Here is a 130,979-nt window from a genome sequence, read left to right as displayed (position 1 = left end):
GCTGTAGCTTGCTGTTTTAGCTGTCTTATGACTGTGAACTGTATAGACCAAGCCAGGCCAACCAACTTAGGTAAGGCAGGGTTAAGTCTGAATGCAGAAGAGCCTCGAACCTGTTACAGTAAGGCCTGTGAAGAACTGCTCTGAGCATAAATTGTACCCTTTGGAAGCCACTGCAACCACAATAAAGCATTTCATAGTCATGTACCGATCCTGTGAAGATTAAAAAAAGTCTGTTCTAAGCAAATAGAATAATTTTCTTCTTTAGCTTATGTATTTTGTTGGTTCAGCTTTTGAAGGTCAAATGAACTTCCTAGCCTGATTTAAAAAAGCCCCCCACTGGGATAAACACTAGGAAAGCAGCCCAAGAAATGGTCAGGTCATGAAAAGCCTGAGTATTCTGTAGCCAATATATAGTATGTATATTGTGTAGTACTATCACACCACGTAAAGCTTTCACATAAAATGTAAACCAGAGATTTCACAATGAAACAGAGGTATCTTTTGATTGGAAATTTTGAGAGGTGTGAAATGTGATAACGTTTTTTATGGTTTCTTATCAGTATCTTTACCCCGCCTATGTCTAGGAGCACTAATTTTTTGAGTTCTTTTGCCTATGTGGTGAATTTAATTCTCAGAGCAGTGTCTTATTGAATGCTTCATTTAACTCTTCCATCTGAATCACAAAATTTCACTTGAGTGCCCAATGGAAAATATTTTCTAATCCATTGTTTTCCTGCAAAAACAATAAGAGGGACATAAATTAACTGTACCATTATTGGTTCAATTATTTAGAAGAGTAAACTTAATAATAACTACTATACATTTGTAAATTATAATGGTTTTCATTGTTATTGTTTGGTCTTCGAATTTTTCTTCTCAAATAACTGATTTTTTTTCTCCTTGTATTTCTATTATTCATCTACAAGCACTTCTAGGCATGGAAGCAAGTTGGATTTATTGTTAAATATTGCTTTTATCAGAGCATTTATTTGCATAGTTCTCTGTTAGCTTTTTCACTCTTACTGTGGATTGAAGTAAATGTCAACTAGACAGGATCTTCCATTTTGCAAACAGCCTATGAAGTACTTCTGACATGTTTTTTAATGGATAGGTTCTTGAAAGCTGCTTAAAGCATTGCTTAATAATCTTTAGGCAGTTCGGAGCACAGTTGTGTAACAACACGTGCCATGTTGGAACACACTCTAGATTTAACCAGTGGGATGTAAACATCAGTGATACTGAAAAGAGAACATGATCCTGCAGCTTTCTTAAGGGAAAATCCCCTTTAACCATGAGGTAACAATTTATGCACAAATAAGGTTTTATCACAGAAAATGTTAAACTTGAGTGAGAAAACAAAGTGGTCTGACATGTTAGATGCTGTCCTCCACTAGGAAGCATCCGTGCTACCATGATCACACTGCCATGATTTGTAAATTATGAAGCTGATCCAGAATGTTGGTCCAACTCCTGCCTCAGTTACTTCTGTGTCTGTTAAAATTCTGAATGAATCAGAATCACCTCTGGAATGAAGCCTAAAAAACTTGCTTTCTGTTGGAAGTAGTTGGTTTGGGGAAAAAAGTACTCATTAGACCAAGAAGGCATTTACATGAAGAAGCTGGGTGTATTTCTTTATGAGGTATGCTTTTAGTAATGCCGTGATAGTATCTGAACACAGTGTATGTGTCACATTTGATGTGAACTCTACCCACACATAAAAGCCTCCATTTCCCTGGGCAGATAAGCAGCTTTCTTTTCCACAGACAAAGTCCATGTGATGTTTCATCTCTCTGGTCAGCTTTATATCTTCTAATTGCTCAAACTCAAAATCTCAGATCCTTGGAGGTGCAGCCCTCCAAGGTAATCAGTGTTGACCACACAAAGGTTGCTTAGTGCTTCTTCAGAAGCACATTTTGATTTCCTTATGTCTTTCAGTGATAAATGTTTTATGTGGGACAAACTGAAGTGTTCTCCCCACTTGATAGTGGGTGTAGCCCACTCCCTTCTTCCAAGTGAAAGAAAAGGTGAAAAGAAATAGTAACATTACTTTTGCTTTACATTGGGAACTTCGAGTGTGAGGCTGAACCTTGAATTTGGATTTTAGTTCATATTTTGTCAGAAAACAGTACACTATGCTGAGCTTGCTTGAATGGCAACTAATTTTGTAGAATGGTAATTGCTTTACTTGCAAACCATTTGTGAGATTGGAATCATGGTTTACAATGATGATGAGCTCTGTCTACACCAGTGTATGCAATGTTCTTTCTACATTATTTAAACCCTAATTTTGTCAGTCGTGGCTTTTCTCCCTTCAGGATTGTGCTTCATTGTCAGTACTTCCCTTCAGGTACTTCCATGTTGGTTCCTGTAGTAATGGCTCATCCTCTCTATCCCTCTAAGAAATGGGATAGTTAAACCTTCGATTTGCACTGCATACATAAGAGGAGATTTCCTATCCAAAGGTGAAGACTCACTTTAGTACCTTGCTGTTCCTAAGGATGCTATCTGCTTGACTTTTCTATTTGCATGTTACCACTCTCCCCACCTGCATGTCAGTCTGAAAATGGCTTTAGTGCCTGTAAGATGCAGCACTGGTCTTCAGGAATAGATGCAGGTATCATAAATAGGAGATTCCAGTGGAACCTAATTTGAGTGACTTCAGGTTTGATAAAGCTCCAGTGGCACTGCAGTGGAACTGAATACCTTATAATCCATTGCAAATCAACTTGGTGTAGTTACACATAAGAGTCCAGATCTACTTAGAGTGTAGTGCAAAATGATGCCTAAAGTACAACCCTTTTGTACTTACTGTGCTTCCAGTGCTAGGTTGGATGTGGCCTTCAGCAACCTGGGCTAGTGCAAGTTGTCTGGACCCAGGCAGGGGGCTTGGAACTGCCTGATTGTTAAGGTCCCTTCCATTCCCAGCCATTCCATGATTATCCAAGAATGGGGACTTGTAATTAACTATGCATGAAATGTTTCTGTGAACAAATTTTAACCTATGTGTGCTATTCCAGTGCATGCTCTGTCACATGTTCTTTGTAGTTTTATCACTATTGGCCTTAGCTGTAGCAAACAGCAAAACCAAATTAGAACTTTAACTAACTAATTATCTCTTATCGATATTTGTTCTGTACACGGTGTTATTATCAGGTAAACCGCTAAAAATTGAAGGGAACATTTTTCCTTTGATTTTCAGGATGATGAGTTTTATCTGAGACAGAACATCAGGTTGGCTTTCCCCTGATTGGTATTTCATAGCCTGGACTATCAGTCTCCTTCATATCCACAGAATTACAAAACAAATATATTTATAACACTTCATTTTGGGAAAAAAACCTATGAAGCTTTGACTTCCAAAACCAAATGCCTTTATAAGAACATGCACAATGTTTTTATGTCAGAAGCTTCACTGAAAAAAGTTTGAATTTAGGCCTTTTTGTGAAAACTTGAAAAGTCAACTATGTAGGTCAAGCTGATTAGCGTATGAAAGGCAAACTATGTGAAGCTTCTGGGCTTAGCATGCAAAATGCCTTTCATGGATAAAATACTTTGTGCAATATCGAATACTGGCATGTGTTAAAAGAAATACTTTATAACCAAGCCCCAAAATACCAATTATGGGATTCATAAGTTGTGCAAGTTTCTTTTCACGGACACCTAAAGGGCCTTATGCAGCAGGAGCAAATAGACTGTTCTGGGTGGCACATTAAGGATGCAGAGCACCTTCTGCTTTGCTGCCTTCCAAAGGAGTAGCTAAATATGTTAATCACTAGTTCAGCAGCAGCATCAAAGAGCTGAACCAAGCAAGTCATGAGGTTTCATGTTGTGATTTAGCTGCTGCTTTTTTCAACATGCTCAATGATGAATAATTCTAAAGGCCTCATAGAAACTGTATCTATGTTCCCTTTCAGCAATACCTTCTTTGAGGTGAAATCAATATCCAACCAGGTCTGGAAGTTCCAGCGGTACCAGCTGATCATGACATTCCATGACAGACCTGTCCTCCCACCACCAATGATTATCTTCAGCCACATGTACATAATCATCAAGCGAATCTGCTGTCGCTGCAGGAAGGGTGAAGGAGACCAGGATGAGCAAGACAGGGGACTGAGTATGCAAGAAATGTTCCTTACACTGAGCTCTTTGCACCATACTTGCAGAAAGCAGCAGGTTTTCCAATGCTGAACTATTGGTTCATGTTGATGGACAAATTTATTTGCAGAAGACAGAAAGGGACAAAATTTTAATCAACTTAGCAGCTCATTGGGCTCCTGAGAATATACAGTGCTGTGATGCTAATGAAGACTTTCTTTAACATGCTTTCTTAAAACAGTGAGATGGCATCAAAATCAATTTCTGTCTTCTATAATGTCAGCTCTGTGACTGTGAGCAACCTGTGTCTAAGTGTATCCCCACTTTCATTTCTCCATGTTACAGACTGATCTGTTGTTTCCCAGGGAAACCGTGAGATTCTTCCAATATCATCTGAAACTGTTTATTATTTTCATTACATGCCTCAGAAATAATCAGGTGCTTGCAACTGACCAGTATTCAGTATTTCTACATTTCACAGGAAACATTTTTTGTACCTAGCTATACTTCTGCACAATATCCTTTTGAGATAAAGAAAGGGGAAAAGCTAAATGTAACTCCTACCAAACCCAAAGAGGCAAATTCATAAAAAGACTTTATAATTCCCTCACATTCTCCTTAAATGATTAGAAATTTTTGACACAACAGTCTGGGAATGTCTGGGAAACAACCTGTTATATTTGACGATCTGTTGCCTATAACAGTCATCCTTTTAAGAACATTGAAATGAAAGAACACTCAAACTGGCAGAGACTGACTTTATCTTGTAAAATCTGGTCAGTTTGTTCAATGTCTGTCTCTGCTGTTAGAAAGTGCAGATGTCATAGAGAAAATACAGGCTTGAGTGGATGGTCACAAAAGCAGATGATGGCCATAATGCGTTACATTGCCTTCAGGGCTGTCCAAAACAGTCTGCTAAATTGGACTGAAATTGATTGCCAGAAGTTCTGAAAAAGGAAATTCATATTTTCTATATCTGTCTTGCAGAGTTATTTCTGAATGATGAGGAGCTAAAAAAACTGTTTGAGTTTGAAGAGGAGTGTGTGGAAGAGTACTTCCAGGAAAAAGAGGATGAGCAGCAATCATCTAATGATGAACGCATCAGAGTTACTTCTGAAAGGTACCTATTATAAGAAAAAAACCCACACCATTTATCTGGAACGATGTTTGGCTTTTTGTGTCTTCATGATAACCAAAGTTGAGTTCAAGTACAAAAGACTAGATGTAGAAGAAACCTCTCACCAGTTCAGAAGCTGATCTGAAACCTGAGTAAATATCTCTGTGGGTGCATCCCTCACAAGAGCAAGCTTTTTGTTGTTCCTATTGGTTTGTCACTAAAGCTGCTGGCTTGGGTAGCTCTGGCATAGGAACATTTTTGTCCATGGCAAGTATTTTTCCTCTCAGATGACAGTCACACTTTTTATCTGTTTGAGCAAATTCCTATTTGTTCAGCTTCCAGCAGTCATCCACCCATGGGAAACATGTTGAAGCTTTCTGACAAAAGCACTGAGGATTCTTCCCTTGGACCTATGGGTTGTGCTAGGGCCCAGCACTCACAGCTGCTGAATTTTAATCTCTGGCACAGATTCCTTTGGAAGCTTTGAACAAGCATTTAGCTTTTCAGTATGAACTTGGCCATTTAAAAGATGGGGAATATTCACATGTAAATCATTCAGCTGTTCTGAGGACTAGGTGATGTTTGTTGCTGTGTAAGCACACAGTGATAATGGCAGCAGCAGTTTTCTACCAGGTCACTTGGCAGCACAGTTCCCAAAGGCTCTGCCTGTTCTGGTAGCACTTTCAAGTCAAAGGATGAGGTCTTTTGTCACTTGCTTGAAATGATGAAAAATTCTTACTGTAGGGAAAATATACACAGTTTAAACACTTTCACTTTAATCAATCTTGTAGTATGCTGATGATGAGCTACTCCATATATCTCCTGCTATCATTTTTTATGAAGTAGCTCTGTGAGCCATGTAATCATTTAAAGGTCAAGCATCATACTTTTTAAGGGAGGCCTTGAATATCTTGCATTATTATATGCAAAGTTTGAGAATAGAGAAGCAACTGAAATCTACTACATGCATTTGAGTAGCTTCTATCATGCTATTTATCCATGGAAATTGGCCAAAATCCTAGATATTTTGGCAGAGAATAAAACAGGAGTGGTAAGCCTCAGTGATTCACTATGGTCCATGACCACAAAGCAGATTTGCTTATTTCTTATGCCTTCTTGCTCCAAATGCTTTGTCATCTTTTGAGTGTGAGATCACGAGAATGTTAACCTGTTTCCACAGCTGAATTACTAGTGTATCCTAATGCACTACTTATATATGCATTCTTCTGGTACCATAACCTCCATTGCAATGTAAATGATGAAACAAAAGGGGACAGTATTATTTTAATTGTCCGAGACATTAATTCTACTCCCTTCAGCTGATACATAACAGAAAAATATTTTAAGAGTAAAAGTAATCCCATACACACCAGCATATGTTATCTCTTGTACATCTACAGAACCTGTTTTACAGCATGCCTTGATGCTATTTTAAGACATCCTGTGAGTATGGTTTTGCAAAATATCTTTCCTATTATTAATGAAAGCTTCAGAGTGAAAGAGAATAACTGAAACTGAGGTGGGTGACACACTCAGAAATGTTAACAGTAGGCTGTCCCTAAGGGCTGCAACTCTTGTACTCTCCTGGCACATAAATAACGGCAAAGCTCCAGTAGCTCTCTGTGAATTATGGAAAGCACAGATGACAAGAAAACACACATGCTTTTGATACTACACATAGGAAAAACTAATGATGAATGATATTTGGCACAAAATTCTGCCTTACAAAGAGATCAGCAGTTGGATGCTTATAAGGGGTTACTGCATCATTCCACAGCTTCTGTTCTGCGGTTCCTCTTTTGTACCTCACAGAGTTGGTGGAGGTTGGTACCAGAGTTCCTTTCTCAGGAATGTCCTCCAGAATACCCTGGTATTGTCTGTGAAGCAGAAAGGCAAGCAGAGCAGAAACAGTTACAGATGGACACAGATGATGATAGTGGTGCTGGTGAAGCAGGTATGAGTGCCTCTTACACCTCTAAGCCTGCCACTGTCAAGGCTGAGAAAGAGAACTTGTTTTACTGATTAACAGTAAAGCCAGAAAGGACTTCTGGATTCCCATCAGTACGGTCAAAGAGTTTCACAGCCATCCTCGAAAAGCCAAGTCTGTAAAGGACAAATTAAGTAGACCAGGACACGCCAGCAGCATAACTAATTTGGTGGTAGCATTTGGCAGTGCAACAGAAGAACAGAAAGCTGGGCAGGAAAATGCATCCACAGAAACAGAATGTTAAAGTGGTTTATGGGCTCTGCTTTTTCAACAGTCAAGACAGCAGCATGACTAATTGAACAAATCATGGATTTAAAAATTATTTCTGAAGAAAGGTTTTTCACATATTTGTTTGTTTGCATTGAAAACTCAATAGTTACATGTTCTGTTTTCAAAGAAATCCTTGCGGGGTCAGGTGAAAAGGAGATGCGAGGGCTGATAAAAAGTAGGCACAGGCCACAGATGCCAGCAGTACAGATCTGTCTTTGTTCCCTTTCAGACTCCCTAATTAGCTCATCTACAAGACAAGACAAGCTCTGTATAAAACCTTTTGAAAGAAGGACAACATTACCAAGTAATAATTTAGAAAATAGATTTTATTTTATCAGAAGGCTTCCTAAACTAATACATTTTTATTGGTTTTTATCCTTACTTATGCAGCTGGTTTCTTTGTGGCTGTTGTGCTTTTCAGGTCAAAACAAAATTGTTGGAAGCAAGGAAAAATTAGGCAGTCTTCCCCTTCACTTTTGTTTTAATGCATGCTTCTTACTTCCACTTTTAGGAAGGTGCAATATAGCAGTTTTCGTACACAGAAATAGTTCTGAATGGGAAAATACAGTTGTGTTTGTAGAAAACTGTAGAGAGACATTGTCAACCAGGTGCCTTGAATTGCCAAAGAGTGGGTGTGAGTCCACCTGTGCCTGATTAGGACAGGCCCCTATTGGGCATGAGCAAGACCAGGGGGCCAATAAAGGTGGGACACACACCCACAGAAGGCACCTCAGCTCACTCTGATGTGAGGCATGAAGAGGCCAGCAGCTCGTCAAACCTCTGGAGCAAGAAAGGCTCTTCCCGCTACACTTCTACCCTGGAAGCGCTGTGTGGTGGCTGGAGTCCTGGAAGAGACCAGTAGCTCGTCGAGCCTCAGGAGCAAGAATGGCTCCTCCCGTTACATTTGGTGGAGAATGCAGGCAGCATACAGACATCTAAAGAAGCAGTGTGAGAAGCTGGCAACATACAGAACATTATCCCTGATTTGAAAAAAATGCCTGGGCTAACACTCTCCCTGAAAGGTATCAAGCTCTTTGGATTGGAAACCCCTGAACAGAGGGAAGCCAAGATAAGGATTCTCTCTTTGGAAACCCCTGAGCAGAGGGAAGGAAGCCAGGAGGATGGAATCCCATGGTATGGAATCCCACGGAGGAACCAGAAACCCATGAGGAACCCCTGAGCAAAGTGAAGCCAAGATAAGAATTCTCTCTTTGGAAGCCCCTGAGCAGAGGGAAGCCAAGAGAAGAACAGATACAGGAGGGAGAAGAACAAAAAGTGCCTGGGCTGGGAAAGGTAGAGACTTTGTGACATTGAACATTTGCCTGAGAAAAAAAACCTGTATAAGTGTGTTCTGTAATCAGTGTTAATTAGTGTTAAAATGTTTAAGTTATAAGTGTATTTTTGTGTAGAAACCCTGTAAAAATCCTGTATGTCTGACTCTCGGCGCCCCCTCAATGCTCTTAGCTGAGTGTCCTGTGGGGCCCGAAGAAAAATCCTGTAAAAATCCTGTTTCTGTAATCAGTGTTAAAAAGTGTATTTTTGTGTAAATCCCGTAAGTTATAAGTGTATCCTTGTGTATAAGTGTAAATGTTTGTAAAAATCGTGTTAAATCGTGTTAAAATGTTTGTAAAATGTTTGTATCCTGTAACCAGTGTTAAGAAAAAAAAAAAAAAAAAAAGGGGGGGGGAAATGTAGAGAGACATTGTCAACCAGGTGCCTTGAATTGCCAAAGAGTGGGTGTGAGTCCACCTGTGCCTGATTAGGACAGGCCCCTAATGGGCATGAGCAAGACCAGGGGGCCAATAAAGGTGGGACACACACCCACAGAAGGCACCTCAGCTCACTCTGATGCGAGGCATGAAGAGGCCAGCAGCTCGTCGAGCCTCTGGAGCAAGAAAGGCTCTTCCCGCTACACTTCTACCCTGGAAGCGCTGTGTGGTGGCTGGAGTCCTGGAAGAGACCAGTAGCTCGTCGAGCCTCAGGAGCAAGAATGGCTCCTCCCGCTACAGAAAACTGACCCAGAAATATGTCTATGTGTAGACATATTTTTGATCTTCCTTGAACTTCAGTGACATAATCTTTCTCTCAGGATCATATCTGTTCCCACCCCAAAACATGCTGACAGCCTTAAACTGTTCAAACCCAGTGATCATTGTTTCAAAATGTTTAGGGAGGTTTTAAGTCTGTGCCATGTATGGATATTTTATAACATGAATTCAAGATCTGCATTAGTATTTTGTGTTAACAGAGATTATAGTAGTCCTGTAAAGAAAATGTCTTTTTTTCACTGCCTGTAGGGGGGGAAAAAAGACAGCAGAAAAAATGTTGTGCAAGATCAAAATGTAGCCAATCTGTATTTGAAGCAAATTGACTGTGACAAATTCCTCTTTTAGTCTGCTTTTTCATTATGACAATAAATGAAGAACAAGGAAGGGTTTCTAGGAGTTAGTCTAAAGAAAAATTAAATTTTCCAGATGAGAATACGGTGACAATTTGCTTTTCATGTGGGCTTCTCTTTTATTCATCTTTAAGGAGCCTGACATTTTGTAAAAATGGAATGATATTTGAAGTTTTTTCACTTCCATGTTTACTTCTGTGTTACCGTTCTGTGCAACTACACAGCCATTTTGTATGTGTGGTTAAAATAGCCTCTAATTTGTCCATGCCTTTTTATTCTTTGCCTCCACACTCACCAGAAACTGATTAATTAACAAATACAAAGGGGTGCAGCTTCCAGCTGATCAAAAGGGACTGTTGTGAAAATCTCTTCTGATTTAACCCCAGCCCTCATGCACTGCACAAGCCAAAGTACTTCCCCAACCAAGTAGTTTTCTTGTGAGGCCATACCAGAACTTTAAGGAGGATACTAAATGTGACCTGCAGTAAATACAGCAGGTTATGCACCATAGCCATAGCTAAGCAGATAATTATCTTTACCGATACAAACAATTTGCACCGTATGTTAAAAAGGTGCCCCAAGAAACTCTTGTACGGCATGTGATGTGTGGTAACACCAGGAGAGTGAACCAAGCTGGCCCAGAGAGGGCTATGACAGTGGGCAAATGTGAAGGTCCTGGTCAGTCTAGCATACAGGAGGTATCACTGGAAAACTTAATTCTGAGGCAAGGAAAAGAACTGCACTGAGTAAAAAATGTATTTTCTAAAATAATAAAACTAAAAATAGGTATCTGCAGCCTTTTCTGTTCAGCTGGCTTTGCTGTGTAGCTAGCTATCTTCCCACCATTCTTTCAAGAGTGTTCTCACAGGACAAAGGCATTCTCAGAAAGGTTTGATTGAGCAGAAGTGCTTGGAAAAAAGGAGCAAGTGAGGCAAGCCTGGAAGATGGAGATGGGCAGGCAGCTTAGTGCATTGCCAAGAAGGAATCAGTGGATCCAGATTATTTCCCTGCCTGTCCTACCCCATCAACCACCTCTCCTACCTGCCTAGCCTGACCTGCCCTCTTGCCTTGTCTGCCCTGCCCAACTTGCCTGTCCTGCTCTGCCTGTCCGCACTGCCAGCTTGTATCCCACCACAAGCTGTGACAGAATTAACTTGCTCCTCCAAAATCCTTTGGTCAAATCAGCTTTCTCCACCCATCGGCAGAAAATAGTTCCAGTGGAAACATGTGAGAAGTTCCACAGATCTTGTCATCCTAAGTTTACTGAGAGCTTACTTTTGACTTTGTCCATTTTCAGAACAGCACTGGATTTAAATGTGTCAATGCAGTCCTTGATGAAAAGTTGTGCTACCCTGTGCTCATTGCCGCAAGAGTAAGATTGCATTTGCAGACACTCCTCCAAAAGCTCTGTGCTGATGCAGAAAATCTTGTAATTCTGATGTAGTATAAATGTAATTTTGAATATCACTGGCAATTTTGTTAATTGTGATTAACAAAATCACAATTTTGTTAAATGTGATTTCAAGCCTACCTGATTTGGGCAGTTTCTGCCCTCCTTGCCCCCTTGCTTTCTCTTCTTCCTTTTCTGTTTTTCATTTCCTTTCAACAGCGTTCTGAATATGAACAGAAAGAATAAAGGTGAGGGCAACTCTCACAGTATTCCTCATTTATCAAATATCTAAGGGATTTAGTTTGTGAAAGCAGTAAGTCACCAGAAGGATAGAAGCTGTGGTTTGGTCTCACAGCACTGTTGGGCACTCAGTATTACACCACCAGCAGCTGCTGCAGCTCAGTGCACTCTCTACAGTGCTCAAGACCTGAGCCTGAGACCTTACCAGGCTGAAGAATGCCACACGGACAATGATGTTTGCAGTATAAAATGAAAATCCTATATGAGAAAATGCAGGATAAAGTGAAGCTAGGATCCTTGAGAAAGCTGGTGCACTTGGTTTAAAAATACTACATGATGGGATTGTTTTTATTTTCTCCACCTGCAAGTCCAATAGTAGTGTATTGTTATGGAGGTGCTTGCCAGCATTCTCCCTTGGGCTCTTGAAGAGCTTTAAATGTTTGCACAGGTGCTTCTTTCTTTAATCTAGTCAGGTGCCAGTGAGTTGTTTCCCTCCTCACTGGTCAAACACACCTCCCTAATAGCATCAATGGGGCACCTCATCTAAATCAGGGAATCCAGACTGTGCCCTGAAGTCGACTCTATTGAGCATCCATCCTCTGACTTCACAAAAAAACCCCTGGGTCTATAATGCAATGTAATGTGCTTCCTATTAATGTTAACAAGGGAAGACCTTAACCCTTCAGCTGATGCTGGGTGATGCATGCGTCATTTTGTATCTAAAATTTGCCCATTTTTCTAGAGTCTTAGTTTCTTTACTATCTTTATGTCATGGTGAAATAATGACACTATTAAGGTAACAGGCCTTTACGTGTGAGCTGTTATGGAAAATAACTGTGTGCTGACTAAAGCTATGCTTTTTATTAGGGTGAGGCTACAGTGTCCAAATACCAGCATTGTTTGGCATGTCCTGGCCCTCAACTCTTGCCTCTAAACCATGGGCCTTATATAAAACTACACGTCTCATAGCTTGAATCACTATGGTGCAGCAAACACTGGGGGAGCACTACCAGGCACAGCAACCAGCAGCCTTTCTTACCCTACCCAATGCATCAGACTTTACTTCAAACTCTGGAGACACCTGGCTGGTAACACCCGATTCCTCTGAGCTTGGACCATGTGAGGTTCCAGGCACCTTTTTCCTAAAATGACAATTGTCAACTGGAAGCAACGAAATACTGTCCTTGCAGGCCCCAAGTAGAGGTTTTACAGTCTCCAAGTGGCCCAGGGGCCACTGTGGAAATTCTCTGCTTCAGTCCTCACCCTAATGCCCCCCGCAGCCCCTGTGTTTCTGTCGCCTTTCTCTCCCGCAGGCCAGGAGGAGAGGCAGCTTCTCGCCGCTTGCCCAGCGCTGCCACCCGCCGCCCTGGCCTGCTCCTGGGAGACTCCGCCCAAGGCAGGGGACGAAGGGAGAGAGGTCTTCAGGGAACCGGTGGGGTACGCCAACCCAAACCGGCTGTGCCTCTGGCCAGGAATGACGCCGCTGGCTGCACTTGACCTTACACTACAGGAGGTGCCAAGTACAAGTGCATAAAACCCCAACTTCTCGGACGCCGCTGCGGAGTGCAGCTGATTGGGCCCTCCGCGCCGCCGTACGGAGGCGGCTCCCCTGCCCCCAACTCCCCCCCTCCACAATATGGCCGCCCCGGCAGAACCCGCCTCAGCCCACCGCCCGCCGGGGCCGCCGCCCGCCCGCTGCCGGCGGTAGAACGGAGCTGGGCCGCTGTCGCGGGGAGGCGGAGAGAGCCGCGGGGGCTCGATGAAGGGCTGGGGCAGCCCCAGCCCGGACCTGCCCAGGCGGTTGACTCCTCCCTTGGGGAAGGAGGGTGCACTGGGGCCGCCCCCGCCCGCCGCCGTGTGACTGGGAGCGTGCAGCCCCGAGTGGCTGTGGGGCGCCGGGCCTGAGCCGGCGACCGTGGACACCCTGCCCCCGTGGGACCGGGCCTCCTGGGCCCGGCTCGGCCCCTCGCGCCCTCCCCGCCCGCCGGGGCTCCCGCCGGCAGCGACCATGTTTTCGCTGAAGCAGCCCAAGCCCACCTTCAAGTCTTACCTTCTGCCGCTCCCTCAGGTAACAGCCTTTTCGTTTCGTTAGCGACCGGCTCGGCTCTTCCCTCCCCTGCGCTGGCCTCGTCCTTGGTCTTGGTCCAGGGCTGCCCTCCCGTCGCGGCGGCGGCTGGGCCGGAGCGGGGCCCGTGGGGTTTTGGCCGGGGCTTCTCTTCAGCTCGCCGCGGGGCTGCCGGCCTGGCGGGGCAGTGATCCAGCACCTGCGCTGCGCCGCTGTGGAGGGGCTCCCGAGGAGAGCCAGCAGCCCTGGAAACAAAAGGTGTGCTGTGGGTTGGCTTGGCAGGGCGAGCTGTCGGCCTCTGGGTCTGAAGGGGCACTCAAACACCAAGCGAGCGTAGGCTGCTGACGAGCCCAAACTTCGGTCCAGGTGCACAACGTTTATCGAAATAAAGGCTTGTCTGGATACAAAACGGTCAATATGACATTATTTTGGAAAGTTATGAATAATGCTTCAGGTGTTTGGGATGGCTTTCTTCTTTGTGCTGGGGGGATTGGTGTTACCCGAAGGAGAAAACAGCTGGTGCTTGTCTGTTACGCAGATAATTCGACTCTCCCTGAAGCCATCGTTTCACATTTAAAACTTGGCTGATGGCATAAATAAGAAAGTCAAGTATATATATCTAGTATATCTAGTAGAATATCGTATATACAGTGCATATAGTATCAAGTATATCTAGTGGAACCACCAGGAACATTTTGTGTGGTCTGGGTGTGCACTTGACATACTGTGATGTTTATTTATTTATTTTAGACACAGCAGGACCTGTTCTAGCAACACGTTTGACATGTTGACTCATTTTTGCCCTTTTGCCATTTCTTGGTAAAAGTGAAATGTTAATGCGACATAATTCTGCATATTCCCAGTCCTAGGAAGCGCCTCTATCTCTGTCACTGTAGGAACCATAGGTATTAAGGTTATTTCACTGAAGGTTCCAGTCTTTGTATAGAAGACTTTTTGTCCTTAGGGTATGGAATTAAAATGCAAGTAAGCATGTATGTTTTCTTTCATGTTTGGAAATTTTCTTATGTCACCAAGTCGTGCATGTTAAAAGTTGCTGGAGAGTTTTGTGCAAGCTTGAATGTCCAAATCTGTTTAAAGCTTGTTGCAGGACTCGAGCCTTTATGGAGCATCAAGACGAATTGTTTTTTGTTCATTTGTTCATCCTGTGCCACCTTATAGCCTGGGTTACACAATTAGTCCAACATTAGCACTTTAAACAATACATTTTTCTTCTAGTATAAAGCTAAATAAACACAAAAACATGTTAGGACATTACAGAAAACTGTGCTACGATTGGATCCTAGCACTTGAAGATCAGCTTTTTAAATTAAAAGAACTTTCTCCTGTTCCTGTTTTCATCAGGCTTGTGTCTGAGTGGAAAGTTCTGATTCTTAAGTAAATTCTTTTTTGGTTGTTTGTTTTTTCCCCTCAGGCTGAAGACCATATGTCATCAGAACCAAGAATTAAAAAACTGGAACCAGTACTTTTGCCAGGTAGGCATAAATCAGGAGTTTGACAGATACCTGAAAAAGGATATATTTAGGCCTTTTGATTATTGTAATGGAACTGGTCAAATGTAAGTAGTTTTCCTGTTTTTACTGTGATTATTGATATTGGTATAATTTAATCTTGGCATGCTCGTTCCTACTTCTCATCAGGAAAATGTGATATCTTTAAAAAATAGTTCTAACCTGCTTTGTATTCTAAATAAATACGTAGGCAGTTTTGTTGATGTAATGGAAGTGTTTGAAATCTTGATAAGTTTTGTAATTTTATGAAAACTTTTGGAAGACCACTCATAATTTTATTTTTGTCAGGTAGTGACAAACCTTTCCTGTGTGCAGAACCCACCACCACAGCATGTGTTGTAGTCTTATTTCAATTTAAAGGAAAATATTTGTAGAATTTCCAGTAGGTAGGTGTGACTGTCTTCTGTTTTTGAAAACTTCTAATGCCATCTTTGTTCATGTACTCTTACTGAGTACACACCTGTTATGTATTGTGGGATTTTGTAAGTGTCTTCGCACCTATGCAGAGTGATCTTTTCAATGTGTGGACGAGAAAAGCGATGTTTTAATTAATGTTCATAATTATAAATTCATTCATATTTATAACAATGTAGCATATTAATGACTTCCATACTTTAAATAAGATACAATCTTTGGTAAATGTGACTTCAGTCAGAGAGCATTTGTAAAAGCCCTTTTCAGAGCAACAGTCCTCAAAGTAATAATCTGCTGCTTTCAAGAGTACTTTAATTGCTGACTGTACAGCACAGTAATAAATTTAGCTTGCTGCTTGTAGAGGGTAACCCCAAGTTTAAAAAATTGCTGACTGTACAGCACAGTAATAAATTTAGCTTGCTGCTTGTAGAGGGTAACCCCAAGTTTAAAACATTGGTGAACTGTATTTTTTTTTCTTAGCATTCAGTTTATGTGTTGACAAATGTGAATTAATAGGCTCTTGCTATCACGTTGTCAAAGTTGATAAAACATGTTCACTTTCAAAGTCACCAACAGAATAAAGAAGTTACTCTTAGTAAAATACTGCTGTCATGGCTTCATGTGGGAATGTTGCTATTTAAGCAGTAAATACCATAAAATGCCTTGGTAAGAATGCTTGTTATTTGAAATGCAGTTATATTTTTATGCTTGCCAAATTTCTGCTTACCACTTGGCATTTTATTGGTCATGTTGCAGTTGATATTCATCCAAGGTCTTTGACTCACAAGGAAGTGACTGCATGTTCTTCCCTGATACATTCCACAGAAAATGCAAGCCAGTATTAGATTGCTTTCCTCAAAATGTAACATGTCTTGCCTTTACTGTGGAACATGTGCATGAACGGTTAAAGAAAATGACTTCTGTACCCTAACTGTTTGCAGTTTGGCTTGTCCTTCAGCTGTGTAACTCGGAAGTACACTTAAAATGGTGCTGACTGGGTTTGTTTTTCTCAGCTGGCTTGTATTTATTACATGTTTGCATCATTTCCCTTGTCTGCACTATCTTTGAAATCAGTGTTTGATTGCTTTGGGGGCATTTGTAGTAAGCTGCCCCAGGTTATATAGGAACGAATTGAAAGAGTATGAATCACCACAGAATTAAAATTTCCATCTACATATCATGCTGCAGTGTTAATTGATTTGTTTTGTTTAAAATTTGCTGCTCTATACAGCTACAGAGTAGCTCTGACAGAATCTTAATTTTTGTGAACGTCAGTTTGTACAGAGGCAGGGAGCATGTTACTAGAAGTGACTTTAGATGACTTAAACTCTTCCTGTTTAAAGTTAAGCACTGCTCTAAACACTTTTTTTTTTTGGGTGGGCAGGAGGGGTGTCTGTCATCAAATGGTGCAGTAGAAAAGTCTATAAACAAGTACACAGTGTATTGTAGTATAGTCTGGAATTTGGATTTGTCACAACTCAAATTTCTGGCCAAATTCCTAGTCATGTCATTGTATTAGGGCTGACTTGACTTGTACTCCCTTGCAAGTACAGTTTGAGTATGATCTTCCTAATATTCTGTCCATAATAGCTGAGTGACCTTGCTTTTGCTCTCAGGAGCAGTGTTAAAACTGAGCATCTGAATGTTTGTTGTTCTTTAATTGATGTAATCTTTAAGGAGTTCCTTTGGAATTATATTAATAAATAAAATAATAATAAATAAAAAAACCAGTGATCTTCAAAAACTGCAAATAGTTGTATTAAGTTCTTGATTCCTAAAACATAGTTTCTTTGAGTAGCTTACTAAAAACTGAAATTCCTAAGTGGCAAAATACCTTACTGTCTAAATAGTATTTCTGTGCACTGGAGCTTAGGAGAGACAGTTCCAGACATGGAAAGATTATGAGTCAGGTTAGAAAATGAGAAGGTTTATGCTATTAAAAATAAACCAAAAATTGGAATTTACATAGGAACAAAAAACAAAAATCTTGCCTCTAGAGTTTGTTTTTAAAGTTACCTTTGGTGTCCAGAGGAATAAGAGATGCATCTCTTCAGCTTTTGGAGCCTGTGTTCTCATGGAACTGTGTTGTCCTGAGGAGTAATAGTGTATTAGGAAAAGCAACAAACAGAATTTAAAGCAAGTAAAAACCTCAGTTATAAAAAGCAATGGGGATACTGCAGTAGAGATAAGCAGATAACTTTATAAAAGGACTTTACCAACTTTAATGATTCTGTGAATCCATGAATTTGATATAATTTAATTCTAAAATACAATAGGAGTTTAATATGGAGTTAGAAAAAGGTTTCCTTTTGGCAGCTCTCTTCTCCAAGTGTAGCACTGTGATGAAGAGTTTTTGCAGTTAGCAGACGAGTTGGCCTAAGTAACAGTTTCACATTTTTCTTGTTTGTTTGCCTAGCTTGTTTAATAAGTGTGTCAAAGAGGAAGAAGAGAAATATGTAGTCTGCCAGTAAGTATGTTCAAGTGCCTTGACTTGTAGGAAATTGGCTTTTGTACTTTAGGAGAGAATGAAGTGAAAGTTGTTAAACCTGAGAGGTTTTTTTTCTGGTAGTCAGTTGCTGTGTAAATTCCACAGCAATGCCTGTAGCATTTTTCACACATCAACTTAAGGATTCAAAAAAATTGTATAACGTAACATTCTATGTTATATACATACATTATATACAAATATAACATGTATAACATAACATGATAACTGTATGACATAATAACGTGTAATGCAGTGTATGTTTTCATGATTTGAATGGCAAAGCAGTGTGCAGAGAGGTGCTGTACATGGATGGCTCATGAACCAGTCTGTGCCTGTACTGTGAGCAGTGCCACACTGTGGTTTAGGCAAGATCAGGCAAAAAGGCCCTTGGTGTTGCTCAGACAGGATGTTCTGCAGGAGCTTATGTAACTAATGGAACATCTGATTGAGAAATGATGGATGGTCCTGAATCTTAATACCCACTTGTAGTAATTATTTTAAGGTGTTGCTCACTGTACTAATTTGCTAGTAGATAAAGGCAGTAGTTGTTACCTGCACGTTTCTTTGACATAATGGCTAGAAATAATTTAGTTGCTTTTGTCCTTAAAAGTTTATACAGTAAAATTATGGAAGTAAATTGAAACAGAATAGTATTTTTTTGTAATCTTTAAGACTTGTTTATGTTAAGGCACGTTACAGGAATATTGATAATGAGCTGCTGTTGCAATTAATTATTCATGGTCTCTTGTGTTTGCACCATGTTTCATGGTCAGATTGTAGAAGTCTATTTCAGTGCAGCCATCGGTGTGCGGTCACACCCGTGGTGGGTTTATGGATGGGTCATAAATGCGTCTGGACTGGGTCAGATGTCACCTCTTGCTGATGGTGGCCACCAGCAGGAATGCAGGAAGAATGAGGAATAGGAGAAGCAGCACTCCCAGCTGCTTCCCTCAGTGCATGGGGGCTTTCCCCTTAAATGGGAGGAATTGGAGCCAGAGCCTCATGGAGACGATGATAGCGCATTTAAATCCTTTTGATGGAATTTTCTTACGTTAGTTTCTGCAATTGCTTTCTGTAGTCACAAACTTCTATCAACCAACTGGTGATAAAGCTTATCTTTAAGCTTTATCTGGTAAAGAGCTACAAATTTAGTTGTATACAGTTACATACATGTAAGTATTCTAAATTTACAACCATTTAATTTCTTTTTCAGATAAATCCTAGTATGTGTGTGACATGTCAGGCCATACTACCCAACTTGATGTGATTTTTTGGACTTGTCGTGTGTTAATGCTATTTTGCTTTGTTCTAACTTTGTTGTCTTAGTTGGTCTCAAGAAGTAAGCAAGCTTTCTGTATCTCTTATCCTTTTGGTTACCTCTGAACATTTTCCAGTTGGGCTGTGGTCTTGTTGGGGTGGTATGACATATGGTGAAGATATTTGCCACTGAATGTGTTTGACTTTTATCTATTAATGGCAGTCAGCTTGATCACCTGCTTTTTAGGTTTGGTTTGATTTTTTTGTATACCCATGGCCTTAGATAGGCAACTGGCTGTACAGATTTGTTGGAGGTTTTTAAGACTGTATCATAGAAAGTTTTGAATTTTAGAAGTGCCTGCTTGTCTTGCAAGTTTGCTCCCAGCTCTTCTGTTGGTTTTGGTTGTTTGTTTTTGGTTTTTTTTTTAATCCTTTCTGCGAATCCTTAGAACATTAAGTCATGAGTTGTGTTCCAGAGCAGCTGTAACACATCTTGATGGGAGAAAGAAAGCACACTTTTTGGTGAGGCACCCTTATGTGTTGGTTCCCAGGTATGTTCACTTCTGACTGCCTTGAACCCCTGCACCTCTTTTCCTTGATATTTTCATTTGTTATGTGATGTCCCAGAGCTGGAGAACAGAAGTCATGGCGTTGCAGTGTGAGTGCTATGGCTCCAGCACTGTGGGCAGACAGGGGACCAAGTTAGAGAGGTTACTGTGTAACCCCACTGGGTTGTTAGGTCTGCCTTTCTCATGTAGTAGGGATCATTTTGGCTTAACACCTCAAAGTGTAAACTGGGGTTATTTAATTGCTTGGTTTAAGTAGTAATGCTGTTACTGTCAGTGCCTTTTTCCTTGTGTATTAATGGAATGATTTTGTGTTACTCAAGCAGCTACTGCTTCATAGTTAAGGATGTTCTTCTGTTGATGGTAAGTAGCTGTAGCCTATTGGTGGTAGTAACTGAATAGAACTTGCATGAAGTCAGTCTCTTATTGTTTCCAAAGTGCATTCTGTTGTTGATTTTCATTTCCAGTGTTGTGGTGTGCTAGGCAAGGCTCTCTTACTCATTGTGCAGCTGAAAGGTTAGGGGTTCTTCATTGTGTCATTTCTTACTTGAAATGGAATTGTTGCTGTAAAAGATTGTTATTAAAGTTAGGGTGTTGTATTAGACAATTAAGTGAAATAGCTTTGTAATTTCAACTCATTGTCAGGAATCAGTGTCATACAGGAGAATGAAATTATTTTCAACATTTCTGAATGGCCATATTAGAAAATCAGAATGGCAATTTGGAAATAAATACTTTAGGAGAAAATTTTTCCAAAGAAGTATTTTTTTCATGTTCCACACCAAGGAGATTACTGAAAGTTTTTATTTAAAGAAATTGTGGAATTTTCAAATTCCAGATCTGAAATGTGAAACAGCAGCTTTCTGCAAACTGATCTGTCATACTGCAAGGTATTTTAAAATGAACCAAGCATTTGACTTATATTTAGAATGAACAAGGCATCACTTACAGTAAGTATATGGTAAATAGTCTTTTCTATTATAGCTTTGTTTGTTTTTTTGACGCAAAGTAAATTTTTAGGCAGGCTTTGGGTTCAGTTAAGTGCTTGTTATGTTTTTGATTTTGCTTTTTTTTAAGGATTGGCGTGATATAAGTACTACCAAGGCATGTAGTTCCAGATACAGTCTTACTCGTGGGTTTTACTGGATGGAGTTAGCTTGTTCTGCCCTCTTTGTTATGAATGCATAGAGTGCATTTCTTAAAGTTTGAATAGTAATCTATTTTAAGTATATAAATATCTACAGAAATCTTTTCCTAATTGTAATAGATTAGCTGTAGGGCAATATGGAAATCATTCTTGTAAGACAGAAGGATGAACTTGCTTTAAAATGAAGTATTCTAATGTTTCTGCATGTGCAATCTGCAAAACAGTTCTCTAGTAATCGGTTTCTGCCCTCTGATCCACAGATATTTAATGCCAGCAGTCATTATATTCCAGACATGGGATGAAATGGTGTAGATTCTGAATTGTCAGCTGACCAAATAATTTGTTTTATGTCTCCTGACAGTTATATTTGCTTCCAATGAAGGAATCTTCACCAAACTAATTTATACTGAACGTGTGTTTCTGTGCTGGTTATTTATTAAGCCAAACATGAGTAATTTATGTGAGAGCCAGTAATGCATAAGTTCAGAACAGCATGTCTAACTTGTATTGCTAATATAATTATAAAATAACAGGCTGAAAACCACAGACCTATCAAATTGTTACTGATTATATTGTTCAGGTAAAATAGGGCTTTGGAAATCTGAAGTTTATGTGCCAAACTAAAAATGCTCAAAACACTTCCCCTCCTCACTTGCATGTCTGTTGTTCATGTCCCAGAACTCTGATCAAATAATTGCTAAAACTCTTTTGAGGGGAACTGTGGTGATAGGTTTATTTTATTTTGCTCTAAAAATACTGATACCAAGAGAAGCTGTTAATGTTCCATTTCTAGTGACAGATGTGTGTTTCTATTAGTTACTTGATGCTGATACTTTTCTGTGCGACTGAAAAATAAGCCATATCAGAGAGCCAGTTAAGAGATAAAATTGGGACTGGCAAAAAAGGATGAAAAGTACATGTATAGAGTTTTTATCAACTGGATCAATTCTCTGACTTGACCAACAAACAGCAAGTATTTCACAAATGGCAGTGCCACCACAAGGACTGAGATGGGAAGCAATTTTGAACGTGGAACTGTTTTCTTTTTTGGGGTAATATAGGTTGCTGCATTAGAGCTGCTCTTTAAGCATTATCAGCTTTTTAATCTACTGAAACACTTTGATTTGGATCACTTTGTTAATGAGAGTCTTGCTCTTTCCTTGCCATGTGATGCTCTGTGTTCTTGTGCCCTTCACTGCATTTCTAGGGTGTGCTGGTTTTGTGGAGCATCCCATCTTAGTTCAGAAAAGCAATGACCTCCTGTTGTCATTTCCTTTGCAAAGTTCACAAAGATTAGCCATTAATGGCAAAGTACTGATTGTAATCTTGTTATTGTGCATGGAAAAACAACAGTTATTCTTGGAAGACTTTTACTAGTAAGTTGTTTTTTTTCCTACTCTTTTCCTTACTGATCACTTGTAACATTTAGCTAAGCTTTTGTAATGAATGCTCTTTCTCTTTTTCTGTTCGTTAGCACACAAGAGAAACTGTTCAATATTCATATACAATATTGTAGTAATTTTTGTAATCAAATTGGCAAAGCAAGAGCTTTCATTACTGTGCACTTAAAAACCACTGCTCTCCAAGCAGTGGATAGTTATTTTTTGACAGAAATACCAGGTTCTCTTGTTTTTCATTCCTCAGTAATGCCAGTATTGAGCTATGCTTTTAGAGTAGCATTTTTAATTCCTTCTGGTTTTTGGTTTTGTTTTTTTTTCCTGGTACAGAAAATGAGATTTAGTCTGTTTTTTAACTAATTGTGAAAGTATTGGCACTTTACTGTGAAAGTATCCCCACTTTGTTGGGGGAACAAAAAAGATGGATGGTATCTACAATAGTGTGCAACTTTTTTTCTCTTCACATATCTTAAGTTGTTAAATATTGTAGAAGCTCATGAAAATCAGAAGAGATAAAAGACAATTATTTCATGAGGTTGCACATACTTTTAAGTTTGGAGGTGACTGAGCACAATGAACAAAAGATTCATTTAGAAGTGGATTAGAGACATTTACATCTAAATTCTTGGCACATACTAATAAACTCACACAATTTTGGTTTTCTTTTTACAAGAGAACAGCTAAGAAAGGCAGCTAAACGAGTAAAGATGTTGAAGATTTTGGTTACTTACTAATGCAGTTTTTATTGGAAATTGTTACTCGAGATTTACAGTAGAGTATTTGCTAATCATTTAGGAGCAGTTTTTAAATCTTTCTAAATACAAGTGAATTGGTTAATGCGCATTTTTAACACTACTTGAGTTAACTTCAGCTTTTCTATTGTGAGTATTTTTGACCATTTTTCACACAAAGAAGCTGTTTTTCTGCTGTCTTAATTGGGTATAATCACTGTCAGCATTAAAAATGAGGATCAGGGGGTTAGTTTCCTAAGGGTATTCAGGTGCTGGGTTTCTGTGAATTTTAAGTAGGAATTATATGACTGCATAAAGTACTTAATACCCTCTAATGTCCTTATGTCTACTAGACCTTGAATGTACACTAAAGAGATTCAGATTTTGATTTAGAACATCAGTGCTCATGAAGGAAGCTTATACTATAAAAATGTATTTTTATGCATCCAGTACAGCATTGAAAAGTTCCTTTTCTAATATGTAGTGTACTTGCAAACTTGAGGCTGTAGGATTTGCAGTATTTGTACATGAAGTGTGATTAAGTCTTTCATTGCCTGTACCAAGGATCAAGCTCCTACTGTTAGAAATATTGTATGATAGCATTTTAACTTATGTGCATGTGCATGCATGCTCTGTGTATGTATGGATGTGTGTGTAAGCATGGGTGTATATAATATACAGTACAGCATAGATATGTTGCCTGATAAACTGCACAATTACTTTATTTCATTGTGCAGCACTTCTGTATTTAGTCAGTATTACATTTGTTGAATACTGTTCATTCAGTTTTACCTCATGCAGTAGTAAGGTTTTGGTCCTAGATACTACTCAAGCAACCTTCTTCCATAAAAATGAAGGTTTTAAGATGTGTTGTTACACTATAATCCTTCTGTGTTCATGGGCTAATGAAAAAGTAAAAATGTGCTAGGAACTATTTTGGATGGAGGGCTTTGACAAGTGCTTCAGTGAACAACGGAGCACCTGGAAATTAGGTGAGGTCTCTTTCTGAGTTGGCATGTTGTTCTGGTTTTTAAGCTATGATAATATAGAATACTAAATAAGCAAACATGAGAACTGGCTGCATAAGTGGAAGACTACTATTTATGCATTGCCTACTTCAGTAAAGAATCCAGATTGTCTAGAGAAAATACTGAAATTTCCAATCATGAATCCAATTGTGGTACTTACTCTAGCTTTTCTTACTTAGTTTTTCAGATCTATCAAAGTTATTTATTATCTGATTGCTCTGCTACTGAAAGGTTATAGTGATGAAACCTACACTAAAAAGCTAAGAAAAATTTTTAGCTATTTTGTGTGATCTGCATGTAAGCAGGTGATTAGATCTAGAATTACTGACAGTAAGTCCCAAATTAGTAGCTTCATAAGATAAACAAAAAAATTAAGTTTGATCTGGTAAGATATATCACCCAAAATGGTCAGTGGTCGGCAGAATGGTGCAGGTTATCTTGTATTTTAAGATATAACTAATTAAGGATTGCATTTTCAAATTTTCCAGAAATAAATTGCCCTGAAGGCTAGGCCAGACTTTCTTAATATGACTACAGGCTGGGGAGACTGAATGCTGGTCCACATGAGCTGTGGTACCTGCTGATCACTGAATTCAGCATTTTTATTGATGCCACTGTTGTCTCCAGTTCCTGTGCCTGCATGCTTCACTTTCTGAATTTTATTTGGCTTATAGTGGGTTATGCATAATGGTGTATTAGATATATGCCATGAATTATCCTAACATCCAAAATATGAGACAGTCAAATCACATTTTTTGTGGAGATTTAGCAGAATTTTTTCTTAAGTTTTAACAGTTTCTCAGGCTGTGTGTGAAATGCAAGGTGTATTAGCTACATGGATTCTCCAGTCTTATGTTATTTTTGTGACTCATGTATTCAATGTAGAAATATTTTTATTAAATATCGCTAGGCTTTAAATAAAAGGGGTGGCAGCCTGTAATTTTTATTCTGGCTTCCTGTCAGAGTTTAAACGAACTGCTCTTGTCTCCTGAGATCATTCTTTGACTGTTCAAGTCACATGGAAGTGTTGACTGCTGTTCCGTGTCTGGAACAGCTTGTGACTGTTTACTGGGAAAAAAAGCAGCTACATTGCAAAAATGTGCAGCGTAATATGTCTGAATAGCTCTGTTGTTGACACTTGTATAGAAAAATCACCTACTCAACTGCAAGTAAAAGAAGGGTTCATTGTGTGAGACCAACAAGTACTACTTACTTTGTTTGTCTACTGTCTTAAATTTAAATTTGGAAGGGTTGCACCTTTTTTTATTGCTCATTACAGATGTCTAAATGAAGGATAAAGCCAGAGCAATAAAAAATTCCAATTTTGCATTATAAAAAAAAATTGGCATTAAAAAAAAAAAGTTTCTATTGGCTTTTGAAAATTGCCTCTATTAAATATTCATTGCAAAATTTATCAATGTAAATGTTTATGTATTCAATGTATGTATGTAAAAAAACAACAGCAACAACAAAAAAAACAACAAACCAACCTTATGTAAATGCTGTATTCTGAATGTCTGCTGCTGTTTAACATGCTGGTAAGTGATCTGGAGGTTGGGATCAAGAGAACCCTGCTAAAGTTTGCTGAAAACACCGAGGTGAGTGGAGAGGTTGAAACCCTGGAAGGGAGAGCCACACTCCAGGATGACCTCGACTGACTGGATAAATGGGCTCCCAGGAACTTTATGAAGCTCAATGTAGACAAGTGCAAGGTATTGCACCTGAGAACACAGAATTTGAGATTGCAGTTAAGTCTGGGATCCACTTGGCTAGAGAGCTGCCTTGTTGGACAACAGGCTCAGCATGAGCAAACTGCTGCAGCAGCACAGAAAGCCAGCGGGGTGCTGGGCTGCATCAACAGGGGCATCACCAGCAGAAACAAAGCCATCATCCTGCTCTACTCGGTGCTTGTCTGACCGGACCTGCATCACATCCAGTTTTGATTCTTGCTGTACAAAAAGATGTGGACAGGCTGGAGAGAGTCAAGAGAAGAGCCTTGAGGATGATCAGAGGACTGGAGCACCTGGTGTATGAGGAGAGGCTGATAATCAGAGAATCATAGAATGGCTAGAGTTAGAAGGGACCTTAAAGATCACGTAGTTCCAACCCGCCCTGCATAGGCAGGGACACCTTTCACTAGATCCGGTTGCTCAAGGCCCCATCCAACCTGGTTTTGAACACTTCCAGGGATGGGGCAGCTAGAACTGGGTCTCTGAAAAGCTCTCTCAGAAATCTGGGTCTGTCCAGCCTTGAGAAGGCCCAGGGGAGACCTTATTATGGTGTTTCAGTACTTAAAGGACAGCTACAAAGAAGATGGAGACTCCCTGTTACAAGGAGTCACGTGGACAAGACAAGAGACAATGGGCACAAGTTGCTCTTGTGGAGATCTTGTTTGAATACAAGAGGACAGTTTATCACTCTTGAGGACAGTCAGACGTGTCAGTGGTCTTCCAGAGGAAGTGGTGGATTCCCTCACTTAGGAAAGTTTTAAGTCTCAGCTTGATGGGGTGCTGAGACATACATAAACAATCATATTAGAAGGCTTGGACCAGATGCTCCTTGAGGTCCCTTCCAAATTGACATTCTTTGATCCTGTTACTTAAATCCAGAGGTTGGAACCGCCATGCATGCACTCTCTTTCTTGACATATTTTAATACTTAGGTTCAAAAGTGACAGTAAACTGACTGCAAAGGAGAAATGAGGCTGAAAAATCCAGAATGTATTTGTGCTGATTGAACTGAGAATACATGGAGTTACATTAAAATAAGATTAGTATATACTGTGTTGTGTAGCCACACAATTGTGGGAAATGGAGGGGGGAAGTAAAAGGGAAGGGTTTGGCAAAGAGAATGATGTAGCAGGCATGTTTTGAACTGTAGTAGATTAAAATTGAAGAAGTTTGTGCAAGAGCAGCAATGCATCTCATTTCTCTACTGTTAGGCAGCATCAAGGACTGAAGTACTGAATTTATTTGGTAGTAGTAACTTGTGCTTTTAGCAAGAGTGTCTCCTATGTGATACTAAAAAATACTCAACAGATAAGGAAACTTTATATATATGTGTGTGTATATATAAAGGCACTTAATTTCATGGTGTGTTTGGCTCTCTATCTTTTTATTAGAATTGCAGTGATACATTGGAGGTACTGAGAAAGGGAAGAATACTGACTATGTAGGTTTAGAAGTACTGACTTTGTTCAGAGGCAAATTTTTGCAGGTACAATGTGACTGAGAACTCAACATTAACATTAAATAGTTGAAGATTAACAACAACTGTGAGAAGGAATTGCTTCAACATGTGGTTTGGGGGTTTGCCTTCATTAAGCAAGTAGCTTGTTAGAAAAAAGGCTTAAAGAAGTTTCAGGCTAGACTCTGCTAAAAGTATTGAAATATGGAGAAGTATGAGGAGAAGTAGAGTTTGTCATTCTCCTGTACCCTATTACAAGATGTTTTAAATTGCTGTGGTCTTGGCTGATCTTTAACTATTTGTACTGAATCTGCCATAATCAGGTTTGTTGTAGGTTTGTTTGGTTTTTTCTTTTTTAATTCAAAAAAGTGTGTTTAACCACTGTTCAGTAATGTCTGTGAAAAGGCTTTAGAGCTCCAACACATCTCTCTGCTGAGCATTTTCACAGACCTTGCCACTTCTGGCACAGAATACACATGTATATGAGAGGTATAGGTCAATTAAACTTGTCCCCTTATATCTGCAAGCACAGTACTCAGCATAATTTTGCCAGCTCAAAGCTACAGTTAGTCCCATAAATTTTTGTAGTCATTTATCACAACTGAACAAAAAGCAGGGACTGTCCTACAGCTCTTAGTGACTTCCAGACTGTTGCCTCATCATAATAGGGGGAAAAGAGCAGGTGTTTAGCTAAGCTGCTAAATAACTTGGTACGAGGAGCACCTACAGAGACTGGGTCTCAAAACTAGCAAAAGGTGCATTTCTGATCAAGGGTTTGGAATGCTAACAAGAGTTCTTTGTATGTATGGGTGCACCTGAGGAAAATACCTTCTCTAGATTGAATAAATCTCCCATCTATCTCCCAAAGTTACGTCCATTCTCAGTGAGTATACAGAGAACTGACCACTGCTGTTACGCTCATTCAAAGGACTATTGTCTTGCAAAGCATAGGGCACTCAGATGACATTTGATCAACTGTGACTAAACCGTGCCCATCCTATTAGCAAATTAGCAGTCCTTAGTCTTTACTATTAAAAAACAAACAAAACAAAACCCCAAACCACAAACAAACATACAAAAACATACAGGTACTATAAAATTACTTTTTTCTCCTGACACTTTTGACTCCCGCACTATTTACAAGCAGCAGCAGCAGCAGGAAGTGGTTGATCTGATGACAGAAGCAAAAGGAGTGAAATAAATGATCGAGTTAATTTTCTGAAGTAAGAACGAAATTATTGGTTTTGCTTTTGGAAACCTCTGTTGTGGAACTGAAAAGTAACTTTATGTGTAGCAATTCACTTTTTCTTTTTGAAAGGTCTTTAGTCTCATTTGTCTTTATGCATTTTAATTTCATAGCTTATCCCAGATGAAATAGCATAATTTTCTTTCTTTGTTTGGGTCTTCTGTTTTGCAAAAAAAAAATAGTTGGTCTGCTTCATTAGATGGTCACTGCAGAAATTATGAAATTCATTTAACATGTTTGTGGTCTGCTTTTTCTTTTATGAAATCACAAGAAAATCTGTTTATAAAAGCAAAACTAGCTGTGTACTGATTATTCTGAAATCATGAAAAGTCTCCAAAGTACTTAGCAATTGCCACCTGATTTCAGTTTTTTTATTACATACTAGCTGAAGCACGTGAAGGTATGCCTTTGTTTAAAGGACAGTGTTATCCAAACTAATGAATTTTTAATAACAGTGAACAATTGCAGACTTTCTCTCTGGGTACAAGGAAAGTGGTGTGTGGTTGGTTGCTTTTTTTTGCCTTTGCTATTTTGGAAAAGTAGGTGGTTTTTTGTTTGTTTGTTTTTTCCTGAGTGTTATTAGGTAAAATACACGTTTGCCCAGAAGATGTTGAAACAGGTAAAGAGTTAGGAGTTTCTTGGTACTGCAGACTTAAAATTTTTGTACCTACAACGTTGATATAGGCTTCTCTTTTCCCCTCCCCTTTTTCTGTTTTAGGTGAAATTGTGGTAAACGAAGTAAATTTTGTAAGAAAATGCATGGCAACAGATACAAGTCAATATGACCTGTGGGGCAAATTGGTTTGCACTAACTTCAAGATTTCTTTCATTACGGATGACCCAATGCCACTACAGGTTTGTTATTACTCACATCACTACACCATGACAACAAATTTGATAGGTAAAATGGATTTAAATAAAATACAATGGATCTGTCTTATATTTGACATAAACGCAGTGCCTTCTAAAGCAAAGTAGGCACGTTCCACTGTTCTGCTTTGAATGTGTTGCTGTTCCATCTCTTCACTGAGAATGTCAGAGCACAGCAATGTGGTACAGACAGCTCTATTTACCTCTGTTTCTGGAGGCTTCAGTGGGTGGTGGCTTTGCAAAAGGCAAAGCAGGAATTATATAAAAACATGTTCCTCCTTGGAAAAGATAATTGCAGGTGTTCCTTTGACTAGACAAGTGTTGGATCAGCAAAGCCTTTAATGTGTCAGTTTTATTTGCATTACTAATGGAGGACAAAATAACCATGAAAGGAGTTTTCATTTTAGAGGAAGCAACGAGAAAAGGGGAGAAATAAACAAAGTCTTTGTCAAAGCAGAGCATGTGATATTCCAAACCTTGAGTCTTGGAACAGCACAGCATACAGTAATGTTTGGAAATTAAAGTTATGAGCTGCATTCAATAGAGTATTCACTTTCACTTTGGTTTTTTAAGAGAAACACTCCATTAACCATCTAGTTAATGTGTCATTAATGTTTATTTAGCTCTGTTTATTTAGTAATGGTTAATAAGTTTGACCAAAGCAAACTAATAATTTTTGAAATTAACGTGTTGCCAAAACTTACCTCTGAAAAGCTGAAATCATATTTTTTCTTTCTGTGGTTATAGTCATGGTTGGAAATTTTTAATATAATAGATGTATATGTATATATTAGACTTCAGATTGTATTGAATTTGTACCAGCAGTGTTTGAGACAAGTGATTTCATTGCAGGTAGTGGGGTTATTGTGCATACTCCCCTAGGGTTTTTAAACTGTTGGTTGTGTGTTCACTAGCACAACCTCTAATTGCCTGTGAACAGGCAAGGGTGATGCGTGTCAGAAAGGTCTAGGCATGCATGATTTTTATCATAGTTTCTTCAAAGTTGTCCTGTATATCTGGTTGTGACCTGCAGAACTGCAATTAATTGCTATGAGTTCATGTGTTTCAGAAATTCCATTATAAAAACCTCCTCCTTGGTGAACATGATGTCCCGTTAACATGCATCGAGCAGATTGTCACAGGTATGACAGAAGTAGTGATGCTGACAGGCTTTAATGCAGGTCAAAACACTGAAGTGCTTGTGAGGCTGTGCAGATATGTCATTAATCTTTCAAGGTTTGAAGAATTCAGTTTATTTAAAATTAGGATAAAAGCCTTAAAAGTTGAATAAAACTTGGTGCCATGTATGAGACTTATTCAGCTGGGTTTTTATATTAGTTTTGAATATAACTGTAATACTGAATCAACAGGTGTTCTGGCATAAGTACCTGTCATACAAGAACAAAATTTTTACAAATGTTTCATATTCAAGCATCTGAATCTCTTCCATTTAAATATACTGGATTGACAAAAGCACATAATTATGCAGTTTACACATACCTGGAATAACCAACAACATAAATGCTTGAGTTTTCAATCTTGTCTCATTCTTAGCAAGTTAGTAGTTATTGGTCCTCCAAAAAATATACAAATTAAAATAGACATCTTAATCTGAAGAAATAACGTACAAAATATTTATTTTGAAGAATGTTTTTTTGATTTGGTGGATACTTTCGGCTTACCTGTAAAGTATTTTTTCATCTTGTAATTGAAGAATTTCATCTAACATAACTTTTTAAATCTTGATTATGACATGGGTGGTTGAATACTTAATCTAAATTGCCTACAGGCAAAAAAAAAATCCGTACTTAAAATTTTTCAGTGCCCAAAGTTATCAGTAATCTGTTTCTACTCGCTGTGAAATGGGAAGTATCTGAGAACTTTATGAAGAAATGCTTTTTTTTTTAAAAATTAAGAGATGGTTTCGACCTGTTATTTGGTATTGCACTGGCCCACATTTGTTGGCCCTTTAAAAAAATAACCCAGTAGAACTGACAAAACAGTAGCACTATTGCATATCTGTTAAGGACAGTTTCCTATGGAGAGATGCATATGAATGGGAGGTTGCAATCTGTTTACTTAACATCTTGTACAAACTGCCACATAATAAATTTGGCTAAATAGGGGAGGAAAGCCAGCCAGACTTGAACAATTGTTCTACAGATAGCTGACTACAGACAGCTTTTATTTTGAAACCTGAGGGCAGACAGAGCCTAGATTATGCCTTCGCACAAGTTTCCCTAACTGTCAAATAGTATGAATGTTTGCAGTTTGAGTTGAGGAATGGTAGAGATGCTCAAGGAACTGTAGTGAAATGAGGCAACCAGGTGCCAGGTAGTGGGCATAAGCTTGTGTTAAGCCCACCTGTGCCTAATTTGGGTGGGCCCCCACTGCGCATGAGCAGGATTAGGGGGCCAATAAAAGGGCAGTTGCCCACTACCTGGTAATTAGTGGCACCTGGTTGCCTTATTTCACTACAAGGAACCTTTTCTGTTCAGCTTTTGCATCAAGGTTGGAAGCTTTTTAGAGGGAGAAGGCAGTATTTTCTGCCACATCAGGGATAATTGTTCAATCCTGCATATGCAGGGTTAGCTGAATGGTAGTGAAGCATAAGCTTTTGCTACCATGAAAGGGTGATTTTCACCCTTGCTGCAGAAGCAGTTGCTTGATGGCTGTAGTTATACTGAATGTGAATAGCTGGGGGTGTCCTAAACCACTCTGAAGTACTTAAGTTTAACCCAGAAGATACTTGCAACCAGGCAGCTATGGCAGTTAATCACTCAACAGCTGCATCCCTCAGTTTTCCCAGTTACACAAATGAAATCTCTGTGACTCCTGTGATGCTTGCTTTGTACAACTTTCTCTGTTTGAAAAGGGTGTACATCAGCCAGGAGTCAGCCTGTGTCTGCAGGTATAGACCAGCTGGTAATTTACTAACATTCTTGACATTGATGTAAAAATGAGTTGATCTTAGTCTTAACTCCCAACAATTTTTTCCTATATCCATGTTTAAAAAAAAAAATGTTAAAAATAATCACATATGCCAGCTACTGTATACCAGAAGGGCATTGCAGCATATGCAATGAATTGTTTGGGAGCAGAATTGCTCCTGAGAATACTGCATGGTAATTCTTTTTTTTTTTTTTTTTTTTTAATAGTTGTTGATGGACAAAAATCTGGAAATACTAATGCAGCCACTTGTTTGAAAGGAGATTAATAACAGGAGGAGCTTTAGATTTTCTCCCATCAATCAGACAGTTGAAATACACTATTAAATGAAAATCTGCTGGTAGCAGCATTACTGAATGTGTTAGAGCCACTTGTGTTTCATGCTTACAAAACACAGTCCAGTAACTTTGTCTTTTTGTTGCAGTGAATGACACCAAGAGGAAACAGAAAGTCCTTGGTCCCAACCAAAAACTGAAATTTAATCCAACTGAATTAATAATTTATTGCAAAGACTTCCGTATTGTCCGATTTCGTTTTGATGAAGCAGGTCCTGAAAGTGCAAAAAAGGTATTGGTATCTTCTTATGTAGTCATTACATGTAGTGTTGTATTAATTGTCCTGAGAAGAACAGTTGTGTTTTGATAAAGAACTAGAGGCAGAGAATTGCAAATGAATCAGTGTCTTACAGGAGAATACCTGGATTTTGAGTCAAACTTATTAGGTAAAAAATTTAACAAGCTTTATTAACTATTTCTTTTCCTGTAAGATAAGTATGTATTCCTTGTCATACCTGCTGTGCTTATAAATATTACCAATTTATTAAACAAATGTTTTTAAAGACTGCAGCTGGGCTACTGCATTGCAGCTGTACAAAAGATGTTTGTATTTTTATGGAAAATGTTTGTAACTTTGATACATTTTCTGAAAGTCATAAGCTTAATTTACCTGTAGGTAAAGTATACTGTCTTATATTTACACTTTTACTTGCTTCATGCAGCAGATTCTCTAGTGAACTGTTGCAGTGACCAGTTGGTCTAACCTGCATAAAACTTCTTTCTCTACAATTTCTTTGAAAAGACTTGCACACCTCAACAAGAGGAATTACTTCCGTCCTTACATTCCTCGAAATTTCATTCCTTCCCCAGTTTTAACAGTTGTGACTGTAAGTTACAAAAACGTCACACAGTGTTAATTAACCTGGTGAGGTCTAGATAAGTTTCTGCTGAGCAGAGATGGTTAATCCATGTACCATAAGCTCCCCGGGTTCCTTGTTCTGGATCAGTGCCACAGGTTATTTCAGCTCCTCCCACCTCCGTGGCACCGCTTCATGGCCAGGCGTGGCACAGCAATGGTTTCATAAGGAATGACCCAGTTTCCTCACAGAGCTTAAAGAATTTGCCTTCTCAGTAGGATAAAGTTTGAGCTTAACCCTGCAAGTCCTAAGAACCATCTGTCCAAACAGAAGTCTGCTTGCAGTTATTGATAGAGCAACTGATGAACCAGTTGATCACTTCTTCACCTCTTACACTCTCTTAGGGTCTGTGGGCAGGAGCACAGCAATGGACCAGGCTTTTTTTTTTCTTGATACTTTTCTAGGCTCCTCCCTGCCTGCTGTCTTTGCTGTTTGTAACCTTTCATGTTTGGTAATCTTTTCAGCAGTGAGTCCCCTTTCCTCAGCTATTATGAAATCTCCCTGGAGTGGCAACTGTTCCTGGTTGGCTGTCACAGCCAAGAGGAGTGATTAGCCTGGAGGAGGGAGGAAGAAAGCATAAGCTCAGCATCTCATTAACACCTTTTGTGCTGCATTTACTTAAGCAAGAACAAAAAGTGAAACCTTTTTATGAAGGAAGTTACTTGATACATTTATAATTACATGGTCTGACATGATATTTTTTTGCTTGGAGAAATGGCTAGTTCTAGAGCTCCAGAAGAATCTGAATCTGTGCATTTATGAAGACTGTTCTGGTGATAACTGGAAGCTGATATTTTCAAATACCAGAATGTGCTCACTAGAGGAATAGGAAAACATTTGCAGAAATCGTGGTACTGATTTGTGTTGCTTCTGTTGCAATTTTTATGCATCAAGTCGGTTACTGCAACTTCAATCACAAAAGCACACTGTTACCTAAGGGAGATAAGATTCTGTTAAACTCATGTTCCCATAATAGCAGTATTTTGTTAGCATCAGGTCTCTAGGTCATGTTTCTTCTGTCACCATTTTGCTTACATTATTTTGGGATGCTGGTTAACACCACTAGAATGGTCTTAGATGGGATATTGTGTGGAGTTATTTTGTTGTTTCTGGCATTTAAGTGGCCTGCTAGCACCACACTCTTGAAAGATCTTCATCTGGTTTCTGTTCCTACCCTTCAAGTAGTATAAACTACCAAGGTTTTCCTGATGTTTAAAAACAAAGGAAGGTGGTCAGGTCTCCTTATAGTTCTGATAGGCCTCTGTAAATACAGATTTACAGCCAGCTATTTATGCATGAAAACATTGGTAGCTGTCTGCCTGGAAATTATTGTGTGGCAGTAGCATCTGTAACATTTGTAATGAGGACGAAGATTTAGGTATAAATGAGTTCTGATGAGAGGGAATTACTGTTCTTTGTCTGAGTGTGCTAGCCTGTCCCAGTGTTCTGACTGGGAGCATGTTGTAATAGGGAACTAATCATGGAGTCAGAGGCAGTGTGTGGAAGGGTCCTGTGGAGATTACCTTTTCCACCTTCCTCTTCAGAGGTGCCAGGATGAGATCCAGTTAGCTGTGGTTCTGTCCAGGTATGTCTTGAAAACCACCAAGGATGAAGAACCTTCTCCCTCTGAGGATAACCTGTTCCAGTTCTGCATGTTTTTCTTCATGTCTAGTGTGAATGTTCCAAGATGAGTTTCTGGCTGCTGCTCATTATGTCACTGGCAAGACTGAGTCTGTAATTACCTTCCTGGTAGTGGTTTCCTGCAGTCTCATTATTGCACAGCTAAATGAGCCCAGTTAATTCAGAAGATGAAGTTCAGGACCATAGTCATTGTGTTAGCCCACCACTGGATGTTCTCTTGCTTCTCTTTCTCTTTATGTCCTCTTTATGTCCTCTTTATGTCCTCTTTATGTCCTCTTTATGTCCTCTTTATGTCCTCTTTATGTCCTCTTTATGTCCTCTTTTTGAGGAAAATCAAAATAATTTTCAGGTTTTTGGGTTTTTTCCTCAGAAATTTGCTCATGCTCATTTTTGAGCTAGATACAAAGACATTCTTAGTAGTAAATGAACTGGATAAATTTTGTGTATTACAAAGTTTTTCTAGGATGCTTAGTGTTGATAAACTGCAGAACTCAGAATGTGTTGGAATTGGTGAACTGTGCAAGCTATAATCACATCTGAAGTTTTTATGAATGAAGTTTTTCAAGTCCTTTTTCAAGTTTTAAAAAACAGCAAAAGGAAAGGTTGCAGTTAACATTACAATCTCTGCAAGAGAGATTCATGTTAGTCTTTCTATATCATAAAGAGCTACATTTTGCTTGAGTAAATTTTGCATAAATACTGTCAGCTATACAAATCGGAGCAGAGATTTTTAAACAGTTTTATCCTGATAATACAGAGGAGTATCATCCTATGAATAAAGTACTGGTAGATCAAAATGAAATCTTCCTACTAAAATACATACTTCAAATATGGGAGTATAAATGTCTCTACCTTGTAGCCAGATGCTAGCAAGTATTTGGTTCAGAGCAATAAATTCAGAAATAGAAGAAATACACTGGACAGTTACTATTTAAAAACAAGCTTTAAGTATATGGAATAGTTACAAGCAGAAAAGGTACTAGATTTATGCAGTTTAGTAAGTTTTTTCATACATGGTTCCCTGCAAGTAATATAAGTACTCAGCAGAATTCAGTTCCATAAATTGGTGTTGGTGAGGGACACATAATCGGTTTCTAGGGAAGTGCCTGTTTTTGCTGAACAGGGCAGAAGGGAGAGTAACCCTTAGTGATGTACTAGAGCTGCAGATTTAGAAAAAAAGGATCCAAGTTTGAAAGTAGTCAGGCTTCAGATCTAATTACATACAGACATGATGCATGGGTCATATTGGTAGAACTTTCATAGGTGTGTCTGCCATTAAGCAGAAAAACAGTGGAAGAACACACTGAATTTTGAGGTGAATTAGGGTTTTTTTGGGGTGAATTATTGCAAAGAAGCTTAAAAATTAGTTCTACTAGAAAAATACCTTCAACATTAGTTGCAGCCAAAACATGCTAATAAAATAGTTTCAGCATTAATCCACCAAGTAAATATTTTTTTCTTCATTTTTATTAATAGATATTTTGGAGCTAAGGAATAATAGAGGGAATGGAAACTTGCAGTCATCAGTGTTTAGCAGATTAAATCTGTTTTGTCTCTAAAATAAAGCTATGGAGTCTCCAAAGGAAGGAAAGCCAGATGGGTGTGGGAGGAAGTGGAGGATGGGGAAGCAAGGGTAAGCAAGTTGGGGAAGTCTTGAGTTAGGCAGCGTGAAAGAAGCAACATTTCACAGTCCTTAAAGGAGATTTTTTGTTCCAAAAATAACAAACAGTCAAACTGAAAACTTGCTAATTTCTGGCCAGTGCAATGCTTGACATTGGACTAAGAAATGAAAAAGTATTAAAAGGTGAGGCTTTAGGTCTTATGACAGCTTGATGATGCATCGTGTGTTGCCTCACCATGCATGTGAATCTTGGCAGTGCACCAGAGTGGCACACACCCTAGAATCAGGTCTCCTAAATATATCTCCATTTTCTCAGTCCCTTTCTCTTGTGGAACTCTCAGCTCTTTGCCTTCAGGAAGCCTATTTAAATCAGTATGCAAGCAGTTTCAAAAAAACATGCTTAATCCAAACAAAAGAGAAATAATTTAATTCAAATCTTGTTTTGTGTAATCAAAACTGGCCTTCTCACACGTCATAACACTTGGGATGGAGCAGAGCACTTTTTTCCTAATTGTTATGAAGAGTAATATGAACCAGTTTTGGACAAATGACACTGACCCTTTTTAGTGTCTTTTAATCTCCCTCTCCCCAGCTTCTGTACCACCTTGTTCTAATGGTTTAAACCAATCAAAGTTGGTAATTCCTCAAGACACTGGAAATGCATGAGAAGATATTATAATCTTTATGGTCTTCGGAATGGGATTGGAGGGGGTGATGAAAACTTCTCATAAATAAACCTAAATTATTTTTACAAATACCGGTGTAATTTAATACTTCTCTTGAGGCTTTGGAAACCTGAAACTTCAAACACATTCTTGTGCAGACAAGGATTCTCATATGTAGAGAGTTATTTCTGAATCTGAAATCCTTGTGCTGTTTCCTCTTGTGTAGTTTACTTGTACTTTAACCAAAATAAGTATTGTGTATAGCTGGTACTGGAATTTTTCTAGAAGGAAAAAAAAAAACGATTAGACAACTCATAGCAGCCTGGAGAAAGTTCAGCAATGGTTAGGGCTGAAAGCCTTGTTACCTGAAAGCTTATTTTCCCAAGGAGACTTCCTGCCTAGGAAGATGAACAAAGTCTGTGCATGGCACTTGATCTGGCTGCATGACTTTCTGCTATGTATGTCCACTCTAAATATGGATTCTAGTAGCAAGGGAAAACAGCATCATTCCACTGAGTTCTTAAGACAGGTTGCCTGGCTCAGGGAAGGGGATGAAATGCAAGGCTATGCTAACTTAAGTATGATTGTTCTAAACTGGCTTTTCCAAGAGCATAAACACTGTTTTGAAGCTCTTGTCCTTGGTAAAATTCCTGTTGAGGAAGAGGAGGAGAGCTTGACATGAAAGTATCATGTAATTTTCTCAGATAGGGGTTCAACAGGGAGCACCAACATAGGGAAATGGCCTTTGTACTCTGAAATAATTGCAGTCATTGTACAGCCATAAATGAACTTTCCAACAAGCAGCTTAATCTCTTGTTATTTGATTGAGCCTAAATATCTTCAGCTTCACACAATTGGAAATTGGCAAGAATACCAAACATTTTTCAGTTTGATATGAAAACATTTCCTGTAAAATGTGTTTGTCTTCCAGTTTAAGAGCTTTCTACTTACAGTGGTAATCTGCTGAGATCTGGAATGTGTTTGTGTTTTGAAACTTTCTGACAGTAAAACTATTATATATTTAGTGAGGAATAAACTGAAAATCTGCATGACTTCAACACTTGTGTACGTATGAGTGGAATTTGTCTAAAATGTAAAAATTAAGACAATAGGAGGATAAACATACTAAATAACAGAATCAGAGGCCCTGTTACCTATATTGTAATCTACAGGTTGACTGTTTCACCTGTGCAGTACCTGGTATTGAGACTTGGGGCTATACTGTGGAACACCTGTGAGTATTTTTCAGCTGCCAGCTTCCCAAGCACAGCTCTGGGAACCAGATCTGAATGCTGACCATGTCCCCCTTGCAGTTTTACACCACTTAACATAGTGCTTGAATACTCTTCCTCAAATATGGCAAGTAAATTACAGAACTTTCATCTGCTGCTTTTAAAAATAGGTTTTACTGTATTTCTATTATGTTACTTGACAGCACAATGGAATTTTTAATGTCTAGCAGTTCATCCTCAAGCCTTGAGAGCAGATCAGCATAGAAAAAGGCTTTAATCCTTCATTCCCATAAATGAAGATGAGTAGCAGCTCTTTGAATGTCAGTTACTGTAGTGTAAAGTTACATGGAAAAAAATTATGTACATACACAGATTTCTATCTTCTGTCATTGTGAATGATAGGCAAAGGTAGTCTGTTTGAAGAGGCCAAGTATTATGGAATAGCTGTTGTCTTCAGCTTTGATTTGTACACTGAAATCACAGGATATACTTAGCTTCCAGGTACTTTATGGTAATTATTAAAATTTTTACCAAATCCTGGAAATGAGATTATAAATGCCCATTTGAAATATCATACTAGAATATTCCTAGTGACACTTTGTGGTTCTGGGGGGGGTCTTCCCCTATTCCTGCCCTGAAATGTCCTGTCCTCTATCTTTTTTTGTAGTTTCATTGTAGAACTGAAAATGGGAGGAGAAAAGTTAAAGAAAGTGTTGTTCCAAGACTGAATTTCCCATTTGTTGGGAAATGTTTGTGACAAACCATTTTCTTCTCGAGTTAGTTGACAGTCATTACTAGTTTTATGAATAGTGAAGAATGTCTCCATCCAAAGCAGAGGGAAAATAAAACATGGTGAACACAATTTAATGCCATATGTGTTGTATACAAACTGCAGAAGTTTCTCCATACAGAACTTAGCATAAGGGTGCTTTCAATTGTTTTTCCTATGGCACAGGGCTGTGGGTGGCTCAACTGTGTGTCACACAGATCATTCAGTTATGTTTATGACAGTAAGATAACTGTCCTTCACTAACAGAAAACAATTTAGTTTTAAAAAATAATAATGAAAACTGCTAAGCAGTGAATAATTTGTGTCAGCACACTGCCAAATTCCAAAAGTCTTAGGGTTGAAGGGAAGGAAGAAAATTTTAGATGGTAATAATGTGAATTTATACTGTCTTTGTCCCTAATTAAAAACTTTGTCACATGGAATTTCTCACGCTGTGAGTTAGTTACTTCCAAGTAACTTGGGTGGAAATCTGTTCTTCATTACTAGAAAATTTACTTTTCATTTATGTTCAGCAAAGCCCTTCATAATTTTGGAATACAACTTAATGAGATGCAGAATTGACACAGGTCATGTAAGTTTTCAAAGGGCACTTCTATGTTTTGCCTTCCAAGAGCAGAAGTTTTTAAAAGTTGAGTTTTGGGTAATACTGATGCCTGTATGGGGAAAAGAAAATAAAAATTTAATTAGATCCAAACTTTTTTGTTAAATTTGATACTTTAGGGAAGAGCCAACTGGGCTGTTGTAAGGGGAAATCACACTTCAAAGATCTCTTGGCCCAGCTGACAACTTATGTACAAAGGTCTGTCAAATGTTGTTCAGTATTGTACCAGATTTTAGTTCAGGAAGTGCCTGAACTGTGAACTGTTGAAAAATGGCCTGGTATAATTTCACTATATGTTTTTTCTATTTTACCTCTTCCCCAGTCATTGATTCACAAACAGAGTGCTAGGTTGGACCATGTAAACTGGTATTGCCAGTTTGGTATTGCCATTTGTAGCTTCTTACACTATGCTAATAAGTGCTCTTTATTTTTTAAAAAACAAACCTATATCAAAAGCCCCATTATAAATGAGATGTTGCTGTTCTGTGCTCACCACCTGTGCAGTGTGCTCTTTCTCTGTTCTCATAATGTCTATACTGCAAGTAGGCAGGCACAGTGGTGCCTTTCTTGTCACTGTTGATTGAGAATCACTTGCCATTGCAGTGATTTTTCTTTCAAAAATTAGTTAGCCCTTATCAGTTAATTAGTCTGGACTAATGGTCCCATACCTACTATCATTACAATAATGGTCTCTCAGCAAATATGTTTAAGTATTCACTTCTCTCAAGATACAGAAATAAAACATCAGAAGACTAATTATTATGTTTTGCTCTTTGTATTTCATGCTGTCTTAATGAAGGCTAATACAGTCTATGCTTATAACAATAATAAATGTTTCTTTCCTAGGTGTGCCTTGCAATAGCTCATTATTCTCAGCCAACAGATCTGCAGCTTCTCTTTGCATTTGAATATGTTGGGGAAATGTATCATAATCCAGGTAAGTGTGGAAGTATTTTGATTGTTTCTTTTTCCTAGTTCATACTAGGTACTTTTAGTAAGATGTATGTCTAGAAGCAGTGGCAAAAAGCATTTGAGGCTTTCTCCAGGGGTAATAAAATTGGCTCGTCCTGCACCCAGCCTCTTACTTGGGGTTGTAAGTCATTCATTGCGATAGGCATTAATGAGCAAAATCAGAAGAAATGTCTTTCCTGTCTGAAATGACACAAAACTCCCTATGCAGCATGAATACTCTTATTTCCTGATTCACGCTTCCATCCTCCTATTGTATGTCTATATTGGTACACTAGGTACCTAGCTAATCTCCCATCAGGCAGGCTTGTTCACCTGCCCTTCTTTTGGGAATAAGTTTCTCTTCTGGTGGTATTGCAGGAGGATTTGTGCAACTTGGGACTCCATACCTTCTTTCCTAGAGGCATACTAGGCAGTTCTTACTACTCAAAACCTCCACCACCCCTGCTGAGTTGGAGCACACCCTCTCTGCTCAAGGCCAATCTCCAACTGAACCTTGTCAGTTAGGTAAGCCTGAAAAAGATGCCTTTGGAACTTCATTTCTAGTGTAACGCTGTGCGGTCACTGCTTAGTGTTCCCCAGCCAATACACAGCTGAAAACTCTCACTTCTAGCCTTAACAAGCCTCCATATGGAGAAAGTGCCACTGATGCAGTTCTGTGGTACTGAAACATTTACTCAGCAGCTGGCATTAGAAACCACTGACCTGCCTATTAACAAAATTTTAATGTTGTGGCATTATGAGCACAGGCCCTCAAATTTGCACAAAAATGCATGCTTTTCATGCAGGTGCTTACATGACTACCCTGCAAATGCACAAGAAGTAGTGTGCATCTGATCACATTGCACACAGAATTACACATACACATTCTTATCTGATGATAAAACAGGTGTTTTTTAAGGCTCACGTACTGTAGCATTACTAGGAAGGAATCCATTTTGCAAATAAAGTTACAGTAAGATGTTAAAATAGAGAGTGAGGAAAATGTTAGTATGTCACAAAGTTGCCTTTACTCTGTTCCTTAAAATGTAATTTGCGGTATGAAAAATACCTAGTGGAAGAATTACTTAAGGTGGGTAAAAAAATGTTCCTTGGGAGCACCAGACTGGAACGGCAAAACATGGCTGTTCTGCTATGGTGAAGCTGGTGGAGAAGAGAGTTTGAAATACCTTTGGGTTTGGTTGTGGAGTTTTCTTGTTGTAATCCCTGGTGTTTGTAGCTTAGGTCTCTGGCTTTGTCCTTACAGTTCCAGCACTGGGTTCTGTGACTTTCTTTGCCACTGAAGTAAACGCTGTCTTTGTGTTTCTTGAGGAACATAAAGAGCCTGCATTGTTCTGGTGTACACGTAAATAATTTTTTCCACGGCTATAATTAATAAGCATATTAATTACCTGCTAATGAAAGGTAAAAATGTAAAATGTTTTGCACTTATCAGATTGCTCTGTATGCTGTCTTTGAACAACTAAATTTCTCTGTATACTGTCTTTGAACCACTACTTCATTCTCATTTTGGTCAAGTTTTCTTCAGAACAAGAAGTCTGAGTACTAGTGCAAGAATTAAGTTGATAGACATAGAAAGTAGAATCTACACAATGACTGAGGTGACAGTGAAGCCATAGTGCTGTGTTCTGCTATTTGGGCAGACACATAGGTTTTTACAGACTTAAGTTAAAGCTTGGAACTTTCATGGGGAGGTGGCAATGTTGACTTGAAAGTGCAAATTGACTTTCAAGTGTCAAGAAGCAACATGTAGTCTTCTTTGTTGTAGCTGATAGCTTCCTTGGCACCCAAGGAGCAACCAGCAAAGGAGATCCTTCTGTATTAGTAACAGATTGTATCATTGTCTTGGTCACTAAATACAAAATGGCAGGCCATTTTTTTGGTCCATATAAACGAATATTTATAAAAATACGCATATTTTAATCTGGCCTTCCAATTTTTTTTTTTTTTTTTTTTTTTTTTTTTTTTTTTTTTGCTATTAATACAGCAGTCATTTGTAGCTGCTGAAATTACAAAATTTTAATTTTGCCTTCCTAATAAGGTACCTAAATAGAGGGGTCATGTTTTTAAAACATGTATAACTTTGGCATGTTGAAGAGATAAATCCTCTGACTGAGGATAACATAGACTCCTGAGTGTTAATATGTCAAGCTTTCTATCAAGCAGCACAATGCACCAGTTTTGCTTCTATGCTGAAACTGCAAATTAAACTAATAAATAAATAAAAATTATCTTCATGTGCCTCCAAGCTGTCATTCAATCACTAATCTGGTGTGATACAAAAATTGGTAATGTTACTTCTGAGTCCAGTGGCTCATTCTTGTAATTAGGAAGAGTTTGGGGGTTTTTATCTTCTTTCTAAATGTACATTGATGAATTTTCTTTTCCTAGCAAAGAAGGTGAATGGAATAGACCCAGGAGGTGGTGGCAGCAGCAGCGGCATCGGCAGTGCCAGTGGTCAGCAGACACCTTTGTTTGAAACTTACTCGGATTGGGATAGAGAAATCAAAAGGACAGGTGCATCTGAGTGGAGAGTTTGTTCAGTCAATGAAGGTTACATGATATCCACTTGGTAAGTTTCTTTCATAATGCAGCTAGAAGAAAACAAGGCGATTGTACTGTCTTTTCCTGCATCCTCTACCAGAACCTCCATCCCACCTAACTTCACATCTTAAATGTGCCACATTCTGGAGAGGCTCTCAGTTGTCCTTCAGGTGTTGCCAGTAAGGAAATGTCACATTTGGGCATCTTTTGCTTTCATGCTTTTGTACTTGCCCCACAACACGCACGTTTTCTAAACAAATCCATCATAGCTGTGTCACTGATGTGTCAGATCATGCAAACAGACAGGACAACTGGGTAGCACTGTCCTGTTAGGAGCTGGTGGACAGAGTTGGCAAGACAACATAGCAACAAGAAAGAAGCTGTTAAAAATAGGTAGAGAAAGTTAACCTTTTGTACCATATTTTCTTCCCCAAGCCTTCCGGAATATTTTGTGGTTCCATCTTCCTTAGCAGATCAAGACCTCAAGCTATACTCCTACTCCTTTATTGGGAGACGAATGCCAGTAAGTTTAATCTCAGTATTCTGTTACTGTTTGTGATAATTGTACAATATTTATCTTAAAAAAACACATGCCAATTTATGTGGTTTTGTGTGTAGCATTGAGAAGAAAATCCTATGGAATAACACTAACCACATTAATCTGTTGTTTCTTTTGTGGTTTTTTTCCCCATACTAGTTATGGTCCTGGAATCACCCCAACGGCAGTGCCCTAGTAAGAATGGCCAACATTAAAGATGTATTGCAACAAAGAAGGATTGACCAAAGGTAAATGAATAGTGACATTGTTATTTAATCAGATGTGAAGGGTAACATAAGAGGTGACTATGCATAATGGATGTGGAGATTAGTGATTGAGAAGGTACTTGCTTCCTGGGTAGTGGCAACAGCTTTTGAAACCTGTTCCCTGATTACTCTTCTGACACAAGTCACTTCAAGGTCAGCTTCAGCTTCCAATACTGAGTAATTTTTCAAATTGTAAAGGATGTGTCTTTTTTTGGTGGCTGTTTAATCAGGTGACAGAATTTAATCATAAAAGGATTGGATTTAATCTTATCTATTGATGTTACTGTAATACAACTTACGTTGTTTGTGATTTTCTTCCCTGCTTCAGCAAGACATAGTAAAAATGAGTTAATATATTTGTGGCATTGGGAAAACAAATCTATACATTGAGTGCCTTGGGGCACATGGTATTTTTGTGAAATACTTGTTGTTCACTGTTCTTGATGAAAGATGAATGCATTTAGAGCCTTGCATAAGTTGTTTACTAGTTTGGTATTTTTTGTTCTTTGATTTAATTTGTAGTTTTTTTGGGGGGGGGTTGTTTATTTGTTTTTGTTTGTTTTTGAGTAGTACAAATGCTTGCATTGTGTGTTGTTAGACTGGAGCACTCAGAATTCCTGCCTTTCTAAATTTTATGCTCAGTTTATTTAGCACAGAAAGATTTTAGCAGTAAGTCAGGAAAATTTAAAAATTAAGAGAGCTATTTGTAGGTAAACCTAAGATTTGCATTTCCCCAAGATACTGTTTTAATGATTCAGCATTTCCATTGTTTTGTTTTGTAACTAGCAGATACCAAAAATATTTGAGTCAGTTGCTTTGTGGTAGGAGCAATGTATCTCCTGCATACAAACTGGAAAACTTTTGTGGGTGTTTCATTTTAAAATAAGCCTCATGTTTTAAGTGGTGTTAATTGTTTGCAGTTAAAGACTATGGCATATTTCTTGAAAGACTGTTTTTCTCCAACAATAAAATGGAATTTCTTTTTCTTCCTTAGGATTTGTAATGCAATAACTCGAAGCCATCCCCTGAGAAGTGACGTTTACAAATCTGATCTGGACAAGAGTCTCCCCAACATCCAGGAGGTTCAGGCTGCACATATCAAACTCAAGCAGCTGTGTGTTAATGGTATGCTGGACTGTCCTTTCTTGGTTCTTATTTTCTTGAAATGCCACAAATTCTAATAGATTTGGCCAACAGGAACAGCTACTTGAAATTGTTCTACAGTGTAATTACTTTCCTTCTTGCAGAGCCTTTTGAAGAAACAGAAGAGAAGTGGCTGTCTTCTCTAGAAAATACTCGCTGGTTAGAGTATATTAGGTTTGTACTGCTCATTAAAATATGAATAATGAGATACAAAAACTTTCACCAGTGTAAATAAGCAGTGAATAAGTTGAAGGTTTCTCTATTGTAGAATATAAGTTAGGGAAATAGAGGTATCCCAAATATTTTTTCTCTTCTTCTAGGGAGTTTATCTGTTCATAATATTAATGCATGTATCACTTTCTTTTCCTGTCTAGATTATTTTTGAAGCATTCTGCAGAACTTGTCTATATGATGGAGTGTAAGCATGTTTCAGTAGTTCTACAAGGTAATATGACCATGTAGCCTGCTGTACTTCTTTGCATTAGTATCATAATCTAGATAAACGCATTGAGATAAAATAAAAGTCTTTTTATATACATCTCATTTTTTTCTAAATATTTTAGGCATTTGAGGAACTAGAAAGGAAAATAATTTTGTTACATATCTGAACATAGCATCTGAGGCATATTTCTCTTTGAGTCTTCCTGGGTTTTATTCTGATAATGGTACGATAGAATCAATACTTTAGGGTGAACTTTTGTGTTGTGTAAATCAGGGTAATACTTCCTGCACAACCAGTATCAGTTTTATTTAGAGGTCCTATATAGAAAAGTTTCACTAACAGTCTTGGCTGTTGTATAAGTGCAAACACATATTCCAGGAAAAACAAAAAACCCCACTGAATAACTTGGTCATATCAAGATCAGAAATTCTGTAATCTCTCTAATGTTTACAAGACCTTTTCATCTGGTCTAGGCCACTCTTTCCATGTAATGACCTTCTAAAAACTGCTTCAGGGTGGAAAATATGTTTAAAATTACCAGCAACATGAACACCCCGCCCTCCTTCTCAGCTCTTCTAGGTTTAAATACCAAGTGCTTGGGTGACCAATTTGTTCTTCATGAATGGGTTGTTGTGCTTGATAGAGCAGCAATCTGATTTCTATAGTATAAGTCTCAGTTGAGGGAAAAAAAATAAAGTGTTCTAGGTTGGTTTTTTGTGTTGTTTGGGTTTTTTTTGGAACTGTGAGAACAATTACAGCCACAGAAAGCATGCTTTAAAAGAAATTCAAAGGAAAATACTAGACCTAGTTGCCACTTTTTGCTCTTCAAGCTCTAAATCTGTACCTGTGCATATATACCTTACATATTTCCTGCATTCTTTGTGTTATTGACAGAGGAAGAGGGACGGGACCTGAGCTGTCTTGCTGCTTCTCTCATTCAAGTTATGCTGGATCCCTATTTTCGAACAATTGTTGGATTTCAAAGCTTAATACAGAAGGAATGGGTCATGGCAGGATATCAGTTTCTAGATAGGTGTAACCACTTGAAGAGATCAGACAAAGAGGTAACATGAATTTTTTTTTTTTATTTGCATGTGGTAACAGTATCTGGTTAATGTCATCCTGAACATCTCTTCATGCAGAAATCCTGAAGTAAAACCATTTCTTAATACTTTCAAATTCCATGAAACTATGCCAGGGAAAATGAGTCTTTGTGTGGGATAGAGGGAGATTTTCTTTATCTTCTGTAGCCTTGTGAGAATTGGTGAATCACCAGGTGCAACCAAATGTTGCTGGGTTTTTATGTTGCTTCTGTGTTACCCATGAGAAGGTCCCAGTGAAATAACAATGGGCGATAAACAAAAAAGCAGGTATTTAACAGAAGAGTGGAACTAGGAAGAAGAAAATATTTCTAAAGCTTTATCTAAATGATAGTTTGTACTTTTGCCATCTGTGGGTCACTGTGGAAAGAACTAGGAAGTGTAGAGAAGTTGATGTGGCTGAATCATAAGAAGGCAGGCTATCCATTGTGAAAATAAGGCCAAGTAGTAAGGAAAGTTCATACAAACACTGATTTGAGAATTATGAGGGACATGGCAGAAAATGTTTTTGTGGCTGCATTGATTATGATGAGAGTCCAGGAAAGAACTGACTGGCTGCTTAGAGATGGAAAAGCTGTGGGAGTGTAGCACTGAGAAAGCCAGTTGATATAGTTGGTTGTGAAACTGACTAAACAGGAACACAGGGTATTACAGTTGCTTAAAATCATAACAGAAACAAAACTCCAAATAGTTTACCCTGTTGAGAAATGTTCCAGGGGTATAGCTGAATACCTTAGGGGAGCACCAAATGTGAAGAATTCGGTATAACTTTGGAAAAGCTTATGCTAGACTAATAATTCTGTTTGTTTTTTTTTCCCAGTCTCCTTTGTTCTTGATGTTTCTTGACTGTGTTTGGCAGCTGCTGGAGCAATACCCAGCGGCCTTTGAATTTTCTGAGATGTACTTGACCATACTGTATGACAGTGCACGCATCTCATTGTTTGGCACTTTCCTTTTCAATTGTCCTCATCAGCGAGTCAAGGAGAGCACTGTGAGTATGAGGTTTCACATCTGCCTTTTAAACCAGACACCTCAGCGTGCCCTTTTGGAAATAGCACCATCTCAACTAAGTGGTATTCCTTTCTGTTTTTCAAATGTCACAAAGTGTTCAGGGCAAAATATTCAGTTTCTCAGATGAATCTGATAAGAATGTCCTCTCAGGTGATCTTTGTATAGACAGTGACTAACTATTCAAGGAGAAAGTCTTTTTCTTTCTAGAAAAGCACTGTTATTGTATGTTATTATTTGAACTCCTCTAAGAAATAGATTGTATCTGGGACTGATGAAGCAGGATGACAGGCAGTAAAATAGAATTTCACGCTTGAGGCAAACTTTGAAATCTCTTGACCTTTCTTTTAAGTAGTTGAAAAGTTGGAAAAGACTGCATAGGGTTTTTAGTAGTAATGGACAGTGAAGGTATTTAGAAAACTAAACACATTTGAGTTTGAAAACTAGAACTTACCAGAACTGTGTGCAGAATACATTTGATGGCTGATAAAAGTAAAACTTGCATTTTTTTAAAAACATTTCCCTTTGAAATTGTAGGTAACTACCTTACAAAGAAGCAGAGCACTGAGGGACATATTCCTGGAATAATAATTTGGGGCGGGGGGGCTAAGACGAAACAATTAATTTACTAGTATAAAAATTTTTTTTTTGCCTAGTAAGTATTAATCCTGCGTTGCACAAATTGAAAGCCAGGGTACAGGTGTTTCCTCTGTCTTGCTGCTCTGTTGCCCTGATCCACAGCCACCTCTAAATTACATCTTTGTTCTTTTTTGTCTAGTAGTTACACACTGGCTTATAGGTAAGATTTATGAATAAACTTTTTATTTGATATTTAAAACACTTGAATGTTAACTTCTTGCAGGAATTTGCCATAAGCAAAAATATTCAGCTGGGTGATGAGAAGGGCCTCAGATTTCCTTGTGTTTGGGACTGGTCTCTTCAGTTTACAAGCAGGGACCGCCTGCTCTTCCACAACCCTTTGTACATTGGCAAGAGTGCACCGTGTGTCCAGAATGGAGCAGTGAAAACTTTTAAACGCTCAAAGGTAACTAGAGTGATGGTCAGTCTGTGAGTGGACTGTTTTTGTGCTTAACTGTGAGATCTTAATGCTTAAAAGTTTTTATAGTTACATGGTGTTTTACTGCCTCAGTGTAGCAATAGAGTGTCGTTTGTCTCAGCTGCACAGCCTAAAGAAATGGTTTTCTGTAGATGTAAAGATGTAAATTGGTGATCCTTGCATTCCAGGATGGTTTGCTGCCAACTTGCTTGTTATATCACCTATGGAAAGTGATCATGTATCACTTTTTTGCCCCAGGGTTGTAATTTTTTTCAGTGAATGCTGATCAATTGCATTGTTTTTGAAAGTCTAGAAAGCATGTTTCTTCTTAAAGGTCCCCTACAGGGGGCCAAAGTGCTTGCCCAGTGAGCCCTGCAGTAGTGACTCAAGCTCAGAGCTGTTTAAAGGTCACCTCATTTCTCTGGCAGATGATGCATCCCAGGCACTCAGGGAAATCTGCTATTCAAATGAGCATAAAATGGAAAGTTACCAGTATTTATTTTCTGCAGAAAAACTACAGCTCCACATTGCGAGGTGCCCCCCCAGCATTAAAAAATGGAATCCTCAGTGAGCCAGATTTCCTTCCAAGAAGAAACTCGCTGATACTAAAACTGAAACCGGACTTCTTGCAGCAAACGGAGGGCCGGAGCAGTGGTATGGAGCAATACTTCAGAGACTGGTTTGCAAAGCCCGTTGACTTGCACGGCGTGATTCTACCCCACACCTCTGGAACACAAATAAAACTGTGGAAACTGTGCTACTTCCGCTGGGTTCCTGAGGCCCAGATTAATCATGGTGGCTTCATCACTGCTTTCCATAGAGTTTCTTTGCTGGCAGATGAAGTAGACATGTTAAACCGGAATCTTAGGCAGTACAAAAGCAACTCTTCTTTGCAAGGCAACTGCTCGGAACTGGATCAAAGCAGGTTGTACTTCAGAGCAAATGGTTTCAATGACACCTCTGCAGCCCCAGACTTTCTCTCCTCTTCCTTCCCGTTTTCTCCTGTAGGGAACCTGTGCAGACGGAGCATTCTGGGAACGCCTTTAAGCAAATTTTTAAGCGGTGCCAAAATCTGGCTATCCACTGAGACACTTGCAAATGAAGACTAAGATAACGTGATGGTTTAAAGGTTTGAGGAGAAAACAGCATATCACTTTGTCTTTTTAATACTGCTATGCGTGGCATTGAAAGCTGTAATAATTTTTATATTCAAACATTACGTAAGTTTGCACAAATACTTCAAAGCAAAGCGAGTCATGCTTCAAATCGCACAATTTTGTCTTCACTAGTTCTCATCTGCTAGGGCTTGGGGTCCCTAATTCCTTCTCTGTTTTTCTGATTTGACTCATTATTTGATGAAGCATTTCCTTAGCTAATTGAAAGGCCTGGTGTGGCCATTCACGAGGGTTCTGCTTGAAGTATCTTTTTTCCCAGATAGTGATTGAAGTCACTCTTGTGTCAAAACAGGTTGGCAAATCAAAGTAGCGAGGACAAGGGGACACAGACCGACAGCTGAAATCTGGGAACAAACTATTTTATCAGACTGCCTCTTAAGAAAGAATACTTACCTGCATACATCCATACTAATGTTCCATGACTTGGCCATCCTACGTGTGTGTTAATGCTGCGTGTGTCAGTGGGGGGAGCTGTTCTCCTTTCTTTGTCTCCCCAAGATGTATTCAGTAACAGATTTGTGCTCTTTGCCATGAGCTTGACTTGAGACTGTAGGAACCAACTTCAGGACAATGCACTGTTAACCTTAAAATATTTACTGTAGATATGGCATTACGGTAGCTTTAGAAGTGCCTTTAAGTGGGAGGAAACAGCAGCGAGATTACTGTAAGGCAGGTGACCCCCTAGCCTTTTACAGTACTTTTGCAGTAAGGTCTTGTTCAATCCCCCATCTCCCTCTCTCCATTTTTGGAAGTAACAAGACCAGTGCAAGAGACAGCTGCTTCTTGCCTCTGAGTTATCCTCTAAGCTTGTTTCTGAGTCTCACGGAATCTTCCCTTTTTTTAATATGAGCACCACCAATACTCAGCATTGTATCTTTGCACAGATCCTGATCCCTGCCACCCGGATGAAGCAGTTTGTAGTAGAATTCACTCACGTGAGCCCTGCACGGTTCTGGAAAGGAACACATGTTCCAAGTGGCTAAATCCAGAGGGGTGCTGGTGTCACTTGTGAACAGGTGCTGGAAGAAGAGTGGTTAGTGGTGCCTTCTTTTTACCTATGTGCATGTCCTACTGACAACCTGGTGGACAGTGATTGAGGGAATGAAATCCAACAGCTTCCCTCTGCTTAATGCAGCAGCCTTCTCTTTGCTCTAAAACCTTTTAAACGATACCTCTCCCTTGTCTTCTGTGCCACGGTTTCATGAAAGAAAAGCAGGAGAGTAAAGTATTCTGGGAGGGTGGAGGAGTGATAATGCATCATACTCATAGGTTGACTTCTGTCTACCTTCTCAACTGTGAGGCTGCATTTTATATTAACTAATTTCTGTGTAAAACACACAGTTTGCACCAAAACAGAGCCTTTATGCAGGTGCTGACCCACAAGTGTAGGTGCCAATTGCCTTATATGATAGATGAAGTTACCAGGGGGGCAAAACCCATAAAAGGTGCCCTGGTAACAATGCACAGTATAGCAGAGTTGAAACAACTGTGGGGATGAACAGGATCTGGAGCTCTTCACTTGTTTGTGAAACCAAACTGGTCTTCAGCACATCTCCAATCACAGAGTGGGTTTTGGACATCTTAAGATTGCCCAAGTTTTGGTTTGTTTTTTTTTAATACAATATGTATCTGGAGTGGCCTTATAGGTGCAGGTCCATACAGGACCCTGTTTTCCCCACAATAAAAATCACAAAGCTCACTGAACTGTGGGAGACCTGGGGTGTGCTGTGCTTGGCACCACATTGCATTTGGTGGGGACGAGTGTGTGGTTTGTGAAGGTGAGCTGAGATGGGGGAAGGGGGGCTTCCTTTTCTAACTAACCATACTCCCCAAAAACCTGCTTTTATGCAGAGAAGATGAGTGTGTGTGCAGGTCCATCTGCAGCTGCATGTGGACACACACGCATGTCACAGTGTAATGCCGGATGGGTTCTGGGCAACTCTTTGTGTGGAAAATGTGTTTGCCTCAATTGCCTAATGATGCTGCAAGATGGTCTGAACATGTCAAATGGTCCACAAACTAGCTGTGTTTATCTACAAGCTTGCTGGAGCAGTCAGGTATTTAAGCTGTTCATTATTCAAATGTTTGTATTAGTGTGCTTTTGGTTTTTTTTTCCTTCACTAACTTACTGCTCTCCCTGGCCTGATACTTGACATAAAAGACCTCAACCTGTGTGCTTAGTGTCTTTTGGTACCAATTTTTTTTTTAATTACAGTTTAAACCATGGTGATTTTTTTCTTTTCCTTAAAAGCATAACTCTTTTTGTTTAAAGGTACCAAAAATTTGTAAATAACTTACTCCACACAGGCAGCTGGTGGAGTTTAAATAGAATAAAAAAATATTGTTTAGGCTAGTACCCTTTGGGGCTAAACAAATGGGTACTATATTTAAAAGGATTGTCTTTTATAAGGAGATTTCAGACATTTTTACATTTCAGTTCTAAGATGTGTACAGATGCTGCAGATGGTCTTTTTGTTTTATATATATAGCAGAGGAGGGGGTTATAAATAACATGCCTTTACAATAAACAAAAACCTGTCTAAGTATCTATTTGCCAAACAGACTTAAAAAATTTTACACAGTTAAAAGAGAGGAGTTAGGCAAGCAGAGGCTGAGACAGTGATAAGTGCAGGGGGAGGGAAATGGGGACACCTCCTGCAGTGCTGAAGGGGAGCAGAGAAGGTTCAGCTTCCTTGTGTTTGTAGGAACCTTCCTTTGGAGGCACCTGAACAACTGGCCGTGTGCCTGTGCCTGTGTGCATGCCTGTGTCTGATGCTTCTTCCTCTTAGTTTAAACATATTAATTGTTGTAATTTACTTCTGTAAGACAGGTACTAAATACTAATTTTAAAATACTCCCTACTCTGCACAGTTGCCTTAGCAGTAGTCAATAGGGACTGCTCTGAACATCTTTCATAACTTTCAAAAGCTACTTTGGGGTGTGAGTATGTATCTTTAACTTTTGTGTACAGAATACTGACATACAAGTGTATATATATATATATGCGTGTATGTGTGTATGTATATATATATATATGTACACATTTTCAAATTTTAATTTCAGTTCACCATTTGAAAAGAGATACTGTTAATGCCAATTTGTTGCTGCAGGAGTAGAACAGCTACCAGGAAGCTTACCTTTTTTGTCTCTTTCTAGAAACGTGCACTATTTTGGCTGTTACTGGCTGTTACCCGATGACTTTTGTACTACACTGTAAACCACATGGGCGGGAGGAAATGCTGGGTGATGTGGTTAATGCATAACCTTGAGTGTCACTTGTTACTCGAGGCAGAGCGTAAACTTAGGAGATCATGGGAGTGCAACTTAATTCACCATTTACTGCCATGTATCAAAGAAAATCCTTTCATTCCAGAACTGCATTGAAAAGCGTGCGAGTGTGCGTGTGTGTGTGTAGGTGTAGATGCAGGCTGATGTGTTTTCACACACACCAGCCTGCAGTACCACTTTGCTATTAACTGCCTTGTATTTTTAATGAAAATGTAGCAAGTGGGGCAAAGGTTTTGGCTTACTCTCAGATGGACAGACATAAAAACCAAAAAATTTTCTATCCTGTATTTAAGCAAAGGACAAAATCTTAAATTTGCCTCAAAAGTAAGAGACAGAAATATGTACCTCAGTTGCTCTAGGCAGTAGATTTCTAATGCTGTTGCTGTGATGGTTTAGAGTTCATTTCAACTGAAAGTAAAACCTTTGTGCCTGCTAATGATTTACTGAATAAAGTAGAAGTGTCAGGAAGATTGCAAACACCTGATGCTGAGTTGTGAATGTGAAGTAAAGTCAACTAAATAAAAGTTTGTACCTTTTCGCAGTGAACTTCAGGTAGTTTTCTTTCACTTTGTCTAACAAAAAAAATAGCAAGGGTGTGTGTTTTTTCCAAGAAAAGCTGGGACACTGTGCTTTAGAAAGATGTTTAATAAAAAAGATGTGCAAATGATCTGAATTTTTCGCTACGTTGTGTTACAGTGTCTGCTGTTTGCATGGCCAGCAGATTGTCTCGCTCCAGGAGCACTTACTCACTGTGAGAACTGAAGACTCCGGGGAAAAGATGTTGGCTGTCAACATGGATGTGAACCCACAGTATTTTGGTGTCTTAAAAAAACAAACTCATCCTTTTGTTTCCATTTCAGTTGACTGACACTTCTGAATGAGAAAACACAGCAATTTATGTGGGGCAAAGATGAGTATAATGAGTGACACCCTGAAAATGAGTGATCGTGGCACTGAACAGCTCCAGTCTACGAGCAGATACTTCCCCATTAGGTAATACAAAATGCCTTACTCTGTGCCATCATTGACTAGTCATATTTTTTAAAGATGTAGTGAAAAATGGAAAATAGGTAATACAAAATAAGCAGAAACTACTTTTAATAAGCAGCAGTGTAGTGTGTGTCACACCAGTTCCTTTAACAACACCCAAGCAAGTCCCTTCTGCCATGAAGACCTTCCTTGTCAACTGAGGCGTTTGCTCTTGCCTCCCACAGCTTGCACGTGACAAACTTCTACTGCAGCACCCAGCTGCTTCAGCTCGCTCAGCCAGAGTATCTGCTTGTGGGACAGGCGATCGTTGGGACCTTTCACTTCCACCAGCTACAGAGAAATGGGGATGATTAGCAGTGTGCCCATGGAGGAACTCAAAGATCATTTGCTCCCACAAGCTAATACAATTATTCTTTTATGGCTGGTTTTTTTTGATTGCTTTTTTGTTTGTTTGGGGTTTTTTTTTCAACAAAACTAATACTGAAGGAAGGGGAAGGTACTGAAGGTACTGGAAGGAAGGGAGGGAAGGGAAGGAGGAATGGAGGAAAGGAGAAAGGAAGGGAAGGGAAAGGAAAAGGAAAAGGGAAGGAAAGGAAAAGGGAAGGAAAGGAAAGGGAAGGAAAGGGAAGGAAAAGGGAAAGAGAAAGGAAAGATGCCCTCTGAGTGCTAAATTATTAACCCGCATTCTAAAGTTTACCTCTAAAAATAACATACAGTAAATATCCACTAAAGCACAGACAGAGCCACTTGTGAATGAAGGTTTGCATGAGTTGACAGCTGGAAGGTTTTATACCCAAGGGTAAGCTCAGGTGAGCAGACCCTTTCCATGATCTCCCAATATACCTTGAATTGGTGAGTATGGGTACACCAAACGACCAGGTCAGGGAGTCCTCCCCTGCAGTGGCGCAGATCTTTGGAAAGTCGTCTAAAAACACCACTCAGAAACATTCCTCCCAGGCAAGATACAAGGCTCTGTAAGAAAGCGGGGAGTAGTTATTTGCTTGTTTGTTTTTTATAAAAAGGTTCCTGTACAGCCATTTCCCACATCCCACAAGAATATTCTGTGGCCCACTTCGGCTTCTTTCTTAGTCACATGTGAAAAGGAACTTAAATAGATGTTCCCTATAGCAATTTTCCTGCTGTGCTGCAGGAAAAGTGACCCAACCAGAAAAGAGTTAACAACACTGGGGATTAGGGAAGACTCTGCTCAACTCCCCTCTTGATTCCTTCTGCCCACCTCTTGCCCTCAGTCTTGGCCCAGTGCCTCAGTACAACCCTTGAGCACCATGTGTAATTTCACAGCAAACCTACTCAGTGCCCATGCTGGGCAACAGTAACAACTTACCTGAGCTTGCTGAAGGGAAGTAAAACGCCCCCAGCTAACCAGTGCTGCTGCTTTTCCCTCCTGAGCTGTCCAGATGTCAGCCATCAACTTTCTTAGTGTCTCTGAGGAAGCTGAGTGAAGCTGCTGGAGTCTGGCCTCAATGGCATCCCTCCTGCTTTCATAGAAGCTGTCAGTGTATAAATCCAGGGGAGACATCTGCACAGACAGGTAAACACAGCTCTGAGGAGCTGCCAACAAAGCAGCAGTTCCAGGAATGAGACAGGGCACTGCTTCGTATTCTTCTCACTTCACCTCCAATGGCGTTCAAACACTGAGTCAATTTTACTTGACACATGGCCCACTACATAAAGCTCTGTTAAAGGGGAAAATATTTGTATACTTTTGACCACCTCCTTCTATTGCAACAAACTCTGGTCATACTTGAGCCTGTGCTCTGTTAGGTTTTGATCTCTAGACAGAGGTTTTCCTTTACTACAGAGCTATCTGCTCTCCTAACTCACCAAGCAGTACCAATTCCAGTCAGGATTTGGAATCAAAACTTTGCAGCCACTGTGAGTGGGCTGAGGAGGGAAGAACAAAGCAGTGATGAAACTGGAGAGGTGCCTAAAAGCAGACAGCCTTACCCACAGCACTCAACATGGTAGCCTATAAAGTCTCTGCAGCAATTACTCAGTTTTGAACATGGCTGGAAAAGGCTGTCATGTACAAGATGAGACACATTCTAATTTTTCAAAATCAACTGCAGAGTGCTTAGAAAATGGCAAATTTCAGCTTTACACAAACTGCTGCCACAGCAAATCCTGCACAAATACAGCTTAGGAATGACTGAGAGGCTCAGGTGTGAGCGTTCAGATCTCCCTTGCTCACAACTGAGGCTTATTATAGCTTTGCAAATGAGCTATAAACACTGGCCTTGTTCATATAAACATGTTCTTGGTTTGGTTTGTGGGTTTTGTTTTTTTTTTTAGAGGCTTAATCTGCATAAAAAGAGTATATAAAAAGAAATGTATTTAGAAAGGCAAGATGTATGGTAAATGGTAGTGTGCACTTAAAAAGAATGCCTGCTTTTAACACAACATCCATACAATTACAGCATCTTACAAGAATAGCAGATACTCCACAAAAACAGTTATTTATAGGAAATCTATTATACCAGTATTTCTATGACCTTTGGAGGTACAGTAGTCCCTTTCCTGTCCTGTGTAGGAGCCTGCATGTCTTCATATCCTACTACAAAATTTCAAAGCAAGAAGCACTAACAGTATTCAACCCTCAATTTACTTGGTCAGATAAAAACAAACAAGGATCAAGTACTCGAGGTGTGGCCTCACCAGCGCTGAGTACAGGGGCAGAATCACTTCCTTGGACCTGCTGGCCACGCTGTTCCTGATACAGGCCAGGATGCCATTGGCCTTCTTGGCCACCTGGGCACACTGCTGGCTCATGTTCAGCTTCCTGTCAATCCAAACTCCCAGGTCCCTTTCTGCCTGGCTGCTCTCCAGCCACTCTGTCCCCAGCCTGGAGCTCCCCATGGGGTTGTTGTGGCCAAAGTGCAGGACCCGGCACTTGGCCGTGTTGAACCTCATCCCATTGGAATCAGCCCAACTCTCCAGTCTGTCCAGGTCCCTCTGCAGAGCCCTCCTGCCTTCCAGCTGATCCACACTTCCCCCTTTTAGTCCTTTAGTAACAAGCCCAATACACCAAAACAATGACATTGTGTGAACACCAGTCTCTCTCTGTAAAGCCCTGCAGACTAAATTTTTTATCTAATCCCAACTAGGAGTTTACCATGGTTACAGAGGCTACAACAATGGATAAAGACATTGACTAAAGACAGCCTTTCTAAAGTACCTGATAGGAATTTCTGAAAACGTCAGGAATGCCATCCATGAAAATTATATCCCACATCAGAATACCATAGAGCGTAATAAAGGTTGAGCCTTCCCCATGAATACCTAAAGGACAAAATTAAATAAAATGGAAAGATTACTTTCTGAAGCAATCATCTCACATGAAAATCACCCTAAGCCAGGTTAGTATAAGTCAGTATACACTAACATTATAGCAGCAAGTTGTAAATGCAGCTTATTGCTTCTACAATTTGTTAATGCTTGCTACTTCCAGGCTAGTGGCCTTTATATACATTGCAGGATTTAATTACTATGCCCTAATCACCATTTAGGTTTATTGTTCCAACTTGAAGAATTTTTAATATGAAATATTTTAAAATTTTACACTAACAAAGTAATACATTAATAACAAAATGTTTATATATATATGTTTTATATTATACATGTACACATACATGTGTGTTCAGATATTGTGAACATATGTATGAACATAAATACATGCATATGAACATAAGGAAGCACTGTTTTACTATGAGGGGGACCAAGCACTGTCTTAGGTTGCCCAGGGAGGTTGTGGAGTCCCCATTAGAGGAGACACGTGAAAGCTGGACATGGTTCTGAACAATTGGCTCCAGGTGGCACTGCTTGATGTATATTTTTGGTATAATATACCATACAGATTGTGTAATGTTACATATAATGCATTTAGGTGATCAAATACATGCTTTATGTTATAATATTACATATATAGTACAGTGTGTATATACTACACATGCATGATCTATACATTTTACCCCTCACAAGCAGAACAGCTGTTCACAGATAAGAAATGCAGTAAGAAAATCACAGTAAGTGATTTTCTATGGAGATAAAGAAGTAGCATCAATTTTTTTTTCCAACACACTGAACACCACTGTAGGTATATGATGGAAGCAAATAATTAAAAGCCAGGAAGCAGGTCAGTTGGAAGTGTTGGAAGTGGTTTTGGTAAGAAAATTACATATTAGAGCTGCTTGGGAGGGAAACAGAATCATGCTAAAAACTGGTCTAATTAAATCTGCTAAAAACAGTCTATTAACTAAACTGGTTAGAAAACTGGTTCTTCTTCAAACAGCTATTTTACTGTAAGAAACAAAGAAGGTAAGAGTTACCCTGATCAAAACCATGCTGCCTGTAATGATTTAATGCCAGCTCCTCAACTGAGCACATGACTGTGGATGCACTGAAGTCTCCACCTCCTTCTTTGTCACAAATATCCTCCATGAGAAATACAGATTTTCCCATTCCCATCTGAGGACACATATTTCCTTTGATTGTAACCTGAACATAGAAAAAGAACTAGTTACTTTCCAGTTTAAGAACCTCTAGCCTAGGTATTTGATTCTCTCCTAAAACACACATTCACTTTACAGTTTTCTTAAAATCAGAACTTGACTTTGCTCCAAAAAGTAACTAAATAAAATTTAAGCTGCCATTCCCTTGAAGTCATTCTGGGATAAGAGAAGGAAGGGCTGTAGGGAGACAGTTAGCTATGATATCAAGAGAGAAAGCAAGGTTCTGCTCTTTGTCCAGATACAATTACCTTTGCAACAGTAAGGAAAGAATGAGTTAAAAATGCATTCCAATATGACACAAGTATTACATGTTGCATTATCTGCACAGCACATCTTCAGAGTGCGTTAAGTCCCCAAGGTTAAATCAGTGTACAGCTGACTAACTTCAGCTCAGAAACTGACCATTTATTTAATAAGTAGAAATATTTTTCATTAGAGTATTTTGTTTTAGAAACACAGGGGTATTCACTTTCCTGCAGTGCAAGTAAGTCAGAGACTGGTGCACAGCACCTAACAACAGTCTCCCAGGACATTTTTTCTTGTCAGAAGAAAAAAAAAAGTAATGAGTTACTATTTCTCAGAATCCACCAGCTACTTTACTTACGTGTGTCACATCCTCCACCGTTATGACTGGCAGATCATGAGCAAGGCATCTGAACTGCTTGCAGCTGGGTGAGTCTCTGATCCGTAGAGCCCGCTGGTAGAGAGCGAGACGATGCCCAGTCCGTACAAATGGGTCTGCCAGCCCATTTCTAATGGTGGTGATGGCCTAACAAAGAGCAAGGTAACAAGCAATAATTTAGAAAAACCTGTGCCAATCTGTCTGTTCACACTAAGCAATTGATGACAGGAGCACAAAAATGTCAATGTGAAAAACAGCATTTAAGACAGGCCACTCTCCTCGTGTACTGAAGTCACAACCAGGAAGCTGCATTTTGCACTAATAGGCTTCTGGCTTCAAATCTGCACTATTACACTAAAAAGAAATTACTATCCTTTTGAACTCATTGATATAAGTGTAAATTCTGCAAGAGTGACCAAAACAAGAGTTAGTCCTGAAGTATACCAGCTGAATATTTTCAATCATGTTTCCTAAAAGTACATAATACAGAAACAATTTCTGCCACAGAAAATTCATGGAACAGCAACTGAGCACTAAAACGAGCTAAGACAGTGGCTTCTATGCCCTGTAGCCCTTGAAAACAAAGCCTGTAAAAAGCTGGTGTTGCCTTTCATGGAATTTAAAGGCACAATCTGTACTGACTGCAGCTGGCAGTTTTCTCCCATTCCTTTATATTCTGCTAGAGAAACCTGCCAGAAAGTTCTACAGCATTCCCAAATGGTTATTTTTTTTTTCTTATTTGGCTATGCACCAGCTTATGAATCTCTTATGATAAAAGCATAGCATAATATAGAGTATATTATATATTCCTACCAGTATCTGAATTCTTAGGAGAGCCTACCCTACTGTTCTTCATACATTTCATGCATAGGAGGTATTTCTAAAAAACGTTTGCAGACGGTGCCTAGTGTCTCCAGCCCTACAGGATGCAATAGTGAAGGTACCTTCTTGGGGTTTTTCAAGTGCTGATGTAAATTCAGAGCTAGGCGGTCCCACCATCGCCCTCTGCTGTCAGTACAATACACATCCTGAGACAGAAGAGTCTGCAGCTCCTGCACCGCTTCCTGTAGCAAGAGGATTGAATCTTTATTTATAGAGTAGAAAACCAAGAGGAAGTTTCAGTATACCATTAGCTTGCCAGTTTCCGTTCTAATTACTGGGTACTATAGAATGTACTCTTTTCATAATTTAAACCTCATGTTTACTCATATTCACGTGTATTGGTATATCTTAAAAGCTCTAGAAGAGACATTTTTATGTAAACTTAGAGGTTAGCTTCCAAAAATGCAGTATTTTTGTCCTTTCTGTATTCCTTATTGTATATCAGAAAGCCATGAATGTTACTTGTTGCTTTTATGCAGAGGCAAAGTCTTTTTCAGAATAATGAAGTTTGCCTTCACACCTAGGTCAAGCAGTCTTTGGAGATGTTAGCTCTTAAAGCTACAAAGCTGGGATTTTACAGAAGAATCTTCTTCCAGATTTTCTTATTTAAAAGCAATAACCAAATACTAGGGAAAGATGGATAACCTTAAATAACAAAAAAAACAACGTCATGGCAACAGTCTTACAGTGTATTACATATAGTAAATCTCCAAACCACAGAAGGAATCAAAAAAATGTAGAAGTTTTTTAAGTTTCAAGAAAAAAGGTTATTTTTCCTTAAAAGTAACCCATCAGGAGAACTTAATTAAGTCCTGCCAAATATAATCACCATTTTCCAGCCATATCAGGAATGTTAGCTGATGTACAAAGTTACATTAAACAGGTCTTACTATTCATTCACTTCAGCACCTTACCTTATACATGTGAAGTCTCTGCAAAATTTCAACGCCTTGAGAAAGGATTCTTGTATACACCCAGCCAAAGGTGAAACGTCGCAGATACTCGGGTAAAATTCTGTGACAGCTGAAAGATAAGAACAGCTCAGATCAACTTAATGACAGCAATTTAAATTCTTATAATCCCTTACTAAGAATACATAAAACCTAAATAATTTACAAAAATTTTATGCCTTATACATCAAAGCTGAACTGCAGTAAGTGTCCCAGCTGCAAAGTCAGGAAGCCAAAGTTTTGGTTTCAACAACAGTGGATTTATTAGTTATTAAATTTTATAACAGATGCAAAACAATTTAGTACATCAAGTTTTGTTACTGCCACATTATTCTCGTAAGTCAGAAGGTTAATGTTAGAAACACAGCTGAACAAAAGAAGAAGACATTTCCTGTCATAGAAAAACTAACATCTTTTGGGTAGGCACCTCTGTCTTTCAAGCAAAGTCTTCTGAATGTCTTAACGAAATCCAAATAGGTGTTCCCACCATTTTCAATGTGAAATGGAATGCACCTCTCCAAGGACCCTCTATGATTATTTTAAATCAGGTCCCTTGAAAATTAATACACTGCCAGACATAAGACTTTAACTTTTGGTGTATCATTAAGCCAGAAAACAAAATAATTTAGAGAAAATCTGATGAAGGATGCTTCAAAACCAACACACGTTATCTCAGTTCTCAGATCTTTAGTAACATTTCCTCAATGAAACCCACTTGGAAGTTTGAAGAGATGAATAACCCAGTCCGGTTTCCCACATTTGCAACATTCTTTTGTTGAGAGTGAATTTATAATTCTGGTTATTGCTGTTTGTCTAAAAGCCATAAAAGCAAACTATCACAAAGGAAAAATAAGACTCTTGTCCTCCTGCACTGGCACATAGAACAGAAATGTTTTCATGCTTTATGCATGCTTACCAATTAATTCCCAAGTTTTTATACAAAATGCCTTTTCATATAACCACTTAAAAGCTAAACAAAAAACCAGGAAGTTCAAAGCTCTCAAGATTATTAAAGCTTCTAAATTTATCAGGCTTAAATAATATCACTCTTCTAATAAGCCTCTCTTACAAAAGTAAGACAATACCCTTTAATAATTTCATACAGACACTTGGTTAGTTTCCAGTTTGCTACCTCAAAGAGTGGTGATTTTTCAGGTCATTCCATGTTTCCTTAGCACACATGTACAGATGATTAGCTTCTTCCCAGTTCCCATTTACCATTGCAGTGGCTATGTCATTTGACAGATGAGCAGCAGTTGCATACCTAAGGGGAAAAAAAACTTAGTAACTGTTTTAGGCTCAAAAATCATTTATAGTTATACGAAATCAATTCCTCCATACACCTTCAAAACACCTTCAAAAATTCCCTTCCAGTCTCCAGAGACATTGAACTATACAGCCAACTTTATTCTTATTCTTGTATGATCAGCAGTCTACACTAGCAGTATTTATGCTTAAAACTATTCATAATCTAGACAATATATTCTTTTGCTTGCTCAGAGTCCATTCTACTAAACACCCCAGTTAATGAAGAAGCAATTTTCATCAGCAGATGATCATGATGCAACTGACTACATTATTTTGGTTCAAAATGCAAGCCACTGTGAATTACAAGTACTACTTAGATACAAAAATGCACTTAAAAGCATTGCAAAAGTGTACTCCTACTCATTTACACCTTGAGTTCTACATGATGAATTCTTACTGGCCTACAAAAGTACTGCAGTAAAGCTTTTCTAAAAATGAACAGATTTCCAAACTGCCAAAGCACTGCCTACCTGATAAGATCTTCTCTGTCCTGAAAGACCTGTGTTTTCCTATTTACAGTGTAAGTGGGGAATACCATACGCCCCATGTTTACCATAAGGACTGTGAAAAGCTGGCCCTGACCAGCACTACCAGCTTCTTCATCCTCCATTGACTCAGGCAATGAAAATAGCAGCAGAATTCGAGAAAAGAGAGCCCGAGGGCCTTTACAGATCCTGACAGATTTTCCAGCCAGTTCTTTCACCCTGTGAGAATACAGTAATTATAATAAGCAGTTTTTACCATAACTTATAAATTCAAATATTCTGAATTAAGTATGAGACTAATTTGTGTAAAGTTGACTTTCCTTGAAAGGAGCAGCTTGAGAAACTATATAATGCAAGTAAACTCCTGTGAAAAGCTGAAGAAATGTATTAACTAAGGAAAAATTTAAGGGCTTCGAGCAGAAAAATTTAAGACTTCGAGCAGAACAGATTCAGAACGAGCTGTCCCTTGGGTGTAGCCACTCCTGAGGCTATGCCAGGCAGTGCCAACAAGCAACAAGAGGTGGTTTGCTGTTAGGGAAATGCTTACATACTCTGATTTGAGATCCCTTGTTTTAGGGTATCTCCATTAGGACATCCCCATCCAACCTCTTCATACAAGACAAGATTTCTGTTACAGGACAAATTTAAAATAGGTTATTCTCTAATCTACATAGTAAAAAGTATTTCAGCTGCCATTTACAGCAAAGAGCATTACATTCCTGAAGTTGATGTGGCTGAGCAAGTAACTATCAGCCTTTTTTTGGAGTAGGGAGTAAGCCAGCACCAAGGACTCATGTATTACTTGAATGTCACTCATTTTCTCAGGTTCCTTTCCATCGCCCAAACTCTTTTTTTTTTTCTGGCCTTCCCTTGTTTAGTTTGAGCCAATATTCTGAAAACACTTCAGAATAACACTCAGAAACAGTAAGAGAGGTAACTGTGTAAGAAAGCTTATGAACTCCAGAACTGACCTGTACCCTGGAACCTGGACCCTGGCTATTCCTTTAGTTCATGTTCCCAGGCTTTTTGTGGATGTTCTAGCACAGATCCAGCCCTAAACACTAAGAATGGTAATGCTGTAATCACTCCTGTCAGGGAAGAACAATACCTTAAATCTGATTCATGGGACCCAGAAGACCTGGAAGTCTAAGATATCTGACATACACATTTGTAATAGCCACATGGAAAAAATAATGGGAAAGAAAGAACACTTTATCAAGTAAACAATCTTTTCCCTTAAAAATCACACCTAACAGGAGGCTCTCTACTAAGTACAAAGTCTAATATTCACCCTTCTGTTTGACCCTGAGTGAATCAAAATTAATGCTGCTCTTTCTCGTTCATAAATTTACTAAATGTAAATTTACTAATAGTAAATAAATTTACTATTTACTCTTTAGAGAATGCATCTAGACTGAGTCCTTTGAAGCCTATCTTCCATTCACCTGCAAAATCTAACTATAATCAGAATTACCTTTTTAAAATCACTGTCCCAATACCAGCCTGACTCCTGCTGAAGACTGAACGTTGTTTTGCCAGCCTCAGAAAATCATCCACAAGTTGCTGTTTCTGACCATTTGGGTTTGGCAAGTGAAAAACCTTTGCCAGTGTTTTTAGCTCGGGAGCTGAAAGCAAGTCCAATCCTTCACACAGGTCTTCCAGTTCAGATTCTAAAAGTAAAACAATTCACATTTATTTACCATGTGCTATATATATACACTTAAGGAACAGCTCCAAATATAGTACATTTGTATAACCTGGCACTAATGACTTAGATTCTTCAAAATCAATGTATTATCAGTGCTAGATGGTTCAGCTTGAAATTCTCTCTTTGCAGGCCCAGTTTGGAGGGATGGAATAAGCAGAAAAAAAGTCCCTTTGCAACTTCAAAACAAAAGCAAATATAAGGAAAATCTGCTAAGTAAGGAAAAAAAAAACGCTATTCATAAAAACTTGCAATGCAAAAAAAAGGTGTTCTGAGGGGGTAGCAAGTGCAGAGATGCTTGACAAGGGGGAATGAACCAGGAGTCAACAGTGACCACAGCACTGCCAGTATCATCACCAACCCTGCTGCAGCCCCACCATAAATCCATAGAATGAACCTGAAACTTTTATTCTGCCCCTCTTAATTCTCTTCTCAAGGTACAGACAAGTATACAGTGCATTAAACTCTATCATAATACAACTGCAGATTTTACTTGTAATATTTTTACTATCTATTTATGAGGGCTATACCTGTTTGCAGAAATCTGGCTTCAGCAAGTTCTTCAATTATTGGTGATAAATCCATGCTTATCTCTCCATACTCTATTTTGTTCACCTTTAACCAGTTCAGCTTGCGTTGAAAAAGCCTCACATATAACTTCTTCCCTCCAACTGCAAATTTTATTTAAAGCAGGAAAGGATAAAAAGATAATTAAATTAAAAATATAGTACTATGCATGATCACTATATTACCTAGAAAAATTACTTTGATGCAGATATCCTTTAAAACACATTTTAAATATACCCATGTTCTACAAACAGACTGGGTAAAATACCAGAACTTACCTTTCCAAGTAATTATTGTTCATTAGAATCTTGATATTTTCTAAGTAGAAAATTATCACAATGCATTTTGAAGGTAAAGAACACAGCTATAATGTATTCTGGACATGGTTACCCTTTAAGAAAATTTGTTTTCTAGGAAAAGACATCTTCATCTTTCAAACTCTGTGTATTCTGATGTTAAACAGGTCTTTCTGTAACACATTCAATAATCAACTATTTGTTGGGGAACAAAAGAAGCTGTAGTCTGACAAAACAATTTCATAATCAGAGAATACCTCTATATTTGATCATCTTCCAGTGTGGGGTATGTATTGTGATAACTAATAAACAACACTTGCTTGGGCAAAAACTTGCTCTGAGGAGCAGATAATCCATCCACCTGAACTTTCAAAGTACTCTTAACATTTCTTGAAGGTAAACACATCCATCTCTCACCCTGAATTCATTATCTACTGACTTAATACTATCTGATCACTTCTGATAGCCAAGTCATTGTGTTTTCTACCCTGCAAAGAAAGATAATTTTACTTCTGACTATAGCAGTCAAGGCTGATGTGGATTTATCACCATCACTGCAGTAATGAACTGAAACACTACTGAAACAAGCACTTCCTTTATTTAATAGAACAAGTTACTATTAATGATCAGTGTTGTAACCACCCACAGAAGGCAATTTGGAAACAAGGAACCTATATCCTGAATGTCTCCTTTAGTATTGTCAAAATAGCCAAAGCCTGCATCCACTAATGACCTCACGGTAAGTTTCTTTCTAGATCTTCTTTGGATGTGAATAATATGCATCTACTGCTTGCCTCAGCCAATAACAAGAGTTTTGGTGCTTATATTCCATTCCTTTTCTCTACATTTGAGTATATATATATATATATATATATATGAGTGTTCCAGTAGCCTCTGAGACCCCATCCCAGCCTCCCCAGGTTTGTCAGCTTGTGTTCAAGGTCAGCTCTGATTCAGTGCAGCTGTGTAAGCTGGGTCCAGATTGCTGGGGGAGGAGCTGTGTGAAGCTTTGTCAAGCTCCCCCCACTCGCCCAGGAGCTATCCTTAAAAGCAGGCTAGCAGCCTACACCCTGGCCTCAGCTCTGCTCTGGCATGTCGAGTGCTCTACCAGGCACTCTGCTACCTGGGTTCACCTCACCTGACTCGTCAATATGGACTTGCCTGAAGCCCTGCCAGCACCAGAGCAAGGATGACTCCAGTACTAGCACTGGATCTGCTCTGCTCATCCTTAGGCAATGTGGACTTGTGTCCCTTGGAGGTAAGAATGGGATGTAGCCCCTGTCTGCCCTGCAGTTCCCTTTGGCTCCTGACTCATCTTTCTACTCAGAGTAGCCAGCTTTTGCTGCTACCAGACAAATACAGCTGTATGTTACAATCTCATATTATTTACAATATTTTCATATCTAGTGTTAGTATTATTAGTATTATTTTTGTAAACGTTTGGTGTTACTGCTGCATTAGTGTAATTATTACAGTATAAACTGCAAGAGCTTAACTGTGACTTGGTAACCACTGCAGAAACACCTGTCTAAGTTAGAGCCTTTCTCCTCTGGAGCTTCTTCACCTTTTTAGCCACCATCTCTTAAGATGGATTGAGTCATCTCAGCTGACTTTCTCACTAGAGCAAATGAAGAATGTCTGTCCCTACAGTCCTTTGCAGCTGCCAGACTTTGAATGAAGATCTTAATTCAAAGAAGGCATATTTGAGACTGTTCCACCACAGTTTAACTACTTCCTACAGAAAAAGATATGCACTGACTCAATTCTTCTAAGCAGCTAAGGTTGTGAACTACTTACCAGGGCTCTTTCTAAAAATCTCAAGCCAATACTACTCCATTTTTGTCATCCAGTATCCTACATTAGAAACCTCGTGACTTCATACACACTAACCTAACCTCATGCTGTAATTCTGCATTTCTATACTGGTTATTAGAAAAACACTTACTGACAATCTCTGATTGGCCTTGGAAAAATTTCTCATAGATGCTAATTACAAGTCATGACCTTTTGTAATGTCCTGTGGTTTCAATTTACACTATCATTTGGAACTTTATACAAACAAACATTAAGGGACAAAGTGCTCTGAAGGGCTAGAACCATTTTCTTCTACTTTGCAACAGGGAAAGAATCTGCAAATTGTTGTACACTAGTGCAGAAAATTCTCTATAATCTTCAGCAAGCTAAAAAACCAAGCTACACAACAGCTTCACATGTGGAAATACTATTCTTTACAGTGATGAACTTTACAGCTTGATAGTTAAGCCAAACTCAGTGAACAAAACACATCAATAAGTGAAGTCTACTTCTGATTTTTACTATCACCAGCAGGTATGTATGCAACTGCTACCTTCCTTTGTTCAGCTCAGAGGCATCAACTGAGCTTGTATGAGCATGTATCTGCAAATACTTGTCAGGCAGCTGTATATTAACAGAGTAGCTTACAATAATACAAATTATTATGGCATGCATTACTCTGAGATACAAGTTTTCTTGTGGATGGTGTTATAAACCTCTTCCCGTTTTGATGCTCCAAGTTAACAGCTCCAGTGCTGGTAAAACTACCCCTAATTACAGTTTAAGGCAGGTTGTAAACATACATAAAAAACTGGGGGATTAGTTTTAATTTGCATCACTTCTGTCATGCTTCTACTGTAAAACTTGAGTGTAGGATTCAGATAACATGTCTGCTTTGAACCTTGTCTAAACATGGAGGGCTTCAATCTCAAACATTCTGGCTTCTACTGAAATTAGAGTTAAAAGTACTAAACCTCCTAGAAGAAAATTACTGTTAATTAGTAACTAGCGTTCCAAACATTGAATAATCATCACAGGGATAACCACAGATTCACAAGCATGAGCCTTCCACAAATGTGCTGAATCAACACTCCCAACCATCACTTCAGAATTATTTCTTTAAAGGTCTCTGCACCCAGCATAGGCCCCTTCATAACCCCATTTGTAGAATTTGCATGTGTAAGAATAATAAAAAGCTTGCTGGTAACTGATAGTCTTTTTTCTGTGCTGTAAGTTTCCTTCCTTGGAAACATGTTTAAATTCAGCAACAAGTTGACTTCAGATTCTAAAAAACAGTATTTAAATTATTTCTAAAAAATAGTATTAAAACAGTAAAAAAACTTTTCTGGCCAAAAATCCCAGAAATAAATACAATCATTCACTCATTTTTGACAAGTCTCCACTAGACATCAATAACTTCCACAAAAGCTACATTAGGAAAGTTTACCTAGTGAGTCTCCTGAGGAGAGGGCAGTTTCCTTCCTTAGGGAATTTACCAGGTTCAACTGCCCACTGGTATAACTCCCTTCACATGAAACTATGTAGCAGTTCTTTCTACATGAGGTAATTTGAAAATCTATGAAAAAATGGGAAATAATACCTGATAATTTGCAGAACTTGGCTATAATTTTCATATCTTGTTCATCAAAGAGTCTGACATCATCTTCATTCTCCAGGACTGCTCGCAGCACCACTAAAAAATTCTGGAGGTAATAAGGGTGACGAGGAGAGCCAGGCACCGAGGTAGCCTCTTGTAGTTTGTCTAAAATGTCCCCAACATGATTTTGAAACTCCACCTTTCCAACAGTTTCTGACAAAGTATGATCAATCTTATCTTTAAAGTCTCCATGAACTTCCACAGGAAGTACCTGTATATTGCCCTTGCTTAAGCAATTTTGTGTACCACAGTTCATTTCTGTCTTGGAAGAAGGAACAACCTCAGTGTGAGGCTGAGTCTTGACTTCCATATCATGGGTCAGCTTTGCTGAAGTATAAATAGCTAGATGTGCTTCTGATTTATCAGGACCAAGTACCACACCTCCAGACTTACTTTCTGTTTTGGTGCTCCTTGTACTAATTGGTAACGTTTTGCCACTACAGTGATCAGTGGGTAACGATACCTGAATAATGTCCACAAAGTCTTCTCCATCACATTTATTTATTTCTTCTTGAAATTCAGATTCTCTCTTTGAAAAATGATCCTGGCACTCTCTCTGAGCAAGCCAGTTTTCTTTCTGAGAACTGTTCCTGGTGTCAATCTCATCATCATCTTGTGCTGCAGTACTTTTGCATATACTGTGAACAGCTGGAGGTGAAGAGTTGATCTCTTTATACACAATCTGTTTTCCTCCCTGGACACAGCGTCTTCTGGACAGTTTGGATGACAAGCTTCCCAAAGGGACTATTTTAACTGTCTGAGGCTGTGGTTCACTGTTAACACTACAGACTCCACTACTATTGCTAAAATAAGGACTAATCTGTTGTGCTGCACTCCCTTCTATTTTCAGTATACTGCTTTTGGGAGGACTTGTTTCTAGATTTAAGAGGTTTTTTGAAAAATATGAGCTGGAATTACTGTTCATGCTTGCAGCTGAGGGCCTTTCATTCCTCAAAGAGCTGAGTGTTGAATCAGTGATGCCAATCTCACCCTGGTATGTCTGACATGTTTCATCCATGTGTTCATTTATTCTGTATCTTGGCACCATTTGCCCACATACAGGACAGGTAATTTTGGCAGGGGGTACATTGTTGAAAAAGGAAATAATAGAGGAGGATGCTGAAGATGTAGATGGTGTTCCCGTACCTGTCACCTTTTTTTTCTTCTTTTTACCAAGTGACAAACTTATTCGGGATCTTTTACTTTCTGAAGAGTTAGCTTCTGCCATTACAAAACTTCAAAATATTTACATGGCAAAAGAAACTTCATTCAGGCTGCATTTCCTTTGTCTGTAATGCTTAAAAAGAAACCAGTACTTGTCTTAGAATTCAAGATCTTCTATGGCACTGAATAAAACCACGGTGAACAATGCAGAAAAAAAAAAGAAAAAGCCTTAAAAGTTAAAGGTTTAACAAGACTTAACTGCTACAGTGCAACTGTCTCTTTGCCTTCTCACTAGGCAGAGCCCGCCTTCAAAAAACAAAAGCAGTACTAGACACTTGGACTGTTTAAATACCATGTTCATTTACTAATGTAAATGAAAACATGAGCTATAACTCGATGTAGGGTACAGTCAAGCTCTCCAATGTTTATCATTATCTTGCTTGCTATTTACAGGCCTATTTTTGGTGCGAACTATCTACTTTTAGAGACCGAGCAGAGACGCGGTGTCTCGCAGCACCCCTGACTGCGTCTGTGGGGCTCTGGGAAGCTCCGAGGCCACCGCGCCGGCTGCGCTGCGCTGCCCGGGCCTGCTGGGAGCCCAGAGCGCGGCGCCGCTCCGAGGGAGCCCCCGACACAGATGGGAAACCTCGGGGTTCCTGAAGCCCCTCCGGGGCAGCTGTCCCTCCCCTCCCCCCGCCGTGGCCCCACCGCGGCCCCACCGCAGCCTCCCTCGCGGCCAGCCCTGGCTTCACACCCGCGCCGGTCCCGCGGGGCTCTGAGGGCCTCACGCACTCACTCTGAGGGAGCCTCCCCGCGCAGCGCTGCCCCGCACGCCGCCGCCCGAGCCCCCTCCCGACCCCGCTGCCAGGCCCGCGCAGTCGCTGGCCGATAGCGGGTAGCAGGCCGGGGGAGCCGATTGCCGAGGCCGGGCGCCGCACCGCACCACCGGCGTACGAGCTGAGCTCGGCTCCTTTTAACAACTTGTCCTCTCTAGATTCACAATTTCTTTAACAATGTCCTGATTTGGGACGGCATAAAGGTAATTTTCTGTCTTGTACTTTCGCTTTCAGCTATGTCTCTTGTAAGCAGCTGCACCTGCTGGCATTAACAGCAAGTTTCTCACAGTGTCTGCTTCGGGGACTGATAACGCTCGATGTTTATGGTTACTGCCAGAGACAGGTGTGCAGAGCCAAGGACACTGCTCAGCTCTGAAGAACATTGTGCCCTCCAGAACGAGAAAAGGAGTAAAAAGGTCCCACCTGCAGCCCTCCTTTGGGGAGGAATGGAAAAGACAGATGGCCAAAATTGACCAAACAGAATATTCCATCCCATCCATGTCATACTCAGTATAAATTTGAGGGATCACAAGGGTCAAACCCTTTTCCTTTCCTTCCTGTTTCCCCTTCTTCACCTGTCCCTGTTTGCTTCGGCATCCTGGGAGGATTCCATCCGTTCCTCTGCCTGTGGTCCTGATCCATCCCAGCCTGAATCTGTGTTCCTCCAGCTCCCAACTGCTGCTGACCCCAGGATTCCAGCCTGGACTTTGCCAGGGCTGCCCTGCAGCCTCAGTGGTGACGTGAGAGTTACGGGAGGAGAAGGGGGAGGAACATGGTATCAATTTTCCTGTATATTTGTATATAATTTTTCCTATTTATCATTACTGTTTCATTAAAGTTGTGTAGTTTAGTTTTCAGCCCATAAGCCTCTCTCCCTTATTCCCTCTCCTTTCTTTATCAGGGAGGAGAGGGGGATTAATAGAGAATCTGTCATTTGGTTTAATTGCCAGGCCACTGTTAAACCATTACAACCAACAACTGGGGAAAACCAGCTGTGACCTTTCTTGAGACAGGGGAACCAGAGGGCTACCAGCTGGATCTGTCCTATGAGGTTCAACCAAGAAAAGAGCAAATACTGAAATACTTCCACCTTGAGAAATATCCTTCAAGTCAGAAGATACCATTTGCTTACTCTGATTTACTGCAGGCTTAAAAAGCTTCCATGTCCTCCCTCTCTGCTAATCATGGTTTCAAAAGATCATTTCCAATCAATACTTCCAGGATACACCTGACAACAGAAGGTATCAGAGCTGTAGATGACAGAACAAAAAGCCAATAAAAAGACAAAATCACAGTTCTATGATAGAATATAGAAGCAAAACTTAGAGGATAGTGTCTTCACATCATTTCAGAAGTTCACAAAACATTTTAAAGATGGATGCAGAATAAAGCCTATTCAAATTCAGTATTCAGGTAGAAACTTTTTAATATATACAAGATGCAACATACAAAAAAAGGTAGGTTACAATTTCAGTTTGTGAACAGAGAGGGCTTTCTGCTGCTTCTGTCTCTTCTGTAACTTGTTTGCATCTTTGAGTTGCATTCTGACTTGATCTTGCAGTTGAGAAAAAAAGGCCTGGGATGATTTCAGGACCTTGTCTTTACCTTCATCCTGTCAACAGACAAAATTTGTATTAAAACCAAGAAACACACAAACACACAAAAAGTAATTACTCACATACAATAGTATTTGACTTCAAAAGAAGGATCTGGTAATTTTTTTCAAAGGGTATTTTTCCCTGCATTGTTATCCTACACTGGCTATGGCTATCGGAAGTTCCCTTCCTAATTAGCACTTAGCATGGTAGGTAAGAACAACCATCAAGAACAGATCCTTGCACATCATGAGCTAAAATTCTGCTCTACTTTTGAAAAGGTAAGCACAGACACCTTAGAAATAATCAAGCTTTCTTTCATATTAGTGTCTAATACCTTAAAATTGCAAAGAAGGCTCTGCAACAGGAAACAGAAAGTTATATAGGAATATTGTATTCTGAAATAGCTTGCTACACAAAGCTTAGAAAATACAAAACTAAACAGAAACCTCATGCTCTATTATGCATGCAAGTAGTCCCACTTAATCAAGGGAAGGGTTCAAATGGAGGAAATAAGAGCATAGGTCTTGGTATTTGCAAGAACACAGCCTTGGGGACTTTGAAATACATAAGTAGTAGTACAATAATCTGTGCTTTGTGAATTTACTTTGATATAAAGTAATTGTATTTTTTTCTTCATATTTACCCTAGTGTAAAAATCAAGTTGCTTACAAATGCATATATATAGATATATACTCTGAGTAAGCTTCTACAGGCTCCAACAACTATTGAGGAATGATTTATTAAGAATTAAAGCAATAAAGTCTACATAAATACATATTATAAACAAGAGGGTCACTGCAAAGTGCAACCAGAGTTATTTTTTAAGGTCCCTATGCTGACACCACGCTTTCAGGATAATCAGCAAAATCAGGACTAAAAAGGCATTAAACACTACTTTGCATAAGGCAATTACAAGTAAGATTAGAACAGTCCTTCCAAAACTGTAGATCAAAAGAATACAGAGGAAAGGAGAGAGGGGAGGTAAGAAACAAAAGGAGTATGGATCTGCCTTTTGCATGTCATCTTTTTAATTCTCTCCAGCAGCGAGGCTGACCTTTTACATTTGCTCAGATGTATGACATACGGCAATGGGCTTTGGATGGTAAGCAGATGCACACAGGTTGTGCACATAAATTTTTGTGAGGATGGAGAAAGATTAGGAAATGTAGCTGTGCCAAGAGGGATGGGAGGGAAACAAAGCCTTTACTTGGTAATTTTTCTTTGTAAGATTCTTTGCTATGTAACTCTTTGCTCCCTTTCCTCTCTCTAGCAGAGTATTACCTATCCTTGACATTTTAGTGGTTGCTAGCTGGGAAGCTCCAAGTTATACAGGACTGCTAAAGAGAGCCTTACCTTGAGCAGAGATGCTTTGCCTTCTTTTGTAAGCTTTTTGAGTTTTGCTGCAACAGCTTTTTTGCTAAGTTTTGTAACTTGTTCTGGTTTCATCTTTTCAAGCAGCTTTTGACGTTTCTCCTTTTCTCTTATCTTCATACGTTTCCGAAGCTTTTTCTTTCTTCGTTCTCTCTTTTTGTCTGTGGGAGTCTTTTCTGCATCTGTTTTCACGTCACCAGCTTTGTTTTTTTCCTAAAGAGAACAAGGTATGTAGATCCATAAGCATGCAAAAGAAAAGACTTGCTTCACAGTACTCAGTATGTCTTAAGAGGTTCCATTACTTGAAGTGTTCAGCCATTTCAGGGCTATGCCACATTAAGGCAAAGGCCAAAAGCTGACAGAAGCTGGGAAACAAAGTTTGTACAATTACTGGAAGACACACTGACTGCTATTCCTCACTGCTGTTGAGCTTTTCCCTTCCAAATACCCATATACATACTGGGAAAATAATTACTATTACATAATAACCAAAACCAAAAAGGAAGCATAAAATTACAGCTTAGCCTGACCAATTTATCTATTTCCCTTCCCTCTAGTTATTAAAAAAAAAGGAAAAAAAAAGCAAAGAAAAAAAAGCTCCCCAAAGCACCCCAACCTCAACCCATACTTAAATACTAGAAAGTCCACAAAACATGAGGGAGGAACCCAGGATGGGAGGAGAATCCTCCCACTGATCTGGCAGCCAGTACACCCTTCTATCAACAGTGCAGGTTCTTTCCAGATCCTTACAAGATTTTTAGTAATATTTACCTTGATCTCTTCTGGTGCTAAGAGAGCAGCATCACTAACAGCAACAGGTGCTACTTCTTCCATACTTATAGCTGGGAGGTTTGAAACTATCTTAACTTCTGGCACAGGCTAGAAATAAGGAAACACATTCAGGACTGAGCACACCATATCACAGCAGGTTACAGCTAACTGAAGATACTACGTATATGCTTTTGTCTAGAAGCAATTACAGTGCATTTAATGTGAAAAAAGAACAAGCTCAATAACACTAAATGTTTACTTTTGTTTTCCCAAATATATTCTTAAGTATCCCGTTTCAAGGAGGGGGGAAAAAACTCCAGCTTTATGAAACTTATGTACTCACTGGTTTGGGTGTGAAGTGGAAGTTACAGAGTGCATCCAGCTTTAGGAAGAGTGAATCCATCATTTCCTGAATTTCTTTGTGCTCAGGATTTTCTTCCTCTTCAGTCTTTTGCTGCATTAAAAACAAAATGTTACTTCAACACCACTCATAAAGCTGTCTCACTCCAGCTGGTAAGAACACAATATACAATTCAGAACCACATCACTGGTGAACACTCACAGACTGAAGCACTTTCACACAGCTGAAAGCAGAGTCAGCAGTGCACAACAGCAGATACAAGATGATGTCCTGTGAACCTCAAACCAAACTGAATGGCACTGCTGACATTACCTTGTGAAGTTTCATGTATTCTTGCTCATAGATCTCAGCAAGACTCAGTTTACTTTTTTCATGATCCAAAGTGATACGTTTCTTGTATTCAAAAGCCTCCTCATTTGGTTTTTCCTTTGGTACTACATCATCCCATGCCTGAGAAAAGAAGAAATTAATGACCAAATGCAACTACAGTAAAATATCAGGTGCTACAGCTTTTTTTAGAGCATTTTCCATGTAAGTTCTTTGACATATTAACTACTTTACACATGTGGCTTCCTGGGAACTCATAAAGTTTCAAACATTCATTTGAAAAAAACCAAAAAACAAAAGCAACTTATAGCTCTAATTCATGTGCATCTTTTTAGTGGATCAGGGTTAAAATCGTACAACAAATACCATATGTGTAGTTCTCTTAAGTACTTTTAAATAATCTCCCCCCATGGGTACCTTTTTTTTTTAAAATTCAGCTAACAATAAACCATGGGATACAAGTCTGGCCGTGTCTTTTAAGAAAAAAAACAAAAGTATATTACTGAGTTTTGGTTAGTATTCAGAATGCTCAAAGCACTGCAGTTATTTTTTTGAAGCACAACAAAACCTGGCATATAACAGGGTTGTAAAAATAGAGCTCCTTAGAAATCTAAAGGTATATTCATCAAGGCAAAAGAATAAAACAACCAAATGCAGAAATTATTAAAGATACCTCTACATCTAACATTCCAAAAGCTTCAAACTCATCCTGGGCATGGGCCCTGTGAATCAGGTCTTTGAACAAAATAGGGAGTAACAAGTAAAATACTATTCACCTCATCCAGTATTCTCTGTTTAATGATATCTTCAAGCTGAAGAGTAGTTTCTTCTGTGATCACAGGTTCTGATAGGAGAAAGAGAAAAAATTTAAGACTAGTGTTTCTCCAGCAAGAAAACCTTTTTGTCTTTCAAAGAATAAAAGCCACAAAAAGAAAGCAAAGCCTTTACAAATATGTAATAATTAAGAGAGAGGTAAGTAGATTGTTTTGGTTTTTTCTCTTAAAGAGAGCAATCATATTATGTAAGGCTTGTAGATTACTAAATTTTCCACTGAATAATCAACTTGCAGTTAACTTAAAATGAACAAAACCAGATTATAGCTTCCACCATGAAAATGCACAGCCTCAAAAATGCACTGAGAACTCTAACTTGTTTTTTGTTATCCTGCTGTTGAGTCACAGGTGTATTCAGCTCAAAGACTTGTGCTTTCAGAAAAGCCCTCTCACCACTTACCCATACGGACTGCATGGTCAAAATACAGAGTTTCCTCCAAAAGGCTGTTTTCAGGTCGTTTTTGTCCAGTCACTTCTCCTTTAAGCTGCCAAGGTTTGTCCTCTAACAACTCTTCTTCTAAACGTTTTATTTTCTTGCTCATCTGAAAAATACAATGTCCTAAGAAGTTTAAAACATAAAGTTCTCAAGTAAACTTGAGGCAATAAATTTAAAGTATTTTTCAAGTATGTCTAAATTCTCATATAAAGATGAGGAAACATATGATTGTATATATATATATATATCTGATGTAGGTAAGCCACTTTTTCTTCATTTGTAAATAGCCTCTTCGTGTTTGCCAGACTGAAAAAAATCATGCAGTCTTTCCAGATCAAATAAATATTGGCCTCTATTTCAGAATGATAGCAAAATAAATTTAAAAAATACCTTTTCCTGTCTCTTCTCAAAAGAAGATTTTATTTCACTGAGATCCATGTCCTTCTCTAATTGCATATCAGTAACATCTTCTGTTTCACTGTCATCTGGCAAACTAAAAGTAACTTTTTTTGAGGATTCTTTACTTCTCATCTTCTCCATCATCATTTCATTCATATCCTCAGCCCTGTAACATCAAAATTTAATATAAAATAAAGGTTGAAAAGCCTCCATAATTCTTTACACAAAGATATTTCAGCCAATATAACCCACACTGAAACCTAAAGGCAGGGGACACTAGGGAAACTTCTATACATTAAGTATAAGTATCAGAAAATGAAATTACATGATTTATTCAAATAAATATTAAGAATCAATACTCAAAAAACAAGTGAATAAACTGTTTTTAAAATAAGGTGAGAATTCAAACCATGAACATGTAACAGAGAACAGCAAACCATGACCACAGTGAGCCTGGAAATCACACTTAATTTTTTTCTACTTCACTTCACTGTACAATTGCTGGAACATTTTAACAGCACATTATGAATATACTTACTCAGACATGCTTTCTTCGTTCTCCTCTTCAATAGCACTGTCTGCTTCCTCTTCCTGATCATCTTCAACATCATTAGCTACTAAATCATCATTGTCATCAACTGGATCAAAGAAATCTTTGTATGTCAAGTCTCTAGAACTTTTAATTGGCTAAGAAGGGGAGAGGAAAAAGTAACAAAAAAAGGTCAAAACTGTTAGACTGACAGAAGTCCGAGGGTAACCTGTGTTTCAAAGTCTTAGGATGTGGGAATAGCATTTGTGTAACATCAATTTGGTTTATTGAAACATTAACCCATGATAGGGCATGTTAATAAACCCAATCTCTTTTACAAATACTTAAAACAGTCTACTACTTAAATTCATTTCCAGTTTCAACACACACAACAGTCAGTGAGCAGCAGATTTTGCCAATCACTCACTGAAATGTGTACACGCTTCCTTATACCCTAGGCACAGTTCTTACTTACTAGTGAGAATCTCTGCTAACATTTAATACTAAAAGATTTGTTTTTAGAACAGTACTCAGTAACTTTAGTTAAATCACAGTTAAAATGGCATGTCCCTGGAAGAAGTAGTTGCCAAAAGCCCTCTTGCTCTGCTGCATCACTCATTTAGGTGATCTCCAACTGCCAGATGTTAATGCTAAGTGACACATTTTTTACTTGCTGGGATGTCTATTCTACAAGGTCACTGATTTCTTATGAAATGCCATCTCTTCCATAGCTCATGCAAAAACCCAAGACCCATCTAGAGAGAGACCAGAATAGCAGGGCTGTATGTTCTGCCACACCAGGATATGTCACCAGATACTCTTGGAAAATGCATTTTTGAAGTCAGGCTTCAGAAGTAACCATCATCCATCTAATCAAACTCAGCTTGGTAGTAGCTACCCAGAATACAACAATTTACAGTCACTGTAAGGAACACATGACCTTGATTTAACAAAGAAGAGAGATCAGAATATTAATTTACTGATATTCTTACTTTGACTTTAGCTCCTTCAGATTCTTCTTCCTCCTCATCATCTGAGAGAATGTCTTCAAAATAATTAATATCTTCCTCCTCCTCCTCCTCATTTTCCTTCTCTGCATGTTCTAAAAAAGCTTCCATCTCAGCCAGCTTAAAAAACTTGTCATCCACTACAGATTTGCTTCCTGTTTTTTTCACTGTGGTTTCTTTGGCTCTTTTAGTTTGTTGCTCCAGTGCTTCAATATCAAAGTCAATATCAGAATCCTCATCACTGTGTTTCTGTATTATCCTTTCTCTGATTTTACTTTGTTTTTCTTTAGCCTTAGTTTTATCTTTTGTAGAAACACTGTGTTCAGTTTCTGCTTCCACTACGTTGTCTCCCAGCTCCTTGTCACTGCTTGTCTCTGCCTCAGAGCCATCCTCTTCCATGTCTGAGAGAAGGCAAAGATCTTCATCCTGGGCATACCTTGCAATGGATTTCTTGTAGAAATCAAGAACTGCATGGTTCTGGAGCTCTAGTTGTTGCCAAATCTGCTCTTCATCAAAATTTTCTATCACCAGCTCTTTTAGAGGACCCCCACCAACTATATTACTTCCCAGACCTTTATTCAAATCATAGAGAGTCTTTGTCAATGCTCTGAAGTCAGCAGCCAGTCCATCTTGCACACTAAGAATAGGAAAAAAATGAAAAGCCTTAAATAGCACAGCATTTAATACTAATTTTTTACTTTGTATTTTCTAGAATCTACTAGTTTTCATTTATTTTATAACTTCCCTTAAGCACTTAGACAAGGTGAAGCTTTTAAAACTCCTATTTAATTGTTTTGGTGCCACAGAACAGCACCTTTCAGTAATTGCTGCTGTTGCCTGACTTTTTACAAGTCTCTCAGAGCAGCTACTAAACATTCCTAGAAATTAAGACATCATTATCAAGTTTTCCAGCTTTGTTATACTTTGTGTATGAAGCAGCAACAGGACATAACATTCTACCCCACCTATAGTTGCATTTTATTATAACTTGACTGTAAATTAGCACTCCAAACGTTTTAGGGAAGTAAATATAATTATAGCACTTAGTATCTCAAACCTCCAACCTACAGACCCTTGGTCTTAAACAGGTAATCGTCTTCCTTCAGTGCCTTACTCCTCAGACTATATATTTAGGTAGTGTCTCCCAGTTTTTTCTCTGGAGCTATCAATGCTTCAGCATAGCTGGCTGAAAAAGAAACCTCCGTTTCCTAATTCCCGGACGCTAAAGAAAGGACTAGGATAGTTCAGAAGCTCCGGCAGAAGACCCAGAAAGATCTCGTCCATGTGATTAGTGCGTTTTAGGAAAGCTGTGGGGCAATGGGGCTGCTGAGGTTCCTCGGAGCGGAGCCTCGCTCCCTGACCACTGCGGCCTGTGCAGAGCTCTACATGCACACACACGCATGACTAGTCCGAGATCTGGGTGCTCCCCAGACCCTGTGAAACCCTCATCCCCGCAGTACCTGAGGAAGCGCTCCGGACGCGCCGCGGAAGCCCCCGCCAGCCTCAGACAGGCCTCCAGCCCCTTCACCGCCGCCATCTTCCCGCCGGCAGCAGCGTGTGCAGCACCCGGCACCGCCCCCCCGAGTCAGCTGGATGAGCGGCCCGGGTGGCTGCCGCGGCCTGCGCAGAGGTTCCGCACACAAAAGTTCCGCCCCATAGGAACCCGGCCCTGGTCCACCTCCCAAGCCAAAATCTTTTCTGCCTCCCAACCCGTGTTTTTGTCACAGAACCGCCACGTTTATTCACGCCACACCCCTTTCTGTAGATCGGCCTGGTTGCGTTCACACTGAACCACAAGCAGGGTAGTGTGGAGTCATCCACTGCTGGTGGCTGCCGCCTCCCTGTGAAGAGCGTGGCACAGACATAGGCTGGGATGTTCCCCTGCACTGAAAAACCTGATCTAAACGCAGGAAAGCTGCAGTCATCTTGCTTTGTGCTTTTGTCTTTCTGTCCTAGACAGAAGGACTATTTGGGAACCACGCATTTCCAGCTAATCCTGTGTGCAAAACGCCAGATGTTACCTGGCACTCCCAAGGTCCCAGCTAACCAGGCCGCACCCACACCCCTTTCATGGCACACTGCCAGCGTTCAACTGTTTCCTTACTTGTCACACGTCACATAGTTTCCTTTACACTATTTTACAAAGTCACTATACGCTATTTTAAAAATATTTACACTATTTTAAAAAATAAGCACTACACCCCCAGACCTCGGTGAAAAAGCTGCTGCTGCAGCTGGGGCTGACTCATGCCTGCTCCAAAACGCATCAGCAGGGGCTGCACTCACTCACCCTCTCTGCTGCTGCTTCCAGCCACCCACAGCTGTTCCACATCTGGATCCAAAGCTGTGACCAACTCTCTAACTTTGTTCTTGCTGTTGCCTCTGCTGTTCCTCTGCTTTCGAGTATCCTTCCTACCAAAAACAAACAAACAGAAAGAATAAAAATAAGTCTTTTTAATGTCTTCTCATTGGCATTTTGCCCCCTCAAAAAAACACTGAGTGGGTTTTGGCAAGCATGGTCATCTTCATGGCAAGCTTATCTGAAAGTGATAAACACATCTGATGCTTAACAACCAGAGCTGGAAGAAAAGAGTGTCCTATATTATATTGTGGCTTTTAAATACCTATTTTGACCAATCGTTTTGAGCTTCATTTTTAATACTTCAGATATTACCAGATTTGAAATGGCACAAGCTGTTTATATGTTTAGGCTGTCTCATAGCAACCTGCGATGTCCTATGTCCCTGGCACAACAGGATCTGAGCAGCAGAAGACAGCCAGCCCATTGTCCCGAGTCTCCTTTGCACAATGCTCTAGTCAGAAAACTTTCTCCAGATGACCCCTGATATAGCTGCCCTCTATTGCACTTTTTCACCTAAACCCAGCGCCCAGAGCAGCCCCTAAAGAGTCAGTGCCAGCTGCAGCGCGGCGGCCACTGCCCGATGGAGCTTTGTCCCCCTGGGCAAAGCAGCGGGCACCTGCGCCCACCCTCCCCAGACAGGGTTCACCAGCCTCGGCCTGACGGAGCCGTCGCCACCGCCGGTTCCGCGACCGCTCCGGTGCCGTCGGTCGTGCAAACACAGCCCCGAGCTACCGCCGCACCGCCGGGCTCTGGTGGCCGAGGGAGGGCTCTGGGTGGCCGGAGGAGGGCTCGGCTCCGCCACGGCCGGGGGCGGCGACGGCTGCCGCGGTGAGGGCGGAGGGCGGCCATCCCCCTGCGGCGGGGCCCCGCCTGCCTGCGGCCGGGCGGCTGCGAGCGGCGAGATGGCGGCTTCCCTAGGACGCGCGGCGGCCGGTAAGGCGGGGCCGGGCGGGGCGGGGTAGCCGCGGGGTTCCGGCCGTGCTCCGGACCCGGAGCTCCGGGCCGCGGCGGTGGGCGCTGCCGCTTCGTGCTGGAAGCGGGCGGAATCGCGCCGCCCCTGCCCGCCCTGAGGTGCCGGAGAGGGGCCGAGGCTCTCGGTGAGAGCTTTGCAGGCCGCAGCGAAACAGAATGCCTTTCATAAACAAAAACAAGGTCTTCTGGTCCAGATGACAGGTAGAGTAATCAACCGACACTATTCAACCACTATTAGAATTTAAAAAAATAGATAAATTTAAAAGTACTCTTCCAGTGAAGCTGAACAAGGTGATGTATACGTGGTGCGGTACCACTGACGCCTGGAAGCCAATAATCGTAAATGAAAGCATCATCAGCTGATTCTTCTCTAAAGGACAAAATATCAAGAAAAACTCAGTTGGTTCTCAGTGTTTGAAAAGTTAGGTCTTAAAAAAAGCTAAATATCCCAGGAGAAACAACTGCATGCGTGAATTTGGTCAACATATGTAAGTTTTTCAAGCAGGACCGAATAGCTGGATAAGCACTTCAGACACACTGTGTTGGCTTCAAAAGAAGCAGAGAAAGTAATTCTTTTTTTAACATTTGAAAAAGTGAAGAATTACTTCAATAATAATGTAGCCAGTGGAGAAAGGCATTTGACTAAAGAACATAGCCACAACAGTTACTAGGACGAGATTTGTGATATATGAATAAATACAAGTGTTTCTTTCCAGAAACATGGAAGTGATGGGGGATTAACCTAAAGTTTGCTGAAAAGCTTTCCTTTTCACTGAAGGGTCATCTTTTGATTACTGGGTTAGAAGAAGAAGATTATAATTTTAAGTAACTAATCTATATAGTTACTGATCTATATAGTACAGTAAGAACACTAATGCTTTTTGTTTAATCTCAGTCAATTCATACTGGTAATTATGGGTTTAATATTAAAGCTGTGTATACATATCAACAGAGCTAGGATAAATTCACAAGACTACAAAGGAAAAAATGAGGAAAACCCCCAAACCTGCTAGAGTCATCTGTCCCTACATACTCATAGAAAAAATATATAATGTTCCACCACTCAGTCCATCAAGTGAGATGAGGAATGGAGAAATGCATAAATAATACTGTCACATGGGTGGGCATTTAAATATCTTTGACTATACAAGAATAGGAATAGACTTCACTTTTTCAATCTATTATCTTTCCAAGAAACACCACAAAAACCAAACATTCCTTGGGCAGAGCTCAACAGAAATAGAATTTCTTGTTGTTTTTGCTATTGCTTCAGTAATAGCTGAGTAGTCATCTGTCTCTCTACTTTCTGTCAATTTACTTGAAAACATAAAATACAAATTACATATGCCTGGGTGAAACACAGGATGGCAAGAAAAGTGGGAAAAATCTTTCCCATCAGTAAAGACTGCTTGGAAAATCTATGTTAGTAGTGTTTCTTCTGAAGTGTGGTCTGTTAATATTTGGAACAAGGAATTAAATAAAAAACTCCAGGAAATATAACATTATATAGTAAGAGGTCCTTTTCTTTCAGTAGATATTTCTCTTATGAAGAGTACTGACCTGTTCTAAGTGGAAGAGTCTATCTTGCTTCAGCAAGAGCTGAATAGGGTCTTAAGAAATTTTTGTAGGAGAGAGACCCGAGTAGAATCTTAGGTAGACAGAAAAGAGTCTATGGTGGGTGCCTGGCCTGGTTTTTAAATGTCTTAATACATTATTTACTCTGGTTGATCTGGTCTAGTTAGTTATCCATGCCTCTAATTATGCCAACTTCATACTGCAAGTTTCTTATTTGTATATTACAAGCACTGTATAGTACTGATTCCTCAGGCAATTGCTTTGTTTAACCCAGACACAGCTGAACTTAGATGGCAAATCCATCTATAACATAGCTTCTGCACAGATATTTGAAAAACAAGAATTCTTCTATGTAGAGGTTGCTAGGGCATTTTTTTTTAATATGTGAAAAGTTGAAAAGTACTTGGAAACACTAAGCTGCTCTACTATACCACTATGATCACCTAAAGGTAACAAGAGAAAAAGAATTTCCCAGACCTTCTGGCTGTGATGAAGGAAACAACATATACTCTGTGAAATTCTGGCAAGAAATATTCCAGGGAAAGTACTTGCAGAACTGGATGAGTTTCTGGAAAGAGTTAATGCAAGATGTTGATTTACTATTATCAAAAGGTTCTGAATAGACTTTCTTTTGTGATTCTAAGTCTTTGGAAATCTGCACCTTGCATGTTGTAATTTTAAGTCTCAAATACACACAAACACTTCCATCACAGCACAATGCTCAGAAAGGCTTAGATTTCAGCACTGCATCAGTTGTTTTTGTGAAGAAAAATTAACTGATAGCTGCAGAGTCTTAAATTCCTGTGAAACAGTGTTTCTCAGTTACATACAGAGAAGCCAGCTGTTTAATTACTACTAACCTTAGAGAGTACAAAGAGCCTTAACACTGCAAGCCATGCTGTCCTTAGTGTATTGCAATGTATGCAGGATCTCAGTGCATCCTTGGCAAAATCTCTTAGCAAAACAGCAGTTGTGAATTTAAAGCTAGGAATGCCTCAAAGACTTCCAAAATGCTGAGATGCCTCTAGCTTGGCCCTGAGGCATTTGGAACTCTGACATGGCCTAAGGCAAACTTGTATGAAATTAAAATGAGCCTTTTATTAATATATCCTTTCATCTAATTCTAACTCTGGTGCAAAAACAACTAATACGTTCACAATCTCTCCTCCACCTCAACTCTCCAGATTCTAGTACTCTGATACATTATTTTTTAATGTAATTAATTTGTAAGTATATTCATTTTATGTATCTTTTTTATTTTTTTAGACTAACAACAAACCCTATAGCTATTTGTTAGCTACATAGCCACTGAGCACAGATAATGCAAGTTCAGTACTGCCTTGTCAGAGCATTCAGTGAAGGGTTTTGTAGATATTATGACAAGTCTCTCCATTACTTTTCTGTCTTTTGTGTCCATGTTAACCCTTACTTTTGTGTCACAGGGTCATCAAATACTATTTTATAATTACCTTTTCATTTATGATGAGCCTTGGTAAGTCACACTAAAGTTACTGACACTAGTTGCATTAAAAAAGCTATTATGATTTTGACCTTTTAAAAATAGTCTTTTAAATTGTTTTTGGCCAGCTGGACATGATATCTTTTATAGTACTTAGAACTAAAATATTTCTAAACACCTTGCTTAGAAATAACCTGTATGGCTTGTGAAAATAAGAATGACAATCTTATGTTAGATGACAAATGACTTAACCACTGGAGAAAGAGAAAATAAGAAACCAAACTAATGAGGTTTTAGGATTCCTTAAGCCAAAGGTGGAACATAACATTTATTTCCTTGCTGGAGTTAGTTCTGACAGCTGAGAGGTCAAGTCTTATCTTTTAGATCTTGTAGTATTAGTTCTGTCCAAGGTTTTATTTCGGTTTTCTGGTTTATTTGATATAATAATTGATATACACACATCCTAATTTCTTTTTCTATTTTGTAAGAAGCCCTGAAAAATTAAGAAGTCACTTTTAAGTACATTATGCAGTTGACCATTCCATCTGGCCATGTATTCCTCTTCTTTACAGGTATACGTAAGCATTTAAACAAAATCTGTGTTTGGGGGTTTTTTTATACCTCTGAGTAATTACTAAGTCTCTGACAGAAATTTTCATGGAACTGTTAATCCTATAGCTTTTCTTGGTTTTGGTCTACCTTCAGCTTTCCACAATTGTGTGCTTATGATTTCTGTAAGCCTTAGTAAAAGGAGAAAGCGCAGATACTGGTATTTTCTCAAAAGCATTTTATGAGTGCTATTTACTTTTTTTTCAGGGCTTCTTACAAGATTGCAGACTTCAGCTCTAGCAATAAGAACTCTATCATCATCGAATCTTTTTTCTCAAAATATCCCAAGCTGTTTGTGGAAACTGGGCCGACTTAATCATGTAGCAATTGCAGTACCTGACTTGGAGAAAGCTCAGTCCTTGTATAAAGATGTGTTAGGAGCCCAGGTGAGTGAGACTGTTGCTCTTCCTGAACATGGTGTCTACACTATTTTTGTGGAGCTGGGAAATACCAAGCTGGAACTTCTACATCCCTTAGGAGAGGAAAGTCCCATTGCAAGCTTTCTGCAAAAAAACAAAACTGGAGGAATGCATCATATCTGCATTGAGGTATTTATGACAATATATCATATAATAAGGTAGAGATATTCAAGTATGCATAATTTTTGTCATAGGTTTGACCTGTGTCAAGACCAAATACGTAAGGCTGTCATATTTCTCAGAATTTGTATTGCCTAAGAAGAAGTCATAAACATCCCTTTTTTCTGTTTTGAAGACCCCAGTTCAATTTCATGAGCTCTGTTATATTTTTGTTCCTTGTTTATTAAATTGGGGAGGAAAAGGTTAACTATTCAATGGGAAAGATAGACAAGCCCAAGAGTTTGTGAAGAGAGTTTGACAGGTATCAACTACCTGACACAGAAAGGAAATAGGCTGGAAAATTACAGCTTCCTAAGTTTGAGCTAAGGCATAGTTTAGATTTTCAGAAGTTTCTTCCTGTTGGATATTTAGTTGATAATTGCACACAGAAATCAAAGAAGACTGTCAGTAACACTTACTAAATAGCAGGTAAGTCTCCACAGTTTCTTCTTTCCTGTTCTTCCTTGCCCATCAGAGATACTGCTCTGTAAGTACACAAGATGTAAAGGTGCTGAGTAAAGCAGTTATATTATTTACTCGTGGAGTTACGTTTTAGTGCATTAGGCTTGAAGCAAAATTTCATGCTGCTGCCTATGATATGTGTTTTTTTAATTTCTTAGATCTGAGCTTTGCAAACTTTATTATTTCATGCAAAGTGTAATAGTGAAAAGTAATGGCATTATTGACATGAGTAAAAATTGTTTTCAGAATACATCTACAAAGGGCAGTGTTTGCAGTCGCATGCTTTCGTTGAAAACAGAGAAATTTTGCATATGTGCAGGCATTGCAATTTTTCTTATATTAAATTTGCCTATTTGCAGGTGTTCAAGATTAAGAAAATTAATTAATTCTAAATTATATTGCATTTAATATCTGTAATGAAAACCATTCTGGACACTTCATAGAATAAGAGAGAAATACGAGCCTGGTATTCTCCTAACATGGATGTACCCACAGGCTTTCCACTGTTTTCTCTCACTGCTTCCTCAGGGATGCAGTAAAATTCATTCCAGCTGAGCCCAGACAATTCCTCTACTGGGCTGCTCTGCAGGACAGGAGCAGCTGTTGCAGTGGCTTCTCTGTTTGGTGAAATAACCTGGAGGGGGCTATGGCATTACATTTGCTGTTTGATTTTAGACAAAATTTACAGATTTTTTTTGTCTTTTTAAAACAGACTGGTGGTTCTGTGTAGGAAGAATTCTGCATATCACAATTCTCATGAACAAAACCGCAGCAAATACACAGGAACTAACTGATGCCTGTCCCATTTAAGTAAAGCTAGGTGTTTTAGCTCTACAATGGCATCCTGCAAGTTTATTCACTAAGTTATGTGCAGACACCTCACTCTTGAAAACCAGCAATCCTGTTATTTTAATTCTAGGTCTTTACTGATTATTGACTAATGGATTTGCTAAATTGAGTGCTATTTTTATTATTTCAAAGAAATAATGCATTTAAGGTTTGAGAAAATTCCAATTTCATCTGATGGCATCAGACTTAAAAATCATGTTATAAAGCATAGACATGTTTGTGGATTTTTTTTAAACTATGTATGTCTGCAGGAAACTGTACTGAAATATTATGTTAAAGGTATTTATTATCATTAAGTTCAATGGGAAAACCTGGTCATACTCTGGGTATATTTCTGATAATTCCAAGAGTTTTCTTAGGGAACTTTATGAAGCTTAACCTACTTCAGAAGGACGATACATAAATCTAAAAGGGATTTTCCTTTTATCTTCTTCCTATTGTCCCCACTTTTCACCAGCATTTAATGAGTCAGTGGTCTGTCATCAATTAGCCAGGGAGGCATTCTTCTTTACTTATTGATATTTTGAAAGCAATTTTGAAAGATCATATGATCTTCAGTAATAGTAACACAGAATTTAGAGTATGTATGGAGTCTTTATAAAGCAACAATATTAAAAGATCAATGGGCTTTGTGCATGACTCGTGTTTAATAATTTCTTATCTATAGCACAACCTATTTAAGCAATACTTCATAAAATCTTCAAATAAATGCAAACTTCCTGTAGGATTTTTATTTTTAATACTAGATGTTTTAAAACTGTTTCTAATTTATTTTCAGAATTATAATTTAGAAATAACATTTTAGTGAGGAATTACATTATTGCTCCTAAATGTAGAATGTGCATGATCCAATGTAATATGTTAAGTGTGAACTGTCTTTTTTCTTATAAGGTTGATGACATAAAAGCAGCTATGACAGAACTGAAGAAAAAAAAGATACGAATATTGAGTGAAGAGCCAAAAATAGGTGCACATGGCAAGCCTGTGATTTTTCTTCACCCTAAAGATTGCCATGGAGTCCTTGTGGAACTTGAGCAAGCTTGAGCTGTAATATTCATAAATAATACAATAGATTAGCTCTGAAGTTACTGAGCTGGTGCTGGGAATATTGATGTGGTATTCAGTCTTTACAACTTGACTGTAGTTCCTGTGGATTAAGTACAGCTTTTGAGTGCTGAAATAGTGCTACAGATTTAGGGTAGTATTGCCTTTTTTTTGTTGTTGATCTGATTTTCAGAATTATGCTGACATTTCTTGAATTCTCTGTGATTCTAAAGACATACACATGAGCAAAGTTATATATGTAACATAATAATTTTAATTCTGTTGCCTCAGGTTTGCAGCATGGTTTTACCCCTGTAACCACAGAAACTACAGTTTCTAGGTCATCCAACAATATTTTGTTCTACATTTCAAAGCAGAGACCCACTTCTCAGTGGCAACAATATAGCTTAGATATTCTCTTTAAAAAGAAAGGAAAAAGGAACATTTCAGTGTCTGTGCTTCACAAGGATTGACTGGTTGATGCAATATAAATATCCTTACGTTACAGTATGTATGTCTGCAATAAATTTTCCTTGGCTTAACAATTGCTGCCAAGGAATTTACAATGCATAAATAATCATTTAGTTGTTTTATAAACTCCGTGAATATGCAGGCAATATGATAAAAATATCTGAAAATTTTTTTGCCTTAAATATATTTCAGACTGTAATGTACTTGTGACATTTTAGGTTTTTTCACATATTGAATATTTGTTTTTCAAGGCTTATCCATAGGAATATATCTGGGAGAGATTTGAACAAATAGCAAGGAATCTTTTCGCTTGCTTTATAAAATATTGCTTTCATATGCAAAAGCACTTAAAAAATCAGTGGAAAGCACAAGCTGCCTAAACATTGGCTGTGTACAATATCTTATGTTCTTCTTATGATTCTGATAGATTGCAGTTACAGTTTGTTGACTTATTCATGGACAGACTTCATTTTATTGGTATACATTATGCAAACAGTGTTTGTCCTGCTACTTTCTTTTATAGGTTTCTTTGACATGACAGCTGTAGAAATTGAAGACTTGCTGTTTCTCTCTTTAGATTTGTTAATCTTTAAAAGTTATATTTTTTCCTAGCTAAACTACAATCTGATTTTTATATTTTCCTACAACTCTGAACATAAAGTGAATAGATTCAGTTTGATATGAAGTAAGTTCATTTCAGTCTAGGAGAATTCTTTCTTCATGGAAATGGAATTGTGTTCTGAGTCATCTTTGCTACAACAGAATACAAGTATAATGTTGACCTGAGCTTTAAATACAGCTTAAAACAAGACATGGATGCTGCCTTACTAATTTTACTTTTGAAGAAAATCTCTAAGTCGTGCATTTTTTTAAAATGAGATGGTTTTATACTCAAAATAAATATTTCTGTAACATTTTAAGAAAAAACACTGTCTTCTGCAGAGTTCTTGCATTTCATCAAATCACTGTAGAGAAGATAGTTTGCAATCTAAATTCTAAATTATCTGAATTTAGAAATCCTAAGGCTCATGATAGAAAAGCAGGATGATTTGATATTGATTCTGCCATTCTAGGAGACATTCTAGCAGCAAAGATGCTTTATTTTCTGCATAGAAATGCCAAGAGTAGAAGCCTCACTGGTTACATGTCAAGATCACTGAACAGAAGTCTTTGAACCCAATACCCTCAGTTAGAGGCAACAGAAAACAGGGCAATGCTTGCTAGGTTCATACTCCATTTCTTTGTCCCACCTGAAGGAGATGGAATATTGCATATAACATCTATAAGTACACTCAGAGTGATACAGTACTAGGGAATGGGAGATTTTGAGTAAAACAATATTTACTCCACTTGCCTCATGTGCTCCCCACCTTATTAGCAGAAAGAACCTTGTAATGCTTTCAGTTAGTAACAAGCAATCTTCCCTAGACTGCAGTAGAGGCTGCCTAGCACCGAGTCAGCTGATGTATTTTGTTCATCATAAGGAAGTCATGCTCCTATCTCACAATTCAATACATTTCATCTGACTCCTCCCAAGGGGAAAGTCAAGACTGTAACAAAACCCCCAAAACTACAACAATAAAAAAAGAGAGTTCAGGTCTGCATAATTAGTCAATACCAAAAACTGGGGCATGCTTATTACAACCTCTTAGTATTTGGTGGGATCAGCTCCCCTACTTGACTATGTAAAACTATGAGATCCAAGATATGAGAATTTCTTCCTCTGGAGGAGGAAAGAATGGCCAGGAGAGCTGGACAGCTGAAGAATCAGCAGACAGCTAAGACACACTGAGAGAAGTTGCCTGTTGATAAGCATAACTCTCATAGACTTCAGTGATAATGGAGTCAGCCCCTATACTTGTAACAAACTTCATACAGTGAAGTGCTTCTCATTAGGATGCTGGGTGGCACTAGAAATAAAAAGGTAACAATTTAAACTGGCAGCATCAAATGATGTAAGATTAATATGGAAATGAAAACTGACAACAATATATGAATTAATTGGTCCAATGCTGACATTCTGAAATGGAATGCCTAGCCTAAGAAAAGCAAAAATCTGTCACATTTGGTAAGCATCTTCAAAGCACTATATGAAATGTAAATTTCTCATTGTAAAAGATGGTATGATCCTTAAGTATCTATAAAATTATGTAATCTATCTAGTTTCATGTTCATTTGCACTGTCTCACTGTCAAACAGCATTGTTAACTGCAAAGTGTATAGCTTAGATTCACAAGTGAGGAAGAGTTCTCTCAGAAAATTTGAAGTAATGATAGATTTTGAGAACACTTCCTTGCTTTTCTAGGTGTAATCTAAAGTTATCTTTTAACTGTTATGCTTTGTTAACATGAAAAATAGCAAACAGGTACTAAAATATTTTATAAAATAGATCTGTAATGAAGATTTTTTACTTATTTTTAACATTGCATTTCTTCAGCAATAAAGATAGGCTTAAACCATGATTGAAAAAAAAAAGTTCTTAAGTAATTAGTAGTTGCATGTACTCTGAAGGAATATGGGATGATGCAGTTTGCATCATAGGGGGAGTGTCCTACTTCTGCATCTGTGGCTGGCTTGTATGGAGAAGATTATTTCCAGAAATCAAAGAGCAGGAGACAGATGCACTATTGGACTGATACTATGCACCTTATTTTACCTTCCAATTTCGTGTATAATTTTCTACAATAACTATCTGTCTGAGTCACTGTCTCAAAAATTAGGTAGAGGGAGAATGTTTTTTAGGAACTTATATTTAAGAAGTTTAAAAATATATCCCATTCCCTTTGGGACCACTGCAGTCCTTGAGAGGTGAGTTGTAGTTCAATACTTGAAACTGCACTAACTTAGAAGAGAAAAGCTGGAAATACTGGTATCATGATGGAGCAAGTGTTGTGTATATGAGGCTATTTCATAAGATTAACAATTTTGAGAATAAAACAAATTAAAACATAATTTGCTAAATATTTAAACAACTCATCTACAGATTGTTTATTAACTCTTGTAGTTCTTTATCATGCATTTCAGTTTATGTAATGTTTAAGTTCTCATTATCTTCAAAAGAGAACCAAAATGTATCAAGCAATTAGTATGAAAGAATGGACATACAGGCAAAGCCACTGTAGAAAATCATGACAGAAAATAGCCTCTTAGTAGCAAACAACTACTCTGTAGTTTGTGAATCTTAACAGAAATCGTAACAACTAGGCAAAAAACAAGAATAAAACCCCATAAAATGGTCTCTCATGAAGGGCCTTTGCATGTGCATGAAATTCACTGTGGTGCTAAGCCACTCATAGAGCTACCCCAGGGCAAAAATGAACCAAGTTGGACACATAACTATTACAGATAACATTTATATCTAGCTGATTGGAATGCGGTATAGTTGCATTGAGATAGCTTTTATTTTTTGCTATAATGAGAAAGATTATTTTAACACTCAAGAATAGCTACAAGACTCACATTTGCATAGTTGTAAGAAAGTCCCATCATAATTGGCCTAAGAGCACTTGATCTCACATATGTTCCTTTATATAAAGTAATCAGTATTACCCACTTGCAGTAGAAAGATCTCGTAGTTTCTCAAAAAAACCCTGAAAAACCAACTATGTTTATGATAAGAAATGTTCTTGGAGAAACCCACTTTGGTGAGCTTTTAAGTATTACACATCACATTCTCCATTTTTAATCATTATGAGGGAAACTATTTATTATCTGCATATGGGCATTAAAATCATGATTCAGTCTCATAAATCTGTCTGTATGATGCAGTGTGTCTAAGTCCAGAGCTGTACTCTGCCTTAATGTTTGAACTTTAGGTGTTTCATATGGGTTTTTTGCACTGGAGCACCTCGTGCCCCAAGGAATCATGAGGTCACCAACTAGCACGGTTACCTCGCTAGCATACCGCTAGCACTTCTTTCTTTCACAGGAAAGTGCGCAGAAAAGTACGAAAGACTCACAGAAGACAATATATGCTATGTCCTGGGGTGCAGCAGAACTGGAGGCCTTCAGCAAACATACCTGCTTACCGCCGTGGCTTGAGGAGCTTCTGAAGGGCGGCGGGGTGAAGGGTTGCTCCATCTTCCAGGCTGGGGGAGCCGGGGTGCCTCGCCCTGCAGCCGCTCTCCTCAGTCTCCAGGTCTGGGAAAGCTCCTCCACAGGCGCGTGTGAGAGCTGGGGCAGAGCTGAGCCTTCACTATCTGCGGAAGAGCGTATTTGACAGGTTAGTCCAGATCACTAAGCCACACACTTTATTTGCGCCATGTTTTCTTATAAACTCAGGAGCATCACCTCACTTTCCCTCTCCGAGGTACCTCCGGGAGCTCTGCCTTTGCCTCTTCTCCCTGGCAGCAGCCCGAGCTGGACTCTATGAGCAGAGAGCGGCGCCGCCGCTTTAGGGCGCGAAGCCTGTGAGGCAGCCCCGGGGGGCAACGGAGCCAGGGGGCGGTAGCCCGAGGAGAGGGGGCTGAGGCGGGGCTGCGGGGAGCGGGAGACTGCGGGCTGGGCCGCCCCGCCCCGCCGCGCCTCCGGCCCGGCCCCCCTGAGGCACGGCAGCGGCAGGGCTATGCGCCATGCAGGTTCCCGGGCGGCCGGCTGTATTCTCTCACACAGCTTCCCGGGCCCAGCCGCGGTCTCGGTGTGTGGCGCTGAGGCAGGCACACAAAAGAGCGGCTGCGGCTGCCCCCGGGTCCCCAACGCGGCGCGGGGTGGGGACCGGCACCGCCGCTGCCAGCAGAGGTAAGGAGAGGGAGCGCGGGGCGAAGGACCGGCGGCCGGTGTTGTTTCGGGGACCGGAGCTCCGCCGGGGGTGGGGCGGCAGCATCCCTGTAAGTTCCCTCAGGGGAGCGAGGAGCCCGCGGGGCCGGGCGGGCTCTGAGGGGGCCCGCGGCCACCCCGCGCGAGCGCGACTGTTGCTGCCCTCGCAGCTGGGGCCGGGGGCCGCCCGCGCGACGAGAAGCGGCCCCCGCCTCATCCTCATTCCAACCCCCCGGCAGCCGAGCTGCCCGCAAGGGGACGGGGAGCGGGGCTGGAGGGGAGCCGGGCTGGAGGGGAGCCCCTGCGGCATGGCGTCGCCGCCGGTGTGGTGGTGCGGGGATCCCGCGCAGGGGACCGCCGCACGCCCACAGGTCCTGGCTGGCGCGGAGCCGTTCTTCAGCCCGTGGTGGCGGATGAGCCGCGCTGCCACCGCCTCCTGTCAGCCTCGGGAGGGCCGGCAGCATCTCCCCAGACGCCGGAGACAGCGGGTGCGGCGCGCTGCCGGCTCGCCATCCGCTCCCTCTCCAGAGGGCTTCGAGCTCTCCGGCTCAGCCCGCCATCCCCACGGCTTCGCCTCAGCTCTGCCTTAACGTCTGCTTTCGGTAACGCAGGGACCGATAATGGGATATATGCATAAGGTCTGCGTTTTGTGGGAGGGCGGGAGGCTTAAGAGCCTGTTTGTCTTAATAGAGTCAAAAGAAAGGCGAGAGGAGCCCTCATGTAATGCAGCACCGCTAAGAGTTGGTATTTGTTTCTGATTTCATGCCTCCAGTGTGGCAAATGGATCAGAGCTCTGGATCCACTCTTTTCCTGTTCCTTCATCGTGAGGTCTGGAGGGAAAAAGGTGCTCGGTTAAGAGTGCTTGATTTTTGTTGGGATAAACAGCACGAGGCATTATAGCATGGTCTGTTTTCCCCTTTATGAAGAGTTTTTTTGAATACATCGGGGCTTCTTGTATTGCCATAACAAAAGGAAAGGGATGGAGGTGGGGGAGAGGAAGGGAATGCTGCGTTAGGAGCTGCATCTCAGAGGCAAAAAAGTCTGTGCTTTCAGATTTATGTACTTTGCATCGTCAATGTCATTTGGATGGTTGTAGCATGCCAGTAAGGAAATACAAGAGAAGAAATTTAAATAAAAACAGGAGACTATAAAGCATTCATAGTGTATAGATAACATGCATTGTAGTGATTTTTAAGAGAAGTCTTAAATTTCTGTCACTAATTTGGGTAAAAAATGCAAGTAGCATTTCATCGTATTACCTGGTAAAGGCCAACCTATAATCTCCAAGAGGGGCTGGGGAATCTGTCTGCGGAAAAGGTATTTCATGTATTATGCCTGTTACCCCAGAATCCCTCATTAATTAACCAGCAGAACTGAAAAAAACCCAGAAACAACTGCTATTGCAGTTCCACAAGGTTGCGTGAAAGCAATAGTATTTCCATGTAAGGTAATCTTAAAAGGGAAGAATTTTAGTGTAATTCTTTATTGCCACTTAAGTAAAAATACAGTATGTGCTGTTATCTGCATGTTGAAGAGCGTAAGATTGAAGCTTCTATTAAAAAGTAAGATTGCAATTTATCACTGTGTGGTCCAGATTCTCCTCTGTATGAGGCAGACAAGGCTGAAAGGCCTTTTCTTTCCATATACTGTTCTATGGGTACTAAACTACTAAAGGAGAAGTCGCTGCCCCTATTCCACTTTGGGCTCAAAGGATTTCAGGCTGCAGGCTTGTCCTTGTAAACATTGGTTGTCTGGCTTCCTAAACCTAAATGCTCTTATAGTTTAGCTCCTATCTGCACTTGGAAATTTCTAAAGCTATTTTTAAAAATGCAGTGTTGCTTCTAATCAGCAGCTGCATTATTGCTTCCCCTTGACCCTCTGATCGTAATAAAAGTTATCTTGAAAAGCCCATAGCTGCTCAGCTCTTTTGGTCAGAGTCTTACGATTCTAAGGAAGAATCTCGAAAAGCATTTTTTGTGCAGTTAGTTAATGCCAGTTCAGGTTGGAGACTGGATATGAATTTATACAAGAGCTAGGTGTTTAAAAACTGACCTTTGCTTAAGGCTTTGAACATGAGGAACCACTTCAAGAACCATAATTTTACCATCTTTCCAACTGTTCTGATAAGAACATTTGCTAATAAATAATTTGTGAAAATACCATGGCTTAAACCTCTTCCAGTTTATATTTATTTGCTGAAGATAGAGGAATCTAGCAAGAAATGATCTGTTCCAGGCTACCAGCTCACAAAGAGAAATACAGAAGATCCTGGTTTTGTCTGCAACAAAATCTTGTCTGTAGCCTTTTGAACACATTGTATTTTAGGTGGTTTTTAATACTTCTTATATCAATTTCCCTCATAATCTGTGTTTCAATACACAAGGCAATGCTTTGATGCTTTAAGCCACTGTAACAATAGAAGCTGGGGAGCAGCCCTGCCAAGAAGGCCCAGAGGTCCTGGTGGCCAGAAAGTGGCAGTGAACCAGCCACGTGCCCTGGCAACAAAGATAGCCAAGGAAGATTCTAGTCTGTATGAGCAAGAATGCAGCCAGTACATGAAGGGAAGCAATTTTCCCCCTCTATTCAGCATCCGATAGACCACATCTATGATACTGTGTTCAGTTTCAGCTCCCCCTGGGGCATAGAAGATACTAATGAACCAGAGCGAGTTCTGCAGTGGTGACCAAAGTGGTTTGGGGCTGGAGGCCAGGCTGTGTGAGGAGAGAGTGAGGGAGTGGGGCTTGCTTAGCCTGCAGAAGGGGAGGCTTTGGGGGGACTTAACAGCAGCCTTCCAGTATGTATAAGGAGGTCTTCAGGGAAGTGGAGCCAGACTTATCACAGTGGTGTGTGAGGCATATGCTGAAACAAAAGCTTCAGACTGGATATAAACAATCTTTTGCCCCATAAGGACAATAATAGATGGGACGAGGTACTGCAGAAAGGTTGTGTAGTCTCCATCCTTGGAGTTTTTTTAAGACTGGATTGGATAATGCCCTGAGCAGTTTGATCAGTCTTCACTGATGACCCTGGTTTGAGCAGGGTGTTGGACAAGAGGCTTCTAACATTCCTTCCAACCTGACTTGTTCTATGATCATATGAAAACTTGCAATTTGTGCATATCTGTATGTGATATTATAAGCAAACATGTTTTCAGAATTCAGAATTATTTTTAGGAAGGAAGAATTAGATCTTCCATTGCATGCATCTTAGCAAAGACGGAGTGCAGTACCATCGTGATACACTGGCCTCTATTACCTGTGTAATCATACATTAGTATTAGTACTAATACCTCACTACAAGCCACGGAAGAGATATTTGCTTTAAATGTTTTTATTTTAATGTAGATGTAAACAAAGGGAAGAACCTACTTCCTGAAGGCAAAAAAATCTTTCTATGTAGTACCTCTTACTATTCTTTTGAGGCAATTAAAGCCTTGCAACATTAGTGCAAGGATGTAATGGTAATTCTTACAGTTGGAGAAAATAAAGCGCTGATGCAGTCACATGCACTCACAAGTTAAGAAGAAGAGCTGAAAGCAGAAACAGAATTCACTGATTTTTTTAGACACTTTACCAAATATGTAATTGCTGAATCAAATGCTCATTTTAAGTACTTTGGATACTTGCAAATGCTTTTAGTCTATTGGAGAGTCTAGTGGAGAGAGCATTTAAATTTAATAATTTTTTTTCCTCAGGATGAATTTTCCCTTGAGAGCTATGTGAAAAGCAGCTCAAGAAAGCACCATGTGTTTTTTTCTTTAAGTGTTCAGTGCTTTAGGCTTGTGCTGCCTGTGGGAGCTGAACATGCAGCACTTAAGCTTTATCATGGAATCCATGAGAAGACAGCTTTCATTCCAATTCTCAGTTTTGTGTGAACTTAAGTCTCACCTTGGCTAATGATACTATTTTCCAGAAGAAAGGTCTAATACAACCGGTAAAGACATATATAGAATGAACTGTTTGTTTCTGATGCTGATAGATAAATTCACTGTCATTTGAGAATATGGCATTCCTTTTTTATTGCAGTACTGACTGTCTTCATCACCAGCTACAGCAGAGGAAGGTGACTTGCACTTCAAGAGAAGTTAGAGCTGAGCAGAGACTGGTATGGAAAACTCTGGGATTAATAGCTACATCTACCTGAGCAAAAGAGGGAGGACTGAAAGCCCTGTAGGTTGGGATGGCAAGGAAGAAGTTTCATTGCTCTCAGATGATAAGGGTGCATGAAATACTGCTGAAGGTGCATAATCTGAAGTATGCTTATGCATGGAGAGATCATACTGGGCTCACAACCCATCATGCTGTTTTTTTAGCAGTAACCCTGAGTGGAAACACTGTTCTGGTGGCTGGGCAGATCTAGGTGCTTTATCACTGTTGTCCAGAATGCCAAGGGATGTTCTCTAACATTGCAAAAAGAGGACTTTTGGGATTCATTTCCATTTTCTCCTGTAAGGTATTTTTCTTGCAGTGACTGTAGAGGAGTCATATCTGCTTTTCAGTTGTTCCATTTTGGATTTGTTGCGAGTGCCAGTTAAGTGATTATCTTAGCGTGACACTGCAGGGTTCCCTGGGGGATTTATTGAGATAGTAATTCCAGTAAAAAATGAACAGAAAGATTCATATTTTAGCAGATAATCAGGGATGGAGAATTCATATTCTTATATATGGACTTCATTCATTCCATCTCACTGTGTTAAAAGCCTGAGTCCACAGAAAGAGCTTCATTCAGCTGAGGTTTTAGGAATGGATAAGCTGCTGGAAAGAAAGTGTGGGAATAAATGTAGACAACCTTGTGTATCCTTGGCTTCTAAGCGTTGATGTAAACCTTAGCTACACTACAAACTAGCAACAGGCAGCAGTGACAATGTCACCTCAGTTCTCAAAAAACATGCTGCGCCCATCTTGGGGAGAATGACGTGGTCAGATCTCTATGGGCCTGGAGAAGGGATTCCTTAGGCATCCTGCCATACAAAAGATCACTGGTCACATGCAGAGCAATCCTGTAGCACACAGAAATCTTCAGTCACAAGGAATACTAAGTCATTACAGGATCCTATACTAAGGAAGAAAACAAAGCGCAACAAAAGCCATGTAGAATCAATGCTTGTCACAAAGCATTTATGACAGGGCAGGCACTTTTTAAATGGTTATGGTAAAAGCCTCATCTTCTAAATGACCTATAGACCTTTAAGTGCTGACTTACTTCAGGCATTCTAAACTGATTAAAGAAATAAAATTAGCGTATCAAAAAGCAAGAGAACATGGAAGGGAGGGAGGAAGGGAAACGTGACAAGATCTTTAGTGTTGGTGGTGATAGTGGTACGTCTGTGTATGAAAATACCCTTGGGAGGAAGAGGAAACAGCAGGAATTTTTTAGGTATAGGCTTCTAAAGAGTGAATATAGGTAGCCTGGATGAAATACCAACTGCTATAACATAACAAGCTGTAACATAGGGTAAGAAGCCCACATTCCACAAGGACAGCTCCTATTTCAACAGTATTATAAGACTCTCTGAGAAGGAGTAGAAGGAGTTTATCATTCATTATCAGCTGTATTTATCATTCAGTGTTCGGGTTCAGTGAAGCAACTGATATTTATGTGAGAGAAGTAATAAAGAAAAGAGAGAAATAATAAAGAAAAAAAGATTCTTGCACATCTGTACTGCCTTCATACACTACACAGAAACAAGGATACTTGGGTGGACTTTTTGTCACCCACTATACCCTTCAAAATCAGATCTTCTGCTGTACTTCACTGTCTCTCTAGGGAGTCTCAGAAGTGCTAGTTAACTTTGCATTTTCCTGCCCCAGAAAAATGGTAATATATTATTGAGTTACTGGAGCAACTGAAGAGAATGAGTATTGTACAGACCAGTTGCTGTTCTGGAATGACATAAGATATTAATTATTTTCCTCCTCCCCTACCACCAAGAGTGAAATGACATCAAACAATTGACATTAACATAAAGAATCACTGATACCAGCTACCACAAAAATATCATTTCAGTACAAAGGCAAATACACACTTTTGGTTATTTCAAATCTTAAATTAGACTACAAAGCTCTTACTCTAAAAGTCAAGAAAGATGCCTTTTCAACACTTCAGGGAGAGTGCATGGAAATGGGATTGCTTGTTTCTTGTTCAGAAGCAAAATTGCTTCAGAGCTGCTATACTCAAATTCACAACAACTCTCTCCCCTGGGAATGAAATCTTGTATTAAACATTACCACTAAGCATATCTAAGCATATCCTTTTTTTTTTTCTTTTTTCTTTTAATGTTTTCTTTTATTCTGTAGCATTTCTGTCTTTGAAAGGTAGTCATCATGACTGCTACCAGGTATCACAGGGTTGCTGTGATGTTTTGAGTTTAATAGACCACTACAACTACCAATGTAGGCATAGTTGTAAAGGCAGTTAGACAAAGAACACAAGTATTTCTCCTCATAAACTGATCCAGTATGGGAAAGGAGCAAAGACTTGCCTCAGTTCCAAATTCTTACTATGCAGCATAGCAGGTTGTTGCCATGCTACCAGAACTGCTTGCCTTGATATTTAAATTTACCCTTAACAGATTTGCATTTAAAAAGATTGAACTGGTAAGAGTACATTAAAATATAAAATAACCTGGCAAGACATAAGCCATGTCGCCAATTTGTTAATGTTTTTTTGACCTCTACAGATTTATCTTTTCTTTCCCATATAAACCTCACCATAATGACAAATCTTTGAGATAAACAAACCAGTGAAATATAAAGAGGTTCTGTTTGGTAATGCAATAAAGGTCTAATCAAGAAAGTGATATAAATTACAGTTTAAATACATAATAAAAATTTTAATTTTGCCTAACTTGGCTGCCATCTTTCATAGTCTCTGATTTAGCACTACAAAGAGAAATCAGAATATAATATCTTTTTGTTATTGCTGGGTTGTGGAGAAGAAAAAAAATGTTATTTTTAGATATATATATGTGCGCGTGTGTGTATGTGTGTGCACAATGTCCTTTATGCACAAAATCTTGTGTTACTAGAAGACAGCTCTTGATTAGAGATAAGGCAGCTTTAAAAAGAAACTTATCCCTGTGATATTCTTAGCCAGTGAATCAGTGTAGCTTTAATTATGCAGAAGTATTTGACATATTATGGCCCAGGAGATAAGAGCTGTTGCATACTGTATGATGGAGAGAAAGGGAAATAGAACATAGAAATTCCATGCTTAGTGCTACATCAGAGGCATAAAATGAGAAGTGGAGAAGAACACTCCCAACTAAATAAATACTGGTCAGTTCTTATTCCTATATTTTAAGGTTGCTGGTGGGAGAATTCTTCATCCCTGGTAAATAACTGCTGGCTTTCTTGATGGAAGACTTGCCAAGACAATACCTGTATGGTATCAGGAGTATGCCTTTAAGTCATCTATGTTGTTTTTCTAGTTTTGTTTTGGTTTTTTTTTAAATGAAGAAATGTTCTTTCTTTGTGTTTCAATGATAGGTGGAAATGCCTCTCTGTTCTTCCATAAGTAAAAGGCACGGGTGTCTGTTGTGATTCTTGCTGGTTTTAGTATTTTGAAAGAGACCACTTTAGGGTTTTTAGCACATCTATTCCACACCTATCTGCCAATATAACAAATTACCTCTACAGCATGTGTTTCCTCCAGTATTTGTCCTCCTGAATATTTATTATTCAACTTATATGCATCATAACTTGACTCATAATTTAGAAGATTATCTAACTAGAAATAGTGATTTTTGGGGGAAAAAAGCACTTTTAAGGTTCATCTAGGGATGAATATCCTCATGTCACTTTTTTTACAGCATAAGATGTATACATTGGTACTGTAATTCTTTTGTACTGTCATGCTAGGTAAGATTTAGCTTTTGAACTTATCAGAAAGTGATAATGCAAAGGAAATAATTTTGATGGCCCTGCTTTACAGGTAGGGAGTCACTGAAATAACTTGCCCAGATTCATTCACCCTGATGGGTGACTGAACCAGGAATAATACCAGACTCTGGAATAGTTGCCTGAGGTTTCTCCTCAGTACTGTCTTAACCTGATTCTTGTTTTGTAGATCAGTGCTTAGGAGAATAACAAACAGCCGCTCTGCTTTCTGTTATGCAAACGTCTTTCTCACATTTTGCAACAAGAATGATTTGCTTCTTGAGAAGGTACTTTGTACACAATACAGTACAGAACTTAGTAATCTGTGTTTTGCTTACTAGAGAGTAGAATTAGGGGAAAATTACTATTGGTTGGTGTTACTGATTACAGCCCTAATAGCCCTTCGTGATAGTTCTTTTGTGTTTGGTTTTTTGTTTGTTGTTGTTGGTTTGCTTTTTATTTCCTGTGCATATATTTGTTCTGGAGGTTTTAAATCACAGTTTAGTAAAATATCTGGCCTATTCTTGAGCCAATATTGATTAAACTTAGATTTGTTATAAATTTATTAATAATTTTTAGTACTGGGAATCTTATTTTATGGTTGAGTTAAAGCTCCAGCTGTTAGTCTGTGAGAATTGCAGCTTCCAGTTTCTACTCACACAGGTTCCAGGAATGAAGAAACTGTGAATATGTACTTTAAACATCTAGGGACAATATGAAACCTTTAAATAATTTTGAAATTCTTGTGACTGGAAGGGCTATAGCAGTTGTAATGAAAATAAGGTCCTTTATATTAAGCAGCTGTTTCAATGACATAAGCTTGACTTATTTGTTTTCTCATAATAAATATAAAGAAGCCAGATGTCATTCAGAATTTCTGAACCAGCTGTTTTATTAGTGAATAGTCCATAGTGTTACATGTTTCCATCTATGTAATGATAATCCTAATTAAATTAATGTAATAATTAAGGTAATGTAGTAACCTACTACAGTACTGATTGCAAGGTAGGGAAACATGAAAGCTATATAGTGCTGCTCTAAGGTTCCCACCTGCTCTGGCACAATGAATTTTGTCTTTTGACAGTATGAAATCTGTAGTGCCTTTAAGATTATTGCCTATAATCATTGGGTGAACTTGTGACTCTTAACTGCAGCTGCCAGCTGAGGTTGAGCCTAGCTGACTGGTGACACTTGTAATATTGACACACTGACTATCATCTCAGGTTGGACTGGTAGTAGTCCTTCCTCCTCCTGTCTTCTCCAGACCATCAGCAAGAGTGCTTTGCCTTGCTGATCTGTTTGTCAGGCTCCCTGCCACAGGATGCATGAATGGGGGAATTTTTAAACAGTGAAGTTTGAAGCTTCCTGTATATGTGGAACTAAACTGAACAACATAGTGGCCTTCTGAATGGAATGGAGGTGCTAGAAAAAAAAAAATACTAGATACCTTTATTGTAGTGAAGCCTATGAGCCAACTAAGTGATTGTATTGACTAATTTGCCTCTTTAAATATGACTGTCATGTGAGGGAAAAATTCTCTACTGTGAAGACTATAAAAGGAGGGCTTTGCAGTTATTACATTATTTCAACTGTTGATCTGTACGGTACTGTGTCAGTGTGTGGAGTGTTGGTGTGGTTTTGTTTTTTAAACAAACTTCCCAATGTCTATTTTGCTCTTTTCACCTGTAGACCTTACAGATTTTTAAATTTGTGGCAAGAATGTCTGCAGAATACTTAACATAATGAAATCTTGGTTAATGGACTTTTCCACAACACACATAGTTTAGGATTTAATAATTTAGGACCCCAGCTGACAGTTGTTACTGTGGCAAATACAGGATGAAAAGTTAAATGGAACGGAAAATACGTGACTGTTCAGGGCCTGAATCTGACAGGTATCCGCACAGAAACTGAGCAGAGCACTTGCAGTGCTATTCTACATGTGATGGTACAAAATTGTATCCTATAGGGAAGCCTTCTAAGAGCCTCCCAAAATTCATTGAGAGTGCCCAGGAAAAGTCTGCACAGTGTTAGGTTATTGCTGGTTTAAAATTGTGGGCAACTTGTGTTATTAAGGGAGTGTGGCACGGCTTTGGAGTTTAGGTGGCTGGAAGCTAATGTTTGATGGGAACTGGGTGGAACTCAACAGTAGTTCAGGAGTTGAATTTTGCTACAAACTACCCTGCAGTTGGTTCAGTGGACAATAATTACGCTTAGAAGAACTAAACTAAGTTGACTTCATTATAGAAAAATGGGAATTTTTTCCAGTTGTTAGAGGAATTAGTTAACATTTGAGTTTCCCAATGAGCACAACAATTATATAATGTGGAGTATTCTTTAAGGATCATGTTCTGCCAGCCATAATATTTTGTGCTGTATATATGTATGTCACTGTGCACAAGACATTACTTATTCCTAACCTGATACTAAAAGTTATACACATATTGTCCTGAGCATCAGTTGAAAATAAACCAATCTATTTATGAACAAATAATCAAGATGCTGAAGAATAAGTATTAGCAAGACTCACTGCCATTTACATTCTTGCCTCAGCAGCTACTTACTGCATGTTTAGTGATGAGAGACGCAGGGTACTGAAAAGGGAAATTCATAAATATAAAATAGGCTGACCTACAATGTACTAATTTGATGTCCCAGGTAAGATGTTTTAATGATCAGTCATCTATTTCATTTTGAAAGGAAAAACATTAATTCTTTAAACTACTTTTACTGAGTGCCTAGGAAATGCATTGTTTATTTAAATGCACTAAGCAAAGCAGAATTATGTAACAACAAATGAAAAAAAATGCAGGGGAAATGCTTGTTTTCACACTAGCTTTTATATCTGTCTATCTATCTAAAGCTTCAGTAATATTCCCCTAGCCCTTTGATAGCCAGTATGATACAGATAAGGCAATGGACAAAAATGGAGCATGAAGCTTCCTGTATTTAGATGTCTTCCATAGTGCTGCCAGCTACAACCTTCTCTTGTACTGAGGTGCAGCAACCTTGCACAGCAGGATTAATGCCTTTTATCCAGCTGATCTGTTACATATGATTTTTTTCCATGTGATACCATTATTCTACATGTTGCAGTAGGCCAACTGCAGTCCAAAACAAATCTCCTCTTTAGGCCAGCTGTAGATCTAATTAACCCTGCTGACACTGCATCTTATTCAACCACAGGGTATGCTTACTAATGAGAATGGCTGTAGCTGTATAGTACTTTTTGGAATATTGCAAAATGGTGAGTTTTCAGCCTTCTTCCTGTTCTGTGCTGCACTGTTGTCTACTTAGCCTGTCAGTTACTGATAGGGAAAGTCTTAACTACACATGTGTGAAGAAAAAGAAAAAAATTAACTCAAACACCAGGCTTAAAGTCTCCAAATAGTTTGGATTGTGATAGATAACTAGAACTCTGAATGTTCACATCTTTAGCAAAACACAGGATGGCAGAGAAGATGAGATAGCCAGCTATTTTTTCCTGTAGTTTCCTGAAGTAGTTATTACAGTCCAAGACTATTCAAGAGGTGTAGTCACTCATAAAAGTAGTAGTCAATCATAAAAGAGTCCATTTTGTTGCTACGGAAATCACATAAAATCAAGTCACTTTTCCCCAAAACATTCAATCCTTCTTCTTACAAGAACCACCCAAGATCAGAAGTAAACCTGAGTGCTCAGCACTTTGCTGCCCTGCATTGAGGAAGCTTAGTTCTTCAGTTTTCAACAACTTCTCCAACTAGACAAGATCCCCATGCTTCTCATACCCTTTCCAAGCTGTCAGGATTTGATGTGATTAAGTCTTGTGCATCAGTGTCTAGGCAGCTACTGATGTTTAAATTTCCTCCTTTCAAGTGGAGCCTTTTAAACAATGGAGTTAATACCCAGAGTTGCAGTAAAGCAAAGTCTTTTCAGTCAAGGATTTCACTTGAATTTCACCTGCAGATTTCTTAAAAATGGTCACTCTGCCTTTACTGAAAGTTTTTCAAAAACTAGAGTAGGCAGTTGAGATAGCCGAAGTCACATATATTTTTTTTTCTTTCCTTTAAATGCAGACTAATTGCATATTTAACTTCTTCACATATATTGTGTGTGAATTTGAAGGCAATCTTCCCTTAAACCCCAAAGAATGAAAAATCCTTTTTAAAAAATGTGCTTCGCCCTTGATATTTTTTGACACCCTCCAATTTGAACCATTCATGAAGGTATTTAATTATTTTACAAACAGAAGAGTGGTCTTTTATAGCAAGCACTATTATTTGCAGAACACTCAGGGGGTAAGTTGACTCCTTGAAACTTCAAGACTTCCTAAAACTTGTACTTGGAGCTGACACTGTCTCCTTCCTAAAAATTACTGTCAGAACCCTTAAAGTACCACCAGTTGTCCCTCTGCCTTTCCACTCAGAGTCATTGTTTCCCTAAGAGAAATAGTGGCATGGTTTGGAAATTCAAAGGGACTTCAAAGTGTGTATTCACTGAAGGATGAATTTTATTTGTTCTTTCTGTAGCATTAGAGAACAAATGAAGCTGAGTGAGGAAACACATAGCTCTATCCCTCAAGAAGACCACTTTCTTTGATACTGCAATTTAGTGGGTCAGAATCTGAAGTAATTTGTTTATCAGCTCAAAGCTTTTACATAATTGGCACTTGGTCATCTTCTGTCTGTAAATTATTGGTGAACTATCAGAGGAACTAAGAATAGGGGTAGCTGCTTTGCCCATATCTGTAGCTATATGTCTAGATCTATGTGAGCATAAATATGTATGTAAATGTATTCTTGCTTTTCAACAAGATACCTGGAAAAAAGGGCCTTCAATGTCATACATCTATGGATTTTAGTATAAATACGAAGCAGGTAGGAGGAATCTCTTTGGTTCCTTTAAAACAGGAAGACAGAAGGAGATTGACTGGAGAGAAATATGTGGGAGAAGAGTACACAAATATAGATAAATCACATAAAACCAAATAAAGGTTGTTGCAACCAACCAAGAGTGAAAGAGGCACATTAGGAACCCCATTTTGTGTCAAGTGTTTTTGACTGACTTGGAGAAGACTTCCTAAATGTCATTCTCTGCCTTGCCAATACAACAGCAGAGATAGTCTTCATCTCTGAAAACTTGGTCTGGATCAACTCAATTTACATCTTCCCTAACATGATATTTGATTTGAAAATAGGTCCTCAATTAGAATTGGAAATCATCTCTCTCTAAATATTACTAATTTAGTCTTCTATATAGAGTTATAAGATGTTATAGAGTTATAAGGTGTACAGAGCATCTACAGCTGTCATGAAAGATTTAAACATTTGTGTAAGTGCTTGTTACTTTTTTTGGAAACTGATCTGCCTGTTTGATATACAAACTAAGCTGCAGAGAACCAGAGTTCAAAGATACTACAACATCTTAAATAATAAAACTCCACCAGCCCCAATTTAAGATAAAATATTATATCCTTGATTACAACATAGTGGTTTCTGTGGATAATCTATCCATAGCTGATTGTTTTTTTCAATGGTATTAAATAATTTGCAGAAATTTGCTTTGCAAATTGTAGAATGGTGGGCCAGTTTCCTTTAGAACTGAATCAAGTCCACCAGTATCCTCTGTATCCAATAGCCCAGTAATGAAAAGCATTTTGGCCATCTTGTTTTTCATCCTTGTTTAAATTATTTTCTATTGAGCATAAGGGACAGATATTTTTTTAAGTTCACTATTAGGTTTCACAGATGTAGGTTTAAGGAGATTATTTATGCTTCAGGATTTAGTATCTACCAGCATGCTGTTCATTTGCCTGACATCACTAGGGACTAGTTCTTTCATTTGCAATTTGTAAATCCTCATCTTCAGAAATTCATGTTTTCATATAGATGAATGTTTGAAACATCCTGCAGTTAGGTATTAACATTGTGAAGTGTATGTCATATGACCTAATCGTATTTATTCAACCAACATTATATATGCTTCATATATGATAGGTCCAGGGTTTCCGTTTGTTTGGTATTTTTAAATGTAAACAACCTGGATTATGCTAACCTAGTGGCTTGTTGAGGAGTGACCCTGGGAACTCTCATTTTTATGCTTGTTTGATGAGGAATGCTGTTTTCTTGTGCCCTCTACCAATAAATTCCCAAAGGACAACAGCTGAAGCTCACAAGCACATATCCAATGCATCTTCCTTCTGAAACCACTGCAGCTGAAATTAAGAAGTCAAACTTGTGCTCTTGGTGCCTAATGAGACCCCAAGCCTTGGCCAAGGTTGTAAACAAAGATGTGACAGTCTTACACCAAAGCCTCATAATACCTCTGTGACTGTAATGGTCTTACCCTTTGTGCAAAGAAGCATATCCCTGTAGGTGCAGCTCCATACAGGGAGGCTTTTCAATATACAAGTACTTCATTCCCTCTAGTAGCCTAGATGCAAGCTGTGAACTGATGAGATTCTGTAACTTCCCTTCTAAGAAGTATTCTTCAGTGGCATAGGTCTAGCAATCCATGCTCATAGCTTCCTTCCCTGCCCTTATTTGTTGTCAGATTCTACCAGAGACAGACAGAACTGTTGGGTCCAGAGTGAACGGGAGCTCTCAAAGACTTGCCATGCAATAAGGGTTAACTTCATACAACAGGATGCTTAAAACATTAAAATGCAGGAACAGAAGCTGAAATCAAAATATGAGTCTTGCTTGAAATGTCTGACTTAGCTAAATCTTTATGCAGCTATCAAAACACATTGCCTATTCTTTTATAATTAAAGCTTGAAATTATTTTTTGTATGCTGAAGTGATTGATTTCAGAATGAGAAGGAGTATTAAAAATTCATATGAGAGAAAGCTTCATAATAATTAATATTATGTTAGAAATTTGAAAAGAAACCTGTTTCTTTCTCAGTGGTTTTCATCCTGCTCCTGGCAAGTATTTCCCTGTGCTGTATTTCTTGTGTTATGTGAGCCATTCTGGGTTGCTGATAGGCTCAAAACTCAAGCAGTTTGTGGTCAAATGACCAGATGCTTTGATTGCATCATTCTGGTCTGTGATCCTGTGAGCTACCAAAATGTAGGCTGGCATTTTGTGAAGAGGCTACAGCCCCCCACTATGGTCCTACCAAGAACTCATGCTGCAGTCAGTTTCCTTCGAACTATGAAAAACCATCAGAGGACAAAATTTCCCCTCTCAAGTTTTATAATGTTTTCACTGCTACTAAATCAGAAATGTGTATTCTGTAATAATTTAATTTTGCATTATGATAAATTTTAATCATATTTTGGTACTGCCAAGTGCCCCAAGATTATTATTTCATGGAACCTCCCTCTGTATTAAAAAATAATCCTTCACTTGTCTTATCTGACAATCAGAGGCTAGAAAATGCAGAGGAAACTGGAAAGAAGACTGTGGAAGAGGCAATAATTGTGAATCATTTCTGGACCTGTGCAGAGGTCATTTTCATGCACTGGAAAGCTGAAAGATGCTGCAAGATGAAGCCTCCAGCATGTAAGGAATGAAATAGGCAGAACCCCTGCATTCATCTGCTGTCCTCACATGTGTAGAGGGAAGCTTCAATAGGTACTGTAGAGCAACTAGGAGTAAAAAGCCAAGACTTCCCTTACAGAATTGACAAATTCCACCACTATGCAACACACATGCAGTGCTGCACCTGGAGAACATAATTTGAACTTGAAAAACGTTAAGTTCTTCACAAAGCTCCAGAAAATACTCTTTGCATGGAAATGTACCTGATTCTGTGCATTCTTCCATGTGATGTTTAAATTTAATTTCCTCTATATACTTAGTAAAATTGCAGGGATACTTACTAAAATCCAAAGATACCTATGTCCTTATCCTGACTTGATTTAGCTTATCCTGACTGGATTTGCTCTGTTTTGTTTAATAGTTCTACTGCAGATTTGAATGAGGGCTGTTCATGAGGTGTCTTGTACTATGCACAGAAGTACCCCTAGGGCATTGTATAAATTAATATTCCATCCATGAATGTAGCTTGTAGTTAATTCATCATTTGGCAGTGAGAAACAAGAGACTAGATTACTGATTAATTATGATCAAGCTGAACAGAATGCTCACATCTTTGCTGAAGTGGAGTCTTAATATACTAGTGATGGACTTTTGCAATTGCAATCTGTTTCAGTAGTGTTATATCTAGCAGTTTAAGGAAAAAATAAGAACAGTGGTATTTTTAGTTTAGCTAATTAAAATTTTATGACTGGCACAGAGGATTTAAGTTTATGGCATCCTCAAGTTTGGCATGGGGAAATAAAAAAATTCTCAGGTGTTAGCTTTTGCTATAACCTGTCATATCTTATTATACTGTTTCCAGCTCCCCCTGATTTAAACCAAAACCTTACAATTTATTCTTCACTAGAAAGCAGAGGAAATAGAGCCTAGTAACTGCAGCCAGAAGGCACATCTGAAATAATACTATGATTGCTGTCAGTGACTGTTTGCAGCAACTGAGTCCAATGATAATCCCAGATCTTGCCAACAGGGAAGAAGCTTCAGAAAAATACCATAAGGAAATGTTCATGAATTACAATAATCACCTGATATACAGTGAAAAAAATGAAATCTAGATAAGTAGAAAAATGTGCCCTCTTAAGCACACATAGAAAAAAAAAATAAATCTCTTTTATTAAGTTTTAGATTTTATGTTTAAACAATCATAATTTATAAAGAAAAAATATTGGACTCTTCAGTCTTCCTCATGATTTCTTGTGCACAGTGCCAAATATGGCAGATATGAAATATGTCACCCTTAATTGATGTCTGCAGCTAAGACTTACAGTTGTGTTAAGGACAACGCTGATTAGGGTTGGCTTTTAGCATCAGGATAATGCATGGACAGGGTCAGTAGTTAATTCTAAAAACCTCTATCTGTCATCCATGGTGGATCTAATAGAGATCACGGCAGAAAAAACCTGACAGCTTTTCACCCAGTCCTGTAATCCAGTTTCATGATCACCATCTTTAGCCAATACTATTTTTGGAGTCTTCTACCCGGTGGTAGAAATGCTAGCAGGAATAGTGATAAAAACAATATATCAAACGATTGAGGAGTTCAGCAATTTAGTTGTACTAAACTGAAACCCTATCTGGGTGAGCAGTACTTGGTAAAGGAAGAGGTTCTGGGCCTCAAAAGGAACTAAATGCCATACTGGGTGTTGAAAAGTACTGTGCAAATTGGGCTTTTCTTTTGTCCTTATTCCACCAGTTAGCATTTACTGTGTTGATCAGTGGATTTGCTTTGAAATGGGAATGTTTTGATTATTCTTAATGTTTGGAAGTAGACAAGAAGCTACTATGTTTCACTTCCCACTCCTACTGCTTTTTCATTTTGAAGGCACTAATAATTACAGATTTCTTCAACATACACTTTGATCTTATAGTAAGATAGGAGTTCAGTGCCTACAGTGTGTGCTCCTGTTTTGGAATATGTATTTTTTTTCAATATGTATTTGGTTTGCACAATGGTACTTTGTACACCTGTTTTTTAATAGTGTATTTATATTTTTGCATTCTGTAATTTCCTGACTAGTCATCTTTGCTTCCTAATTTCACAAAAAGCCATTAATTCCTTAATTCATCTGTTGCAACTATGTTTTAAAGATACATAGCTGGTTTGCTTGTTTCTTACACTGCTTTATATGTATGTTCCATTTTTTTCTCTAAGAAGAAGTTGCTCTAAGCCCACTTCCTTAGCTTCACTAAAACCTCAGAGCTTTGTACACATACAGAAACCAGGAGTCATGCTAAAATGTGTCTTTACTGGGTTATTCAGCTAATTCTTGTGCATTGTACCAGGATTTCAGTGGTAAAGAATTTTAAGGAAAAAACCTCAATTAGCCTGAGCCTAAATGAAAAAATCTCAGTTAGATCAGGCTTGTCCTGAGCAAACAAGATATGCTCTCTAGAGGCTGCAGTTTTGCAAGAACATAGATGCAGTTCCATCAGGCTGGCTGAGAATTGGAAGGAGCCATTACCACTCTCATGCAGTATAAGCAAATCTGATGCAGATTTGCAGACCTGCACAACAGTAATAAGACATCGACATTTTTTTTTTTTTAATGGATAGAATGTAAACAGAAGTTTGGGGTATAATGTAGTGGATGTTTGCCAGTGTTTCATTTACTGTCTCTTACTAGTGCCATGCTGTGATTTTCTGTGCAGAGCAGGAACAGGTTTTTTTTCTTCCAACTACGTGCCATAATTGTGCTTCTGGTTGCAAAGAAAATCTTTCTCAAGATGGCAACTAACAGTTCAAGAATAGAAAACAGTGATAGTTTTGGCCCTAGTTAGGCAGCTAACCCTCAGTCCCTCGAGCAATTTTAGAGCTTTCAGTTTTACTGCTTGTACAGGAAAGGGGACAGTATTCATACAGTTAAGGTTTTGCAGGGTTAGGCTTTTTCATTACCAAAGCACTAACATTTCTTTTTAATAAAGTGCTCTAGTCCTTTTGTGCAGACCTGTGAAATGCTTGTTCCCCAGGCTGCTGGTTCACAGTTTACAGTGATGTTTTTGGGCTCCAGTAAGAGCAGAATAGGAAAATGAAAATAAGAATATATAGCTCATCATTAAGGTTTGAAGTTGAACTGATAAAACTGAATTATCTTTGCCTAGCTATTTAAAATCTGCAGCGACTACAGTAATATGGATTAGAGGCAAATAGGAACATTTTGGGAGGGATTTTGAGAGGCATCTTATCATAATCCTAATAGGCTACAAAGCAACTGATGATCTATTCAGAGCAATTTAAAACTGATAGAATTACGTGGATGTGAAATTTTACCATTTAATATCTGTTCTTATGCATAATGTACATAGGCAAAATTTACTTACTGACACTAGCATGATCTAGATGAATGTTTTTTTCTTATTTCAGTTTATTTCTAAGGTCTGTCACATTCATCCTTTTCAAACCCATATCCCTAGCACCAGTTATGAAACGACTGATTTCTGGAAAATAATAAGCAGACTCATTTTAGTTCAATTGTGTGTTGATTTTTGAGTATCCTTTTATGTATACTTTTGTGTGTGTATGTTTTTCAGTAGCTCTGTTATAAAACTGATGATAAAGGGATAGATAGTACAAATTGCCCTAGGAAAAATTAATCATGAAGTCTCAAGTACAGATGAGGCTGGCTATACAAGTCTGCTGTGCTAACTATAGGGAAGCAGAGTCCATGATTTTTAAAAAATACTAAGGTAAAAATACAGGTTACCATTAATAGCGTGTAGTCTAGTAGTTCAGTGTCATATACCTATAACATTTTTTTTCTAGGAGTCTTATTTCACTTTTCAGATTTTAAATGTTTTATTTGATGAAGTCCTACGTGCTTAGATACTGTATAGTCTGATTCTGTTCTCCATGCTGCAGCTAACAAAATGGATGAAAACATATGGTGATGATAAGACTAGGGGTTCTGTATCTTCACAGCACTATACAAATTTTGGTTAATTAATCACCCCAGCAAAATGGGTAACTATTACCCTCATTGTCACTTATTGAATGATTTTATTATTCTTTTGGGAAAAAAAAAAAGGAAAAGAAAAAAAGAAAAGAGAATACTTCAATATTGCGCATCCAAAATTTTGATGTTCTATTTTACTTAGCATCTGGGACCTCAGAGTGCAGTACTTCAATGGAATCCTCATATATTAGCATATAAATTAAGCCAGTCTGGCATAATGAGTTTCTCCAAACCGCTTCTTCAGAAATCAAAAAAGTGAGTTGAAGTTAAATTGCTGGCACAAGCAGGAGGAAGTCTGTTCATGTCCCAGATATGAGTAACTGAATTAAATCTTCATCGTTTAACATACAGGAACTGAATAGTTTTAAGGTGATAATTACAAGACCTTCAATCTTTCTTTAAGAAACAAATGTTCTGAACTTAAGCTGACATAAGACATCTGAAATGTCAAGTAAAAATTACTAAACCAGCACTGTCAAACATTTATCTTTACATACACCTATTGAAGAATTAATTCAGGTTTTATTTTGTATGTATTCCTACAGTTCATTTATTTGCATGTGATTTTAGTAGTTCATATGGAATTGTACTATGGGAGGTTTTAGCTACTGTCAAAAATACAGAACATTGTTAGGAAGAATAATTTATGTGCAATTTATGATCTAGTTTTGGACTACAGAGGAAGCATTATTTGAAATTCTGTAAATGGACAGAAGGATAAAAGCTTTCTTCAGATTCCATTATGTGCATTTTTTCCTCTGCCCAAATATGAGTAAAGCCTGTTTTTTTTTTAAGAAAGAGTACCTACCACTGCTTACTGGAGACATTATTTAATGCTTCCCTTGAAGATAACATGACAATATTAAGACATTTATCTCCTTACATGATCAACCTAATTTATGTAGTACCAAGCATACTTCCTTCAGGAGAAATTTTATTTATTTCTCTTGATAATTCTTTCAAGTAAAGCCCACATACTGCCCTAAACCATGCAAGATCTCATGGAAGTATTTAAATACTTGAAGATTAACTGAAAATAAAAATGGAAAAACAGATATGTTTGTTTATTTAGGAGGAGCATGAGAATATTTGGGGGACCAACTCAGGACTCCTGTAATTCATGATCACTTAAAAGTATAGGGTTTTTTCTGATCCATCTTTCAACTCCAGTGGAGTAAATGATCAGAAATACAATATTGCTTTTTCTATAGAATAACTAAGCAAGAAGTTACCTCTCCCTGAAAACCTCTGCTCCCCAGATCACTCACAATAATGAACCCATAATGTATTACTCATAATCAACTGGAGTTACATTTTTGTTATATGAGTTCTAGGTTACTCAGGACTGTTGTAAAAGCTCTGAAGGCAAACTTTTTCTTCTTTTTTTCTTATTTTAAAAGAAAAAATCTCATATAGTCATTATCCATACTGTCCACTAGTCACAGTTCTTCTGAGTCTTTCTGGAGAGTATGTCTCCAAAGACACGTGGAACATCTTTGCATTGTAGCCTGTAATTGCCCTCTGTTACACTCATTTGTAGAACCATTAGTCCTCTATTTCAGTCGTTCCTTTACAACTTCATGTCTCAACATGAGGATGGACACTTCTTTTCTGCCTGCACAGTACAGTACAAGCCTTTCTTATTCCAAAAAGGAAGTTATTCCCTCCTTGACCTTTAAAATACATACTTGCTAAAGCTTTGTTTGACTGAAATCTGTGAGGTTATTCATCAGGTCAGATGTACTAGGAGACTTGGCAATATTTCTGTGACTGCTTGTGTTGGAGTGCTACTTATTCATTCCAAGTGCATACCTGGTTCTGTGGGTTAGACTCAGAAAATTGCTGCAGTATGGTGCAGTGGTACATCAGCTCACTGCCACCTTTTTGGCATTGATCCCAAGGGTTGAGTCTTATTGCAGCCAAGTTTTGCAGTCTTTTAAGTCCTACTGTGTAAAGGACTTGGGAAAATTAACTGATGTCTTAGCTGTAAATCTCAAGGACATTATAATAAAATAATGTAGTAATATAATAATGTACAGTGAAGTATAAATGGTGGAGTGTATAATCCTGTTGTACAAGAAATGCATCTCAATAAGCAGAGAGAATGTTTAGAATGTGATGGAACCAAGTTATTAGAGGAAGATCAATTAGACATGATTGACCTCAGAGGCTTATTTAAATTACTTCAGTAGGAAGCATTAATATCTTGGGTACAGCTTCTAGGAAACATGCCATATTAGCTGTAACTTTCTTTTGCAGACTTTTAATAACTGAACAGATAATTTATAGTGTTATAAAAGACCACATATCTTAAAGCAAAATAATTAAATAGATTATTAACTTCAAATGAATTTCAGTTTTAGAAACAGCACTAGAAATTGTTTTGAGTCTAAAAGCCAACCACTTCATCTAAAATATTTAGGCTTTAATTTCTTAATTCTTTTGTTTAAAAACTCCACTTGCATGACTGCAGCAGCTCTTGCAGAAGAACATAAGGGAGACCAATATTACAAAATCTGAAGACAGAAAAAACAGGAACAGCAAAATCAAGATAATTTCCTTTTTGTTATTCCTGTTGCAATTAAAAATTCCTGCTATTTTCATTATAGAAAGATCTGAATACTGAGTTTTCCTGTACTGTGTGACAACAGAGAGACGTAATGTATAGATGTCCTATGTAACACCTTCGTAGTCCAGTTTCACCACTTTTTTGAGGACTGTTCTCTGTTTTGCAAGACCACTGGGGGAGAAGAGGGGGCAAGAGAAACCTTTTATTCCCTGCAGAACTGAAGGGTTCAACACAGCTTCAAAACAAGTTGGAAAAGTTTTCTGGTCCCTAGTGAGAATTTCCATCTTGGCCACATAGTCTTGGGACAGAGGCAACTCAGACATATTCAAACACATCTGCAAATGCAGAAACTGTGGCTACAACCAGATCCTATCATTGCTCTGTCACCTTCTACTAATCAAGCAAGGCAACACCAATATGCTAAACCAAATTTAGCAGACCCCTTGTCTTTGCTCAGCCTCACTCAGGGCTGGGAGGAATCCCACCCTTACTCCCTCAGCTAGGCACAGAGGTCTGCTCTGAAGGCACATGTGTCCTGTACCTCTGTGACACCACTGTATCTCTGGTACCTCCTCAGCACAGCAGCAACTTGCCAAACTAGGATTCTGAGAGCCCAGTAACCTCACATCAGAGTAGCCCTTATACAAAAATGCTGTTAAACAGTGTGCAAGGTAATAGTTGCATGACTATTCACAGAACATTTGGAATAATAATGGTATCACTTACTCTACATTGTTCCTTCATGATTATATCCAGCTTGCGCAGAAATAAGTCTGTGTTGCCTGAACTCCAGTGTTTCCTCTAGCCTTCTGCAGAGATTATATTTTTAGAGTCTGGTACAAATCCTAAAGAAGAGGAAAAAAAGAAAAATTCCAAATTAAGACTTAAGTCATATATTAATGTACTTAACTGCTAACCAAAAAGGAAACTATGCAGGGAAAACTTAGATTAAAAGTAGCATTGAAGATATATAAGTTCCTAATTTCATCTGCCAAACCACTTTATCACATCAGTTTACTTTTTGTATCATAATTATAATCTGAATGCTGTGATAAGGATACTTGATACTATTTAACATACATTCTTTATGTCTCATAAATGTATGGATTTATGCTTTTAATATATTAATAGCTATGTGATACTATATGCTTTTATATGCTATATGCATTCATATACTATGTTTTTCTATGTAACAATAATATGCATGTATTGAAATGAGCACATGGGTTTTTGATTCAACAGAGAGAGGTATAAGAGCTCATACATTATTTTACTATGAAAAGTTTGAATAGATCTGTGGGATTTGCCCCTAAAATAAAGAATCAATAACACAGAAGTTCCATTGTTATTAAACTGCTGAGTGAAAACTTGCTTTACAGTAATTCCATTTTGGATTTGAAGTCCAAATGCAATTTTGTAAGATATCAAGGTGACCTGAGAAATGGATGCTGTACCATTGAGAAATGAAATATGTTTTAAGTACAGATCTCACTAACTTATTAAAACAAATGCATGCCTGTTTAATCAACTGGATTATTTTTTATTCCTTTTGATGCCTTTGTGCACAGGAAAAATACTATTACAAATTTTATGGAAGAAATTAGATGATACAACAGTATTTGCAGTGGCACATTGTAAATGCTGAAGAAATATATGAAAATTTAAGGATACAGAAATCTCCCCAGACCCAGCTCTATTCCTTTTTCATCTTTGAGCTAAACTGGTTTTCATAGGACACTGCTGTTGAGCTGCTTGCTGTTCTGAGACTTTTTATTCTGTTGGTTCAAGATCAGAACCATGGCTCTGTCCTCAACAGTCTGATGCTGCCAGCATGATTTTCTTCTTGAAATTGTGCCCTCTCCTGTCATTCTTTCATGACTGTATCCATTTCTGTATTTTTTCAAGATACCATCCCAAGGAGCCTCTCTTTTTTCCTGTAGAAGTCTGTATGCCTGTATCCATTGTTTTGGCTTAATTTCTCTCCAAATCCTTTGTCTTAGAAATCTCAAATACAAATTAAGTTGCTTTCTCTAGACTGACAACTTACACTTTCAGCTTTATACCAAACATTGTCTTATGTTCAAGATTTTAGATGCTCTCTCAATATTTCTAAACCAGAAATACCCCAGTGACACACCTCTAGAACAGGTCTTTATATCCTGTACTCTTGTTACTTCCTTCCTCAGTCACTATAGAGAACATCAATTTTCACTTATAATTCAGGCTGTAAATAGCCTGAATAGCAAATCATGTGCCTTTTTTAAACATAGAATATTCTTTCTGTATTGTATCCATGCGAGAAAGCTTCTTTTATAAATTATAATTAAGTCACGTCTGATTTCTGTAATGTTCTCTGATCTCAGTGAATGCAATTTCTCTTATATACCATCAAGCTACCACTACAAAGATTATTTTCTCACACTTCTGGTATAACTACATCACTTACTCTCTTATCAGTGCTGCATCCTTTTCCGTTACAAAAATAAGTATTATTAAAAAAACCCAACTGATTGAAAACCTTTAAAGTTCTGCCTCTATTATTTACAGTTCAGCAGCCAACTAGAGATATGGGACTTCAAAGAATCATAGAAATGTTTCAATTGAAAAAGACCTTTAAGATCATCAAGTCTAACCATTAACCCAGCACTGCCAGGTCCACCACTGAGCCATGTCTCTAAGTACCACATCTATGAGTCTTTTAAATACCTCCATTTGTTAAATGTTTGAATTGAGCATGTTAGGCCTCTTCCCATGCTGGCTATTGCATCTAGGAAAAGGTTTAATGAAATACTTCAAAAGATTTATCTGTATCCTGCAAATTAATTATGACATTTATTTTACTGTACTATCTACTACCTCCCCCCCCCAAAAGAAAAGTCATAAAGGCAACTGAAGTGCTGATACTGGTGGTTCCTGTGACTGGCCTCGTAATACAGTCCATGTTCTCCTTTGGACTAGTCTGCTAGCTTTTACTTTGTAGCTGATCCATGAACTTCATAGAACATGAAAAATCTTACTGTTCTGTGTTAGACTGTCCACTGCACCTATTATGTCTAGTACTCATGAATAATAAACAGTAATTGACTCAATTAATTATCTTTGACTCAGAAAACTGCCAGAAGAAAGAGAAGGAACATGTAGATTTCCTAGATTTCCATCCTTCTCAGGAGAGAGAAGACAAAGAAGTATGACTTCAGTCCTCAAAAGCTAGTCAAGGCTTTTATTAGAAACACAGAAATGAAATATATTGAGCATAGTGTCTGTGTTTCCTGTTGTGAGATACCTTTCTTAGGGTTTCAGTTTAAGGAGTGTTCACCAGTGACACAGCTGTGTCGAAAGTGAGCACTTTAACATCAAATTAAAAGAATTTTGTATTGTTTGTACTTGAACAGATGGTACCCTTACTCAGTTTTTGAGCATAAATTACTGCAGAGCTTAAAATAATTTATTCATTCCCTGGAACTGTAGCCAATAGCTTACTATCTAGCTACATGTGTTTTCACATCTATCAGCCCAACTGGTGATCCAAAAGAAAAACCCAGCTCTTGGAACATTATGTTCCTTTTGAGACACTCCTGGGAGGACTTTAGGCCTCTGAACAAATGGAAGAATATGCATTGCTTTCATTTGTGAAATAATTTTATGGAGGATCATCTTACTATAAAAATTCCAAGTGTGATTCACTACACATTACCAACATAAATTGAAATAAAGCTACATTTGTGGAAAAAAACAGTGCACTAGAAATGTCATCAAGGCCACTTCCTATATATATTGTAATTTCAGATAACGAATTGCTAGTTAGTAGTATTCTGTAGTTCTGAAGTTCATGTAAAGCTGAGGAGACATTTGAAGGAAATTACTTTGTACTTCATTCTTTCCTGTTCTTAGGTACATTTTGTGCTCAGCTGTTCGGATAAATTTCAGCTGAGGTGTGAAAACACAGTCCAAAAAAAGAGAAAATGCTGTTGAAGAGTGACCATAGAATACTACTAAATCCTTAAAAATCTTACTGATACAGGATTTGATAAGCATACAGTAACAGAGGTGCCCTGAGGCAGACACATAGACTACACCCTCATGAAAAATCAATGGCTACTAATTCCACAGACACTATCCCTTGCCTACGCTGGCTTATCCTGATGCACACACTGTCTTCTCTAATGAATCCCATCTGCCCTTCTCTTTGATTCCTTAGATCCTCCTGGACATTAGAGTCTGCTTTTCAAGCTCAAGAGCAGTGTGTCCAGCCAGGTCACTCCCTACACTCTGAGGTTCTCACTATTAGCATGCAGACTCATTGTTCATTTGGGCTGGGTGTTTCTTACTAGTCAGAATCAGTTGCAACAGATTTGGTCTGACCTTTCTGTGAATGATGAACAGTTGTGTGAAGGACTCATGTTCTTTTGGCTGTTGTGGCCTAAATGAGAGAACGAACAAGAAGCTGTTTTTTGTGTGGGTGCATGTGGCCATCTATACCTTATTTAAAAATGGGGAAATGCTTGATATGGCCAGAACAGTCACACTTGTCATTCCAGTACTCTGAACTGAACATGCCTCTGGAGGAGACCTGCGTATTTTGTTTAGTGGAAAGAAAACAATTCCTTAAACTGGAGTAGATCAGAAAGCAACCTGAGAATGAAAATACACAACAATAAGCAGGTAGGTAGGTATGGTGTTCTGTTATTACTGTAATAACCAACAATAATACAAGATGCTAGGCAAGCTTATAATACAAAACAGTAATACTACTACCCCTAAACTGTTCAGGTTTGAAATGCTTTACCAGAATCCTAATTTGTTTGAGTCAGTCCAAGTCATGCTCCTCCTGCTTTTCTAACATTTCTGCTTATATAAACTGTAACTTCCTGCCAATTACTCTGCAAATATGAGATGCAGGAACTTGTAACTGGCCGGTAACTTGTGTAGGTGATACATACTGGGACATACACTATGAGCCTGTGCAGAATGCCCTAACTCTACAGGAGTGCAGTCTGATGACAAAGGATAAATGCAGATGCTGTTGGGTGATCCCTAGTGCCTGATTCAGAGATAAGAGCACTGTGAGGTCTAGCTGGTCTCAGAGACTCAATGTGATTTGTGCACTGTGACATTTTAGTACAGTTTTCTATCACTGCAGGAGTTGTGCAACAGTGCTGGATACAAGAAAAGTCACAGACACTGTAGGTTTGTAGTTAAAACAGTTTGAGTCCACCCCAAACACAGCACTGACATCAGTGAATGAGTTTACAGCACAGAATTTTATTTTTCATGTTGGATATGCACAGTTTATCATGGCCTTACTTCACTGAACAGGCAGATTTTCTAAAGATGCTACAGTACATAAATTTTAATTTAGGAGGCCTTACAGTGATCTTAACTCTGGGGGTTAAATTGGTCAGTTTATTAGTATAAGCCTAAGGACTGGCACAGAAGAATACTTTTTAGGTGACCTGACACACTAACAATAATCTTCCAGGCCTCCTGTCCTTAGTATCAACAGCATGTTCTCTATTGGTGACATTCTTGTCTCGGCTACATGGGTAGTTTTCTCATCATTATGTCACTTCTCTCTGTCTAGCTGCTCGTTGCTCATCCTTTTTAAATATTTTCTTTCTGCTTTGCTAGTCTCTACTCGCTTTCCCAATTTCCTTTTTCTCTCATTTATCAAGTGCCACATTTTGAGGATATCCCCTGCAACTTATCTGCATATAACTGCAAGCCCTCTAGAAGAAGTATTTTAAGTTCAGCAGCTTTAAGTCTTCAAATATTGTAAGGTTCACTCGCATTCTTTTTCACTAATTACTTCAAATTGCTTAAGTTAATGTAATAGGAAATTATAGGATTATTACATTTCTGAAATACATCAATATATCATATTTCAGATACTGTAGGATTCTTAGAGACCTGCAATTCAGGTATCATGTTTTCTGATACAGATTTCCCTTCTTCCTAAGTCAAAATTGATTAAGGAGTAATGTACTATTTGTTGAGACAGCAAAAATTCTTGAAAGTATCTGCTTGTTTTTAATTTATTTGTTGTACTAACTTTATTTACTTCTTTTTTCTTTTTTTTGAGCTAGGTTAATATTTCACCTTAAGGGGTTCATTACTAATATTAAACTTTTATTAAAATTAACACATGTAGAAAAGTAAATCATACATAGCTATAACAGTTCTGAATGATTCAGGTCCTGTTTAGGCTGAGATGCAAAGAGATAATCTGAGAACATTTTCTTGTCTCATTTTCTGCCTGTCTGCAGTGCATCTCCCTAAGCACATCCTGTTGCTTTGATCTAGAACATAATGACCATACAGTTTGAGTAGTTAAAGATACTATTTTGTTAATTGGCTGATGGGGAAGGAGCAGGGTGTTCCTCTTGATAAATCCTGCTTTATGAAGTATGCTGAGGTTAAAAATTGCCTGTACTAATTTGCTTTTGTTTTTGAACTCTTGTTTTTCCCTAGTTAAGAAGAGCAATGGTTTCTCAGCTTCAGTGGATGCTTGGGGATATCAGACTGATGTGAACTATACATCTTTGCCATGAAATGTTGTATGAGTTAAAAAATTTGTTTGCATAGTGAAATAACATACTGTAAAACTAAAGCTACAGCAGCAGGAATGCTTTAATTTGCAGCTATGAGATCCTTCCTGAATTCAGTCTAAGATTAGAATTAAAATATAATTGTGCAGAAACTTTCACTGAAGTAAAAAATTGATTAAGTATCTTCACCTGTGAACAACCTTTCATAGGTACTCGCAACTGAAGTAGTTTATAACTCTAGAATGATGTATACTACAAACTCAGTTCTGGCTTCCCATTGGTCAACTTGTCTTCTGCCTTTGTCAATTTGTGGTACTTCTGCCTTAGTTTCTTTGTCACAGTTTTACAGTTACATTAATGAGATAGTAAAAACTGTATCAAGAACCAGTTTTCTGTGATTTGTCACATAGATATGTATAAAATTGCTTTTCCTTTTTTGAAAAACAAAGCTCTGAATGGTTTGGTTGTGAAGGACACCATTCTCCTTGCAAAAATAAAATAAAATATTAAAGGTAATGGATAGGAGCCAAGACTTGCTCAAGAGTGTAAATGAAGTCTGTGGTAGAGATGGAACCTGAGCCCCTTTCACCTTGGTGTGTAAGATAAAAGATTTTTACTCTTTGAAATAACTTCAGAAGATGTACAAGCTCTTATAATCAATGGCTGTGCAAATGTACTACATCCCCTCGCCTTGAACTCTTAGACTGTGCTCTCATTTTCTCATTTCTGAGCACTTTCTGTCTCAGAGAATCGGCAGTAGTTTAAATTTCAATGTGCAAACTCGAAGTAGAAGTCATGTTGTCTACCTAATGTTCCCTTACTAAAGAAGGGGCTTTGAAGAGAGTTTTGAAAGATGTTACAGTCTCTAATTAGTTATTGTTGTCCCGAATAACAGAAAAATCTCTTAAAGGAACTGTGTCCTCTTGTGTGGAGATGCTAATACAAAGAAGGGTTGCTGTTCACAGCAGTCAAATAGCTTCTTTTTGAGGACTTCATTCCGGCCTCAGTTCTTGATTCCTACTCCTCTGTTGGTGCAGGGTCTGTCGCAATTTTGTTTTTTTGTTTGTTTTTATTCAGAAAGGCTTATTTTACTCTTTTAAAAGATATATCTAGCTATACTATTTCAGATTTGAATGGGTATATAACTTAGTCTTTTTTTTAAAATTTGTTCAAATTAAGAGACGTTATGCACATAGGAGAATTCTCCCTAGTCGGTTTTCATTGGGATGGGATATTTTAGAGTGTAGTTACCAGTGATGGCTACTATTAATGCAACCAGTGAACTAATCTGCACTTCACACAGCAGAATCCTTTATCAGGCACTACACAGGCATGCAGAGAGATAAGAGGAGCAGGTCTCCAGACAGTAGAAAAAGGGTACAGATGGCAAAAACTGAAAGGAGGATTTCAAAGGTAGAAATGGCAGCTGATACATTGAATTTCATTTATACATTTAAAGTGTACCTCATCTTCTCTAAATCTCAGGCAAGTTTGCTTTTCATATTGCCCATACATAACAAAAAAAAAAAAAAACCACAACAAACCAAACCAACAACCCAAAAAACAAACAACAAAACAAACAAAACAAAAACCTACAACCAGACAAAACAATAACAACAAAACTAAAATTGCAGATTTTTTTTTATGACAGGGTCAGCCTGAACAACGGTGTTAATGAATATTCTGCAGTGAAGCTATGCTAATTTGTGATTTGTACAGTTTTACTCTATCAAAAGTTTGTCCCAGTCTTGTGATGTCCATATTTCCTTCCTGAAAGGTCCTTCTGGAAATAAAAAATAATCAAACCTAGCAGCAATATCTCTTTCCTCTATTTACTTGTTCCCCTATTTGGTTCAGGTGCAACGTACTTGTCCCTGGATCCCACTGGTGAGGGCAGCACTGAGCTGAGGGATAAAGCTGGCTTTCCTGCTGCCTTCACCCAGGCTACCAACTGGCTCAGGTTGCAAAGCCATTTCCAGTCCCTACTCATTTCTTTGCAGAATAACTCATTCCATATTCTAAAAGCACTCTGAATTCTTTTAAATTGTCTTTGGATATAGAGAGAATTCAGTTGCATTCTCATATTCTGGTATTATTTCTATTATTTTATTACATAAACATACATTGTTTCTCAGGCTTTGACACACTGAAAGAATAGGGAGGGATGCAAAAATTAAATCAGAGAATCAGAGCTCTCATTTAACAGTGTTTTTAGTCCTGCCCCTTTTTTTTTTTCTTTCCCTTTCTGCTGTAGTTGCAATACAAAATCCTCTCCAGCATATGTTCTCCAAAAAGACTGCCATGTATGTGAGTGCAGCTGAGTAAAAAGTATGATAGAAAAGGAACCCAATGGAAGCAGAAGTTTAGATTACTTTACATTGTGGCATAGTACAAATTCTTGATATATAATTTTAATTTAAGGGTTTATGTAAAATTAAGCCTTATGAAAAGCTCATTCTGTGTCCTCCTCAGAGATTATACAGAACTTTTTTTTCCTTCTATCTTAAGTAATTTAAACAGCCAACAAGTGCCTATATTTCTTTAAGTCTGAAAATATTACTTACTTTTTCATATAAATGGGGGCAGAAACAGTTTATCACAGAGACTCTGGATTGCTTGCCATCAGTTTCCAATTCTTTGTATTCCTGTTGGATATTTTAATTTAAACTGAGGAAAAAGGATTAAAAGATAAAGTTAGAAATTTTCTAACCATTTTCTTACAGCATCATTTAAAATATCCTAGTTTCACAAGAAAAAATAGTTATGTTTTTTTGCTTAGTAACTAGGTATTGCTTAAGCTCTAGGCATCTTATTTTAAAAAGGAAAAGGGAGATTAGTAGATGTAAAGGTCACATTTTGTGCACAGTCTCTTCAGTAAAAAGGCTGTATGTGTGTTTGTATATGTGAATACAAGTGGAAATACATTCTTGTGTCACTAGGATAAAATATGAACACTGAGAAAAGGAATTGTATTCTCTTTTCCAAAGTATCTTGCATATTTATGCTTGCAATTATGAAATTGCTTAAATGAGACCTGTAATATAAATGTTTGGGGACAATACATCCAAATCCAGTACAACTATGAAGCAAAATTCCTTCTAAGATGGGACATTATTTGAAGTCTCTTGAATTTCCAATATCTTGAATTTCATTCTGGAGCTCCTTAATTCTCCTGTAGACATTATGCTGTATTTTTCTTTGGACAGACTCTTAATTACAACAGTCACTAGAAAAAAAAAAAAAAAAACTGTCTATGTGCTATGTTAGGTCAATTTGCTACTCACCTAATATTAAGCTGACTGTTGTTCAAACATAACCTATTTTACCTCATGTGCTTTTTGTTCCCTGTCTCAGTTCAATAATGTTGTAGGTGTCTGATGCAGATTGTTAGCAAAGATAAAAACTAAATGTTATTAGGAGAAGGAGACAGTTTCTGCTTTTATGATCTTGAAATAACCTAGGACAGATTTTTTTCTTTGGTGAGTTTTTATACTGTTTTCCTGAAGTCAAAAATACTAGGTTCTGTCATCCCACCTAAAGACATGGCTGAAATTTTCAGGCCAGATCTGGAGCTGCCATGTGTTTGCTGCTCTTTAACTTACTTGAGACAGCCTGTTACTAACAGCCTTATCTGCAGTTATTTTAAGCCCATTTTGCCTGTGTTTGTCTGAGACACCTACAGCATTGATTAGTGTAGCATGTTGTCAGCTTTGCTGTGTTGGCATGAAAAAAATCTTTTATGGGGAAAAAAAATCCAGAAGGCATCCAGTATGTGCTTAGCAACATTTGTAACTCCAGCATTTGAAGTGATACCATGGCAGCCTATAAATGCAGAAAATATTTTAAGGAGAAAAAACATTTTATTCTCTAAAGAGTATTTCCTCAGTAGGATTGTACAACATTTATAGATGACTGCAGTAAATAAAGGAGCAGCTTTGGTTTAGTTTGGTCTTGTTTTATAAAAAGACTGTAAATTTAACTAGATCTTGACTGTCAGCATATATTTTTCTGTAGTTCGTATTAAGTAGCCTCATAGCTGCAAGTTCATAAGCTAGAGGAAAACGAGCCCTTTCTCCCACCTCCTGAGATAGGATCATGCTTCTCCAATTCCTTTCTTCTTGCACATGTTTTCAAGTAGCCATTGCAAGGAAAAAGGAAAACAAAATGCTGCTCTGAGAACTTGTGGCTGCCAGCCAGCCTGTGAAAGACCAAGGACCATGACTGCAGCTGGTTAAAACTGGCCAGGAAGAATGTCAGAATCAAACTCTATTACAGCATACCCAGACTGGTAAAGTGCCTCCTTTCCTAGCTGTCAGTGTTGTCTCCTGGTTGGCATCACTGCAATAAAACTCAATTATCCCACTTACTAGTTATAATAGTAATAGTAATAACAAAGCTTTTAAAATTATTATGCATATATTCTCAAGGTTCTTAAGAAAATAAGATAACTTTACAATGGATATGCATGCATCAAAGGAAGTAAGATAAAAGCAGGGTTGGCTTGTTTTTTAGTTTGGTTTTTTTTTAACTCTGAGGGGAAATTCTATTTCCTTTGATTTCTTTGTAGATAACATTTAAATTAAAATAATTTTTATCTGCATCAGTATAATAAATTAAGGGCATACTAACAAAATAATAAAATTGAGTTAATACAAAGGCATAGTACCTTACCCTCAATGTTTAATAAGCTGTGAATGCTTTTTCAAAGGCATGGCAATATTCAGGAAGGGTTTGAAAGCAAAGCAATCATCACTCCTTTTAAATGTATAGCTTGCAGAAAAAGTATAGAACCACTTTTTCAGTCGATATATTTTATCCTTATATTGTTTTAAAGTTTAGAGGCATTATTTCAACACACTGGTTGCTTCTGTTTGCAGGTAGTTTTATATTATTTTCACATTAGTAACAGTGTTTGTTGTTCAATGGAGATTAACAAGTATCTGTTAGGATAAGAATTGTTCAATACACTCACTTAAGTTTCTGTGCTTCATCCTCACCCTACTTGCCAAGAAAAATAAACCCCCAAACCCTGTGGTTTCCCTGTTGCTAGGCAAATGGGGAAAAAGAATCAGTATGAATTTCCCTCTGTGGTCTATTTAGTAGCCAGCCAAGCTTTAATCTACGGACAACTTCCTATTGCAATGATTTAACCTACAAGATATGTTTGGCAATTTCATAGCTAGGCCCTGGTGTCTATTCATCAAGTTTAATTTGCTCCCCCAGACCCATGCTTACTTGCTCCCCAAAATGGGTATAATCTGGGCATAGATCCACACTCTGTTCATTTATTACAAAATAATCGTTCACTTCTATTGCATTGAATAATCTCATTTGGAAATTGATCAAATGAAAGAGACCGATTTCTAGGTTTGCTCTTTTTTTAAAAAATATTGAGAATCTTAGTGTTATCTCTTACCATACTTTGCAGGGCAGATAAATTCTGCCCTTTTGTTCAGAATAAAACAGTGAAAGGGCTTAGGAAATCTATTGGAACATTATGGATCTTGTTTATTATTTGTATTGTGTGGGATGATCAGCTTCATAGATGAATTGTGCAAGACATCTCACCACAGTATTCTATGTTGTTCTGTCAATTCAGGCTAATACCTCACCAATTAAAACATTGTATGTGAACAACAATCTATTGAATATACATACACATTAATTCCTGACAATTCTCTGACTCTGCATCGCACAAAACCCATGTACAGAAGTAGCTTAGCATAGCTCACAAACCCTGTGCTATGGATGTGAGTTGCCATAGCAGAACATTTATGCTTGAGCTACTCCTAAGACTTGTCCTTGGTGTCTCCAGCTTATTGTACCATGGCTGTGCACTCATGCACAGAGATCATGACTATTAAAATGGGACAAGTAGGATTTCGAGAATACAAACTGAGAAACAATTAAATGGGAAGTACATTTTGCTCAGCAGCTCTTTCAGTGATAATTTAAGGATGGTAGTACTGTGTGTTTATGGGTATTTTATAAACCCAAATACATGGAAATTTGCTTCTATGGCTAAAATATTAAAATGGAATTTCAGTTTGATCTTAAATATTTTTAAATGTTTATTGCTACTTTCTTTTTAGTTTGTTTTGGGTTTTTTTTTCAGATGCATGTGTGAACTTCATTCAGCAGGACATTCTCTGAGAATACTTCCATGTGTTTTATTTAGCTAATGAAATTCTAATTTTTCTGTATCAGAGTTTAGGGCAGTATTTAGGATGGAGCAGGCCTAACATCCTGAGAAAAGATAACCACAGAAAGTAGACAGAGAAAACAATAAGATATTTGGGTATATGTTTGGAAAATATTTGAAACATTACAAGGAAAGAAGCTTGATAATCAATTTTTTAAAATCTGCTTAAAGCAATCGACTTGATTCTTATTTCCTGCTGCCAACATAGTAGTTTTTAACATGTAGCTGCTTTTTTCTTTTTTGCCAGTAATATTCTATTCTTAGCAACTGTATAAAAAGCCAAGCAGAACTTCTACATGCTTTGGAAATAATGAAATTCAACAGACCCAAAGCTGCGAAGATAAACTTCACACCAGGAAAAATAATTTTTGCTAATCCTTTCTGGGTACAATATTCTTACAGGGTGGTAGTTGTAATAGGCACAGATACATTTTCTCTTTTTTAAAATTGAAATCCTTATAAATAACCTGATAAAAAATAAAGACAGATGTTTTGTGAAAGCTGAGCTGAGTTTCTTTCAGATATTCCTATCTCTTATCAACACACAGTATACCCTAAGCACATTTCCTGCTTTGCCAAGCAGATGAATTAGTAAACACATTTTCTAAATCACTCAGGAGAAAATTTTATTCATTGGTCCAATATTCTATAAATTCATAGATGCATTATATATTAATGGTTTTAATCCCTCAACTAAGCATCCAGGCACAAGATGGTTAAGATGTACAACAGCTATGATTTACTTTGAGCCAATGAATCTCATTATCTTTGTGTTACCAAATGTTAAATCACTGGCTTGAGGCCTGTTTTGAATGGCAGGCACATCTTAATCATATGAGAAGAAAAAAGGATGACTCTTATTTTGGAGAATTCTATTTTTTATGTTGAAATCATAAGAAACTGAAGTACAGAAAAGATGAGTGATCGAGTAAGATGTGAAAATCCAAAATTTAAAATTTAAATTTAAAACCATCTAATCTGTAACACAGATTACCACCACACTGATCTTAAAAAAGATATGGGGTAGTAGTTATAACCCCAAAACTCAGACTTGACATATTTTACAGTGAGACTGGCTAGTATGATTTGGCAATGAATTTGACAATGACAGATGAAGGATGGGAAATTTTAATGAAGGATGGGAAAATTCTAAAGAACATGCTAGTAAAAGAAAAAAAAAATGTAGAAGTATCACATTTATCTTTACAGTGGGGAAGAAACATATTCCCCTTCTCAAAAGCATTAATTCAAAGAAGAAAAATGTGAATGAGAAAGGATTTTCATGGAGACTGTCTAGATTCATGTGTCACCTATTGATGGAGTGGGATTACAGTGATTTTAAAGGCTGTTGGTGCAGTACTCTGGAGACTGAAATACTCTATAGACATTCACAACACAGATAAAATACAAGCACTTGAAATAAACTTTTTAGCCAGCAGTCTTCATACATGAAGATGATTGTTTTAAGGTGCAAGGTGACTTTGAGCTTCCCACACAATGACCATAGAGTCTTTAGATTTTCTCCAGAAAATACTACTACTAACTGATGGTTTTTAACTACTCCTCAGAGGTTTCTAACTGTTGCTACATTCTGGTGAGATTAAAGGAGACATGAAAAGGGGTATCTGTAAGCTAGCAAATGCTACAGCTATAAAACTCTTTAACAGTTTGTTTTTAATACAAGATTGAGCCTGCTGATTTTTCTGATTATCTAGTCAATCCTAGGTAATAAAGAGGGTTTACCTCTGTCTGCAATAGTAGATACAAGACTTCTCCCTGAGAAGTTTATTTTTCCCTAATTGAATGATTTGGGAGAGAAGGCATGTTAAAGAAACACTGTTTACAAAGAAGGACGTGAAATCCCAAATCAGTTTAAAGATCTCTTCTATGTTGTGCTTTACTAAGCAATAACAAAGGATTTCTATAGCTGACATGAACTTCTGCAGGGCCTTAATACTTTGAAACCAAATTCCATGGTACTCTGTATACATGTTGTAGAAAACACACCATTTCTGTCTGTTTCAAACCCAGGAGTTTTGTTTCAGAAAGATTGCTTTCAGTACCTCGACTCCATAAACACCTATTAAATCTCTCTTTAGAGATACCACAGTTTTGTG

The 130,979-nt window shown here is 38.6% G+C and overlaps 4 protein-coding genes across 6 annotated transcripts; 2 read left to right on the top strand and 2 right to left on the bottom strand.

The window, feature by feature from the left end:
• The first annotated feature begins 13,229 nt into the window (after window positions 1-13,229).
• On the top strand, window positions 13,230-54,188 carry MTMR10 (myotubularin related protein 10). Of its 2 annotated transcripts, XR_003987935.1 has the most exons (17): window positions 13,230-13,565; window positions 14,995-15,055; window positions 29,270-29,406; window positions 30,491-30,563; window positions 32,795-32,937; window positions 40,959-41,049; window positions 43,473-43,653; window positions 44,061-44,148; window positions 44,323-44,411; window positions 45,424-45,554; window positions 45,677-45,746; window positions 45,947-46,017; window positions 46,909-47,078; window positions 47,935-48,105; window positions 48,985-49,167; window positions 49,689-52,301; window positions 52,344-54,188. XR_003987935.1 is itself a non-coding variant. In XM_030456690.1 (16 exons), exons 1-16 carry the CDS (start codon window positions 13,506-13,508, stop codon window positions 50,286-50,288), a joined length of 2,319 nt encoding a protein of 772 aa, XP_030312550.1. In that variant the 5' UTR covers window positions 13,230-13,505; the 3' UTR covers window positions 50,289-54,188. The 2 variants fall into 2 exon arrangements, 1 of the variants encoding a protein (XP_030312550.1); XM_030456690.1 differs by having other exon boundaries at window positions 49,689-54,188.
• A 535-nt stretch (window positions 54,189-54,723) lies between these two features.
• On the bottom strand, window positions 54,724-71,459 carry FAN1 (FANCD2 and FANCI associated nuclease 1). Its single transcript, XM_030456689.1, has 14 exons — window positions 71,388-71,459; window positions 69,371-70,724; window positions 65,644-65,784; window positions 64,883-65,078; window positions 63,394-63,627; window positions 62,748-62,879; window positions 61,580-61,688; window positions 60,728-60,847; window positions 59,766-59,930; window positions 58,979-59,147; window positions 57,829-57,932; window positions 55,978-56,172; window positions 55,476-55,604; window positions 54,724-54,962 (listed from the first exon to the last, which is right to left on the bottom strand). The coding sequence occupies exons 2-14, from the start codon at window positions 70,653-70,655 to the stop codon at window positions 54,825-54,827; spliced, it is 3,117 nt and encodes a 1,038-aa protein (XP_030312549.1). The 5' UTR covers window positions 70,656-70,724; window positions 71,388-71,459; the 3' UTR covers window positions 54,724-54,824.
• Window positions 71,460-72,828: 1,369 nt separating this feature from the next.
• On the bottom strand, window positions 72,829-82,197 carry MPHOSPH10 (M-phase phosphoprotein 10). Its single transcript, XM_030456893.1, has 13 exons — window positions 82,048-82,197; window positions 81,350-81,471; window positions 80,520-80,900; window positions 79,045-79,696; window positions 78,062-78,210; window positions 77,515-77,689; window positions 77,089-77,230; window positions 76,632-76,699; window positions 75,841-75,978; window positions 75,511-75,621; window positions 75,168-75,275; window positions 74,379-74,609; window positions 72,829-73,039 (listed from the first exon to the last, which is right to left on the bottom strand). The coding sequence occupies exons 3-13, from the start codon at window positions 80,594-80,596 to the stop codon at window positions 72,890-72,892; spliced, it is 2,001 nt and encodes a 666-aa protein (XP_030312753.1). The 5' UTR covers window positions 80,597-80,900; window positions 81,350-81,471; window positions 82,048-82,197; the 3' UTR covers window positions 72,829-72,889.
• Window positions 82,198-82,272: 75 nt separating this feature from the next.
• Window positions 82,273-89,406, top strand: MCEE (methylmalonyl-CoA epimerase). Of its 2 annotated transcripts, none has more exons than XM_030456895.1 (3): window positions 82,273-82,354; window positions 86,244-86,584; window positions 88,817-89,406. In XM_030456895.1, the coding sequence occupies exons 1-3, from the start codon at window positions 82,324-82,326 to the stop codon at window positions 88,967-88,969; spliced, it is 525 nt and encodes a 174-aa protein (XP_030312755.1). In that variant the 5' UTR covers window positions 82,273-82,323; the 3' UTR covers window positions 88,970-89,406. The 2 variants fall into 2 exon arrangements, with proteins under 2 accessions (XP_030312755.1, XP_030312756.1); XM_030456896.1 differs by lacking the exon at window positions 82,273-82,354 and adding an exon at window positions 82,415-82,594.
• Window positions 89,407-130,979: the final 41,573 nt, after the last annotated feature.

The sequence above is a fragment of the Calypte anna genome, chromosome 10 (assembly GCF_003957555.1).
Source record: "Calypte anna isolate BGI_N300 chromosome 10, bCalAnn1_v1.p, whole genome shotgun sequence".
In the NCBI taxonomy this organism is placed as follows: Eukaryota; Metazoa; Chordata; class Aves; order Apodiformes; family Trochilidae; genus Calypte; species Calypte anna.
The sequence above is the reverse complement of the archived record's forward strand: the minus strand, read 5'-3'. Positions and strand labels throughout refer to the sequence as shown.

Coding starts and splice junctions, on each gene's coding strand:
- MTMR10 (XM_030456690.1), top strand. CDS start 13,506: ATGTTTTCGCTGAAGCAGCCCAAGCCCACCTTCAAGTCTTACCTTCTG. Junction 15,056..29,269: donor GGAACCAGTACTTTTGCCAG/GTAGGCATAAAT, acceptor TTTCTGTTTTAG/GTGAAATTGTGGTAAACGAA. Junction 41,050..43,472: donor GGAAATGTATCATAATCCAG/GTAAGTGTGGAA, acceptor TTCTTTTCCTAG/CAAAGAAGGTGAATGGAATA.
- FAN1 (XM_030456689.1), bottom strand. CDS start 70,655: ATGGCAGAAGCTAACTCTTCAGAAAGTAAAAGATCCCGAATAAGTTTG. Junction 65,079..65,643: donor AGCCAGATTTCTGCAAACAG/GTATAGCCCTCA, acceptor TTTTACTTTTAG/AATCTGAACTGGAAGACCTG. Junction 60,848..61,579: donor AGAGACTTCACATGTATAAG/GTAAGGTGCTGA, acceptor CTCTTGCTACAG/GAAGCGGTGCAGGAGCTGCA.
- MPHOSPH10 (XM_030456893.1), bottom strand. CDS start 80,596: ATGGCGGCGGTGAAGGGGCTGGAGGCCTGTCTGAGGCTGGCGGGGGCT. Junction 76,700..77,088: donor TGACCATGCAGTCCGTATGG/GTAAGTGGTGAG, acceptor TTCTCCTATCAG/AACCTGTGATCACAGAAGAA. Junction 75,622..75,840: donor AATACATGAAACTTCACAAG/GTAATGTCAGCA, acceptor TTTTTAATGCAG/CAAAAGACTGAAGAGGAAGA.
- MCEE (XM_030456895.1), top strand. CDS start 82,324: ATGGCGGCTTCCCTAGGACGCGCGGCGGCCG. Junction 82,355..86,243: donor CCTAGGACGCGCGGCGGCCG/GTAAGGCGGGGC, acceptor CTTTTTTTTCAG/GGCTTCTTACAAGATTGCAG. Junction 86,585..88,816: donor TGCATCATATCTGCATTGAG/GTATTTATGACA, acceptor TTTTCTTATAAG/GTTGATGACATAAAAGCAGC.